The sequence below is a fragment of the Callospermophilus lateralis genome, chromosome 4, assembly GCF_048772815.1.
Source record: "Callospermophilus lateralis isolate mCalLat2 chromosome 4, mCalLat2.hap1, whole genome shotgun sequence".
Lineage (NCBI taxonomy): Eukaryota > Metazoa > Chordata > Mammalia > Rodentia > Sciuridae > Callospermophilus > Callospermophilus lateralis.
Window position 1 is genome coordinate 34029584 of NC_135308.1, and position 144179 is coordinate 34173762.

The 144179-nt window shown below is 36.6% G+C and overlaps 2 protein-coding genes and 1 non-coding gene across 4 annotated transcripts; 2 read left to right on the plus strand and 1 right to left on the minus strand.

The window, feature by feature from the left end:
- Positions 1–58312: 58312 nt before the first annotated feature.
- On the minus strand, positions 58313–70568 carry Rwdd4 (RWD domain containing 4). Its single transcript, XM_076855260.1, has 6 exons — positions 70287–70568; positions 66737–66817; positions 62555–62664; positions 62327–62474; positions 60857–60974; positions 58313–58419 (listed from the first exon to the last, which is right to left on the minus strand). The coding sequence occupies exons 1-6, from the start codon at positions 70308–70310 to the stop codon at positions 58313–58315; spliced, it is 588 nt and encodes a 195-aa protein (XP_076711375.1). The 5' UTR covers positions 70311–70568.
- A 200-nt stretch (positions 70569–70768) lies between these two features.
- On the plus strand, positions 70769–116533 carry Trappc11 (trafficking protein particle complex subunit 11). 2 transcript variants are annotated; one of them, XM_076853688.1, is made up of 30 exons: positions 70769–70917; positions 73409–73633; positions 74581–74750; positions 75561–75631; positions 76675–76789; positions 82012–82111; positions 82503–82576; positions 84179–84275; positions 86078–86211; positions 86891–87038; positions 88717–88810; positions 89759–89838; positions 89937–90015; positions 90097–90151; positions 90475–90620; positions 90842–90903; positions 91004–91136; positions 91721–91851; positions 94695–94850; positions 96525–96712; positions 97024–97172; positions 97354–97475; positions 98020–98139; positions 98752–98817; positions 99112–99268; positions 101904–102012; positions 107839–107930; positions 109340–109473; positions 111304–111471; positions 114706–116533. In XM_076853688.1, the coding sequence occupies exons 2-30, from the start codon at positions 73430–73432 to the stop codon at positions 114748–114750; spliced, it is 3399 nt and encodes a 1132-aa protein (XP_076709803.1). In that variant the 5' UTR covers positions 70769–70917; positions 73409–73429; the 3' UTR covers positions 114751–116533. The 2 variants fall into 2 exon arrangements, with proteins under 2 accessions (XP_076709803.1, XP_076709804.1); XM_076853689.1 differs by lacking the exons at positions 107839–107930; positions 109340–109473; positions 111304–111471; positions 114706–116533 and adding an exon at positions 104693–105245.
- Positions 108805–108907, plus strand: LOC143398660 (U6 spliceosomal RNA). Its single transcript, XR_013091276.1, has one exon. It is a non-coding gene; the product is annotated as a U6 spliceosomal RNA (small nuclear RNA).
- Positions 116534–144179: the final 27646 nt, after the last annotated feature.

Genomic DNA, 144179 nt, shown 5'->3' on the forward strand with positions numbered 1-144179 from the left:
GCCCATGTATATAACTAAATAAAACAAAATATATTTAAAAAAATGATTCTCAACCTAGGAGTAAATGAGAACCTCAAGATGGCTTGAGCTTTGAATATTTTCCAGAGATAGCAAGGGATAGAAAAAAAAAAAAAAATAAAGATTCAGAAATACTGTTCTCAAAGACCATGGAATCAACTTAGGGAGCATAAGTTTTTTTTAGGTGACAAAGTAGCCATAATTGGTAGTTGTTTTAACTTTTTGCTTATAATGGTTTACTAACGTTCAGTGCCCCTTACAAATAAATAGCCACATGAGATACCACTTCATACCCATGAGGATGAGTATAACGAAAAGGAGAAATAATAAGTCTTGGCAATGATGTAAAGAAATTGGAACCCTCATGCACTGCTGGAGGGACTGTAAAATGGTGCAGCTACTTTGAGAGACAGTCTGGCAGTTCCTTAAATGTAAACAGGGGATTACCATATGGTCCAGAAATTCCATTCCTAGACATATACTCAAGAGAACTGAAACTTGTTCACACAAAAATATGCACACGAGGGGCTGCAGTTGTGGCTCAGTGGTAGTGCTCTTGCCTAGCACATGTGAGGCCCTGGATTTGATCCTCAGCACCAAATAAAGATAAATAAATAAAATTAGTGGTATTGTATTAATCTACAACTACAAAAAAATTTTTTTTAAATATGCAATGAGTGTTTGTAGAAGCATCGTAATGAGCTAAAAAGTTTTAGTAACCAAAATGTCCATCAACCGAAGAATGGATAAATAAAATGTGGCATCTTCATACAATGAAATATTTTTCAGCAATAAGAAAAATCAGTGACTTATACATGCTACAACATGGATAACCTTCAAAATATACTCAGTGAAAGAAGCCAGTCACAAAGGAACACATGTGATGTGATTTCATGTATATGAAATGTCCAGAATAAACAAATCCATAGAGACACAAAGCAAATGAGTGGTTATCTAGAGCTTGAGAGGCAGGGTAGCCAGGGGGTCACTGTTCATATGTATAGGATTGTTGGAGAGGATGAAAGGTTCTAAAATTATTTCATGATGGTTGTGCAACTCTATGCATATATTAAAAATCACTGAATTAAACAATTTAAATAGTTGAATTATATGGTTTGTGAAGTGTGTGTGTGTGTGTGTGTGTGTGTGTGTGTGTGTAGTGCTGGAATCAAACCCAGGGCCTTGAATTAGGCAAGTGGTAACTGAGCCCCATTTCCAGCCCTGAAATATATCTTAATAAAGTTGTTATAAGAAATAAATAGCCAGGCACATTGGTGTACGCCTATAATCCCAGAGGATAGGGAGACTGAGGCAAGAGGATCATGAGTTCAAAGCCAGCCTCAGCAACTAAGGGAGGACCTAAGTAAATTAGAGAGACCCTGTCTCTAAATAAAATACAAAAAAGGGCTGGAAATGTGGCTCAGTTGTTAAGGGCCCCTGGGTTCAATCCCCAGTTCCAAAAAAATAAAGGAAAAAAAAAAAGAACAACCGGCTCTTAGAATAAATATTGCTTTAAGGATATACTATGTTTAGTGGTAGAACATTTGCTTAGCATAAATGAGGCCCTGGGTTTAATCCTCAACAATGCAAAATTAAATGAATAAAATGTTCTACTCGTCTGCTATGTAGAACCTCAGGGACTAGAGAATTTCAAAGGTAGAATTGACTTTTTGATCATCTTGTCTTTTTATCTCCTTATTTTCATCTTCTTTCTCCATTTAAAAAATCTTAATTTAAGATTATCCATTTACTAACAATGAAAGCTAAAATCTACCGATAGAATTGGCATCAATAAATCTACTGAGACATCAAATTAGGTTAACAGGTTGTTAGGATAAACTTTTAGAACAAATGATTGGATTGATCCATCATGAATTAAGAGTAGGGAACATAAAATCTCCTAGGGCATATGGAGAATAGTGAGTTATATGTTTAATTTTATGATCAGTTTTTTTTTTTTTTTTTTTTTTTTTTAAAGTTTAAGAAGAAAACGGGAGCTGTGGACAGGGGGATAGGAACACAGAGTTGTTTGAATCTTGGGGCTTCCAGTGTAAATTAGACCTGAAAATATCCTCAGGATATAATCAATCAGAGTGGAGGGAACATGAGTCTGTGAAAAACAACCTCTTTAATTTCTTTCTCATTTTTTTTCCCTCTTTTCGAAGTGGTGGGGATTGAACGCAGGTCCTTTCCCATGCTAGGCAAGTGCTATACCACCAAGCTACATCCCCAGCCCTACGCTCTCCAATTGCTAATGAGAGAATACACGAAAGTAAACTGCCCTACTGAATGGCTCAATCTAACAATTGATGGAATGAGAATATAAGCATTTTAAGATATGTAAAAGTAGATTTGAAATGCAGAATATCAAATACTGTGTCTGAATTTGTAATGCTGAGCAGCCACATAAACAAAAAAAATAGACCATAGATTATTATTTAAAAAAACCAGAAGTTTCCTGGGGAAAACTAACTAGGTAAAAGGAATTTTCTGATATAGGCAGAGCTGGTATGCATGTGGCTCATGATTGTTGCTATGCTTTGATATGGTATGTCTACCAAAGGTTCAAGTGCTGGAAGCTTGGTACCAGTGAGGTAGTGTTTGGGGGATGGTGCCTTTAAAAAGAGATGATTAGATCATTAAGAGGGATACTGCTATTCTCTTAGAGAGTTCTTGCATTTGTGGGACTGCACTGGTACCCAGAGAGCAAGTTGTCATAATGTGAATATGACTTCCTTGACTGGTTCTCTCAATTCCTCTCTTATCAGGTGAACTTTTTCTCTTGTACATAATCCTGCCATGAGATGCCATCCACCATGCTGTGAGACAACCCAGGGTTCCTCACCAGACAACAGTGTTATACTCTTGGAACTCCAGAAGTGTGAGCTAAATAAACCTCTCTTCTTTATTTTCAAAATATCTTTCTCAGGTATTTTGTTATAGTAACAGAAAACATACTATGATAATATCCAGGGAGACCGAACAGGATGCTGAGATACAAAGATACTGTATAGAAAGAATAAAATCCCGGTTAAAAATGAGCCATGAAGGAAAAAATGAACAAAAGATGTTGACTCTTAACTAATCTTCAATGGTGCATGACACAGAAAGATCAGGCCCTATTGACCTATAAATTGAAGGCAAAATTTCCTCATAATATGGAGATTCCTAAAAGACAGTTGGACCCCCAAGTATTTCAAGAAGCCATTTAAAACCACTACATTTTCCATTACAGATGCATAAGAAACAAACAATGAGTGATAAAGACACTCATGAAGCAATATTCTCAATTTGTGACCTTTTTAAAATCCTTCTTAAAAGATTTTAAAGCCAGCTTGCATTTTCATAAGTAAAGTCACGTTGTTGTTTCTTTTTATTTGTTTTAAAGGATTAAGTGGAGTTAAATTTAAGGGCAAAAATCCCATGGCTTTATTGTGGGCTCCATAATAATTAATATTTTAATAATCAGTTAAAATAATTATTTAGTAATTAACTTTTCCAAATATCTTTCACTGTTCTATACCTGAAAGCATGCTGGAGAACTTCTTTCATCTTTTCGGCAAGCTACTCACAAATTATTTTGTACTATCTTAGAAAGGTGTCTGTTACATCACAGGAGACTCCGTTTAAATTTAACACATTTCAATTAATCTCCTCAAAGAATGTCTGACAGTGTAAACAGTGCTCTGTAAAAATATGGAGTTCAATTTGGTTGTGTATCAATTTGCAGTTGTGTTATCATATTTTCACATGAGCAATAAATCTTACAGTTCCACCAACTTTCAGCTTGATTTGCAAGCTTCTGTTTCTAGAAGCATGTCACACTACACAAGTCTCACCTTCCTCTGGTGTTATAACAGCTTTCTTTAGATCCTTACTTCAGAATTTGACAAGATGTCAAGGAAGAACAGTAGTCATGTTACAGAGCAGTGGAGCATGAAATCCAGGTTATTTATAACTTTGCCCTTTTTAATTGTAGTGCTTGCTACTATTGGCCTTAACCTAGAGTTATTGACCTAAATGGCCCTATTCTGCACTGAGACACTTCTGATATTTAAATTATAATTTTAATAAAACATTGCTACTTTAAAACCCCAATATAAAATATTTATAGTTTTATTGATATGTAAATCCCATATCAGACAATCCATCCACTTAAAGTGTACAATTCATTGTTTTCATGTCATATGTTCACCAGTTGTAAACTCATCAATCACTTTCTGTCTGTATAGATTTGCTTATTCTGGACAATTCACAGAAATGCATCACATAATATGTGGTCTGTTGTGCTGAGCTCATTTCACTTAGCATAATGTTTTCAACATTTCTCTCTGTAGCAGTAGGCAATCAATACTTCATTACTTTTTATTGACAAATAATATTCCAACATGTGTATAGATACCACAATTTATTTATTTAACTCTTCATCAGCTCATAGATACCCCAACTTTTTTTCCTAAGACAAAACAGTGACTCATAGATATTCTTGGAATTTATCTTGGCTGTCTGTTACATATGCGCTGCAATAATTTAAAAATTCTAGTTGAAGTATAATTTACCTGGAAGTCTGGGTATGAATTATGATATAGAACGTGAATTATAGAGTATGTATGTTTTATTCAGACTTCTCTGGATTAGCGGAGACTTCCTCTGACGTTCGCCACACATCACATATTTGACAATGTTATGGTGCTCCTTCCACAGGGGAAGGAGTATGTCCTGAAAAGTCTGTCAGTGATGCTTTAATTAAGTCAGTGCAGCATTTACCTGATGATGCTTCCACAGAGGAGGATATCCTAAATAGCCAGGACTTCCACACTGTCCCAAACTAAATCCACTCTCTTGATTCAAGCCTTTCAAGTGGCTGCTTAGCTCTGACTATGGTGAGGAGATATTTACCCCAAGTCTAAGGACACAGAAAGATGGAGGGTCTAAATGAGGCCCATCAGGAAGTGACAATCTGCTGTCTATAAAGGTCTTCATTTGCAAACATAACTTCAGTGAATTTTTGCTGAGATGTGTAACTTACCTGCTGATAGTCATTTTCATAAATGGTGCTAATTTGATGCCTAATGATTTACTTATGCCAGGTGCTGTGGCATACGCCTGTAATCCCAGCAGCTCTGGAGGCTGAGGCAGGAGGATCATGAGTTCAAAGCCAGCCTCAGCAGTGGTGAGGCACTAAGCAACTCAATGAGACCCTGTCTCTAAATAAAATACAAAATAGGGCTGTGGATGTGGCTCAGTGCCTGAGTGCCCCTGAGTTCAATCCCTGGTACTGAAAAAAAAAGAAAAAAGAAAAAAAGAAATTAGTACTTACAACACTGGCTATAGTGGCCACAGAAGCAGCTGAATAGCCTCCATTATAATCTGTAGATGCACAGCATCAATTATTGTATGAAAGAAAAAATGGCACCCTCAAAGCAATTTCAGGCTGTTTAGTCTAATGTGAAGGATTTATGAATAAAACATTGTAGCCCAGGCTGTAGAAGCAGGCAGCAGTGGGGGTGGAGGGAACACAGCCACTCTCCGACTCAGGCAATGAATGTCCTAGAAATGCCAAGTTCTGGGTTTCCATGCTTGTTCGACTAATGTAACACCAAGCTATGGTGCTTGTTTACTCCACTGTAAATGCAGATGGTGTAATAATTGTCAGAACAATGAATTGAAACAGTGTAAGTAAGAGTGCCTAAAACATGGCAGGCATTTTATAAAGCATCAACCAAAGCAGAGAAGAGCCAGATGATTCTGATTTGGCTTATGTTAAATACCAATGTAGAAATCCCTGGTTTACAAAGTAATTTCCATGTCCCAATTATTGCAACAATTTTCAAACAATTTATTTATAACACCATCATTTAGAAAGGTCTATGGATTTCACTAGAAGTTGATACATATAAAATTAGCAATTTGATCGAGTATGGTATTAAGAATTATTGTGTATAAAACAGTTATAAATTCCTGCCCTCAAGAAGTTGACAGTGTCAGTAGGGAGGTCAGAGTTACCCCCACCATGTGCATATGTGAGTTCTGTCTATAAACAACTGGAACAGAAACTTTTGGTGGAAATCTCATATCCAAACCATAACTTCTGCTCCTGGCCCCCAAAAGCTCATGTCCATCTCACAGTACAATATGCATTTAGTTCACCTCCAAGAGTTTCCATAGTGGGTTTTTTGTTGTTGTTGTTGTTTTATTGGTACTGGGGATTGAACTCAGGGGCACTCAGCCACTGACCCACATCCACAGCCCTATTTTGCATTTTATTTAGAAACAGGGTCTCACTGAGTTGCTTAGTGCCTCACCATTGCTGAGTCTGGCTTTGAACTCATGATCTTCCTGCCTCAGCCTCTGCAGCTGCTGGGATCATAGGTGTACGCCACCATGCCTGGCTCCATAGTCTTAACATTCCAGCATTGCACAAAATTCCAAGTCCAAATGCTTGGATAGTTCCCCAGTTGCAGTGTGTGGGGGCTCTTTTAGCCTGACTCTTGTTATCTTGTCACAACCAGCGGTTTTTTCCAGCAGATAGTCCACATTACTGGCATCACTTAATTTCTTGGGTCTCTTCACACCTTCATGCATCACAGGGGCAGCCTGCAGGGATTCTGACCCTGCTGCACTTTGCCTGGCCTCCCAGGCCTGTCCTTCAAATCTCCTTGGGAGCTTCCATGATCCCTTAACTCCAGCCTCCTGCATTCCTACAGATCCAGTCCCTCATTGTTAGAAATATCAAGGTGCCACAAGAAATCAAACACATGCTTAGAAGTGGGTGGGCAAGGCTAATTTTACTTCTGTCCCAAGGGTGTGCTACCAAACCTGACTACCAAGTGCATGTGGCTGGTCAGTCTACCTGCTTTAATCCCTCAGTACTCCCCCTTGCCCTTCAGGAGGAGCTCAGGGTTAGAATGGATTAGTATGTGATTGGCTAATTTTTAAATTGGGGTGGGCAAAGGGAAGGGCTATAATTAAAACGGCTACAATTGGATCCAATTAAGGCTAAACACTATCTTCTCAAAATGGACCACTGAACTTTCTGTTTCTCACAATATTGAAGCCAGATTTAAAGATAGGTAGTTAGTGTAGTTAGGTAAATCGGGTCTAATATCGAGTAAAATCTAAAATGAAGGCCTTGTTGAGAATGGAGTCCAGGAAAAGCAGAACAATACTTGGAATGTTAATGTCCCCAAGGCCCAGAGCCTATCCCCCAAAAATGTTAATGAAACAGCTCCCAGAGAACACTGAGATGCTGATCCAAAAGTCCTTCCTGCCCAGATTACTCCTTTGGCTCCACTCTTTGGGCCTTCCCACCTATATTCTGTCACTGAAAGATAACAGAACAAAGGACAGGAATGCGACAGGAATTTGGGAAAGCTGAATGAAGACCTTAGCTATAAAAAGGGGAAGACTCGGATGCTCTTCCACGGATTCCACCTCTTGGGTCCCCTTCTTCCTCCGGGAGAAGTCTTTTCTGCTGTCCTTAATAAAGCTTCTACTTTCCACTCTACACTTGCTTCGACTGCTTCTCTGGTGTTATACTTCAACATTGGGGAAGCAAGGACTTGTCACTGGTAAACAGTGGTAACAATATGGATGAAGCCGAGTCTTTCACCATATTGAGAAGTAGCTGGGCTCCAGGGAATCAAACCCAGGGGCAGTTTACCACTTTACCACTGAGCCACACCCCCAGCCCTTTTTAATTTCAATTTTGAGATGAGGTCATGCTAAATTGCTGAGGCTTGCCTTTAACTCACAATCCTCCTGCCTCAGCCTGCTGAGTCACTGGGATTACTGGTATGTGCAACCACACCCAGCACATAATCTCTTCTTAAAGGAATTTTTTTCTTTTATATCCTTTCAACCTGAAATGGGGTGTCTCTTGCAAATTCCTAAGATATCCTCAAGACCTCTTTCTTATTGTCTCTATTCAATGTACTTAGCATCTCTTGACTTACCATAATCTCTTTAACAACCACACTTTTTCAAACTTCAAGTTTTTGAAATTCATCAACTCTGCTTTCTGCTTCCAATTCTCATAGTAAACCTGGCTAAAAGCTTCCAGCAAAATCCTTGCCACCTCCTAAATGCTGCACTGCCTTAAATTTTCCTCCACCAGACTAATTAGTCCATCACTTTTAAATTTAGCCTCACAAAAAAATCTCAGGATATGCAAAACTTAGATAAGCTCTTTGCAACCTGAATGGCCTCTAGTCCAATTCCCAATAGAATCGTCATTCCCTTCTGAAGCCTGCATTCTGGGCTTTTAAGAACTCCCACCAAAATTGCTGAGTAAGCTCTGCTTACAGTATTCTAAAGCTTTTCCACTGCACCTCCCAATGTTTCTGAACTCTTCCTGCAAAACCACTCCAAAGGTTTGTGAACCATGGGGTCAGATTATTCACAGCCATGACCATACTCTGGATACCAATTTCTGTGTTAGTCAGATTTTCATAACTATGACCAAGAATAATTTAGATGAGGAAAAGTTTATTTGGGTTCATAGTTCCAGAGGTTTTGTTCATGATCACCTGAGTCTATTGCTCTGAGCCCAGGTTGAACAAAATATCATGGCAGCAGAGTTTGATGGAAGGGTGCTGCTCTATTCATGGCAGGCAAGAAACAGAGAGAGGGAAGGGGAAAGGAGCCACAGGGAAGATGATCCCTTCCAGGGCATTCCTCCAATGAACCACTGTCTCCAGCCACAGCTCACTTGTCTGTAGTTACCACCCAGTCAGTTAATTCAAACTAGGTTGGGCTGATTGGGTTACAGCTCCCATAATCTAATCATCTCACTTCCAAACATTCTTGCCTTAACACAGGAGTTTTCTGGGACACTTCATATCCAAACTACAGTGGGGATGTAGCTCAGTGGTGGAGCACTCCTGAGTCCAATCCCCAGTACTGAAAAAAACAAAAGAGGTTTACCTAACCCACAATCTCAGCAGTCCCCGATCATGGTGCCTGCATTGCTCTGTTCTGACGATGTTATCAGGATGACAGTGGTATGTACAGGAGAGATCACATGATGGAACTGGATGCCAGAGCGACTCAGGGGTCAGGCTCTTTTTTTTTTTTTTTTGGGGTGGGGGGTAACAACTAATTCTCATGGAAACTCACTCATGCCATCGGACCAGCATCAATTTGTTGTGAGGGTGATGAACCCATGACCTAATTACCTTGCACTAAGCTCCATCTCTTTAAAGTTTCCACCATCTCCCAACCCTATCACACTGGGAACCAAACTTTCAGCACATGAACCTTTGAAGGACAGACCACACACAAATGATAACCACCAGTACAAGTCTTACGCAGAATATTAAGGAAAATGGGAACCATGATTTGTTTTCTTGTCTGTTGAACTTTTTTGTTTGAAGTATTACAGCTTCAACACAACAACATATCGTCCAAACATGTCTTCTCTTGCACTCTTTAGACTGTAATCACTGTGTTGCTAGAACATGATCTCTTTGATGTTGATGGCACCACTATCTTTCCACAATTGCTACCAGCAGAAAGGAGAGATGAGGGTCATGGGTAGGGAGATAAAGATAGTTCCATTCATGTAAGGATATCAATTCTTTATCTGGCAAAAAAAAAAAAGGCAGCCTATGATGAAAAGTCAGAGAGGATATTAATCGGAAGGGTCCCTTGGATTGGAAGGACCATTTACAAATGAGGAGCAATGGTCTAAAGAACCCGTGGAAGAGATGGCCATAATCTCCTTTAGAGGACATGTAGAGGAGCCTATAGACAGGTGGGGTGACTGCCCTGGTGACAGCATGGGGGTACACAATGTAAAAGATGCCTGTTACCATCCCCTATGCCCTTCAGGTAGGCAGCACCACGGGTAGAAAATGGGCAAGTGAAAGCTGGGAATGGTTTCATAGCCAAGTGACTTGATCTCATCTATGCTGTATTTTGTGACTGGCTTCCTTCCCTTAGCATAATATTGGGTTTAATGCCCTGTTGGCTTCATCCTGTTCTTAATAATTTTATCTTTGAATTTGTTTTGTAAGTGAAATCTGATGGGACAATGGAATGTGCATATGAGCAGCAAAGATAGGCCAGGGGCTCAGGACGTGAGCCTGGCTAAGCATCTAAGTGTACCGTGGAGTCCCAAAGTGGCTAGGCCAGGACTGATGGTATGACAGTGTTGGCTACAGCTGAAGTGGATCCATGCGGAGGCAGCACCAGGACCTGCCAGGGGCAGCTTGCCCCTCTGTCATAAGAGCCCCTCTCTGTAGGCTCCACAAATGTTAACTCTCTGGCTTAAATGCAGACAGGAATTGCAGATGATCAGGCAGTAAATGTTGTCAGCAAGTTTTTACATAAGGAAAGCACACATGGGCATTGCTATGAAGCATAGCAGGAAGTTATTGGAATTTTCAAAGAGTGTGAAATCTTCTCTCTCTCTCTCTCAACTGCTGGAACATTGCAAAGTAAATATCTACAAGCTTAGAAATTAAATTTAAAGGTCATTCATTACATCCAATGGAAAAGGACATTATTTTCATAGGAAGTGTTCAGTAAATTAATTAGTAAGAAGAAAGATGATTTTAAAATTAAATGTAATTGAAGATACAATTACTGAATGCACAAACAAGTATTTTAAATTGTATAAACATCGTGAAACAAATTTTGAATGACCTCTACAAGTTACAGGAAATGTCACAGAAAATCCTGAAAGGTCAGTATGGAAATTTACACTTAAAATCAAATTCAGTTTTACAAAGAGTTAAATTCTTTTTTACAAAAATCACCCTGTATTTCTAAATTGCTAAAATTTATATTTTAAAATAATTTCAGATTTTATCTCAGTGTTGTCATAGCCTATAAATACTCTTGCTTGGGCAAAAATATCTCTTCCCATTACTCCTACTTAACACTGTTCTGGAGATTTTAGCCAGTGTAACAAAAAAGAAAAAAGAAAAAAAAGAGAGACAGAAAGAAAAAGAAATAAAATATACAAACAGGACAAGAAAAAATAAAACAACCTTAATTATAGAGTACATAATTTTCTACATGTATAATCCTTTAAAATCTACAAAAAATATACCAGAACTAACAAATAAATTTAGCAAGCCTACTAGGTATAAGATCAATATAGCAAATCAATCATATTTCAGAATATAGCAATGAACAAATAGAATTTAAAATTTTAAGAACATGTGATACACAATGCCACAGTTCGGCTGCAGCAAAATAACCGGGGGGTGACGAGCAACTTGTGTACATTGATACAGCAGGAGTGGGAGCCAGTTTATTGTAGGACAGGAGGGGTATATATACATTCCACACAGCTTATCTTAATTAACATAAACTAGATACAGCAGTCAACCAATAAGGAATCTCCACACTTAATGGCTCGCTGGCGTTACTTCTCAAACCACTCCCTCAGGCAAAATGCCAGGCGCCATCCTGACTTGTTTACAGACTCTAACAACACAATAGCATTAAAATCCCTGAAATGCTTAGAAACAAATTTAACATTTTTCCTAAGAAAAATCATTAGATATATTCCCACAAAGAACTATATGTGGATGTTTATAGCAGCTTCATGTATAACATCTCCAAAGTGGAAAAAACAGAAATGACCATCAATTGGGGATGGTAGACATAGTGTCTACCATAGCATGCAACTCGGTATTCAAAAGGAAAAAATTACTACTACATGCAACCAGGATACTAAGTGAAAGAAGCCAGACATAAAGCATTACATTTTGCAGGAGCTCTTTTCAATGACCCTTCTGGAAAAATCATGGGGACAATAATCAGAATAAACGGTTACCAGGGACTGGGGGGTTGGAAGAAGGGGTTGACTACAAAGGAGCACAGGTGATTTCAGAAGGTGACCAAAATGTTCTATATTTTGATGATAATGATGGTTATATAGCTGCATAATATTTATCAAAACTGTCGTTTTTACAAAATTGGTAAATTTTAGCTCAAAAAATTATACTTTTTTTTTAAAGTCTCTAATTCCAAAAACATAACAGGAGCAAATAGTCTTAAGGAAGAAAGTAACAATCATAAAGCAAACATTTCATATTTCACATCAGGAAAGTATGAATAGTACAGAGTGTCATGGAGAAAATGACACTCAAGGAAAAAATTTTATGTTTGGAGTTTTTAAAAAAGATGATCTGATGCATTACATTCCTTTTGGATTTGGAATTTTGTTCTCCAAAGGGTATCCTAAAACTCTCAAATGTTTTAAAATAAGTATTTATTACTAATTGTAATCTAAAATATACACTATTTTAGGAGACACAGGAATTTCTGTATGTTTGTATAGCCTCCAGAATCTCATGGATAAAATATAGGGTTGTAAAAGAAATTCCAGGGTTGTATATTTAAAAAAAATACCTTATCAGTAATTATATTAAATGTAAATGGAAAAGTCTAATGGCTTTTTCATTTTACTTATTTTAATTTTCAACTCAGGTTTTTATTTCATTCTTTTTTAAAAAGACATTTCTATCTCTTTATTGATATTCTCTCTGTGGTGAGACGTCACACTTAAAGTCCTTTAGTCCTTTAGACGTGGTTTCCTTTAGTCTTCGAACATATTTTAAAAGGCTGGCTTAAAGTCTTTCATTTTAGTAAGTTCAACATTTGGGCTTCAGAAGAGACTGTTTTCTATTGATTGCTTCTTTCTTGCATTTTGATCCGTATGTCCTTGTTTCTTGAGCATGTCTCATAATTCTTTGTTGAGGATCTGAGGCTGTAGCTCAGTGGTAGATCTCTTGCCTAACATGTGCAAGGTCCTGGGTTCAAGCTCCAGCACTGAAAAAAACAAACCAAACAAACAAAAAGCCCCGTGTTTTTTTTTTTTTTAATTGAAAATAATATATTTACAACCATATGCAACTCTGGAAATCAAATTATTCTCCTCCCTCCTTGGAGTTTATTGTTTCTCCTGTTGTGTTTATTTTTATTATTGTTTGTTTAGTGACTTTTATGAAATAATTCTGTGAAATTTGTACTCTTTCTTACGTGTGGATACTGAAATTTCTGCTCAATTATCTTAATCGTTAGTTAATGATTAGAGAGAGAGTTCCTTAAACTCCTGGAACCAAGACCCTCCTAGTCTTTGACAGTGAACAATCTGTACAGGTCGCACACACCTTCAATACTCGGCAAAGCAGTTGAAAACCTGTTCTTAGTCTACACTATCTTCTTGTGCAGAGCCTCAAGGTTGCCAGAGGCAAGAACTTAGAACCTTCTCCATTTTTTCTGGATCATGCACATTCGGGCAGGCACACAGACTTAACTTGTGTATGTGGCTCGAAACTTCCAAGATTATGTAGCTGCTTTTCAAAATTTATAGACAACTGGGCATGTGGCGCATGCCTGTAGTCCTTGGAAGGCTGAGACAGGAGGATTGCAAGTTCAAGATTAGCCTCAGCTACCTAGCAAGACACCATCCTAAAATTAAAAAAAATAAAAAGGAACTGGGATGTAGTTCTGTGGTAAAGTGCCTCTGGGTTCAATTCCTGGTACCCAAAACAAAAAAGTCTACGGACATTTCTTTTCTTTTCTTTTTTTTAAGTTAGCCTATTATTTGTCCCAAGAGTTATCTACTACATTGGGCAGCTATGAAGTTAAACTCTTGCTTTTGAATGTTTTTGACAAATATCTCTGCAGAAAGGCTTGGGGACCACATAAGTTCAGTTGGGGTCAAATAAAGACAGTCTTGAAAGAGAGATCTCCCAGAATCACCTAATAGGGAAACTAATGCCAATTTTCTAGGAAAGAGGCTTTAAAGAGCTACAGCCCATTTTGCCCCCTCTGCTGGTCACTGGGCTGCAAGTTTTGTGATTAGAAGATGCTTGGTTTTCAAGGCCACCACAGAGCTGGAGAGAGGGGGATGGGACCAGGAGAAATTAAAGATAATTTTTCTACCCAAGATTCAGCCATTTTTCTCCAATAAGCACTCTCTGAATTGCTGTAAATCTTTAGTTAATTTCCAGAGTTTTGAAAATGTTGATTCTGGTGATTTTTGTCATTTTCTCATTGATTTGGGTGAAAAAGAGTTTTTGGAGGTGTATCCTGTTTTAGCTTACATCAGCTCACAGCAAGAAAATACTAGTCTAACTGACCATTCTATTCACCCCTATAATTCATGTGCATGTCAATACTTTTAACGTTTCGTAGTAGGATCACTCTGTTTTTCTGAAGGTCCTGATGAGACTTTAAGCCATGTACCACCGGCAATGTACCCAGATACATTTACCATATACATTTATGAGCATGCTTTCCAGATATCCTTCTGAACAATAATCCAGTGTTGTAAAGCATCTTGGGACAGACTATACTTAATGGACCAAGGTAAATAAATGTAAAACAAAATTATTTCTCAGTAGCTTTAATTAATTTTGCTTCATTAATTTTGCCCTTCTCCTACTCCTGTCACATAATTATTCACAAATTATATTTATAATGGTATCTTAATTTGTAGTAATTTCATCACTCTGAGGATAATTGTTAATTATTTCCCCCTATGATTATCATGGAAGAAAACCAAGGCTTTTAAAAACTGTGAAATTAGATTGGAAGGGAATTTCAAGCCGTCACACTCGCCTTTGCCCTGACATTCCAGATGGTGCCATTGGATTGTGTTCATAGTTATGCAAAATGACAGATGTCAGGAAGCAAATATTTTCAGCATATTAACAAGAGCAAATGCACTGCCACTTTCTGTATTAGCAGCTATGGCACTAACAAAGAATGCTGATGAGAACTCTCTCCACTGGAGCAGGAAAAAAGGCTCATGTATTCTCTTCATTTGGTTTGGTGTCTGGATCAATACAGGAATAATCAGAAACCTGAGGTTCTCCCACCTGCTCCACTGGGTACTCGCTGTGTGACTTTGGCTGTGTTCCTATTGGAATAAGATAAACCTATGAGCTAATAAGTAGGCTAATAAGCAGACAGTAACATCTCATTTGTTCAGCACCATAATCAGGGAATGAGGTATACACACAGTTTTCCAGATATCTGAAGCTTATTTTAAACTCAGAAATACTAATATTTCAATTTTGAGGGAAATTCCTCTAAAATATATCACATCATTAACTTCTTTCTTAATGTGAATGACACAGAACATAATCTAAACCTCATCTTTATACCTTAGTTTTATCAGTAGGAAAGCTGAGTAGGTGATTTTATTGTATGACACAGCATAGGAGCCACAAGCTCTGTAACGAAGTGACCTGAGATTGGTGGTCAGTGCTGGGAATTTTGCAAATTAATAAAGACCTTGTTTTTTTTTTTTTTTTGATGACCAATATATCTATAGTAAGATAACAAAACAAAACAAAACAAAACAAAAAAAAGAAAAAATTATCCCAGACATTTTACAGTGAAAATGAAAAAAAAAAAAATCTAAAAATAAAGTTAGTTTCTTTTGACAAGTGGCTCCTGAATTGTGCCCAGCCAGACCGCGGCATTTGGTGGCCCGTACCGGGAACGAACCCTCGACCTAAAACAAAAAACCAAGAATGTATGGGAATAATTTAGAGAAAATAAAACAGATCTCCTTAAAAGGAGAAGTTTAATTACTGGTATGGTTTGAATATGAGGTGCCCCCCACAATGCTCCAGTGTTAATGAAGGAATGTTCAGAGATGATTGGCTTATGAGAGCTACAACCTAATCACTCCATCCTAGTTTGAATGGATGACTGGGTAGTAACTGTTAGCACAAAAGGACCCGGCTGGATGCAAACTCCACAGATCATCTCAGCCTTTTATTCAGGAATGAAATTTTCATGCAGTTATGGGGCGACACGGGTGGACCCATTTTCCTGGTGGAAAACGAGTCTCCGAACAAAGGAGGAGACTGGGCTTATGTAGTTTATACTGAGAGGTGACTTAATTAATGAGAATGTCAGCTCGGGCACTCAGGAATTTGGGGTCTGTTTTACTGGGTGAAATGGGAGGGAGTCTGAGGTCAGCGGTCAGTCTCTAAGATTTATCTTACTGGACTGGATAGAGGGACTAGGGTCAGCGGTTAATATCTGGAAAGGATTTATTTAGAGAAGGATCAATGCTTTGGCTACTTCCCAGAGTCTGCCTTTCTAGATTTAATGGACCCCTCCTTCCCAGTGTTTGTTTTATCACTGGGAAAGAATGTATTAGGAAAGGATCAACACATTCACGTATGGCTTTCTTTCTCACTCCCCTGTTCCCCAGGCCTCACTATTTGGCGGTTTGTCATTTTCTGCATTTAATAGTAACTGTGGGCAGGTGGGGTGTAATTGGAGGAGGTGGGTCCCTGAAAGCACTATGCTGGAAGGGTTCATCTTTCCTATGATCCCTTCCCCATTCCCTTGCTCTGATTCCTGGCTGCCACAAGGTGAGAAGATTCCCTCCACCAGGCCCTTCCACCATGATGTCTTGCCTCACCTTGGGCCCAGAACAATGGAGTCAGTCAGCCATGAACTAAATCTCTGAAACTGTGAGCCCAAATAAACTTTCCTTCCTCAATGTTGTTCTTGACAGGTATTTTGGTCACAGCGATAAAAAATTGGCTAACACAATTACTCAGCAACAAAACCATAAGGTAGTGAAATGATACCTTCAATTTTCTGAAAGAAAATGGCCATCAACACAGAATTCTGTGCCTGGTGAAGGTAATTTTAAATAATTAGAGCAAATCAAATAATCTTCAGAAAATGAAACCAGAGAGCTCGCCATCAGCAGATCCACACTAAAGGGTATTTTAAAGGATATATTTTCAGTAGAAGTGAAATTAGAGCTGATGAGTGGGCTGAGATGTGAGATGAAATGAAAAGCAAAGAAAATGGTAAAAATCAGTCAGCTTAGGCTATAATATGATATAGCGGTGCAGCATAACAAAGAACTCCAATATTCAGTGTCTTAAAAGAAGGAAATTTTACTTCAATTCCGACATATGCATTTGCATGTTTGCTGGAGGCTGTGCCTCATGTGGCCTCCTTCCAGGGATACTGGCTATGGAGCCTCCACCCTCTGGAATGTTGCCTCCAGCTTTTGGAATTGTGCTGGTTGCCATAGAAGAGAGAAAAGGAAATGTGGCAAAACGCAGAGTGACCCAATGGCTTCCACTCAGAAGTGATACAGTGTACCAACATGCCCCTTTTATTCCTGGCTTCCACAAGGTGAGAAGTTTCCCTCCACCATGCCCTTCCACCAAGTCACACAAGCCACATCTATCTTCAAGAGGAGTGTGGAAAGGCAATTTTGTCATGGACTAGGAAGAAGGAACATCAGAACTTCCATTGCTGTTGGAAAACCTAAAAGAACATTGGCTGCTTGGAACAGTAATAACAACTTGAGAAGTTGAAACAACAAGAGCAGTATAAATGTTTTAAAAAGCACAACAATAATTATATAAGTAGACAAGGGACAAATACAATTTTAACCACTAAAATGTATTGCCAGGGAGAGGATAAAGGTGATAAACTTTAGCCTTCGACAAATGTGAATTTTGTAATTTCTTGGACAATTATTAAAATAACAAACTATTTCTAGGATAAGGAAAGAGGGAATGGAAATGATAAACAATGAAAGGAGAATAGGGTTCCAGATAAAGAGAACCGATAGGACGTGCATGTATTATAGAAAGAGACTTATAAGAAATTGGTTCGTGCAACTATGAAGACTAGGAATTCTAACAGTAGGCTCAAGACCCAGGAGAGCTAGCTGATGGTGCATCTCTATTCCGAAGGCTGGCGGCCTGGACACTCAGCAAGCTGATGGTGCAGAAGAAGTCTGAAGGCAGTCTGATGGAGGATTCTCTCTTCTTGGGGATTTGTTGGGCTTTTGTTCCATGATGTGGATGAGTCCCACCCACATCATGGAGAGCATTCTTCTTCACCCTAAAGATTAAAATGTTGACCTTGTCTAAAAACACTATCACAGATATAGCCAGAATGAGGTAAATCTAATTTTATGTCAATCTGAAGTGTCAGGTTGGCAGGCTTCCCTTCTCCTCCCCTTTCATGGCACTGTGGGCAGGGATTTTCCACCCAGCTGGGGAGACCCGAGTTGGCCAATCAGAAGCTGACATGGCAACAGACTCCAACCACCAGGGGTTCATGCCTGCTGAAGCAATCACCCTGTCATCACACATCAGCCCTGACCAACCCGCGATAGACACCATCCCCCTAAACCCTGCAGTAGGTAGCTGCCATTGAGATAGCCCAGGCCCTCCTACCTCGGTTTCCCTTATTAGTATTGCTCTTGCCTTTTCCACCTGCAACTTCCCCGGCCCTTACCCCTTTGTGGTGAGAAACTGATATGACTCCATTTTAAAAAATAAATAAATAACAGTAGCTTCTACCTCAAGGCCTGTTCTAAGGAAGGGGGCGTGACCCTTGTCCTTGGAAAAACCCACAGAGCCCTCCTAAGCACATATCCACCCTGCTGAGTTGTTTGTCTGTAAATAACAGGAGAGGTCTGCAGCACCAGGCATCCCTGACTCAGTCAGGCTAGGTAGGACCCATAGCAACCCCCCTAGCAACCACCAATCAGCATGAGACAGGGAAAATACCTGGGATGCCAGATGACCCCCAAGTAGTTTATGGTGGTTGATAACATGTTGGGAAACCATGTAGTTTAGCATGTACACCCCTCGTGGCCTAAACCAATCAGTTCAAAGGCATCCCCATCTTGTTCTAGGCAAACACCCCTACCCAACTTGTTCCCGCCATTGAATGTGCTCATCAGTGTTAAGAGTTGTTGTTTGATTTTCCCGCGGTATGGAATGGTTTGCTGTGTGATGTTGTGAAGCATAGAGTATCCCCCCAAAACCGATAAAATCTCACTGAACAAAGGACCGGGACTCACTCCTTGGGACCACTGGGAGAGAATGGTTGTGAGTCCAGGCTGGAGTTTGCAATAAAGAATCTTGTGTGATTGCATCGGATTCGGCTCCTGGAGGTCTATTGGGGTCCCCCGAATCTGGCATAACAGTGGACCAGTGAACCTCCCCCCAGAAGCACCTCCCAATAAGCCTTCTTTTGGTGCCTCATTCTTGTTCCATGGCTCCTGATCTTGTGTCCCTTTCTGCTTTACATTTGGTGCCAAAACCCAGGAGGAATGTCGGTCTTCCCCTTAGGGGCTGAGGCTGCCCCTTTCCGCCACAGGAAGGACCTGGGATTTCTAGACCACTCGCCTGCGTCTGATCCAGCAGACGTGGGGTAAGTCCCTTTCTCTTTGATCTTTAGACTTCCTCCTGATTGCAGGGACTCTGTCTGTAAATCGCGGTGTGTCAGAGACTCCCTCCCGACCCGTCCAGGCCCCCAGTGGACTGTAGAGTCGTCTCAGTCTCTTGCCAGGTCACTCTGTTCTCTAGTGAGCAGAGTAGGTAATGGGGACACCTTTTCCTTCCTGCTCACCTGGGTGTTGAAACATCACGGGAAATACAGAGTCCTCTCTGGATCCCAATCCTCCCTTGGGGTATTTATACATGAATTTTTCCAAATTGGGACTCTCTTGGGACTTCTGCTGTAAACAGCTCCTTTTCTATTCCACCGTGGCCTGGCCACAATATACTTTAGATAATGGCTGTAAATGGCCTCCTGAGGGGACTTTTGATATTAAAATCCTCACTGATTTCGACAATTTCTGCCGACGGAAGGAAAAGTGGTTAGAGGTTCCATAAGTTCAGGTCTTTGGGGACTTCTGCTCCTGCCCCTTTCTGCTTTACATTAAGTGTCAATTGTACTCTGATACACGAAATTAACTATTGTGAAAATATATGGAACAGATGGAACCTATAGAAAGGTCAATTTAAACCCAAATATATTAGAAATCATTATATGCAAAAGGATTATATGTTGCTATTAACAGAGATCTGCTGTGGTCTTTCTCCAACTTGACCACTTCCAAGGAGCCCTGTACACGTTGGAGGTGACACATTACTCCCTAGAGGTCTCTGGGTCTAACTTCTCTCCCAGAGGAGTGATAACTGGGATTTGGATTTGTCCACATTATTAGATCAGCACCAGGGACTGACTTGATCTGTGGGTAGCAGATCATGGCAGTCCTCTGGAATGTGCTCTTGGATGAGCGAGGCTTTCTCAGTATGTGAAAGTCATGTTTCCGTTCTATCTCCTAATCTTAACCACTGACTATTACATTCCCCAGTGTACTTACTCTCTGTTCAAACCATGTTTCTAGTGAAGTGCAAAACAGACATGACTGGTTTTCAAATATTTGTTCTTTAGAAGCATTGATGATGATGACAGCAACCTCAGTTCATTAATTTTAGCTCCCTCTGCTGTTTCAGCAACACAGATTATTAAAAAAAAAATAAAGACATAAATAACTTTTTAAAAAGACAGAAAAAAAGAAAACAGCACATGCCCATCATCAAGCTACTCAGAAGTCTGATGCGGGAGGATGGCAAATTTGAGGTCAGCCTGGGCAACGTAGCTAGGCTCTGTCTCAGAGAGATAAAATGGGCTGGGGACATGGGACAGTAGTAGAACGTTCCTGGGTTCAATAGCTGGTACCAAAAACAGCCCCCTCCCCCCCAAAGTCCCAAGAACTGTTAAGAAGAAGAAAAGAACAGAAACTGATTTAGGCAATGTCACTTAGATTGGAAAGAAGCAATCTTCATATGAAAAATGAAACAAGAACATATGGAATACTTTCTTTTTGGTACCAGGAATTGAACCCAGGGGCACTTAACAACCAAGCCTCATCCCACCCTTATTTAAAATATATTTTATTTTGAGACAGGATCTTACTAAGTTGCTTAGGGCCTTCCTAAGTTGCTGAGGCTGGCTCTGAACTTGAGATCCTCCTGCCTCAGCCTCCTGAGCCACTGGGATTATAGGCATGTGCTACCATACCCAACTAGAATACACTACTACTCTTTTCTTTCCCAACATCTTCCTTTTTAATCATTATTATTGTAAAACGTCAATAAATATTGCCAATCTAATCATAATTATTAATGAACTAATAAATGTTTATGGAACAAATATTTGTGTAATGTCCATCGTGCACAGTGCATAGTGCTGGGTACTGAGTAGACAGTGGGAAGAGCTATTTTGACAATGTTCTTTTATCTTCTACATCTGCATGGCTTTCTTTCTCACTTTTTTCATGGTCATTCCCATTCCATGGATATTAGATAAAATAATTAATGAAGATTAATATGAGTTGCCTTCGTTTTTTAAAAATAAGACTCTAAATGTCTTGGCTCTGGTCTTTAAATCTATTGATACTGAAGGCTTGGTTCTTGTCCCCAGTCCAATCCAATAACATGGAAAAGGCTTTGAGAAAAAGAAAAAAGAAGTTTTATTGGCAGAAGACCCAGACAGAGGCTGTCATTCTGACTGCCAGGGAGGTCAGAGGACTTTAAGTAAGGGATACAAGAGTTGTTTTTCAGAGATTATCAGTAGATATAATTAATGTTCAACTTCATCCTTAAGAGAGCTGTTTTCCCATTTCTAGGTTCAGAGTCTGTTAGTACAGGTGTGCAGTAAACAGAGATAACTCGGCTTAGGACAGGAAGAATGTTCATCTTGCCTTCTCCACCCCACACAGTTATGGAGGGCAAGAGGGAGAAGAGGAAACTAAATAAAACACATCAGTTTTATAATAAGCCTCCAGTGGTCAAGCAGCAAGGTTTACATTTAAAACATAAAGTAGACTCCTTATTACATGAAAGGGATCCCCAATATACTATCATTACAGAGTAGGAGCTTAAGAACCCAGACTTGGGCAAGTGACTTAAACTTTCTATGTCTCAAGTTCCTCATATGTATAAATGGAATAACGTTAATATTAACACTACTTCAAGTAGGACTGTTAGAAATAAACAAGTTAATAGATGGAAGTGCTCACACAAGTAAGTATACCTACCACATAGAAAGGACAAAATAAATGTTATTTATTATTTTTATTCATTTGTGAATTTACTGAGCACCTGTTAAGTCTTTCCTGTACTTAAAAGCAAACACATACAGGCTGGGGGTGTAGCTCGTGGTAAGAGCACTTGCCTAGCACGTGTGGGACTCTAGGATCAATCCTTAGCACCACATAAAAATAAAATAAATAAAATAAAGGTATTATGTCCATCTACAACTAAAATTTTTTAAAATAAACATAAAACACACACACACACACACACACACACACACACACAGCAAACACAAAGATTTTTATGCTTTGTGAATTGTTTCCATACCCCTTTCTGATCCCTTTCAACATTGAAATTTCTGAAAAACAAATCTTTCTATAATTGCATCTCTGCCTCCTCACTGTTGACTCATACTTAAATCCTCTGCACTGTCGATCCTGACTCCAGGCCCCTTCAGGACCTGAACTTCTGAAAGTCACAAACAATCCCCAAAGTTCAGTAAGACATTTCCGTGACCTTTCTCCTTCTCAAAGTCTGGAAGGCATTTGTTCCCTGACACGTGTTGTTCTTGGGGTTTTTCCTATCTCTGACTCTTTTCTGTTTCCTTTGCTCCTTCTTCTGTCTCAAGAATAAAGCTTCTCTCAATATTCTGCATTCAGTATCTTACTCCTTCCCTAGCCACTTTCTTGGACAATGTCATCCATTTTCACAAGTTCAGCCATCACTATTGGGAGAGGGTCATGGCGTAGAAACCAAGAGCATAGTCCCCAACGCTAAAAAGTCATTCTCCAATTCTCTAGACACCAGCTGAGTACCCTGTAACTCAGTTCAACTCTGACACTGTCAGATTGCACAGGGTTTGGTTCTATAAAACTGTCCCCACTACAGCTACCAGTTGAAAGTCCTGGTCACTTCTACTTTTTTTTTTTTTTTTAATTTTTTTAGATGTCGAATGACTTTTATTTTATTCATTTATGTATATGCGGTGCTATGAATTGAACCCAATGCCTCACACTTGCTAAGCAAGTGCTCTAAAAACTGAGCCACAACCTCAGCCCATGGCCACTTCTACTTCTAACCAACTAGCTATATCTCAGGGGTTCCCATGACTCCCTTGTCAGTTTCAATAATTTAACAAGATAGCTCACGGAACCTAGCAAAACTCCGCTTTGCTTCCTGGTTTATTATACAACCCAGAAACAGCCAGTGGAAAAGATGCATAGGGCAAGGTAGAGGGTGAGGGGTGCATGGAGCTTCCATGCCCTTTCTTGGTACCATCCCCAAACACGTTCATCAATCTGGAAGCTCATCAACAGGAGTTTATAGAGCTCAGCCTTCAGCACTTCTCATTCCAGGAGGCCAGTAGGTGGGCTACATTTCTGGTACCAGCCCCATCCTGAAGCTGTTTAGGGGACCCACCATAAGCCACCTCATTAACATAAATTTAGGTATTATAGACCCATTAAGGATAACAAAGACACTCTAACCATTCAGGAAATTCCAAGGGTTTTAGAAGCTCTGATCCACAGACAAAGACCAAATTTTGAATGCAGGCGCCATGACTTTTTGAACTGAGGTGTGGAGAGCCCCTATGCCTGGCTCTGTTGCTACCATTTATAAAGCAGCAGTTGGCCATGAGCAGCTCCATTCTGATTACAAGCGCTAAGGATAAATATCTTGGTAATTTGTCTGGGTAAGTAGATAGCCATCAGATGTTGGACATACAGAATTTATCAAAAAGAATAAGCCTGAGGAGAGCAGGCTATGCTCTGCTGAGTTACTCCATGATGTACAGAACAGCTGTGCATAAGGCTGTGCCTAAACTTGAGTTACTCCATTTTGTAAAGTGGTAGTTTGCCATGAGCTACTCCATGATGAGTACAAGTGCCAAGGCAGAATGACTCCCCACCTTGTTTGCGGGGAGTTGTTTAAATAAACATCCACCATTCGCCTGGCACCACCATAAGGCACGTGGTGCCTGATAGATGCTAATTATCAAATTAAATTGGGGAGTACCTGGACACATGGACATCCCAAATCACATTGGGAACTTATCCACTCAATCAGAAGCACGCGGATGCATGGGAGTATCAAACTCATATGAGAGAAACCAGGCCCACAAGCTTACCGGTCATACGAGACCCTCACTCAAGACCCATAAAAAGAGATGCACCCAAGACTGGACACTGCGGCATCCTGACCCCATCACCTGGTCACTCATCACAAGACTTGCCCAGGAAAATTGCCACAGCAATGAACCTTTGAATCTCTGTCCTTGGGCTTCAGCAGAGTGTGGTTTCCCTTGTCTATGACAATCATGCTTGTCCCACTCCAAGCTGACACTCCACGCTGACACTAGGAAACTGCTGCCATCAGGACCTTGGCCTAGAATAAGTTCTGGGCTTTGATACCTCTGTGCCCTAAATAAGTTCTTTGGCTGGTCTGGTAATCTTATCTGACTACTTACAGAGAATCTTCAAATTCATATCTACTCTCTGCCTTTGCTCAGCCTTCTGAACTCCTGTGGCTGCCTTAACCCTTTCTTAGCTTTTCTGTAATACACACAACACACACACACCCACACACACACACACACATTTGTGTAAAGTATGATGTGTGACTTGAGTGCTAGATATTAGAAATCAAGACTGGACTAAAAGAACCTGTGATTGCTTAGCTTGTAACTACCAGGCGACCCACAAGTATTTAGTGAACTGTCACTGATGAAAGTGGTGTAGCTTGTGAATTTATTATTATTCAATAAATTCTGATGTTGTGGAAAGACCAAATGTGTTTCATCTATGTTAATGACAACACACTCACGACAAACCCCAACTGCACCCCACAAAAAGATAAAATTTTAACTCCCCTGTTGTCTACAGGTGGAATTCTGAAGGACTCTATTTTTTAAAAGTTTGATTCCAGCAATGGCTGTGGCTCAGCAGTAGAGCGCTTGCCTAGCATGTGTGAGGCCCTGGGTTCGAATCTCAGCACCACATAAAGATAAATCAATAAATAAAGGTCCATCAATAAGTAATAAAAATATTTTTTAAAAAAGTTAATTCCAAACTATTCACAACACATTGTTTAATAAGTGTTTAATAGAGGTGAGATTGGTCAGGGGTGCCCTTTATTCTATTAAGGACCTTGGGGAGCAGTGTGTGGGTGTGGTTTGTTTCTGAGAGACCAGAAGTGAGGTTGAGAGAACTTCTAAAATACAAATATTTAGAAGGATTATATCTGGGCTTTCAGGATACCTATCAGAAGAGTGGGACGTACAGAAAAGTTCCTGTCAGTCTATTTATGCTGCTATAGCAAAATACCAGACTGGGTAATTTATAATGGAGAGGAATGTATTTGGCTCTTGGTGGAGGATCAAGGAACCATGTCTGATGAGGGCCTTCCTGCTATCGTAACCTGGCAGGAGATATCACATGGGTGAGAGGGAATAAGAGAAGGCTAAACTCGATTTTATAACAAGCCCGCTCTCAAGATAAGGAACCTACTCCGGCAATAACCCATTAGTCCATCTGTGAGGGCTCTGTCCCATGACCTCACCTCCCCTTTGGCCCCAGCTTCCAACACAGTTGCACCAGGATTGAATTTCTAATATCTGGCTTTCATGGTGCACATTCAGACCAAAGCAGTTCCAAACTTTTGCTTTCAATGAGAATGAAAGAAAAAAAATCTTCACAAATAAGTCAGAAACCAATGAGTGATTTTTGGCCAAGATATTGAAATAGATTGTGTTCCTGGTTGCTGGCAGAATGTCAGTATTCCCATTATAAAATGTTGATTCAAATCCAGATGCTAGAGGGCACAGCCCATTGTGTTCCATTAATGTCTTTGAATTAAAGAGTATGTGTGCCCTGATTACTCACTCTCAGGTTGTCACATGGCTCCCTCTGAAACAGGGATAAAATCAACTGATTCATTAATCTGACCATGACAGGGTAGCAAGCAATAAATTCAAAGACAAACCCATACAAGAAAATCGGGTTGCAAAAATGAATCATCCTTACACACCTACTTATCTTCATGGCTATTTTTGGGTGCATAACACAGTTTAATTTAGGGCGACTCTAGAATCTTTCTAAGGATCTGCTTGGAATTTGTTCCTTTGTGTCACCAAAAGTCTTCTGCTTCCTCCAAGGCCCAGTTTGAGTCACACCTATCATGAATCTTCTCCAGCAGCCTCATTTAGTTCCTTGCTATGGATTGATTGTTACGTTCCCCCAAATTTATATGTTGAAATATTAACCCCTATTGTGATGGTATTAAGTATCGGGAACTTTGGGAGGTAGAATTAGGTCATCAAGGCAGAGTCCTTGTGAATGGGGATTCCGTAGAAGAGACCCCAGAAAGCTCCCTTGGTCTTTCTCTGCCATGAGAAGATACATACACTGAGAAGTCAGCAGTCTGAAACCAGGAAGAGGGCTCTTTCCTGCATCCAGCCAAGCTTTTACCTCCTCTTGGACTTCCAGCCTCCATAATAATGGAAAATACATTCTGTTGCTTTTAAGCTACTCAGCCTCTAGTACTTTGTTATAGCACCTGAACTAAGACATTCCTGGTCTACTATTCCTGCTGTTTCATCACTACAATCACCTAAGAAACAAAACAAAACAAACAAAACAGGCAAGATGTCTAGCAATTACCTTTATTTATTTATTTTTAAGGGAATATCATACTCCAAACATTCTTTATATTATTTATTTGTTTTTATGTGGTGTTGAGGGTCAAACCCAGTGCTTCACATGTCCTAGGCAACTGCTCTACCACTGAGCTACAACCCCAGCCCTAGAGATTTCCTTTAGGTAAGTCTTGGGTAGGGCCAGTAATCTACAGTTGTGAAAGTATCTTTGGCAATTGCAATTACCACACAGAGTAAGAAGTCACTGGTCTATCTTAATTATCTAATACCTAAGAAAAGTACAGTATTTACATTTTAGAAACAAGCCTTTCCAAGACCCACTTTTCTGTTTTCCTATCCACAGGGGAGGGTCCTAATAAGTGTGGTTTTAGTACACAACTTTCCCTTAGGCCCTGATGACTTGACCAAGGGAAGACATCTGACATGAACTAGACCAAATTTTTTTCTTGAGTTTTGTTGAAATTGAGAGCAATTGAGACTGAAGAAGTTGGGAATTGTATCAAGCAAGAGGGCATCAGATCCAAGGCAACAATTTCTGCTACTGGGGCTTCCCTGCTTTCTACTTTCCTGATGCACAATGTATTCAGCTTTTCCTTTAATTATGTAAAATACTCTATATTAGTTTCCTAGGGCTGCTGTAACAACAACCCAACCCCACCCCTGCTTAAAACAATGGGCATTTACTTATTTATATTCTGTCATTACTCAGGGGGCTGAAGGTTTGAAACAGGTCTGTTAGTTCCTTCCAGAGGCTCTGAGGGAGAAACTGCCCCAAATCTAATAACTTCTGGTAGTTACCAGCAATTCCTGGGGTTCCTTGACTTGCAGACAGATTATTCTAACCCCAGCCTCCACCTTTACATTGCCTTGTCTCAGTGTTCTCTGCTCCTCTTTTTAGGATGCTAGTCATTGGATTTCAGGGTACCCAAAAAATGTCAAGATCCTTAACTAATTATGTCTGAAAAAAGGCTGTTTCCAAATAAGGTCACACTCTGAAGTTCTAGGAAAACTGAAATGAATCCAGGACATGATTCAACCTGTTACATACTCATTCACCAAAGTAAGCAGCCAAAGAGAATATACTTGAAATTCCAAAGAGAGCACTTTTCTTCCTCAATGTTGATAACAATTCCGTAAAGATTTGGCGGTGGTGGTGGGGGTGGAGTCAGCTTAAGTCGTATGATCGCCCCTGGGCCAATCACTGTGTCAATGGAGGTGGACATTCTGATTGGCCAGCCTGAGTCACATGCTTATAGCTGAGAAAGAGGATCCACATGATTGACAACCTCATGGGACAGAGTAGGAAAAAGTTCCAGAAGGGAGAAAAGGCTGAGTAGATCATGTATCTGGTGTGGAAGTTCAGCATCTCAACATCACTACAATTCAATCTGGTCCCAGATTGGAAGGAAAAATAAAAATTCCAAACAACTTTTACGTATACTCTGTCCTTCCAGGAGTGTAGCAGGTTTTAGGTAAAGAGTTCCTACGGCTTGTTAATAAAAGATGAAATTATGAATTAAAAGACCTAAATCTTAGTTTCCCTGTCTCAAAATTGTTTTATCCATAAAAGCAACTCTCTGTTCAAAGACATGATAGTTATTCACATTGACAGAGCTCTTCGCACTTCCATAGCTATTCTCAGAATGGATAAGCACAATAATTCTGGAAGGAGGTATGTGCTATTATTGCCCTTCTAAAGATTTAGGAAACTGAGGATCAGAGCATGTAAGTAATTTGCCTGAGATGACTCCAGCATCAGAATCCAGACCCATCTGATTCCAACTAAGAAAGGACAATTATCCCTCAGTATCCAGTGGGGTTCAGTTCCGGGACTCACTGCAGATTTCAAAATCTATGAATGCTCAAGTCCCTTATTTAAAATATCATAGTATTTTCATATAACCTATGTACACTTTCCTGTATCCTTTAAGTCTTCTGTACATTATTTAAAATACCTAATAAAATGTAGATGCAATGTAAGTAGTAGTTATACTATGTTTTTAAGGGATGATAACAAGAAAAAAATGTGTATGTCAATATGGATGCAATCACTGTAGACCTAACCACATTTTCTTTCTTTCTTTTTTTTTTTTAATCTACAGTTGGTTGAATCCACACTTACAGAATCCATGAATGTGGGGGTCACTTTACTCTGACAAACAGCTCCTTCATGACAGAGAATCACTCTTTGCTGGGAGCCTCTATTACCACTTTAGTCTCACACACACATTTTTTTTCCCCCATAGGCACATATTTTCATCCAGAAGAAATGTGAAACTCAGAGTTTCCAGAAATCAATCTTTATTCTCCCCTGGGAAAAGGGGGGAAAGGGAGAACTTTATTAGATTCTTCTTTCATTATGTAAACAAAGAAACAAACAAAAACATCCCAAAGTTGGTTCCTTTCTTCTTTGGGATAGTGGGCTTCAATTGTAACAGGAAAAACTTGCATGGACTCAGGCAGACGTCTGTGTGCAGATTTACTGGACATATTCATGTTGCATGGTGTGAAGCACTAATGTTAATTTTTCTCCAACATGACTAGTTCCTGGGCAATTACAACAGAAAACAAATGGCATTTTGTCATTGCCTGTGAAATTGTAGAAAATCCAGCCCTCTGTGTCATCCCAGACCTCCTGAGCAATTAAGGAAGAACCAGGAAGAAGGGTGAGCCTGACAGCTAATTTTGTCTGCTAATTTGGCTGGGTTCCTGACAGCAGAGGGTTCTCTAACTTGAAGGACAGCATGTCCTTCCCTGGGTCTCAGCCTACTGCCTCACTCTGCAGATTTTCGAGGTTGAATTTAGAATATCAGATATTTTGACCTTCATGATTGGGTGAACCACAACATAAATGTCTCTTGAAATATACCTCTAGACACATCTAATTGGTTCTGTTTTTCTGGAGAACCCTGACTAATCTAGCAAGGGTTGCATGGCTTCTCTTTCCTGTAGCTCATGCCTGCACACATTTCTTCTGCGCCTTTCCCCTGCCCATGTGATTACTGATGTTTCCATAGCTACCTGTGTTTCCCTGCCCGCAGCAAGCCCCCTCCCCTCCATGCATGAGGTCTGCTGTATCTTCTCCATTCCCGTGCAAGTGGTTTAACTGGACACATGGGTTATTCTCACACATGCCCTTGTTCTTCTGTGTCTTTCTGTCCCCTGCTTAAATATGTTCTCTGTCCCTCAGTCAATAGCCTTGCACTGAAGACCAAAAAGCGGAGCTGCCTTCTGCTCAGTCTCTTAGGAACTTCAGTATCACAGCTCTCTCAGGCCACTCTCCTCTTTCCAGGCTTTGGAACACATTTCTAGGGTAAACTATTGTTTCTAATCACCTTCAAGGATGTCATTAACATCTCTTTTCCAAGAAAAATTAGCATATTTGTATATTTAAAGGATTATCCTTCTGAGGCACAGATATAAAGACCTTACAATCTCTCCAGATTTCTCATGGGTTTTATGAGACTTAGTTTGAATTTTTGATATTCTAATTCTGATGTTCAGTTCACCATCATTTGGAAACTGAAACATTGAATCCTATAACGGCATTCCAAGCATGCTCACATTACAAATAAATGAGAAGACATTTCTTTAATAATTGATAGTTTTAGAATCATTCAAGCATAGAGTAGCTCTAACTTTTAGGAGTAGATGACTTTTACCTTTTATGTAAAATTCAGTCATTTCCATTAGCTCCTCTTGGTATTTGTGCTACTTTTCTATTGAGAATGACAATCCATTCCTTTACTATATTACTTGAAAATTTGATGTCTAAAATGACCCAGAGACCAGTACAAATTGCAGAGTGGTCTTTCTCTTAAAGGATGACCACTGGGTGTCTGAACTTTCCTTCTTTAGCTACCCAAACCTGATGAGAGTGATATACAATATAAATGGTTCTTCCAACCTTTCTCCACCATGGGGCTGAGGATTGAACCCAGGGCTCCATACATGCTAACCAGGTACTCTATCACTGAGGGACACCTCCAGTCCCGTGACATAGTTCTTAAAAGAGTAAATCCATAATAGAACTGGAAAAGAAGAAAGGGCACATTCAGTAAATCTGATATTGATGAATGTGTGTGTGTGCAGGGGATTTCTGGAATACTGAAAGTTGTCCCACTCTTTGGTATATATCCAAAGGAGTTAAAATCAGCATACTATGGTGATTCAGCCACATCAATGTTTATAGCAGCTCAACTCACAATCATTAAGCTATGGAACCAAACTAGGTGCCCCTTAAGAGATGAATGGATAAGAAAATGTGGTATATACACACATGGATATTACTTAATTATAAGGAAAAATGTCTTCATGACATCTGGCAGAAAATAAAGGGATCTGGAGACCATGATGCTAAGTGAAGTAAGACAGTCTCAAACAACAACAACAACAACAACAACAACAACAACAACAAAAACAAAGGTAGAATGTTTTCTCTGATTGGTGGAAGTTAACCCACAATAAGAGGTCTAGGGAGTGGGGGGCGGGGAGAATAGAAGTGCAGTAGATTAGACAATGGGGAATGGAGGGAAGGGAAGGGGTATAAGCAAAGGAAAGACAATGAAGAGACAATGGAATGAACCTGACATAGTTTTTCAGGTACATTTATGAAAACAGCACAATGAATCCTCCCACTGTGTGCATCCATAAGAATGAGACTCTAACTAGAATAAGATATAGTCCATGTTTGTATAATTATATCAAAATGGATTCTGCTGTCATATATAACTAAAAAGAACCAATAAAAACATTTTAAAAAGCAATGTCATCAGATCATTTAGAGACCAAGGCAGAGCCCATTTCCCCTAAATGGGGCCTCAAGGACCCTCCAAAGCTTTGAATCAATAATAACAAATATAGCCATCAGTTCAAAACGACTTGCAGAATGGAAAGACTGCAGCTTGTCATGCTTGCCTGGTATGTTGGGTATAAAAACCCTGCTTATCAATAGGAAAACAAAAGTGAAAACATGTATAAAGGATACTAATAGTCAAAAAAATACAAACGGCCTTTAAATGCATGTAAATTTGCTCAAATACTCTAGTAGGTAAAAACAAAAGAATGACAACAACGCACCATATTTTGTTCATTTAAAAGCTGATACTATTCTGTTTAAGCATTTGCATGAATAGGCTCTGACTCTATGATAGGAGTTTAAAGGTACAGTCTTTCAGGATAGCAATTTATTGGCATCTAACAAAATGTCACATGTATATAGAGTTTCATTCTGCAATTCTGGGGATTTCCTACAGAAATATTGATACATGTTAGATATAAATATAAGGCTGTAAGGCGCACTACTGTTTGCAATGAATAAAAATTAGAAATTATAAGGAAATGGATAAGTAAATGATGGTTTGTTCATACTATGGAATACTATAGGATGCAATATTTAAAATGACTGGCACAGAATGATTATCAAGATCTACTTTTATTTTTATTAAAATAAAAAGCAGGGCTAGGAATGTAGCTCAGTGATAGAGCACTTGGCTAGAATGCAAAGGCTCTGAGTTTGACTCCCAATGCCACAAAAAAATAAATAAATAAAATTAAATAATGATAGTGAAACAAAATAAATAAAAATTGTAAAAAGCAATGTGCCCCCTGGATTGACTGCATGGACTGAATGCAATCATAAGTGTCCTTAAAAAAGAGAGATAGTCAGAATGACAATTATGAGGAATACAAGCAATAATAAGTGTTAGCGAGGATGTGGGGGAAAAGATCCACTCATATGTTGTTGGTGGGACTGCAAATTGATGCAACCACTATGGAAAGCAGTATGGAGATACCCCAGAAAATTTGGAATGGAACCACCATTTGACCCAGCTATACCACTTCTAAGTTTATATCCAAAGGGCTGAAAATCTGTATATTACAGTGATGCAGCCACATCAATGTTTATAGCAGCTCAATTTGCAATAGCTAAATTATGGAACCAACCTAGATGCCCTTCTGCAGATGAATGAATAAAGAAAATGTGGTACATATACACAATGGAAAATTACTCAGCCTTAAAGAAGAATGAAATTATGGTATTTTCAAGTAAATGAATGGAACTAAAGAATATCAAGCTAAGTGAAATAAGCCAATCCAAATAAACCAAAGGCTGAATGTTTTCTCTGATAAGTGGAAGCTGATCCATAGTGGCGGGTAGGGTAGGGAAGAATGAAGGAACTTTGGATTGTGCAGAGGGAGTGAGGAGAGGGATGGGGCTGTGAGGATGGGAAAGACAGTAAAACAAGACAGACTTTACACTACTGGTGTGACTCAGCATATACATCCAGAGGAATGAGAAATTGTGTTCTATTTGTGTACAAAGTATCAAAATGCATCCTACTGTCATGTAGAACTAATTAGAATAAATTGTTTTCTTTTTCCAGATACCAGGGGTTGAACTCAGGAGTACTCAACCACTGAGCCACATCCCCAGCCTTATTTTGTATTTTATTTAGAGACAGGGTCTCACTGAGTTGCTTAGTGCCTTGCTTTTTGCTGAGGCTGGCTTTGAACTCGTGATCCTCCTGCCTCAGCCTCCTGATAGAACAAATTTTAAAGATTGAAAAAAAAGAAGAAGAAAAGGGAGACATTAAAATTAGGGTCAGGGAGAAATGATTTAAGGACAAGGGAGAAGGACGGGAGCAGAGCTCAGAGAAGAGCACAGATGCTGGGCTGCTGTTTTGAAGATTGACGGGGAGGGAGCCTCTGAGCAAAGAAATGCAGTCTGGAGAAGGCAAAGAAACAGTCTTTCCTGGAGTGGGTACTCTTTTGCTGTTATTGATTTTAAAATAATTTCATACATACTGACAAGTTTCAAGAATAGTAGAAATTATTTTTTTCTGAACCCTTTGAGAGCAATTGCTGATAAATGACCTATCACCCCTGAATTGTTTGGTTTGTAATTCCTGCCAGTAAGAACATTCTTTTACACGAGCAAAAACACATCAGATCAAGAAATAAACAATGAAGTCTTCCTACTACCTAATCCACTTATCTCATTCCAGTTTTTCCAGTGACCCTAATAATGTCCTCTATACAATGCAAAAGTTACTAAACAGTTTTTCTCTCTGAATTCACCTATCATGTCTCAGTACTTTCCTTCAAGGTAGATGTTGTCTTTTTTAAAAAATGCTTTTTTTTTTTTAAAGTGGTTGATGGACCTTTATTTTATTTATTTCTATGTGGTGCTGAGAATCTAACCCAGTGCCTCACATATGCTAGGCAAGCGCTCTGCCACTGAGCTATAGCCCCAGACCCAAGATGTTGTCTTAATGCATTCTGTCAAGTGATACATGTTTTTGTTTTCTGTTACTGCAGAGATTAATTATATTGCCAACCCTCCCTTTGTAATCAGAAAGGAAAAGTAAGACTTTAAATGTCCCATTTCTTTTTGAACACTGACCCACTGGTTTTAGCATCCATTGATATTTCTTAAATTATTACTGTATTAATTACTAAAAGTGATTTTCTGATTGCATGATTTTTTTCTACATTTACTTGTTAGCATTTATATTAATTTCTATTGTGCATATTATGTTAGTGGTGCTGTAATAAGCTACCATAAACTTGATAGCTTCATATAACATGTTTTTATTATTTTATCATTCTGGAGGGCAGATGAAATTAGTTTCATGAAGTTAAAGGAAAGAGTCACAGGCCTGTGTTCTTTTTGAAAACTCTAGAGAAAAAGCTGTGTATAGCTCCTTCTGGCTTCTGGAAGCCTCCTGCATTCCTTGGCTTACGGCCCCCTCCTCCATCTTCAAGCCGGCAGGATGGCATCCTCTTTCCTTTCTGACTTCTGCTTCCATCTTTCCATCTTCTCTCTGATTCTAATCAATTGTGCTTTCCTTTTTCCCAGGATCCTGTGACTACATTCTGTCCACGTGGATAACCTGCCGCAGTCTCTGGCTGGGCACAAATCACGAGCCACCACACAGCTTGTAGATTCAAACAGCAATTCTTTATTCCCGAACTCACACCGGCCGTCTACAAACATGTTCTGGGGGAATCCACGTTCTCTGCCCAAATCCACACTCTGCCCAAATCCACTACTCCTGGGCTTCTCTCCCAAAATATACTGTCTGACCCTAAGAACTCAAGAGGAAACCAGGCAGCAGGATACACCCTATTCTAAAGGGGGAACACCCTAATCTCCTATTATGCTAAACCAGGAACACCCTAACCTGGTCCTTGAGCAAGGTCACCTTACATGCAATGTCCTGCAAAATGTCCTATTTCCATGAGTCCTTCCACTAAAGAAATATGGGGGTACGCTGGCAAGGAAATTGTCATACCTACTTCGCTGATGGCTCCCAGCAATAACCTAGTATAATTTTTTTTTTTAAATCTAAAGCTCCTAGTTTAATCATGAATGCAAAGTTCTTTTTCTATGGTTAGATAACATATTTACTAGTTCTGGGAATTTGGACATGGACTCCTTCTCCTCCTCCCCCTTCTTCTCCTCCTCCCCCTCCTTCTCCTCCTTCCTAAGGATTGAACCCAGGGGCACTCTACCACTGAACTACATTCCCATCCCTCCCACCCCCTTTTATTTTTTGAGATAGGGTCTTGTTAAATTGCAGAGGCTGGTCTAGAACTTGCAATCCTTCTGCTTCAGCCTCCCAGGTCACTGGGATGCTAAATGTGCACCACCATGCCCAGCATGACATGGACATCTTTGGGACCATTACTCTGCTTCCATAGCGTATTAGAAAAAAATCTCTCTCTCCCTCTTTCTCCCCCCACCCCCTTGGATTCACATTTGATTCAGTGGATTTTGACTTGTTGTGGTCCATTGGAAGCCCCTTTAAACTGGTTGTGTCATTTAATCCTGCTTCCATTGTTCTTTGAGGGCTTTCTTATTTTCTGCCACAAGACATTCCAACTTATCCTGCACTTTTCCTGCCCCAGCCCTGGAATCAGTAATTTTTTAAAAAGAAATTCTGATTTATTTTACTGGAGAATGATGTTTACAAACTACAAATGGGCACCTGCTGTGTTCACTGTTATTAGGGTGTTGCTGCTCCTAGAATCTCTCATGTAATAGAGACAATGAATACACACACACACACACACACACACACATACATATACATTCACACACATATTTATACATACATGCATACATACATACATAATACATATACACATGCACTCAAACACATACATGTAATATATATTACACATAATGTATTATATATGTTACATATATAATCTAGATATATTTAATCCATATCTATTTAAAGCTAGTATTTTTAATTCTTATCTAACTGGTTAGTTTTTCGGTCTTTCATAGTTGCAGTTCTTTTCTAAAAGAGGCAATCTGACTCTCACCATTCTCAAGGAAATGAACTACTGTACCAGTTCCTCTTGTATGTATTCGTCTTCCATCCCTGCCATAGAGCTTCAGGCACACACACCCTTCAGTCCAGTTGGCTTCTAATGGCCCATAGGCTGCATGGACACCTTCCTCATTCTGGGTGGCCTCTGAAGCCCTACTCCAGGCCTCCTGCCATCCCTCCACGTGAATGCCCTCTTGCTCTGTAGGCCCTAACATCCAAGCTATGCCCTGTGAATGTCCTCCTTCTCCGCTAGGAGCTGATGCTCTATAGGGGTGGCTGCTACTGCTTCTCCCTCCTCTCCCCAATCTTCTTACTCAGCCCCTTGGGCTCCAGAAACCCATGTTAGGCCCTCACTACTTCCACACCTGCTTGGATACTCTCCCTGGCCTTCTTGTCTCTGATGTGAGGAGCTGGGTCACTGCTGTTGCTGTCCCCACACAGTCCCCTTCCTCACCTTGCTTGGTCATCAACACCCTACACTGCGCAGCTACCCAGGGAGCGGGGTGCTGGAGCTGGCCCACAATGGCTCTTTACTTTCCAACTCTGTATTCAGGTCACATTGGTAACTGGAAATGGGCCACTGTGGAAATATTTATACCATAGCAATTGATAAACATTACAAATCGACCCTCTCCAACCCCAGCTGGTTTTAAACAGTTACCCACACACCTCTAGCCTAACCCCATTCAGATGTCTACCTTATTCAGCCTCTTCTAATGGCTTTTGGATTTATAAAGGGAAGAATGGAGGAAGGGAAGAAGGAAGGAAGGGAAGAGAGAAGGAGAGAAGGAGAAAGAGAGGGAGGAATGAAGGAAGACTTCACTGTTAGGTTTTTAAAAATTAATTTAATCAATTTCTTTATTTATTGCCATGTTGGGGCAGGAATCTGGATACTTACACATGCTAGGCAAAAGTTTTCCCACTGAGCTACATCTTCAGCCCCTAGGTTTGTTTTTTGATTGTTTTTTTTAAAAGAAGGAACAACAGTTACTTTTATATTTGAAAAAAACACAGTGACTGCTACCAAGTTCTTTTTTTTTCTTAAATAATACTACTTATTTAGAAGTAAGTGAAAAATAAAAGCATTCAAATTTTCCATCATCCCAAATTAGATTAAGATAGTTACCGTTGAGCAGGAAAGAAATGATTAAGTATGGCTTAATTCTTTTATTTTCAAGTACCCAGAGACTGAGATTTTAATCTTCACACTGAATAGATAAAAGAATGTGTTTAGATGACAACAAAAGAAGGTCTGATTGAACTTCCAGACAAAATTACAGTCAATATATTTTGACATTGAAACAAGTGACCACATATAGTTAAGAAATTTCCTTGACTCAAGACTTTAAAAGATTAAACAAAGACAAGCTGAGCTGTTAAACATTTCTTACCCAAATCATTTTCTGCAAGATCCTCAACTTCATAATATAGGTGTGTTAGAGTTCTACAAAGAAACAGAACCAATAGAAGATATATATTCATATATATATTTATGTGTATGTATATGTATGTGGGGTATGTGTGTGTATGTATGTGTATGTATGTGTGGAGAGAGAGAGAGAGAGAGAGAGAGAGAGAGAGTTATTTTTTAAAATTGCTATTCGATTACACAGTCTGACAAGTCTGAAGTCTGTAGGCCTGTAAGTCTAGAAACTCGGGTAATCCAGAATGCTGTTGCATTCTTTTTTTTTTTTTTTTTTTTTTTTTAAAGAGAGAGAGAGAGAGAGAGAGAGAGAGAGAGAGAGAATTTTTTTTAATATTTATTTTTTAGTCTCGGCGTACACAACATCTTTGTTTGTATGTGGTGCTGAGGATCGAACCCGGGCCGCATGCATGCCAGGCTAGCGCGCTACCGCTTGGGCCACATCCCCAGCCCGATGTTGATTTCTTGAGTCTTAAATTTGCAGGGCAGACCAGGCAGTCTAGACATTCTGGTTAGGGTAGAATTCTTTCTTTTTCAGGAAACCTCAGCCTTTGCTCTTCAGCCTTCCGTTAGCTGGAAGAGGTGCACCCACATTAAGGAGGGTAAATACGCTTTATGTAAAGTCAACTGATTGTAAAGGTTAACCACATCTACAAATGACCTTTACAGCAACATCCGGGTTCAAGTTGGTCAAATAACTGAGCATGATGGCCTAGCTGAGTTGACACATAAAATGAACCATCCCAATTATTATCTGCTTTTAAAGGAATATTGATTTTCTTTGGTAGTCAATTCCAAAACTTTGACTTAATTTTTTCTTAGCACTGGTTAAGTAACAACTAATTAGCTGTTAGCTGATTGTAAAACCTTGCATACAAATTTTATTAGAAAATTGACTTGCATGTGTTAGAGAACATTTACTGCGTTACTTTGGATCAATTTTAATGTTTGCATTCTTTTCTCTGTGATCATATATTGGATTTTCACTGAAGATTTTCCTTGATGTCAACTTTTTGGGGAAAATTTTTATTGAATGTGTGTTATTGGAAGGGCTTGGGCAAACAACAGCGAGTCTTATGATGTGGACTGGAGCACATGAGCAGGGGTGTGACAGATGCAGTGTCTATCTCAGCACTTTGTAGAGGAATCTGGGTCCTGCAAGTTGGACTAATGTGGATTAGGCCTCCAAGAGAAGGGTTTATGTCCCCCACCCCCACTCAGTTGCTTTCCCTTTTTATAGAGCAAGCATGAGGATAGTCTTGCCAGCTGGGACAAAGTGTCTGCTTGGGCATCCGGCAGGCTGAGGAGAGGCGACAGCTGCTCAGGGAATGAGCTGTCCGGAGTGCCTGCTGCCAGCACCTGTTGACCTTGCAGCCAATCACACTTGGGCACAGTCCCTCCTGCTAAGAACAAGGAGGAGGCTCTGGCCTTGTTGAGATTTGTGCCAAGCAACGTTAAGTTTTCAGGGTCAGAGAATCCTGTTTATCTTTCCACAAAGTATATAGAGAATTCATAAATGAAACAAATCTTAAGTAAAATTTGGGTTGTTGAGGGAACAAAGTTTTGTTCTTTTTTTTTTTTCTTTTAGCCTCCCTCTTTCTCATCATTGCTGATAGATGTTACCAATTTGAAACAACTTTGAGATAATCTGCATGTATAGTCTCTGCAAGAAAAAACATAACGATCGCTATCATATAAACTGATACCGTGATGGTACTGCCACAAATGAGAAGTAACCTTGATGGAGCATTGGTGATTTTATAATCTACTGTTTAAATAATGCAATAAATACAAACTATATATGGGCTTTGAATTTAACAATTTTAATTGTTCATGTACTGAGGGCTACATTTTATTATTTCATCTCTGGTATATTTTAATCCATTCTCTGTCAGTTCCATAGAAAACCTTACTTGTAGATTCATTTGTTCAATAAGACAGCAGTAGCCATATGTGGTTATATACATTTAAATTGCAATTAATTAACTTTAAATTAACAATTAAGTTTCTCAGTCACACTAACCACATTTCAAGGGTTCAATACCCACATGTGGCTAGTGGCTACCTTACTGGATAACACAGCTATAGACTATTTCCACCATGGCAAATAGTTATATTGGATAGTGCTTTGGCATGAAACAAAATCTTGGTTGATCTTCTGTACAAGTCTCATCAAAAGAAGCAATATTTACAGAAGCAATATTTACAGAATGGAAAGTGCCCATTCCTGTGATTTATTGAGTTTTGACCTTAGTCAAGCAAGATTCCCATCATCAGCATTTCTGGATTACAGTCTTGGCTTTAGAATTGCTTTCATTGAGTCACATTTTAGGATTTTGTCTAAGAATGTATTAAGGAATAACCTCATGAATATTGCTGTGCCTGCAAGTAAAGAATTACTCAGCTCTGAAAGGGACCTGCCAAGAAGATATTGAGGCCATTGTGATTGGGCATTCACTGGTCACCTCTGGGAGAAATTGGGCAGTCAAATAAATAATAAGTTAGATGACTGGGTTAATCCAGGACAGAACTGAGTCCATATTGATACAACAAATGTGTAGAGGAGAATGAAAAGTTCTTCCTAACCATCAAATGCCAACAAATGAAGGCAGAGGTTGATAGAATATATCCATTTGACTATCACCATAATCATAACTGTTTCAAGCAAGAATCAGCAATAGAGACAGGGGAGTAAAATTGGATAGAATAAGATCCTTACATGATATCAAAGTATTTTCTTATAAAATACTCTTAGTTATAAAGGTAGACAAATAGTAACTTTAAAGTGGAGAAACATGGCATATGCTACCTTAACCAAGGGTTGAGTTAACATCACCAGTAAATGGGGCTGGGGATGTGGTTCAGTGATAGAGCGCTTGCCTACCATGTGTGAGGCACTGGGTTCAATTCTCAGCACCACATAAAAATAAATAAATAAAGTAAAGGTATTGTGTCCATCTATAACTAAAAAAAAATTTTTTTTAAATCACTAGTAAAATCATGGCATTTGCAGGTAAATGGATGGAGTTGGAGAATATAATGCTGAGTGAAGTTAGCCAATCCTATAAAACCAAATGCCAAATATTTTCTCTGATATAAGGAGGCTGATTCATAGTGGGGTTGGGAGGGGAGCATGGGAAGATCAGACAAACTCTAGATAGGGCAAAGGGGAGGTAGGAGGAAGGAGGGGACAAGGGGGTAAATAAAAAAGATAGTGGAATGAGATGGACATCACTACCCTAATTACATGTATGAAGAAGACACGAATGGTGTGAATATACTTTGTTTATAAACAGAGATATGAAAAATTGCACTCTATATGTGTAATATGAATTGTAATGCATTCTGCTGTCATATATAACAAATTAGAATAAAAAATAAAAAATTAAAAATATCACCAGTAAAGAGAAGAGACAGACAAGGCCAGGTGCCTCCTGATGGAATGCATTGAAGACAGAGTATAATTTCTAAGATACCCTGCCAAAAAGGTAGGGGATCATCTAATTGTAAGGAAACATTTGGACAAGGCAAAATTGAGGGACCTCCTACAAAATATCTCGCTTGTTCTGTTCTCAAATGTCAAGGTCTTGCCAGACAAAGAAACACTGAAGAAGTGTTCCAGATAAAAGATCAAAGAGATGCCATAATAAAGTACAAATCTGATGCCAGGATAAGATACCAGAGCAGAATTTTTTTCATCTATCATAAAAGGCATTTGATAAAAATGGTAAAATCTGAAAAGGTTGATTTATTAGAAAATGGTACTTTATCAATGCTAATTTCCTGATTTTGATCATTGTACTATGGTTATATAAGAGAATGCTCTTGCTTTTAGGAAATATACACTGAACTATTTAGGAATAAAGGAACATTGATGCCTCCAATTATGGTTCATAAATATGTATATATGCATGGGAGAGAGGGGCCAGAGACAAAGACAGAGGAGGATGATAAATATATGGTAAAAACAGACAGAACAAACAACATTTGGGAAATCTAAGTGAAGAATATGGGGGACTTCTTTGTACCATTTTTTTGCAGTATTTCTATAGGTTTGAAATGATTTCCAAGTAAAAATTAATAACAAATAATCTTATGAAATTCATTCCTGTTGTCAGAGGTTTAAACTTTTTGTGTCCCCATTATGAAATTTAATATGAGCAAATTCTCTGAGTTAAAAGCTATAAAAGCTTTGATTTTCCCCCCATAGACTGTACAGTTTCTCTTTTTGTCTATTAAGATATGTAACTATTTCCCTTTTTAATATGATCTTCAGGAAGCTCAGAGCTAACTTTTTAGCTCTTATAACTATATAGGACTCTATAGAAAATCCTCTGTTTTCTATGTACCCATTGGTTCTATGAGTCCTGTATTTCCCTAATCCAGGTACTTCTGTTGTTTATCTTCATCTGTTACAAATCTTCTGTGGGCACAGGTAGCTGCATCTTTACATTCAGCATCTCTGTAGTCTAGGCCCTGTTCTCTTTACCTTTCACCTCTAACTTGTTTGATGGACAGAAAACCCCACCAGGGGGATAGCCAGGCTACTGCCTGCATTTTACAGTTGGGGAAACTGGAGCACAGAGATGTTCAGAAAACATACATTTGCCAGTTTACAAAGTGGCAGAGTGAAGAGTGGAATCTAGACAGTGTCTCTACAGCCAGAGCTGTCAACAGGAGCCCCTTGAAAGGGGAAAATCAGAAAGGGGAGGAGCTCATTTCAGTTCTGCACAGAGATCTCCTTGTAAAGAGTTAACAACTCTCAAGGTGAGAGTTACACAGTCTTGAAAAGAAATGCGAGTCCACATTACATTGTCATAATTTCTAATTGTCTTGTGGAAATATATGATAAAAAGGAAGATTTTTAACAAAAAATATTTTTCTTGAAATTATTACTTTTTGAACTCATTACATTTGTTGATAAGTTCTCATGTATGATATCAGAGAAGAACCAGGTCAGGTAAGGGAGGACTTCTAGCCTAGGGAAAAAAAATTATTAGGAAGTCACATGGCAACAGATGTTAAAGTGGTAGAACAATTGATTATCTGCCCCCCGCCACACCTTATTGTTGCTTAGAGAAAAAAAAAAATCTATCTATCTATCAATCAATATATATGTGTGTATCTATTGTAAAAAATTGTGAAAGTTATTAAAATAAAAATGGAGTTGCTTGTGTCAACCCTAACCTAAGGAAGTAAATAAGGCTGGAAGTTATGAAGGAGGGGTTCTTATGCATGATTGCCTAGTAGTAACCACAACAAAAGACAGTCAGAACTATAAGCTTGCATGGAGGCTTCTGCAACCTTATACAAAAAATACTTCAATGTGGTCATCTGTCCAGCAACTGTCTGGTACCAATCTGGTTATGATGTCCCTTGCATCAACCTCTTTGAATATGCCCATAGTTTAGAATGTATTCCCATTGCAATATGCTGCTATTCTAAAATAAATATAATTATTTTTTGAAGACTCTCTTTATGATTATTTTTTTAGATTGAATATATAGAACACACACATATACACATAGACGCATGCAGGGCAAATATGAAACTATTTGTAAGGCAAGAGACGCAAGTAGATAAGGTGGTCTTGGGCCAATCACTAGTATCTACTCATGATAATCAAGACAGTTGGTGTATTTACCAGCTCTGGGTATCTCCCCTCACCCCTATATGGCACAGGGACCTACAAAGAGGACTTCCTGAAGCAGGGTGTGGCTAAGAGCCAAAAAGTTGCCTCTTCTTAGAATGTTCCCTTTGCTGGCTACTGCCAAACAAGAGTGGGTTCCTCCTGTCAATCTATCTCATCAAACCCTGTGTATTCATTCATAAATTTTCCTGTAAGTTGTAACTATAAGCCAAAGTACTTTTACTTGGTTTTCTTTTTTTTTTGCAATTGCAGAAGGGGGTTTATTGGGGATCCATTCCAACGCGCTGGGGCTCCTGGCCCACTCAAGAAGGGCGAGCAGCCAAGAGCCCCAAGCAGGGGTTGAGCAGAGCTTAAGTACACTTCTTGGGGAGGGCGGGGGCTTTGCATACATCAGAACAAATCAGCATGAGGCGCGGAAAAATTGAACAACAAATCTGAGACATGATTAGTACATTCATTGGCGGGAACAGATTGGGCAGGGGTGATTGGTTATTCCTAAGCGGGTACACATTCAAACTGATTGGTTCAGGCCCTGTATGCTCTAGGCTATGAATCAGCAAAATAGCCTAGTAGGGCGTTGTCTTAACTGCCTCAGGGTGTAGCAGAGGAATTTAACAATACCTGGTCCTTCACTTTTTGACTTCAATTTCTTTTACTCTTACATTCCCCACTCCTTTTTCCGACTACTTTTAATCTTAAAAGTGATAGATCATAATTATTGAGGGGTCTCATTTTCCATTTCTGCCAGTGGAGCATATTGCTGCCTGATTACCATGAGTTTCACTTGTCCTATCTGAGCCTGGAGGAAAGAAACTATGCGGTTAAGCACACAGGGACCCACAGTCAGTAACAGCATAAGAATGATCAAGGGTCCGGCTAGGGCTGATAGGAGTGTAGTTAACCAGGGGGACTGGGCAAACCAAGACTCAAACCACCCTTGTTGAGTTTCCCTTTCTCTTTGGCGCTCTTCAAGGCGTTTTTTTTTTTTTTTTTTAAATTTACTCATAGATTTTTTTACAACTCCAGTATGGTCAGTATAAAAACAACATTCTTCCCTTAGTGCTACACAGAGGCCTCCTTCCCTCATAAAGAGAAGATCTAACCCCCGCCTGTTCTGCAAAACAACCTCAGAGAGAGAGGTTAAAGATTCTTGCAAGGCTGTGATAGAAGTCTCTAATGTTTTCAAGCCCTGATCTATCACTGTTTCTAACTGGGCCATTTGTTGTGACCCCCAGATCATAGCAGCTGCTCCCGTACCTACTCCTGCAGCAGCTCCTATCCCCAACAATATGGCTAGAGTGAGGGACACTGGTTCCTGGCGGAAACGGGTTATTTGTCCCCCTACTAGACCTTCAAATGATTCTGCATCATGAAAAAGCACCCTGGGGAGTACTTGCACCATCACACAATAATTTACTGAGCTGTCAACCACCTGGACTGAAATGCAAGGAGTTAATCCTGAGTCACACGCCTACCAGGTTCCTTTCTCAGGGACTAGAAAGCCCTGCGTGACATTGATTTCTCCTATCTGGGTGCATATGTGCTGTTTACTTTTGGGTGGGGACCCTAGACATAAACCTGTCCTGGTTACTTCTGGGAGAGTTAACTTTGGATTTTTGCCCCAACTACAGGTGGAACTCTGCGTCTTCACAGCATAAGTCCCATTAACTGCTATTCCTTCATAATAAGGGGGTGCGGCAGAGAGGCATAGCCAGCAGGATTGGGTGAGGTCTGGCTGTGTGGAATTCAGTACCTCAAAGGTTCCTTCAATTAATTCCCAGGGGGAGGAGTCAGCTGTACTCTGGACTGGGGAAGTAGACAAAGACGGAAACCGGGAGGATTGAGATAGAAGAGGGGTTCTGGTAGTTCTAAGCAAAGGGGGTTTGGGATGCTTAATTCCTGGCTTGAGGGTATTGGGCCCTATTGCCATGGGATTTTCTTCCTGCTTAAGTCTGATGGTGAACCAGAGACCAAAGTCATAAGTGGGGCCATAAACATAGAACCGCATTCCCCAGGTATTTCCTGTAAGCCATGTCATCCTGAGGTAGCCCCTTGCTTTGGAGGTGAAAGTTATATTGAGGGGGTTACATAGACTATTTTTTCCACAGCGAGTGTTCGACACTCAGCTAGTTAAACAGTTCCTAGGGTGTATCTAGGTGTCATTTCGCCCTACCTGAATCATGCTGTCTGGGGAGTTTGGTTTCCACCATGCAGCTCCCGTTTGTTCACAACCCCAAGATTTGCAATAGAAGTCATTGGGCCCTCCACAGTTTTGGACCTGTTTGCGGCTTCGGAAATCAGCTGGGCACACATAATAATCAAGACTGGCTAGTCTACACCTATGATAGGGGCAATGACATCCATGATACATATGGTGTGGGGAATGTTGCCCTGGCTTGGGGTCAAACGGGATCTGTGTGGGGTCCTCTATGTCAGGGAGGTCCCAGTCAGAGAGGCCTATGGCCAGTTGACAAATGTCCGGATGGAGAGATGGCCACCAAGTCCATAGGGGGGCTATATGTGAAATAGACCATACTACTTGTCCAGTGGGATTTATAATCTGCCAGTGTTGTTGAACAGGCTGATGGGGATTAGGGCTGCAGGTGGTCAGGGGAAGAATCCATAGCCCTACCCACACAACGGACACACAACTTGAGAGGGTTACCAGTCTGTTCCAGTTTCCAGCCGGAGTCTGGACAGGGCACAGGCTTGAGATGGAAGGCATGGATCCAGGGAGTGATCCCATCTACTTTCACCGCTGTAGGCATTATAAGCAGCACCTGGTATGGTCCTTTCCAGCGGGGTTCCAGGGATGACACCTGATGTTGTCTCACGAAGACGAAGTCTCCCACTTGATATCGGTGTGGGGTTCCCTTGTCTCCGGGCTGATAAGCAGTGGCCAACTGTTTCCACAGGTATCGCTGGGTGTGTTCAAGGGCTTTAAGTCTGGGCCACAAACTTTACTTGGTTTTCAACCATAAAAGCTTGTATAGATACAAAGCTATGCTCAGAACCAAAGAAATTAATATCATGTTCACATTTAGGATGACCTTTACTATCACAGACTTTGTCTTTTCTGCAGGTAAGTCGCTGGTACATATGGGCATCTTTGTGCCAGTTATAAAAAGGGGACCCATCCTTTTGGAAGACCAAATTGGAAAAAGTTTTCCTTCTTCTTCCAGTCTCAGGCCTGGGCACACAACTTGGACACTCATTGTGCCATGGATTTTTCGTCCCCACCTCCACCCGCCCCTGTGCAAGATACAACCACACACTTGCTTTGCTGGTTCAAGGTGTGCCACAAACTCATGAATCTAGCCCATGGCCATATTTTATTTGACCTATTTAAAAAAATAAGTGTCAATATGTAAAATTTAGGTCAGTCTACATAAAAACACAGACTTCTGACTTCTCTTCAAAAGATCCAGTAATCATGCTCTTTACTTCTTCCATGGCGACCACAGAGTGGAGTCAAATAGCAGCTGCTGACTTTGAACTGTGCAGTTCTCCGCGCTTCGCATCACTCCCATTCCTCTCTGACTGGGAGGCCTAGTAGGAGGTAGTCCTTGCTCTTTGCTGGTGGTGCTTTTGCTAGCTCCACCCTATTTCCTTTACTTTTGTGACTGCCCGGGGAACCTGTGGGGCTTCTAGGCATTCAGTGCCTGCTACAATCTGGTCGTCCCTCTATCACAAGGTGACAGTAACAAATTCAGACTTTACAGCCTCTAGGCTTTAAGCTAAAAAGTCAGAGCATCTGTTTCAGAGTCCTGTCAAATTGCATTGCATACTATTGGCTCTCAGGAGAGCTGCTCAAACCGTACAGCAGCATATGATGCTGCACTGCTGCATTTCCATTTACTGGCAAACTCACATTTTTATGTCTTTAGAGTTAGAGTGGCTTGGTGGAATAGGATAATATATTTATCATGTCTTTGTTTGGATTTGAGGCTAAATGAGGCTTCTAGGAGGATATTGCTCTTGAGCCATTTTGGTGGGGGGACAGATGCTAGGGATTGAACCCTTGTGCAAGCGAGGCAAGTGCTCTACTGCTGAGCCACATCCCCAGTCCTGGAGCCCTATTTTGAGGAAAGAGAAGAAACACAGGAACTGGATAAATATTTCCAGTTGAGAGTGGGACAAAGAAGGATAGACTGTGCTCAGGATTAGGAAAGAATATAATCTGCTCTGGTATTCCTTAGGACTTCTCTGGCTATGTCTCTCTCCCAATTTCTATGTTGCCTCATGCTGTCTGTGAAAGCTGACCTTTTGTAAACTGTCAGCCAGAAAGCTTTACTGAAATAAAGGCCACCTGTTCTGACTGCTGATGCAAAGTTGGACTAGGAAACTCACTTCTACCCCTGGTGGTTTTACTTGGGTAGTCTATGAGAGTGTTCCATGTTTCAGGTTAATGACTGTTCACCAGAATATTGACTTAAGTGCCCACAGATTTCCTATTCCTTATCTAAATAGTAAATTCTTGAAGAAACCAAATTCTGTTGAGTCAATCAATGAAGATCTGAACATTATAGTTCCCCACAGGGAGAGGAGCTAAGAAAATTGCTAGGGAAATTGCCTTGGTCCAGTGGCCCGAGGAAGAGGGACAGGAGTCTGGAGCCAGGTGTGGGTACAACTTCAAGTACTTATTTCAGTCAAATCTGGCTTGCTAAGTGGAGACACCTGACAAGCCTTTCCTATTGACTGTCACTTTTCTATTGACTGTCCTGTTGAATGACACTCTTTTAATAATAAGAAAACCCCACTGAATGTGAAAAAGGAAATGAGTTGAGGGTATAATTTAGAAAGATGAGAAAAATTTTAACTGATTATCAACTGTTTCTAAATGATGTTTCTCCTTTTGCTTAAATAATCACAATGTGGATGCAGAAATTGAGGATATTTTTGTTTTTAATCAGTGACTCAACACAGTAGTAAAGTAGGTTTCCTGCCATGAAGCATGACGTGGTTGGAATGACTCAGAGGCACAGCTCCAGTGGGAAACAGGGTACAATAAGTTCTGCACTTAAAAAAGAAATGGAAGCCTTCAACAAGAATGCATGATTTTACTTCATATTAAAAAATAAAATTTGGAAGAATCCATTTGTTGCCAATGAAAAAAATTTTTTGTTTGTTTCTTTGATTCTCAGACTGAATTCTCAGAACTCCAACACTGATAGATGGATTAGTCCTTGGATAAACCTCTCTGGAGACACTCTGCCTGGCTGATTTGTAAAGATTCACTCTTACTGACTCTCTGCCACCTTTGGTCCAATTTAAGTACTGTTCTGGTTAAAGGCAAGATCATCTGATTTGATTCCTTTGAAATCCTCACACACATTCAAGTCAAGCAGTAACTTAGGATGTAGAAAAGTGGTTTTCAATTTGCTTTTAATAGAACCCACAGTAGATTTTATATCACAACCAAGTACTTCAAACAAACACACACTCACTATAAAACAAGTTGAAAACGTTTCACTAACAGTAGCTACTCTTAGAATGTGTATTGCAATCTGATCTATTGTATTGTATTCTGTTGTAAAAAGATGCAGCTGAAAACCTACGAAATTGAATTTATATCCACTAATGTCTGGATACCAGTTTTTTAAAAAAACACAGGTTTAGAAAATGTATTTTTCTCTATTTTAGATATCTATGTTGTGAAATGATAGCCAAGAATTTATAAACTGGGAAACAACTGATAGTGATATTCAAGAACATCTGAGTTAAAGAACAAAGGTGACAAAGACATTTATTTTAAAAATAGTAACTACTCCTGCCTACTCTGTAATCTTCATAATGACCTGTAACTTAGGGTACTCTTATTCCTGTCACAGGAAGAATCCAGCCTCACAAAGGATAGCAAGAAATCACAAGACTCCAATGGAGATGACAGGGCACACAAGCAGTTTGACCTGCCACAATGCCACAGTTGCTCACAGGAATGAGACTAAGTGGACTGAGTAAGACAGTCTATTACTCTCAGCACAGCAAACGACAGCAGCCTAGTACGATAGAGCCAGTCCCCGGAGCCCCATGGGATGGTGCAGATGATAGTGTTGCATATATAGGAACCCAGGGTAAAGACTCGACACTTTTTTTTTTTTTTTTTTTTTTTTTAGTACTGGGGATTGAACCAAGAGAAACTCTACCACTGAGCTATATCCCCAGCCCTTTCTATTTTTTATTTTGTGACAGAATCTTGCTAAGTTGCTCAGGCTAGCCTTGAATTTATGATCCTTTTGCCTCAGCCTACTACATTGCTGGGATTACAGGCCTGTGTCAGCATGCCTGGAGAGGCTCAGCATCTTTTATAGCAAGCAATAACAGGCCAGTTTCTCTCCTTTTGGGTGAGCAAAGGCTGAGTGATATTGTTTTCTTAAATTCACACAAGTAAATGTGGCAGGGCATACCTTGTGATATGTTCTGGCTTACTCTGCTGCAGATGCTCTTTAAACTCTACCACACAGCTTTGCTTTGATCCTGGAGCTAATCTGGGCCCTTTCACCTGGAATATACCCAAAACTACTGATAATTATGGCCAAGTTGTAAAACAAGACACTAACTCTGTACATGGATCATTTTACACACAGACAACCATAGAAGTGGGAACAATTCATAGAAATGGGATTTCTAAACCACAAGCCTTTATGATTTTGGCATATATTGCCAAATTTGCCTTCATAAAGGTTACATCAATTTACACTATGAACAGCTCTGTAAGGAAGAACCTGTTTGCTGTCTTCAAAAATGATGCCACCAAACTATTCAGTCTTGGCCATTCTCATGCGAACAAAGTAGAATTTTGATGCAATTTTAATTTCTCATACGATGTGTTGCCTATATTTTCATTTAAGTCATTTGTATGCAACTGACACTTTGCTTAGTTTTCTTAATGTCTATGAGCCTTTTACATATGTGTACATTGTAAATACTTTTTCCTAGTTTGCTGTTTATGCACACTTTCCCATGTACAATTTTTTTTTTTTTACTTTTTTTGTTTTAAATGTCATCAAATCTAGTTGGTATTTAAGGCTTCCCCGTTTTGTGTCACTATTAAACCATACATTTAAGAAATCTCCAACATGTTCTGTTCAGTTTTTTTCATCTCTCTGGAAATTACTATGACATCAAGTGTGAGACAGGAGTATCTTTCATTTTTTTTTTTTTTTCACCTTGGTGGCTATCCAGTAAGCCTACAGCATTTCTTTAATAAGTATTTCCTACAGAGATATCTATTAAATTCCCATACATATTTAGGTTTCTATTTCATTGATCTGAGCAGGCGCCAGCACCATATCACTTTAATTATTGCTGCTAGAAATATGCTTTATAAAAAGGAAGAGACACCTCATAACCCTTCTTTTTCAGTACTTTTCCTGGCTACTGTGGTATACTTCATTTTGCTTAAGAACTCTGGAATCAGGTCTTCCTTCTCTTAAAAATCCAGTTGCAATTTTACTGAGGTTACCTTAAACTTATGGGATAATTTAAGGAGAATTAATGTCTTTATCAGTTGTTTTTTTCAGTTGCTTTGGCTAAAAACACTGGAGTCATCCTTGAGGCCTTCAGTCTGATCCATAAGCAAATCCTGTGGCCGTTTCTTCAGTTTATGTCCAGAAAAAGACCACTTCTCTCCCACTCCACCTCTCACTCTTGTCAAGCTATCATCATCTTTCACCCACTTCCTCCATAACTGACCTCCCTGCCTTTCCTCTTGCTTCAGTCTATTCCCAACATGGAAGGCAGAATAAACCATGCAGTCATAAGTCAGATGGCCTCACCCCTCTGCTCAAAACTCTCTGCAAGGTTTTCTAACTTGTAGTGAAAAACAAAGACCAAGATCTGGAGGTGTTAACCACGTGGTTATCAAGAGCAATATTTCATAAATAGAAAACAGCCAGAACAAAGGCTACCAGACAGGAACACTGGCAGATGAGGTCACACCCAGCAGTAGGCGACCTTCCAGGGTCTGATGGATGAGTCTAAGCAAAAATCGGCTGAAAGTAGTTACTTACCTGGGTGCAAATTAGGATAAGAGGGATGTAGCAGGGAAGAGAATATTTTTATACTAAAAACCCTTGTGGAACTACTTGACCTCTAAAACTACTCATATGACTTTAATAAAAACTTAAGGAATTTTTAAAACTTATGAGAGAATGACATAGAAACTCAGACAAATTGAACAGATGGCACTTGTCAGCATGTTGTGGGAATAAGGCATTTTCTTTTTAGCAGATGGACATTCTTATAACTCCCAACTCCACAGTGTCTCAGTTTCATGGAGATTTTAAACAAAAGAACTAACATCTATCAATTCAAAATTCAACTTTTGAGCTGCCCCTGGAAGGTAAGGAGTATTTGGCTTTTGAGTGAATGGCAACTGAAAAATTTTAGATTTAATGATCTTCAAAAAACAAGAAACGGTGTGTGGGGGGTTGTTCAAGTTTTTAATTTCACTTTAATGTTAAAAAAATTATACTACTGGGTAGACATTTGGAAAAACATCATTTTTAAGAATACAAAACAGTGAAAAGAATGCAACATATAAAGTGTGTGCTTTCACTGAAGGAGCTTCAGAGAGATGAAAATCTCCCCAGGCTACAGGGGTCCAAGTTTAATTGTCTTCCTTCACAAAAGAGATTGATCACAAGGGACTCAGAATGCCTATTGTCCTCTGTAAAAACAAATACATGGGGCTGGGGTTGTGGCTCAGTGGCAAAACACTCACCTAGCAGGTAGGAGGCCCTGGGTTCGATCCTTAGCACCACATATAAATAAATAAAATAAAGGTATTATGTCCATCTACAACTAAAAAATAAATATTTAAAAAACAAAACAAAACAAAAAACAAATACATACCATACAGTAGCAGAATTAAGTACTAGAGTACTTAAAATCTTCAGTCTAGGTACAGTTAAGGCTCACCAACCTCCTTCTCCTCCTTGTCTCCTGTACTCTACAAACTCATATTACAACTTTCAAAGTTAATTTTTAACTTCTGAATTTTTGTTTTTGGGTGCAGGGATTGAACCTGGAACTTCACTGAGATACATCATCAGCCCCAAGGTAAATTTCTCATCACCTAATATGAAGCAAAATGTTGTTTATCTGCATCTCCCCCGCCCCGTGGACAGTGTCCTTCTTTTCTAAGTTGCAATCCCTTTTATTAATGAAAGGAGAAAGAAAAGAGTTTAGCTATAATTTGGTGCTTAAAATATCAGTAGTTTCCTAGTAGGCCCAATCTTCGAGAAAGGTATTGAAAAGGACATATAGCCCAAAAAGGCTGCAGAAAAACACGTAAGATAACTTTCAACCTCCCAGAGGCCAGCAGTAACAAAAAGAAAATGGGCAGGGGTGGAAAGGTTTCCTGTTTATTTTATCACCATCATCAGCCTATTAAACAATTTATTTTAGAAATTAGATTTACACAGAAAACTCAGCAAGGAAATGATTCCTCTAGAAATGGTGGGAACATAAAATCAATTTTATTTTTGTTTCTTATCAGTAAGAAATTAAAACTATTATTTATTTATTCTGGTATTTTCTCTTAAGTTGGTCTCTTCAGCTCTTCACATAAGCAAAATTCATGTAAGCAGTACTTGTCTTCACCTGTAACTTGAAATTTCAATTATCCTATTTTTCATTTTGCTAAGTCCTGTTCGGTTCTTTTTCTAATATGCTTAGTGACTTTTTTAATAGTTTCTTGTTCCTTACTTAAAATGTTTAAGGATCTGATAATATTACTATATACTTTAGGCTCTGATTCATCTATAGTTTGTTTTTATGTTGCTCCCCAGGCTCTCATGCTGCCTTGCTTGTGAATTATATGATTTTGAGTGAGTGCCTGTATGGTACTTCTTGGGGTTGAAGGTGGGTTCTTTTTCAAGAGAAGATATGTGGTTTTCTTTTTGGTGCCAGTTGATATTAGTTTAAAGTAAAATCTTGGCTTAAGTTTTTTTTTTTGTTGTTGTTATTGCTTTAAGAGCACCCACACGGGGAAGAATTTGGTCTGAAATCCATGTATGAAGTAACTTTTGAGTACAAATTTTCAGAGGAGTATATATGTATATTTGTACTTATATTTTAACTCTCCATGTAGAACTGGAGTTCCAGGCAGGAATTCCTTCTTTGACCTTCACAGGGAGATGGGACTCAGCCACAGCAGTCAGTGTTTGTGAATGCACATGTGCCATTTTATGTGGGACTCCTTACCTTGGGCTAATCCTGGACTTCATCTCTTCATTTGGGACCCTGAGGCCATGAAAACTAAAGTTGTCCTTAACCTGCAGTTTGCAACTCCCTTTTTGACTATGGGTAAAACTTTCTTCCAAGTTCATTTGAAAGTTTTTGTAGTAATGGGATTAAACCTAGTGCCTTGTGCATGCTAGGTAAGTGCTTAACTAGTAAGTTGCAACCTCAGCCTGAAAAATATTTTTTAATTCAACAATTTGCACAATTTCCAATAGAGGGTTTATCTAATACCATAATGCCTCAGAGATTTATAAAACCAACAATTCTCTCTGAAGTGATGTGAAATAAAACATGTAGGAAAGTCATTGTAACTCAGACTTTATTGCTTATTAGTTATGTCATTCCACACATTTTTAAGTAAACAGGCTTTGAGAAAATATACTGGGAGTGTTACACAGATGATGGCAATATTGATGAAAATGTTCAAGTGTTTTACATAAGGTAATAAGAGGCACCACTGCCACCATCACCCCCAGAAATATAAAAAGAGTAAAAATAGTTCATTGGCATTTAACTAGCATTATTCTTTGTAATCTATGAGCCACAATATGCATGAAAAATTTCAGAACCTTCAAAGCAAAACAAAATATTTTTTCCACTACCAATTTTTTTTTTTTAAATGAGCAAACAAATCTACTCAACAACAAAAACTACACATACACAACCCTAAAAACAAAAGTTGTCAAATTCTAGTGGTCCTCAATTTTGATATTAATTCAAGAAACAAAATGTGATTCCACTTTTAAAATCAGATTATATTCTTTCACTATAATTATACTTACTATATAATTCAAATGATTTAATCTATGGCAAATTTAACAGTAAAAACCATAGAAACATCTCAAACTGTTCTTATGCTAAGGTAATTTCTTTAGAAGTTAATTATTCTTTAAACCTGCAGAATAACTTCACATACTAACAAACTACCCTTTCAGATATACGGCAGTAGTCCTAAGTGTTCTAATGCTGGGGAGCATATACGAAATCACTGTAAATCACACATAAACATCAATAACTTTCCTTAGTAAAACTATACTAATAGTTTCCTCTATTAATGATTTTAAAAAATCAAGGATGTGTAACAGTTCAGCATTTGAAAGACTTCTATGTATATTATTAAAAAGATGCAGAGGTTGAGAAGTACATTTGGATATTCGAAGACACTATAAAAATAACAAGACCTGAAATGTGGTTTTATGTTGAACCCACTTAGACGTCAGTTATCTAACAACGAAAATACCACAATAGCAGATAAATAGGAATTTATTAAAATCATTGTCTCCAACAATACAAAAATTAAATATTAAGGCATCTTTTATTCCCATCCTAGTATATGCAGCAAATGTTTTAAATAAGAGCCAGCATTTATTCAAATGCTTTCTAATGTATTTGGCAGGTTTGTTTTTATATTCTCCTATTACACATATCATTGAAAGTTCTCATGATCAAACACCTGACCCAAATCAAAAGAAAAGTATAAATAGATACCAATTTATTAAAGGGAAACAGTTCATCATTGAAAAATAAAAAGGAACTGCAAAGTGTTTCATAAAAAGTTTAAATACTGGTATTTAAATTTCTCTGAAGCAATTTATGCTTCAGTGATTAAGCAAAAGAAAAGATGAAGACTTTAAGATGGGAAACCTATAATTAATAACTACGGAATAACTGTATATGTAAAATTCTGCTGTATTGGGAAGACATTTGAAAAGGGCTCATAGCCTCTACAATCAGATCATACAAATTAACACTGATTATTATTTCCCATATTTGTCCATTTATAAAGCTTAATAGGCTTCATAAAGTATACTACACAGTAACATTTCACCTTTTATTAAGGCAAGTTTGTGAAAATAATGTAATACAACCAGATCTTTTCATGAACTTTCCACTGACAACATTTTTTAATGTAAGAAACATACAAAAAAACCTGCATTTTATAAAAAGTTACCTCAATACCAGAAAATAGTTAATGAAAGATGCTGAACCCAGTTTACATTTTAAAGGATGCTCTTTCCTTGTCTCAAATTCCAAGTGTTATTCATCATCTTTAGAGCCAGTTTTGCTTAACTATTAAAAAAAAGATAAAAGAAATATGCAACAAGTTTAAGCAATCATAGTATTTGAGTCATTATTTCCATTCAATATCAAACAAACAGAATCTTACTTTTAAGGTTCAAGTAACTTGAATTTTAAAATATCTATGGCTTTTATCATAGGCTTAGATACTTCAGACAGGTTTAAAAACATATCCTCGACAAAAATATATAACCTCAACAGAACAAGAGGAAAAAATATTCCTTGGAGCTTGCCAAGAAAAAAATAAATTAGAACAAAGATTATACAAATAGAAGGTGTCATTTATAAAAGAAATGACATTCTGTTTTTGTTTTCTATCAAGACAATAAATTCTTTTTGTTTTGTCAGTTCTGGGGATTGAACCCAAGGCTTTGTCCTTGCTCTTCCACTGAGCTACATCCTTAGCCCAGCAGACATTTTAACCATATAATTCTTAAAGTGTAATTTTGAAAACATCATTAAAATATCTTAAATTAAATTCTATTCTAATAAATCTCTGGTAGGAGTTGGTAAATTTGGGGGTGAGGCAGAGAAAATTCTCAAGTAATACAAAAATAATTCTGATTAGAATAACTACTCAGTCACTGAGAAACCCCAGTGTACCCAATAACTCTCAAGAATATGGGAAGCTGTGAAAAGGAGAAACTACTAAGGGTAGTGATTCTCAACACTTCAAAACTCTTCACATAATCACTGAGGCCCCTAAAAGCTCTTCTTCTTTTTTTAAAAGTGTGGGTTTTTACTTACTGCATTTGAAATTAAAACCAAGAAGTTTCATTCATGTAAAAATAAAATAAACCCATTATATAACCCAATAACATTTTTTAAGGAAATATAACTAGTTTCTGAAACAAACCAAACTTAATATTTAATAGTGGGGCTGGTTTTACATTTTTATAAATCTCTTTTATTATCTAGCTCAATAGAAGCTGGTTGGAGAGTCTCACAAATTTCTTTCTATAGTAAAGAAGGTATCATGAAAGACAATACACAGAAGTATCAAGAACAGCCCAAGTTAATAACATACACTGTTAGATTCCAAACTTACTACCTGAGAAATTTTTGGAAAACGTAAGAATATAAAAAGTACACATTCTGTTAGTGATTTAATAGAGCATTAGTGATGACATCATCACAGTTCACACAGCTGCTCCAAATGCTACTGAACTCTCAGGAGAAAATGAATAAAACAATCAAACAACATTATAAAGTTGTGATGTAAATAGTTTTGACCTTGCATACCACCTGATATGGTCTCAGGAATTACACTTGTAAACTACTGGCTAAAAGTAATAGATTCTGGGAATACCAGGAATCACACTTGTAAACCACTGGCTAGAAGTAATAGATTCTGGGAACAAACTGTCTAGTAGGCAATTGGCTTAAAAATATCTTTTTCTAGGAAGAATACTATGGAACAAAGCTATCAAATTATGTTATGTGCATTTACAAATATGCTGCAATGAATCCCACCATTATAATCATAATGCACCAATTTAAAAAATGTTTTCCACCTCCCAAGATTATTGGGTTATTTGAATTTTACTTTTTTTTTTTTTTAAACTTGGAATTTTATTTACATTATCAGGGACTCTCTCAAAAACAGCTTTTGGAGCTAGAGAAGGAGGAGCACTATCACTCCCTTTTAGATAAATCAGATTATTTTTCTTCTCACTTTCAGCTGAGATCTGCTGTGCTAGGGAATCAGTATCTGACTGAGAAAACAGATCATTCTAGAGCACAGAGCATGTTGGGGAGAAAATGTGTTCAGATGGCGAGCTACATGCAGGACAACATGAAGTATTTCTCGAGCATCAAAGGAAAGATAATGAGCCAATGTCAGTGTAGCTTTTTCTTAATGGAATTATCTATGAGATCAGCCTCTAGCCCAGGAAGGGAGGAAGATATATTGTGTATCTTTATTCTTTTTGCACCTCACGGCTCCCTAGTCTTAGAAAAAAAATTTTCCCCTATATCTAGACATACAAAGATTAAACAGTTTCTATAGAACACACATTTCATGGACCAAATAGTTGCTTTTAAAATAAACTTCAAGAATAAGCTGCTTGGGCTGGGGATGTGGCTCAAGTGGTAGTGCTCTCGCCTGGCAGGCGTGCGGCCCGGTTCGATCCTCAGCACCACATACAAACAAAGATGTTGTGTCCGCCGAAAACTAAAAAATAAATATTAAAAAATTCTCTCTCTCTCTTTAAAAAAAAAAATAAATAAAAATTAAAAAAAGAATAAGCTGCTTGGGGCTGGGGTTGTGGTAGAGCAGTGGTAGAGCCCTTGCCTAGCATGTGTGAGACACTGGGTTTGATCCTCAGCACCACATAAAAATAATAAAGATATTTTTAAAAAGAGAGTAGTCACTATTGACTGATGAACATATACCTGTTCTATTAAAGAAAAAAAGAAGCTGCTTGTAAATTATTCATATCTGTGGGTCCTCACTAAAACCCTAATCTTTACTTTTAAATACTTACAGCAGTTGTGGACTAATTGCCATGCAAAACTTATTTCATGAAGTCCTACAAAGAGAACTACCTTACTGTGTTAAATGTAAGTTAATATATTTGAAACTAGAAAGTGCAAGACAAATTTGAGAAATTTAAAAATAGAATGTAAACAATTTTAAGCAACAAATCCAGAAAATCTTTTTTGCTAATGATGGGCAACTACATTTATAGTCTGTCCTTAAAAATAAACAAACAAACTTAAGTGATTTCTACTAAAAAACTGAAGCATTCCTTTCCATGACTGGTTTTTTTCTTCAGTTTCCATATTATCCATAATTTAGTTATATATAAACATGTCCATTCTTGATATAAACTTATGTAAACAGTCATGCTTTTTGTAGCAATAACTTACTTCTGTAGACTTTGCAATACTTAAGAAAAGAACATCTAAAACTTGGGATATTAGGAAGCCAAGAACGAAGGATATTTCAAAAATACTTACATGCTGAATGTAAACAGACATCCCAGGAAATTCCAAAGATTGCAGAGAGGGTAGGAATTGAAAACAGAAATTTCATTAATTGATGGCAATAACTGTAACAGTTTTGAAGACGAGAATATAAATATTATATACCTTCACGACATCAACCCAGTTCCAGCCGCGAGGAAGTTCCCCTTTGTGATCTGAAGAATAAAATAGAGTAATTGTATTTCTAAGACTCAGCTAGTTTCAAATTTTCTAACAAATATGATTTTGTACATTATATGTAGCAAATAGATTCAAGGTTTAAATCCCATATTTCTAAGTCATAAAAATAGTTTATCATCTTTGTGAGTTGAAAGCACCATTCTCCTGGGAATTTCTGCAAAGTAATTGATGTATATCCCCTTTTTACATTTACTTTGTTTCCACTCAAGACAAAACCTATTATTAATGAAAAAATACGCAGGTGGGTTGGAATCAATTTATTAGTTTCATGGATTGCAGAATTCTTCTTTATATAAAGTCCCTGCTTATTAAGTAAGAAGTTGTGCTAGTTCACTGTTTCATGAATGAGCATTTTACACCAGGAAGTTAGGCCAACACGGGAGGTCTCACAAACATATGGGTGGCTTTAAGACTAAGAAGAGGCCTGGTTAATTTATGTAAAATTGGCTATGCTCTGATAAAGTATTATTTAAATAATTCTTCTATTGAGAATACTTGAAAACAAGTTCATAAGAACTTACAGAAGAACTCATAGTTTATAAAGTGTTTTCATTCTTTTGATACACAAGTTCAAAACAATCAATACTATTTAAAAATTATTTAATTCAAATGGCTTGATTTCCTTTATGATTCAAGTATGTTCTATGTATATCTCATTTTATGAAGCCATCAAAATCTATATTAAAAAATAATACTGACTGAGCATACATAACCAAAAATCTGAAATTCAAAATGCTACAACATTTGAAACTGTTTGAGTAGTTTTAGATTTTGGAGCATTTCAGATTGTGGATTTTTAGAATAGGGTTGCTCAATTGATAACTACACAAATTTTCCAAAATTTGAATGCTGCTGGTCCTAAATATTTTGGATGAAGGATACTCAACCTATATTAATTCTACAGCAAGTGAAAAATAAAATAACCCCAGGATTTTTTTTTTAATATCTTTTTTTTTTGTTGTTGTTGTAGATGGACACAATACCTTTATTTTATTTATTTATTTTTGTGTGGTGCTAAGGATTGAATCCAGTGCGTCACATGTACTAGGCAAGTGCTCTACCACTGAGTATGACCCTATCCTCCTAACCCCAGAATTCTTACAGGAAAGAGGCAATATTATTGGAGCTCAATTTTAGATGCTAATGGTTCTTTTCTCTTTCATGCCAATAAGAATCTTATCCTACTGGTTGTTAGTTATGAGGTACACAGTGGAAGGTCACTAATTTTGGTTAATTATACCTTACTCACAGTGCTGTGTCCTATTAAAATTTTATTATGAATGAAAGCTTCAAGTCACTAACTGCTACATTGCCATTTTAAGGAGAAAACAACTAATTTAGGTGGATATCATCAAAGAGAATGAAGTTTGGAAGATATTAGTGAAAAAAAGTGATCATAGGTCATTCTTCTTGAAATAACAGGTAACTGACACAAATGCGAAAACACTGCAAAAAAATAGTAACCAAAATTCTAGAAAACAGACCATAACATGTTAACAATTTATTATTTCCATTGTTCATATTTTAATGCTGCTTTGACATGAGGTATAACAGATGCCTAGATTTTTATTTCACAAACCATTACAATTTCAAAAATGTAGTTTTGAAGACTAACACAGGGTTGCTTTATTTATATTCTGCCATAGACAGACATTAAATAAAACATAAACCACCAATCCTACTACAAGAGAATTTTAAACCCACTCACCAAAATAAAAGGATCAGTTTTTAGTAAAGGGCATTTTATAACCTCACACCAGTAGCACACAGATTTTTAAGTATAAATGTGTATGCATGATAGTGTTCACATTTTTCCCAACCAGGAAAAATTTATAGACTGATATCAATTTGCAAATTTCCAAGTTAAGTAAAGGTATCAAGTATATTGTAGAAGTTTATAATCCTTTTCTAAAAGACTCTGATTTAGGACACATGGGATTTCTGTTCTTAAATCTTATTGTTGTTGTACAAATAAGTTAACTATATACAAAATTATTAAATTATTTACAATGCTAAGATTTAATGGTATTATCAGACTTCATTTCAAGAGAAAGGTCTATCCTACACAGTTTTTAATATTATGTACATGTGCCATAAAGGTAAATTAGAAAACCCCAAACATGCTAGAGTGTACAAGTGGGACATACATTTTTCCATACTATTCTAATGTTGCTCATCATCAGACTCATTTATAGTTACTTTGCCACTCAGTGATCTTATTTTCAAATGATTATCTCTTGTGATAAAGTAGCATTAAATATCTATAATATTCCTGTGACCCAAGAAGTATCTGATCTAAATGTTCCAAGAATAGAGAATTAATATTCTAAATCTAAACATATTAAGCATCCATATCATGCCAAAAAGTAACCCATTTATTTGTGTTATAAAAAGACAAAAAATAACACAAACCTGTTTTGTCTGCCAGTTTACGTTTCTGGGCTTTAGAAAGTTGTTCTTTTTTGTCTTTTTTCTTATTTGATGGAGCTGTATTAGGAGTTTCAACAGAGATGATATTGCTTATAGATGTCTGAAAAAAAATTAAAAAGAAGAAACAGTTCTCAGACTCCAACCTTATTACTGAGTTACATTAAATATAGCTATATCCAAAAAAGGTTTAAAATTTCTAGACCTATGAAATGAAAGAATCCCATTTATTAAATCGGGTACCCTTAACACATTATTGGTTTCACTCAGTAGTTCACATCAAAGAACATAATATTAAGTGCAAGAGTTAAAACCAAAATCCTAAGAAGGAAGATTTGATTATCTGTATTATGTTAAAGATACAAGGTTCCATGACCAATTTACAGTTTGGTTAACTTTTACTATTTGGAAAGTTAAACATGTACCTACTTAAAACATCCTGGTTCCCTGAAGAAAATCTTTAAAACATTTGGGTTCATATGGTCAGTATTTATGATAGCTAAAATTTACAATGCTTACTAGGAGTTAACCATGGCTATAAATGATTTACATGCCACTCATTTGATCTTTACTATAATTTTATAAGGTAGATACTATTATAATCCTCATTTTGCTGGTGAGAAACTAAGCATAGATATATTAAAACACTTGCCTAAAGTCAGAGTTAATAAGTGGTTAAGTGAGGATCTGAACTCAGGCAGGCTGGCCCTAGGCCCATGTGCTCAGTTACTAACCTCTCCTGCTCCTCCATTTGTCTTTGAGTATTCTTCTGTGTTTTGTTGAGAATGTGGAAGCCACAACCATTCAAGTAGAAAACATGGCCTTTGCTGCCAAAAAACTTATAGTACTGTTCACAGGATACAACTCAATTACTGGTGACAACTGAAAGTCTTTCAGTGCAAGACTTGATGCAAAAAGGATTTACATTTGATGTTTCAGGTCATAAAAATGATTATTTCCTAAAATTATTCTAGAAATAAATTCATTATTTTTTCTATTCATTAAGATCTCCTAAAGCTGTAACACCTTCAAATTGAACTATGACAAGGCTATTTACAAAATAAGTCTCATGGAGAGATCAATTTCATACATATTTTAGTGCTACATAAGAAAAACCTTAGCTAATCTAAGTTCTATAAAGAGATTAAGTAAATTTTAAAAATACTAGATTCTTGGACTGGGGATGTGGCTTATTGGTAGATAGCTCGTCTAGTATGCATTAAGGACCAGGGTTTAATCCCCAGTACTCCAAAAATCAAAAACAAAAACAAACCAAAAAACCTCACAACAAAACTAGGTTCTACAATATCCCAGTTTTATGAAAACGAGTCTCTAGTTTTGATGAAGTCTGCTTCCAATTTAAAAAAAAAAATTTAAGGATCTAAAATTAATCAATAGCAGACTAAAACTAAAACAATAAAAGAATCTTGCAAAAAAAAATCATCACATACTCACTGTAGAATTAATGGGATGATGATTCTCCATGAACTGCTCTTTATTGTCTTTGGCATATTCAAATAATGTATAGGTCATAGCAGTTCCAAGATTCACTTCCACAGCTTCCTGTAACTTGGCTAATATACTCTGCTTTACAGCTGATGATCTACAATGCAGAACAAACATGTTAAGAGGAGAGTAAAATAGAGAGTGAAATGTAAAAACAATGAAAACAAAACTACTCACATGGTGTTGTTAAAAAAAGCGTTCATAGATATAATTGGAGGTGTTTGGGGATATGTTTCTGTCCAGGAAATCTCTATTAAGAAGGCTTTGGGATCACCATTTTCACCTATCTGAAGAAAAGGGAAATCTTAGGCTTGTGAAAAGTGATAAAAAGACAGAGTGCTAAATCATGATCTTTAAAGTAGTTAATTCTTTCCAATACTCATGCTCAGATCAGAAAAGTAATATTTTGAAAAGTTCATGGGTGTAGGCTAAGACTGAGCGGGGCAAAGGAGAATATAAAGGGAGTCTAACTTTTAATTTAGTCCCAGTGTACCTTAACAGGTGTAGTTTATGACCATGGCCTCTCTATCAGTCTATCAGCTTTTCTAGTACCAAGGTCACATCTTATGTAAATTTTTGGTTTTCACCAAGTTTGCTGGGAATGAAGATAAGACATCAACTGGGGGAATAAGAAGATAATGGGGAGTCACGGTGGAATAAGCCTGTAATCCCAAAGCTCAGGAGGCCGAGGAAGGAGGATCCTTGGTTCAAAGCCAGTCCCAGCAGAGCAATTTAGCAAGGCCCTAAGCAACTTAGTGAGGTCCTGTCTCAAAAAAAAAAAAAAAAAAAAAGGCTGGGGACATGGCTCAGTGGGTAAGCACTCCTAAGTTCAATCCCTGATACACGCCCCCCCCCCCAAAAAGGACAAAAATAACAATCCACAAACTGAAATTCATCTTTGTCTCAAGTTTTCTGACTATGATATCACAACAGTCATGAAGAACAAATAATTACAATACAATTATTTGTATATCATTCACACAATTCCAAGAAATAAGAAAATGAAATATAAAATTGAGAGAGAAAGAAAACGGGTAAGGAAAAATAATACCTTAGGCTGGACAGTAACTCCTGAATAATTTAAGCATGTCTTTTGTTTTTTTTTGCTTCCCCAACATTTGTTTTTCTTTAAATTATAATCTTAAAACTGAAATAGTTCAATGAATGCTCACCGAAATTTATTTACTAAGTACTTTTTGTTCCATTTACTTTATTTCTCCCTTTTTATCATAGAATCAACTTCCACTCTCCCAACATGTGTGATATTTTTCCTTTTTTTTCTTTTTTTGTTGAACAGTTTGAAAGTAATGTCTTCAAATATAAATGGGTAAAGTATCCTAAGAACATTCTCTTTTATAACCACAGGACCATTATCACACCTAAGAAAGTCAACATTGATACAAAAATATTACCTAATTTATAATTCATGTTAAAAATTCTCCAATCATATCTAAAATATCCTTTAATAGATATCACCCTAACCCACAAATATATAATTCATTAAAGGATCATTTAGAAGAGTCCCCAGCACTCTCCCCAGCTTTTTAAATGTCTTTTATAAGAATCTAGGCTAGTTTTCTTATATAAAAGCTAGATATGAACTGACTGTTTCTTCTATACAGATTCAAATTCAACATTTTTGGTAAGGATACCATATAGATGATGTGACATACTCTCTTAGCATCATCTAGGGAGGCTCTTATCATCACTACGGATCCTAAATTTGATCACTTGGTTAAGGTGATATTCTCCAGATCTCTTCAGTGTTAAGGCACCTTTTCATTTTGTAACCAAGCAATCTTGTGAATAATACTACAAAACTGTGTGAATACCTTGTTTCTCAAAAACCTTTTACCTCAAGGTTTTAGCATCCATCAATAATCTTGCCTGAATCAATTATTGCACTGGTGGTTGCAACATGGTGGTTTTCTAACAAAACCATGGGATAGTTCATGAATCAGCACCTTCTCTGTAGCTTTTCTAAAAAATATGTTCTATTCGTTTCTAAAAATATTAATTTTTTAAAATATTGATTTTTTTAGATGTAGATGGACACAACATAATGCCTTTATTTTTATGTGGTGCTGAGGATGAAACCTGGGTCCCACCCATGCCAGGCGAGCGCTCCACCGCTGAGCGACAATCCCAGCCCCTAAAAATATTGATTTTAAATAGCAATAAGATTAAATTTTTTTTCAACTGAATTATTACTTGATTCATCTTTATTTTCTTTACATTAGTTTTTCATCCTCACCCCTTTAGTCTTAATCATATTCCATACCAATCTAAGGTGGGCCTCAGAAATCATATCAAATAAATGTAGGAATCTATTTATATACCTGTATAAGTTGATTATGTGCACAATAATGCCATCAGTTTATGCTTATTTTGAATACAAAGATAATTAAAATGTGATAAAAGTTACTTGCTTTCTGCCATCACTAAGTCCCTACTCCAGGTAACCTTAGGAATAAATTGCCACATGTCTCATATTATGATAAATAGATACTGAAGATAAAAATAAAGACAACACCACTCATGTCTTTAAAGGAGATAGCTCATTTAGATGACTCACTAAATTATAGTACACTAGTTTAAAAGAAATAGAGCAAGGTAGAAAGAGCATGGTTAATTTTGCTTCAAATTCAGGGCAGAAATAGGAGACATGGGTCAAATATATCAGAGGCAGCTTGAGTTAGGCCTTAAAGGAAAAGCCAGATGAATAATGGATAATAGGTGAGGGAAAGAGCAAAGAATGTATCAAAAAACATAATATTAAAAAAAAAAACTTCAGGAAAATACTTAACAATCTATTATGTTTAATACATGTTATTGGCTGGGAAGGTCTAGAGAAGCATTTCAAATCAGACTTTCGAGTGTCAAGCTAAGGAATTTAGCTCTCATTTTTTATATAGGTGAAGGATCCATGGAGAATCCTTTTCAAAAAAGGGAATGAGATGACTAAATGTTGGAGGACCACTGAAAGTAGGAAAGTCAGTCATTTAGGAGCCTTCTAAATCATTCTATATAAGAACTGAGGGGCTTGACTCGGGCACTGGCAGAACTCTAATAACTTATCTCCTTTGACTGTCAACATCCATCCTATAGTACAAAGGATGGATTGAAGAGGAATGACACATGAGATCGGAGATAGTAGATTGAGATTTTAGAGCATTCTGCATATGGTGCTGAGTGCTCAATAAATAACTGATTCTAATGGAGACATTTAGGAAAGTACAGGGAAATTTTCAATCTCGCATTCACTAAGAGGAGGATGACAATAGTTAATAAAGTTTGAGAAGGCAGCTAGACTCAACAGAAGCACCTAGGATGTGACTCCACCTTTAATTTTGGCTATTAAAAAAATCCCCCGGTTGAAGCTATCTATATATTTTTTATTTAGAAGTGTCATACTTTTCCAAGTTTTCTTTGTAGTGTTAAGTTTATTTTAAAAATTTCTCCATGATTCTGTCTGGTATTTAGAACTGTTAGTGTCTTCGTCATTAATTGAAAAAAATGCTCTCTCATTTAAAAAAAAAAAAAAAAAAAAAAAAAAAGTCTCCTGGCTGCTATGTGCATGAAAATGGTGTTAAAGTGTTAAACTTGAAAGGGAAATGAGAACTGCTGAGCAGAGAAGAGAGCATCCAAAGGAAGTAACTATAAGGAAATTACTTTCTGTGATAGTTTACAATAAAATCATATATAAAGATCACTTCTTATGTAATTTATTTTAAATGGTGACAATGTGCATAATAACCATAAATCTTTTATTACTTGTAATCTCTTGAATAACTTGTTTATATTTATTTACAACATAAAACAATGACACATGTTGATAAGTTACTAGCAACTCCATTTCAAAGAAAAATGTTTCATATGTGTCCATTACATATATTAAATATCCATACATATTTAGAATGCAGAATTAAGAAAATATCACCCTTTCTTGACTGTATCAGAGGGTAGTAAAAAGCACACGAGACCTGGAATATAGTCTTGGATTTTCATCCTAATATTTATCAATATCAGCTATAGGAACTTTAGAAGTTAAATGGAGAGAAGTCATCTTTAAGAAGGCAAGACCATATAATTTCTAAGGTTTCTCCATGTCTAACATTTTATGATTCTGGCACAATAAAAAAATAAGTTATCTTGGTTTTAAAATAGATTCTGAATTAAATTTTAAATGTTAAGAATGGTTAACGTCACTGTGATGAATCTTTTATTTAACTGCTTTGGAAAACACAAAGATGTAATAAATTTAAAACACTAAATTTAAAAAAATAATCAGCAATTTTAGCAATCTTTGGTTTTTTTCCTAGCAAAGCAATAAGTATACCTATTCATGCCATGTCTTACCCTATATTGAAATGAAACTGGACTTAATTCCCGGAAACTTTCATCTCCTTCATAAATAGAACGTAATGCTTCTAGTTCCATCTGAAAGAAAATCAATGAGTTAGGTTTAGTGGTATAAATAGATTAAATGTAGGGTATTTAGCTTCTGATTCAAGCCCACTCAACTATATAAAATTGGTTAACTTATAAGAACTTAGATGATGATGATATATGTGTATATACCAACAAATCACAATCACACTGAAAATATTTACTTTGAAACTATGTATTAGACAATGTTAAGCATTTTACATTGTGTCTTCTCAATTATTCTCAAATCAATCTTGTGAAGAAGATCCTATCACCAGATTTCCTCCTTCCTACTATAGAGGAATGCAAGATTTGGTTTAAAGCAACTCCAGAGCATGTGCCCTCTATCATTCTATTGAAAAGCAGCCTGGGATAGAGAAAATATTAAACTTGAAGATGAAAAATAAGAAGCGTAAACAAATTCTCATTCTCTACATATGTTATTTATGTTTGTAATTCTTTCCATAGAATGATACAAAGCTATTAAAAAAAAAAAAAAGGTAAGGCACAAGAACTTTTAAGAAAAACATTGACAGGATCTACTCAAGATAAGAGGATAGGACTACAAGAAACGAGTAATCCTTGCCTGAAAATATTTCTTAGAATACCATGGCTTTATAAAGAAGTCTCAATCACTTTTAGAGAGCACCGGGTGAATTCCTGAGAAGAGATGCAAGAAAGAACTGCATTTGGGTATATGTTTGAGTTTTCTAAAATAGATTTCATATCATGAATTTTATAAAATAAAGATGATGACCTTAATCTACATGGACAAAATTTTAGAATAAATTGTTAAAGAAATAGTATATGACAGCCCAAGAGAGTTAGAAGAAATACTTAAAACCTAGTAAGTACATGTAAAACAAGATGTACCTAATCCTTCTTAAGGTAATTCAATTGGTTCATTAGCAGAAAAACACTACGCCTGGAGTCTATCTGGATTTCGGAAAGGCTCCGCAAGTTTCTCTTACTACCTATTCAGAAAACAATACAGGAATTCAAACTTGATTCAAGAATTAACAAAATAAGATTAGATCAGAGAAAATAACTTCACCCAAAATATAGTGCTACTCCTTTGTCCTTAATCCTCTCCCATGTTTTAATTAATGATTGGATAGGAACAAAAATAAAAGGCAGGTTTATTAATTTTGTGGACGATAATTTGAGACAGTGAATCATGCTAGTGGAAGAATAAAAATCCAAAAGATCTCAACAACAACAACAACAACTAATGATGAAATGAAATTCAATGGAGTTAAATAGAATTTGTACTTAGATACCTAAATATACAATTAGAGGATGAAAGACAAATTGCTTTGTATAAAGCACTTTAAGGGTATAAGCTAAAAGTAAATCAGAAATCAGTGTGATGCCACAGTTTTAAAATGGGACATAAATAAACTGAGAATCTGTTCATGAACACTGTATTCCAGGATAGTAAAAGAACTAAAAAGAACGACTGTATGAAAAGCTAAAAGGAACCATCTCATCTGAGGAGGTTTTAAAAACTGGACAGGAAACTATCTTTAAAGATCTGGACATTCATCAAGAAGAAGAAAAGATTCTCCTGTTAAAACAAAGATTCCTTATAAATTAATATAGTCACTATTGAAAACAATACGGAGGTTCCTTAAAAAATTAAAATAGCATTATCATATGATCTTGTTATACCACTCACGGAAATAAAGTCAGCATGAAAAAGAGACACCTATATACCCATATTTATGATAGCACTAAGACACAGTCAGTCTAGATGCACATCAATGGATGAATGGATAAAGAAAATATGATACATACACACACAAAATGGAGTATTATTCAGCCATAAAGAATAAAATCATGACCTTTGAAGGAAAATGGAACTGGAGGACATCATGTTAAGCAAAATAAGCCAGTTACAGAAAGGCAAGTAATGCATGTTTTCTTTTATGTGTGAAAACAACAACAACAAAAATGGTCTGAAAATAAAAGGGGACAACCAGGGAATGGGAAGAGGACTAGGGAGGAAGGGAGCAGAGATGGGAAGACCCGAAAGTGTAGAAGGGAGGGTAGATAGGATCGAGGTATAGTATATGCATGCACTGGAATGTCATAGTGAAACCCATTAACTTGTACAATTAACACGTGTTCATAATAATAAAAAATGGTGATTCCTGGGTCCCACCATAGAAATTTCGAATCATTAGGTCTACAGTAGAGTACAGGCATCTGATTTTAACAACCACAAGTGGAAGCTATTCCATCAATCAAACTTTAAGAAACATCACCCTATATTCTATGCTTCGCAGGAAGACTTAAAAAAAAAAAAAAACTGATAGCAAGAAAATTACACATATTTATGGGGTACAATGTAGTACTTTGACATGTGTAAGTATTATACAATGATCAGATTAGGGTAATTAGGATATACATCACCTCAATTCACTGTTTCTTCAGGGGTGAGACCACTTGAAATCCCTTCTTGTAGTTATTTTTAAATATGCATCACACTATTGTTAACTATGGCCACTCTACAATGTAACAGAACATAACTTATTCTTCCTATTTACTTGTAACTCTGTATCCATTGATTAAACATCTCCTCCTCCAGTTCTTCCTAGGAACATATCCCCCCAATCCACCAAGAGTCAGGATTATTAAAGCTTTAGAAAATCACCTGGAAAGAATATTTTAGAAAGGTATATAGATATCATGTAAAATGCTGACTTTCAAGTAATACACTCCATCTAAATAGTCAGGGAAATACTACTAATCTACTACCCAGGGAGACTTGGGTCCTAATCCTAATTCTACCATATATTCAATGTGCAGCCTGGGGCACTCACTTTATCACTATAGACATCTTTCCTCATTTATACACATTACAGCTAGAAGAGTCACCTCCAGAAGTCCTTTGGCATCCCTTCGAACTCTATTAAATGATTCAATGTCAAACATTTCACAATAAAATAAGCATAAACCCTACAATTCAGATGGTATCTGTATACTCAAAACAAATTTTGTAGTCACTGAACAACTAACAGATGGAGAAATGAGTTCACTAGACAGTATGAAGAGAAACTGGAGACACTAAATACATTATTTTCCCCGACCAGAAATTTAACTAACTCAATTAACCCTCTGTTTACCAGCCAATGCATTTTAAAATTTAAAGGTGGTCAGATTCCAAGTCAGCATAACTCAGTACCCAAGCGCTAAGCAACTTGGGATATAAAGACAGCCCAGCACACCAGGGTCGGGTACCAAGGGCACTCATCATCGGTAATAAGGAACCTAGGTAGATTGTCAGGTTTGCAAAAATACAAATGCGGGTAGGGTGAGGTCAAGGAAGACCCTCCCCCAGTCACACATACTTGACCCCTCCTGGAAGGGCATCTCAGCCGGGCTCTAAGGCGAAGGACACACGTGCGGGGCCTCGGGCTGCTAGGATGCCCTACCTACGGGCTAGCGCGGAGAAAGAGTGTCCAGCCCGAGAACTCACCTCCTGGTCCTCGTTGGCGCTCATCGCGCCGGGCGCCTCCCAGGCGGACAGTGGTCGCGACAACTAAGAAAAAGCAAGGGCAGCGGCCCCGAGGCCAGGGCGTTCCCCTTCGGTGCCGCGTATGCAGGGTGGGGAGTAAGCTCCTTCGGAGCCGTAAACGCGAGTTCACGCGCACACTCAGCGGTCTGCAGTACCCAGCAGGACAAGGTGGGCAATGGGAGGAAGGCCGACGCCGCGGCAGGTAAGGCGCTCAGGCGTCTAGTAGGAGGCTACAGGGCGGCAACGGCAGAGGCTCCGCCCCCTCCCACTTACCGCTTCTCCTATTGGCTCCTATTGGCTCCGCCCCCATATCTTTCTCGTCTGGGAAGTGGAGCGCCTTCCTGACGTTTTGAGGAGCAACGTAAAGATCCAGGACTGCGATTGGTGTAGAGTGCTGTCACGCACGTCCAAAAAGTGCTTCCTGTGCCAGTGTGTGGGGAAAAGGAAGTCTCGCCTACTGGAGCCGGCTCACGGGCTTCTAGCGTAGGGACGGTTCTGGGCAGTCTGTGACACCCCTGCCTGCCTCCCCTCGTCCTTTCCTTGCAGGCGGCGACTGGCCACAGCTACTGCGGGCCCAGGGCGTGCGTCCTGGGTGAGTGTGGGCCCGGAGATATGCGGGGCCTGGCGAGACGGCCGAGAAAAACGACTAGCTTTTATCAGTACTGATTTGAGGGCCTGCGTTTTCCTAAGGCATAAAGGAGTGCCAATCCTGGAACTTCCCTGTTAGCCCCGAAATGAAACGCGCTTATTTCTAGGAACTTTCAGGTGTGGTGGGTGGTCGTAGGAGAGAAAGATTTCGTCTGCCTTTGGGCTTACAAAGATATTTCTCCTCCAGTCCTTATTGGAGCTACCAGGGCAGAATCTTTTCCTGAGTTTTTTTAGGAATAGTGTTGCTTCACATCCCCAAATCAGCTTTTCATACCCTACCCCCATCGGCTCCAAACTGTCATTCTTCTTTTTGATCATTTTGTAGTTGGACATTTCTGAATTCTATTTCTAACATCCTGCATCCTGAACTCACAGTTAATTAAAAAATAACCATCACATTCTTTTTTTTTTTTTTTTACCACTTTGATTGGGTCACCTTCCTTACATCTTCCATGCTAGCTCCCAGATTACTTCCCTTGCATTACATGGCCTCCATCCAGAATGTTCATTTACTGTTTCTGCATGCCTTTCAATGTCACTTTGGTTAGTTGCCCCATTGACTACAAGGATATCTGGAAATTTCTCTTCCCTTGGCTGTCATTAACATCCATTCGGTCTGCACTTGTCCTTGACCTATGTTCTTCCCATTCTTCCATCCCTATGTTTCAGAATAAGCATGGCTATTTCAAGTGTCTAACTTTTAAGGTAGAATATGGGAGGAATTTATGATTCAGTTTTCATATAGTAATTTTGGAATATTTACCATAATTTAGAGCTACAGTGTCCATTATGGTTACCAATAGCCGCGAGTGGCTATTGAGCACTTGAAATAGGCTAGTTTGAATGGATATGTGCTGTGCATATAAAATATTAGATTTTCAAGACTTAGTGAAGAAAAAAATGCAAAATATCATTAATAGCACTAATGTTTGCATGATGTTTTTAGACTCACCAGGTTAAACAAAATATTATTAAAATGAGTTCCATTTTTCTTTTTACTTTTAATATGACTGCTAGAAATTTTTAAATTATATATGTGGCTGATATTATATTTCTCTTGGGTCAGCATTGATTTAAAGTTTTATAAGTCATTTGTAGTTCCCTTTATTTCTACTCCATATTCAAAGATGACAGCTATTTCTTTTGAGTGTTTGGGATTTTTAAGAAAAATTAACCTTTAGAGCTCTAGTCTGGCTTCTTTGGCATTAAGCAAAGGTACACATCTTGTATTTGGACTACCTCTTTTTAGTGTTCATTCCCCCTAGTTATAGCATATTTTTATCTTTGCCCTTATAGCTTAATCCTGTCTTAAAAATATCTATCTGAAGAATTTCACAATTTATGTTGTAGACAGTTATCATTTCTGGCAAACTTTCCAAATCATTTACTCAATATTCATTGTTCTTAGTACATGAACATGAGATGCTTAGTAGTCTTTCCTAAATTAACTTTTCAGTTACAAATATTCCATGTTTTAGGGATCAAGTAGTGGCATAAGTGCACCTCATTTTTCACACTATTATGCTGAGTTCTGTATGATATTGGTGAACATCACCTTCTTTTTTTTTTTTAATTGTTAATGGGTCTTTATTTTATTTATTTATATATGGAGCTAAGAGTTGAACCCAGTGCCTCACACGTGCTTAGGCAAGCGCTCCACCACTGAACTACAACCCCAGCTCCCAAATATCACCTTTTTAAGGAGCTCATGATACACCTTTTTAAAAATGAGGTTCTTTAAAAAATATCACAGTTTTGTTTGGAAAAAGCACATTTTCATGTAAGTGTTTTTCCACAGTCAGCACGTACTTGGATTTATTATAGTCTTAGCTAAATGGCATAATAGAGACATACCCTCCTAGCAAATTCCATTTATTATTATTTTTCTTTCAAATATTCCCTTAAATAGTACATTTTATATTAAATGTGGAAAATGAGAAAACAATTGTTACTTTAATAAGCATATTATATTAATAATATTCTATACACTGAAAATTTTCATGTTATCTATTACAGAGAAATTAGAGGAAGTTATACTTTATTATATAAGTCAATAATTATTTTTCTTTTATTACTTATATATGAAATAGATCATGTAGACTATTGTTTTGATTTCCTTCTTACTTTTTTGATCTGCTAACTCCAAAGTTTGGTGTATGTTTTGAAAAATTACTGAAAATACTGATATATCTGTATACATTATAATAATATACATTATTTTAATGTGAAATTTTTTTAAAAAAAATTCTAGCATAATAATTTTAATAGATCCAACTCACCTTTTGCTTTCCTCCATTATATGGGCTTGATGGTTTTCAGACATTCAAAGCATTTCCGTTTTTCGTAATGATTTTTGAATGACAGATATTCACGTATTATATATAGATGTTGTTTTTTTAAAATTAATTATGAACGTATTAACATTTGTATTTCAGATTTTTTGTGGCACCATAACTATGAGCCCCACACAGTGGGACTTTCCTGTGGAATTATGTTGTCGGCCTATGGCTTTTGTTACACTTACTGGACTAGATGTAGTTTATAATGCTATCCATCGAGCTGTCTGGGATGCTTTCTGTGCCAATCGAAGAGCTGATCGGGTACCAATTTCTTTCAAGGTGCTCCCAGGTGACCATGAATATCCCAAATGTAGACCCAAGGTAATGACATTAGGATTGTATGCATTCTCTCCCTGTGTGTGTGTGTGTGTATATGTCATTTTTTGTTCTCGTGTGTCTGGGAAGATCCCTAAGTTTATCATGGCAGTGGTTACAGTGGTGTATAAAGAAAACCTTAGGCATCTTCATGTACTATGTAGTATACTATATATATGTTTATTAATGGTTAATTTTTAAACCCAGAGGAATAATTACATTTAAAAGCTTTGTAACCTATAAGCCTACATTTGCCATTTTTATTTGTAGAAAAAGAACCCCATGTCTCCACAAATTTCACAGTTTCTTAAAAGGAGGTCTTACCTTTCTGATCATTATAGAATATCTTGATTCTATAACATCATTGTAGAATCCATGGTCTTTTCAGTTTTGTTCAATTTCAGATACACTTTTTGGGTGCTTGCTTTGTGTTAGGTAACTCGAACCATGCCACAAGCTGGTGATATAAAACAAGCTTGTGAATGATGTTTTATCCACAAGTAAAGTGAATTGTTTTCATGGCAATTTATCTTTGAAATAAGTGAAGCCATATTAAATTTCAGCCAATATTTTTATTTTAGCAGCTTTTTGAAAAACAGAAACTGGAATGGTGAAGAATAGGAGTAGAATTTTCTTAGACGACTAGATACTTCTTTACAGGGTACTTGAGATCCTAGACATCATTAGGAGCTCTTTGACTTTGGTCATTCTTCCTTAAATGGGAAATGTAGTGTTTCTAGGGGTGAGATTCTACTTCTAACACATAAATAATTTAATTTAAATTATTTAAATTTTTGTAAACCTTAATTTTTCTCATCTTCAAAATGGGTATTGTGCATATTGAATGAGATAAATGTACAAACATTGCTTGGCACCCAATAGTTGGTTTCTGCTGCTATTATTATAAAAAATTAAACGAAAACCACTTCCTTAACTTTTGCCACTATTTGTAGAGAACTTCGTATGAATGGTACATTCCTAAAGGGATCTTAAAGACTGGCTGGATGAATAAACATCTGAATCTGGTGCCAGCCCTGGTGGTTGTGTTCTATGAACTAGACTGGGATGAGCCTCAGTGGAAAGAAAAGCAGTCCGAATGCGCTACCAGGGTGGAAATTGTCAGGTATGACCTCCATTTATCAGGCTGCCCATGGTAATTTGCAAATATCTGTGTTACTAACATTTATTGAAGGCAACAGAGTGCTCTTTGGACTGTAGTGGTCACTTTGGGGATTGCTGACCTCCAGTGAAATTTGTTTAGTTTCTTAAGTATTAACTGCATTTAATGCCAAATCTGTAACAAAATTTAGAAGACAAATTGAAAGACATTTGCAAATGTTTTTTCTTGCATTTATGATCTGTTTTGGAGACATTATAATTTACTGTTTGGTCCCATAAGATCCTTTCACTTTATCACTATTCACTTTTAAGATAATTAATTATTTTGCATGACTACTGTAATGTATTGCTGTAAAGAAGTAAATTTTAAGTAAATTGTATTACAGTTTTTACAAAAAAAATACATTAAACTTTTAAAGGGAATGACTAATGTATCACTCAAAAGAAATAAGTTGTATTGTAATTTTTACATAAAAGCACATATTAATCTTTCACTTTTAAAGGGAATGACTAATATATCATTATAAAGAAGTTGTGTTGTAATTTCTACCTCAATAAAATACCCATATAAATATATATTAAGCTTTTGCAAAAGCATATTTTTGTAAGGTTAAGAAGCTTGATGTAAGATTATACTTTTAAAATTGAAATGATTATTCCATATATGTTCTTTATGTGCAGGAAAAGATTCACTATAATCTTGATATTTTTAGTCAATCTTAAATTTAATCATCAAACTTGTGTTTTATTTAAAGCTTGAATACATTTAGTTAAAATGATTTATTTAATTAATTTTATTGTTTTTCTGTTGCAGGCAAAGTTTACAAGGAAGAAACACAAAAGTTGCAGTGGTTCTGATTCAGAAGAAAACCCCTTTGCCCCCAGGTAACAAAAGATCAATTAATTAACACTATTTATACTAACAAAAATAAATGTGATTTAATACATATTGACCTTTCACTTACCATACTAACATCTTTTCACATGTACATCTAGGTCAAACTCATTTCTAAAAAAATATTGAGTTGGACACCCTGGCAAGTGTCGAATGTTGCAGCTATTCCTGCTTTATACCTCCAGTTCTCATTACCAGAATGTAGATTCTTTACTGTTTAAATCTTTCATGCATTCAATTTTTGGGTTGATGGTGTGTTAATTTTTTAAAAAGTACCAAAAATGCATGAATAAACATTTGTTATAAAAAAAGAATTATAATAAAGATTACAAATCTAAATCCTACTCCTCCATCTCCACTTACTTCCCAATGTAGTCATGAATCCGTTAACAAAACAGTTAATTCATTTGCTTTGTAAACATGTCATTTACTAGTTTGAGGTTTATTTAAAATTTTATTCCTTATACAAATGCAAAGAAAAATGCTATAGGATTTGTAATTTTCTCTAAGAACATGTTATTTTATGTAACATTTTTTTGTGTGTATGTGTGTGACTTTTGTGTGTATGTGTGTGACTTGAACACAGGGCTTTGCCCATGCCAGGAAAGCATTCTAACATTGAGGTATACCCCAGCCCCATCATTTTAAATACTTGTTTTTTCTGCTTTCCCAGATTTTCTTAGACGCATAATATTTTTTTTTTGTTTTTATGTTAAGACTTATACCATCCTAAGTGGTTTTGGAAACTTCTCTCATGAACTGTTGCTTCCATTTTGAGTTATGTTTTTAAAAATAGCTGTATGTTGTATCTGTTGGCATTACTTGGCCTTCCTGTCCTGGCTTAGAAAATTCCACAATTTTTTTCCTAAAAGGTTTGTGTTAATAACCCCAGGCTCTCAAAGGAACCTAAGAGTTGTATTGACATGGTGAAAAGTGCTTTAGGTTTTTATACCAAATTCCAGATTCGGGGAAATATTCATATAAAAAAATACACTACTTATTTTGTTTTTCTCTTTCTGGGGCTTATCAACAGGGGAAGATGTCATTGCTTCAGAAAGGGCTGCAGCTTTGTGCAATGCATGTGAACTCTCAGGAAAGTCTTTGTTTGTGCTTCCCCACACTGACCACCTTGTGGGTTATATTATAAGGTAAATAAAGGTCTTTTATTTTTTAGATTATTCCTTAGGAATTAAGAAATTGGTATATTAGACCCATTTGTTTTTAAGAAAACAAAACATGTTCAGTAGAAAAAATATAAATGGTACAGAGGATAAAAAGTAAAATAAAAGTTCCTTTTGTCAGTTTTTTAACTTTATAACCATTATCAACAATTCCTTAAGCACCCTTTCAAAAAATATCTTCTGTGAAGGAAGAAATATACGCATATCTTTTTAACTCTATTTAAACTAACAAAAATAAATGTAATATAATACATATTGATCTTCCACTTACTATACTGACATCTTTTCACATGTACATCTAGGTCAACCTCACTTCTAAAAAATATGAGTTGGACACCCTGGCAAGTGTCAATAGTTGCAGCTACTCCTGAGGCTGAGGCAGAAAGGTAGAAGGATTGCTTGAGTTCACTAGTTCTGGGCCACCCTGGGCAACACAATGAGACCCATCTCAAAAAGAAGAAGAAGTATAAATGATTTATCCCCTTGTACTTTTCAATAATTACCATGTGTGATCTTTTATATGACGGTGTCTCTATTTCTTTACTCTTATTGTTGCATTCCTTTTTTTTTTTTTTTCAGTTGTAGATGGACACAATACCTTTATTTTATTTATTTTTATGTGGTGCTGAGGATCAAACCCAGTGCCTTACACTTGCTAGGTGAGTGCTCTACCGCTGAGCTGCAGCCCCAGTGCCCATTTTTTTTTTTTTTACATTTATTTTTTACTTTTAAGTGGACACAATACTTTTATTTTTATGTGGTGCTGAGGATCAAACCCAGTGCCTTATGCATGCCAGGCAAGCGCTTTTCCTCTGAGCCACAACCCCAGCCCTGCTTTATTCTTTATATGTCTGTCACGGTATTTAAAAATGTTATAAGAAGTCTTCGAGTCTCATTAAATGTTAAGCCTTTAAAAAGAGCAAATTACTTGTGGACACAATATTTTTATGTAACTATTATGCATTGTTTTCTAATATTTAGTGTTGCAAAGAAATTTTTATAGTGTTACATTTTTCGTGAATATATATTTAGATAGGAATATTTTCAGTGATTCTGGCTATAAAATGACTTTTTTCTTTTCATTGTGCAAAAGTATTAGGAACACAAGAATAGCTTAGTTTATCTCTTTTTTTTTTTAAGAGAATTTTTTAATATTTATTTTTTTTAGTTTTCGGCGGACACAACATCTTTGTTTGTATGTGGTGCTGAGGATCGAACCCGGGCCGCACGTATGCCAGGCTAGCGTGCTACCGCTTGAGCCACATCCCCAGCCCCTATCTTTGATTATTATTTATCTCACATTTGATTCTCCATCTCGGAAGCAGACATCTGAAAATTATCTATCAGAGTAGGCTATCTGGCATTCTCATTAGTATTAAATGACATGGCTTCTAAGAAAGTGAAGCATAAATTTAGAAGGAGAGAGCATGCAAAGGCAACAGGATCAAATGAAAAAATGAATTTCAAGAAAATTTAAATGCAATTAAGAAAATCTCCATGTTGGAAATAATAAACAATAGGATGGACACTGCAGAAAGTCAGATTAGTAGTGCCAAATGTAGCATTGAGTTGATTGATCAGAATTCAGAGGAAAAAAATAATGAGTTTTGTATTTTAATGCAACTATATTACCAATGGGGAAACACAAAGAAGAAAGGACAATGTATAGATAAATAATGTATAGATAACATACAAGTTGCTTTTCTTTTCTTTCCACTGAGGCTCATCCCAGCCTCACACCTGGCTCTTGACTCCCTCTCTAGGCCTTGATGGTTCATCCTTGCACTTTGTATTTCAGTTCTTCTGTTGTTCCAATGCTGTTTCTTGTCAGTGTGCTATCATACTAGCTCTATCTTCCAGTTCCCTCTTTCCTCGTAAGAACTTGGCTTTCAAGTTTACACATGGCCTTGATAAGAAAGCCAAAGTTCTCTATCCTTTACTTTAGTCCAGTGATTCTTAAACAGAGTAATTTTACCCACCAGGGAACATTTGGGCATGATTGCCACAACCTAGGGGGTTGCTATATTGGCCTCTAGCAGCTAGAGGCCAGGAATGCTGCTGCATATCCTGCAACGCACAGGACAACCCTACAGTGGTGCTGAAGTTGAGAAACCATGCCTTAACCACTAGTGAGCCTGTCTTCCTCTGCTTTCAAATGTAGCTGTCATGGATGTGAGAGAAGCGGAAGATATAGTTTCAGCTTTTACTCTTAAATCTTGTTGGGAGATAAGGAAACATTTAAATAAAAGAGTATAGTATTCCAATAACTGATGTAAAAAGCAAGTGCTATGAGTCCATGACCTCTAGCATGTGGATCTGAGAACACGGAGTGCTTGAGACAGTTCATTAAAGATCAGGGAAGACATTAAATCCTTTCTTCGTATTTATATTTTATCTTCAGAGAGAGAATAAAGTCGACTACTAGGAAATCTTCACATTCATTAATCTGGGAGGAAGGTGGCAGAGTTACTCATGTGTTTTCAGAGCAGTTTGAGGTATTAAGGACAAATACTATAGGAAGTCAATGATTTGGTTAATTTTCTTTAAATGTCTCAATGCTTATAACACTAATTTATTGAAGGATGACTGTGAAACTCCTTCGTATTGCATAGATTCACTATCATTTTAAGGCAAAATTCTTTGAAGAGTTGTCAAACTTAGTGATGAGTTAAGTGTTTTTTTTTTTATGAAAAGATAAATGTTCCAAATTTTCAGATCTTTTATCTTAGGATAATACAGACTGTCAGTATCATGCTAACTAACAAATGTTTAAAACACACAGATACATATACACACACACACACACCCTGCTTTTGAAAACAAAGGTGACATTATAATAATGAGGAAAAAAGCGGATGCTTATCAGAGGAAAGTTGCGTTGCAGAGATACAGAGAGTACATGCCAAAAATGGCCATTTGTAAATCTTTATCATTATGATTTTTTTCTGAGATCAATTTAAATGTATGCTCCATATAAGTATTTGCTATCATCATAATTATCATTGTCATTATTATCATTTACATTTTAAAAAATACTGGAAATAACTTTTGACTAGTTTAAAAATAAAAGATTAGACAATGGCAATATTAAAAAAAATAAAGAATTTTAAGGGTCTGAATTCATTAAAAATCTAAAAACTTATATAGATAATGTACATCCAGGCAATTAGATTTGGGATCTGGTCTTTACCTTTCTATAACATTCAGAATTGGGATTGCTCTAAGCATTTTCGTGGGTGGACCACTAGAAGCAATATTCAACTCTCTCTCCTGTTGCCCTTTTTTGAAAAGGCTGTAGGGGAAAAGAAGGATGTAAGTAGTGCTAGGCATTTACTACTCTTGCTTCTTCTCTGCTTCTTCCCTCTGTTTTCAACCTTTAGCCCAAGATCTACCTTCAATAATAATTTCCTTTTAAGTGTAGAGTGGTTTCTCCTTTTATCCCCTAAACTTGTAAGATGATTTTTGCCCATTATGTAGTTTATAAAATTTGGGAAGGCCCTTTTCTTTTAGACTTAAATCTATATGTATAGTTGGGAAGCTTGAATGTTCTTCATCTGAAAACTGATGCAGCGATGGTAAAAAAATGGACTCCAGGTGATCTTCATGTGAATTTTGCTGAGTATATATACCACTTATTTTCTGATAAATGGCTAGAGTAAGAAGCTGCTTAAAATTAACGTTTTAATCTAAATTATTTGGTAGGATACATTTTGTTTTGAGACAAAAGATAGATGCATGTGTGTTTTTTATATCTATGTATGTGTGTGTATTTAGTACAAAACTAATCAGTTGGGTTCCCTTTAAGAAGGAGTTACTTGGGGTGGGGCTGTAGCTCAGTGGTAGAGCACCCACCTCGCACAGGTGAGGCATTAGGTTTGATCTTCAGCACCACATAAAAATAAATAAAGGTATTGTGTCCATCTACAGATAAAAAATATAAAAAGAAAAAAAGGAGTTATTTTATTGAGACCAAAAATATTTATGTAAAATACCACAGAGCATTGCAAGTGTAAATTCTGCATAATTTGCAATCTTATATCATTTCAGAGAACAAATGGATAGATGTGTCTGGGGAAGGCTTTAGGGAAGAGAGGAAGACCTATAACTGTATTTGAAAGTTTAGATGAGAGGAAAGAAAGTAATGTTTATGTGGGGGGCAAATGAACATCATAGAAAAGCATGGACAGTGAGAATTCAACTAGTTGAAATCACTAAATGAGAATACAATTGATTAGATTTTCTGTTTTAGAGCAAAGAAGTTCAGTGTCTGTTTTTCCCCAAAATTATTCTTAGTTGTTTGATACTACCTTAAGAGCATAAGTTTTAAATACTTACTAAAAGAATTGGTCTTTTCACTAATACCTCACTTCTTGACTAGATCTATCATTTACTTATTTACGGTTTTGAAACTGGTTATGTATTTTTTTCCTCAAAAAAATTCCTCAAATAATGTAGAAATATGTGACTTAAAAGGTGAAAGCTTTACAGCATTTACCCATTCCAGTCAAAGCTCTGTAACTGTTTAATCGGTTATATTTAAAGGGAGGGAAGATTTGATTCTGCAAAACAAACTTTATAGGAAATCATAGGTTCTGTCAGGCCTACTTGCTCTCGGTTCTCTGTACTAACATTTGGATGTTTATCTGTGAGTACACAGCCAAGTTAAAAACTAAAATAAGCTTGATATTTATGAGACATTCTAATAATACTAATTGGTTTTGTTGTTTTAATCATTGAGGATGACCTAAATACATATTTCTGGCTTTCATAAAGTTAGATGATCTAAATGTCAGTGCCTTATCATTTTCATAAAACTTTGACGGGTTAAGTTAATTTATTCCTTCAAACATTATTTGGTTCAAGTTAGAATCTAATTTTAATTGCTTAAAATTAGATTTAACTCAGATTTAAAGGTTAATTTTAACTTAACCTTTTTATGTTATACCTTGTATTATAAATAATTGTAAATGACTTTTGTGAATTTTGCTCAGTGTATACCATTTAATTTTAACATTTTTGTCTAAGAATTTAGTTTTTACTTCGCTTCACCCTTTTTTTTTTAAAATCTCAGTCATGAAGTAAAATAGACATCTCTGTCAGGATTTTATTTTCAGGTCTTACAAATATGATTCTTGAAAAGAGTTTGGTTTAAAATAACTTTAATATTTGTATGTTCTTTTTTATAACAGATTAGAAAATGCCTTTTATGAACATGCACAGACTTATTACTATACTGAGATTAGAAGAGTGAAATCTCATAAAGAATTTTTGAATAAAACAACACACCAGGTATATATTTTTTCAATAACAGAGGCATTCTAGAGTACATTTTTCATTATTGATTATTTTTAAGTCCATTATTACTTGTCTTTAATACGTTTATATCTTAAATGGCTTCAGTACTTCTCAAGTTTTTTAAAAAATCTTTTAAAATCTAACTTGTTTTTAAATTAAACTCTTTGCCCTTAAAATTTGTTTTTAAACTCCTTGCCCATAAAAAAGTTCTTAAAGATAGACTTTAATAGACCTTTTAACTATATTTATGTTTGTTGGAATAATAGTTTAATGTTAGTTTTGAATTTTCCTTTATACTTAATGTTTTCTTGTAATAAACATTATTAGAATTTTCACATTTTAAATATGTATTTAATAGTGCTTCTTTCATCCTTTTTTTTTCCAGCTTTTATTTGTTAGACATCAGTTCAAAATAGCTTTCTTCAGTGAGTTGAAACAAGATACACAAAATGCTTTGAAGTAAGTTTCTGAGTTTTCAAACTGAATTTTTCTTATCTTTATGTTAATGCTAACACATTAATGGTACTTTCTGAGTCTAAGCCAAACTGAAATTAATTTTAAAATGTTTATATTGATTAGATTCAAGAATTTAATATTTAGTTTGTCCAGAAATTAATGGAATATAATTTGAGATCTTAAAACATTTTTTCCATTACAATATTGTAAGTAAATTTCAGAGTATCATAAAACTTTTGGGTGTAATTTAATTAAATTTCATGATCTAAAGAGGTAAAGTATAAAATTTTCCCCATCTTCCTGACTTTTTTTGCTTGTTCAGTGGAATTTTTGTCTTAAAAGACTGATTTCCAAAGTAAATAAAAACTAAATATTATTTAAATCAGATTATGGGTTTTTTAAGGTTTATAGTACTTTTATTCCAATCATCTATGATTTTCTTTTTAATTTTTAATTTTATTTTTTTGTTTATAAATTTATAATGCCCATTGGTAACATCATTTTCCATTTGAAGGATCTGCCTAGTAGGTTCTTGGAGATTAGTTGTCAGTGTGTTGATAGTGGCCAAGCAAATATTCTTTATTTTTACCAGTCACAACTTAATGAAAAAAAACACTCTTTTTGTAACTTTAACTCAGTTTTTTTATTTACAATGACAGTATAAAAGGGATGAAAAACTAATTATTTATTCTATAATTAAGGAGATGGAAAAAAAATAGAAGTATATTTTAAAGCTCTTAGTCATAAGAATATTGTAGAAACATATTTTTATTTATTGTTGAGGTGCTAAACACCAAGTTGTGTTTTCTGAATCTTAATGACTTCATATAATTATAATTGGCTTTTATGTAGTTTATTTTTATGGATGGCGTTAAAACCATTAAATTTTAACACCAATTAATATTGATGTTAAAAAACCTTCAAGTTCAGGTCTATTAAAAAATAATCCCCAAAAGAAAGAAATTTAATAAAAAAAGAAATTCAGAGTACAGTTTTTACTATGGAGCAGCCTGTTTTGAGATTTTCTCGTTGCCTTCCATCTTAGGGTAGGCCCCATTCCAACAGGGCTCCATTCTTCTCCATTCTTCTCACCTCCATTCTTCTGCATCAGCCACCCTAGTAAGGATGTTTCTTCTCCAGCCTCTGCCTGAGATCAGTGCTATCCTTAACTGGTGCATGTACTTAGGTTTTAAAAGTTGTTGATCTCTGTTCTTTCTTGACATCACCTTTGCTAATGCAATGTTTGAGAAGCTTGTAAAGGATATTTTTTTTAAAATGTATTTTTTAAACAGAATGCTCATTTTTCATTGTAATTCTAAGTAATTTTCATTTGTCAACTTGTCTTCCATTGGTTAATGATGGATATTAATGACAATGTACAGGAAATGGTTCTGCTCTTTGTGAAAAGTCAGTAATTCCTTCCAAATATATTATTAATCAATAGATCATTTTTAAAAACATTGGGAATGAATATATACTGTTATTGAGCTGTTGAGTGTTTAATGTTGAGTAAATATTATCTCTTCTTTATAATAATTTTGTTCTTAGGAAACTTTTTAAATTAATTTATATCATAATCAACTACCTTCCTTGCATTTATATTAGGAATTATAGGACTGCCTATAATCTTGTACATGAATTGAGAGCTCATGAAACCAATATTCTGGAAATCAAGACCATGGCAGGATTTATAAATTACAAGGTAATGCTTCTACTTCCAAATTCAGGAAATTTATCTTAAGTATTATTGTCTTTTTTTAAATTGGAAAATCAGAATTAGTTCTTGCTCTGAAAAGTTGATGTTTGATTAATGATGCTCTCCTTTTTTGTATTCTTTTATTCAAAAGGGCCTTGATTCTTAGCAGCCTAATAGCAGTGGTTTTCCTTTGAGTTCATAGGTACTAGTTGGAAGTTTTTTGGTCTTTAGTTTTTGAACAGGAGTAGTAAGAAGAAAACTACCTAAATTACTGAATTTTAAATGATACAACATATTAGAACTACATAAGCCTTTCTTGGTTTATTGGCACAAGTGTAAGAAAGGTATATCTATTCACCCTATAGAAGACTTTTATAACCATTGTTTGAGCATTTTAAGATTGTATGTGGTAGTGATAGCTCCCTCTCCACCTCAGCAGGCAATTAAGGGGTGTTTGTTTGCTTTTAATTTTCTAAACTCATCTTTGAAAGGAGTCTGGTATTAAGTTGGTAATGTGCAAGCAAATACTTCAATTCATTATTAGTGTAAGTGTAATTTGTACAGCTTCTGTAGAAAATATTTTTGCAGTGACTGTGTGGATTTAAAGTGAACATTTTTTTTTGACATAGCAATTCCATTTCAGGAAATTTATTTGACATATGTGCTAACCCTGGCAAATCATATCTATGAATACTTATTGTATCTTCTAATAGAAAACAATTGGGAACAAACTAGCAGTAAGTGATTAGTTATATAAATTGTAACTCTAAATAGTAGAACTTTATACACCTATTAAGAATGAGACAGGGTTGGGGTTGTGGCTCAGTGGTAGAGCACTTGCCAGGCATGTATGAGGCCCTGGGTTTCATCCTCAGCACCACATAAAAAAAAAAAATAAATAAATAAATAAAGGTATTGTTTCTAACTACAATTAAAAGAAAAATAAAAAAAAAAAAAGAAAGAATGAGACAGTTCTGATATATAGATATCAAATGATACCTAAGATAACTGTTGGGTGAGAAAACTGAGACATAATTCAGTGTGTCTCATGCAAGCTGCTAGCATATTAGTTCATGTATATAAACATACATATACTTGTCTGTGTGTAGAATGTATCAGGAAGCTTATGCCAGAAACTGGTTGCCTATGGAAAGAAAAATTACGTGTCTAAAAGACAGGAATGGATGAGACACTTCATGTATTCCTTTATTTCTAAAAAATAAAATTGAAAATTATAATAAGCATATGGAAATTAATTGAGGCTTTAATTATTCTGTTTTTTTCTCTTACCCCAAATACACATAGATTATATTGTTTTGAAATAATATCCCAGGCAAAAGTTTTTGAAAATTTCTGTAATCTGTGTTTTCTATGGAAGTAACTGTACTTTGTGCTACAGAAATACTTCAGTATTCAGACAATTCTAAAACCGAAAGTCAATCTGTTCTTCCTCAATTGCCTGTTGAAAATACTTTACCCGAGCCCATCTTTAGGTTCTTTATTGGGAATAATTGGATATAATTATTTGGTATAAGTTTTAACATTCTGTATTTTTAAAAAGCTTTTCTAAGATATAGAATAAATTCAGTATAAGTGCTGTATTATTTTATTTCATTCCTCAAAGATGTTTATCCTCGTGTTTTAGCTTAACTATTCTTATGAAGAAAATAATTTATGTTGCCAAGAACTTCAGAGAATAAAGTTCTGTCGTCTTTTTAAAGTTATTCTCAAACTTTACATGTTTTTAAATGAATTTGTCTTTTGACTTTTCCCCCCCCTATTTTGGGGCTGATTTTTACATTTTGCAGATTTGTAGACTGTGTTTTCAACACAATACCCCATTGGATGCAATTGCTCAGTTCCGAAAACACATTGACTTGTGTAAGAAAAAAATTGGAAGTGCGGAATTGTCTTTTGAGCATGCTGCATGGATGTCTAAACAGTATGTTTTAAATTGTACTTTTAGAATGTTTTAAAAAAATAACACATGGGGCTTGAAGAAATGGAAATGGAATTAGCGTGGACTTTGGTTCTAAACTGAGTTAGGTTTTTTTTTTTTCAATAAGATTTTTAATGAAATGAGGCACATATATTTCTGGTAATAGTATCTGTTGATTGGCTCAGTTTTTTAATGGAAGTCATTTAATTCATATTGCTATCTTTTTCATTCAACATACATTCATTTGGTTTCTGCTGTGTATCTATATCCATAGAATACATCAGCGAGCAAAGAAAACTCCTACTGTCACAGAGCTTTCTATTTGAGACTTATGTTTAAAAATTGCTAGAAGGAAGATTTTCTCAGAAACTTGGATGTATTTTGAGCAGTGAAAACTATGTTGAGATCTAGTTTGATGGTATATCTGTAGACTTGTTAGTGAAGAAGAGATGAATTTATCTGTAAATATCACTGAGTTGTTTAGAATTTATCTGTGACCTTAAAATTGGTGTGTATTAGTCTTACACACTAGAAATTATTACAAGTCTTAATTGTTAATCAATAGCATTTTAATATAAGTTGCTGAGATCATAGTTCCCAGTCTGAATAATTACTGGAAATAAACTGCCTTTTCATTCTTTTTTATTTCTTGATTTTTTTTTTTTTTTTTTTTTTTTTTAAGATTCCAGGCATTTGGAGATTTATTTGATGAAGCTATTAAGTTAGGGTTAACAGCCATTCAAACTCAGAATCCTGGTTTCTATTATCAGCAGGCAGCCTATTATGCTCAGGAGCGGAAACAGCATGCAAAAACTCTTTGTAGTCATGAAGTAAGTTACCAATTCCTGTGTTATCTGGCATTTAGGAAATTTATTAATCTTCTCTTGAAAGAACTTAAGACTGATTGGTATTATAATTTGTTTCCAAATCGTTGAATATAATATTTTTTATTGTTTTAGGAATTATGACTATTTTTGGTTTAGGCCAAAGTACTTCATTTTTATCTGTGAATTGACTGGAAGTTTTTCTATTATATGTGATTTCCAACTGTATTTATTAAATGTATTATATTTTTAAGCTGTCATGTTGTAATCCAAACACAGTATTTTAAAAGATGATTAAAATTAAGTATATTAAGAATATGAAGGACTGGGCATTGCAGAATGTAAAAATGACAATTCTGCCAAAAAATTTGGAAAGCTTTAAAACTAAACATATCTTTTGACCCAGAATTTTATTTCCAGAAATCCAAAGTAGATAATAGATTCTAAGAGATCAGTAGCAAAACTTATTTAAGTTCTCATAAATGTTTTAGTGATAATATAAATTAAAATAAGATAAACAACGATAGGAAATATGTTAAAGTATGTTATTCTAATTAAAATATGTTTATTCTCGGCAAGATCTGTTGTTTTGAAGAATAACTAATGATATGGTGAAATGCACAGATTATATTTAATTGAAAAATTATTCCAATCAATAAAATTATAAAAATCTATAAGAATAATGTTTACTTCTTAACAAGTGATAGAAGGTTTAGATGTAATTTAAAAATTTGCGGGGAAGGGTACCACGGATTGAACTCAGGGGCAGTTGGCCACTGAGCCACCTCCCCAGCCCTATCTTGTATTTTATTCAGAGACAGGATCTCACTGAGTTGCTTAGTACCTCACTTTTTGCTGAGGCTGGCTTTGAACTGCTTTTGGGTGTTTTTACACATTCTTCAGGAATGCACTTATATTGCATTTTGGGTTCCAAGGGAAAAGTTAAAAAGAAGAAAAGAAAGCAATGTAAATCTGTTGGATTTTGCTATCAAAAATACCCACTTTCTGGCTGGGGATGTGGCTCAAGCAGTAGCGCGCTCACCTGGCATGCGCAGGTGCTGGGTTTGATCTTCGCTCACCTGGCATGCGTGGGTGCTGGGTTTGATCCTCAGCACCACATTAAAAAAAAAAAAAAGAAATAGAGATGTTGTATCCACCGAAAACTAAAAAATAAATATTAAAAAAAATTTTCTCTCTCTCTTTCTCTCTGTCTCTCTCTCTCTCTTTAAAAAAAAAAATACCCACTTTCCCCAATATCAGAATTAATAACAACAGAAGGGATAAGAAAATTGTGTCTTTGAAACTCCTCGTAATAATGTTTTTGTTTACAAAGAATATTTATACATATGGAATAAATATCAAACATACTTTGCAATTTTTTTACTGGTTTATTATAGCCAAGATAAAAAGAAAATATAAAGACTTTAGTTGCTGTGAAACTATTTGTTAAAATTAGATTGATTTGTTCAGTTTTTATAAGATTTTCTAAATGCTAGATGAAACATTTTTAATTTAAATTTTATTAAAATTTAATTCATGTTAAAAATATTCACAACTGTGATATTTGAATGTATGTTTGATGTTTGTATTTGTGAAAACTTATTTATTCAGTCATAGATTGTACAAGAGTCCATTTGTGATGAGATACATAAACTCATATTTAAGTTTGATTTTTAATTCACAGGCTTCTGTAATGTATCCCAATCCTGATCCCTTAGAAACACAAACAGGCGTCCTTGACTTTTATGGACAAAGACCGTGGCGACAAGGAATACTAAGTAAATATTTTTCTTTCCATCACTTCTTTTTCAATTTCAAAAGGCCAAGATATAGCTATCACTATTTCTTATGCTTAATGTGGCCAGTAGAAAAATTATGTTGAAATAAAAATATATGCTTTTGAAACATTTTTTTCAGATATGTAGTTTTTTAGATTTTAGATTTGTTTGTATCACTATATCATAGGTCATTTTTAATTAAAGATATTGATGTGATTAAAATATTTAGACATCTATGTCTTAAATAAGCCACTGTTACTACTGAAACTTTTTAATTCCAGTTAACTTTAATGATTAATGTGACCTTTTAAAACAACATTAACTTGTATCACTTTAAAAACAATTTATAAGATGGGTACAATTGTGCACCCCTATAATCCCAGCTACTTGGGAGGCTGAAGCAGGAGGATCACTAGTTCAAAGCCAGCCTCAGCAACTTAGTGAGACCCCTGAGCATCTTATTGAGACCCTGTCTCTAAATAAAAAATAAAATAAGCTGGGGATGTGGTTCAGTGGGTAAGTTCCTCTAGGTTCAATCCCTATACCTCCCCCCCAAAAAATCCCCCCAAATTATCTACATCCTTTTTGTGTTTTATACATAATTTAATTCAGGCAACATCAGTGACAGTGGAATCTATCTCAATTGTTAAGAGATTGTGTACTTTGATCTTTATAGAGAACTTGTAGAGAATGATATGAATACTACTCTTAAGATGATTCCACTAGGTAAAAGAACACTGAGCTCAGTAATGTTCTCTGCAAAACAGAGATCACAATGAAGTTTTTGTTAATAAAGCTGCCTTAGAATCTTGAAGAGTCTAGAATAGTTGATAATCTTAAATACATTATATTACAGTAAAGGACTCCAGGAGTGTACACATACTATATTTATGTGAAGATTTAAGTTAAATGAGCTGTTTAAAATGGGTTGCGTCTCATCTTTCACAGGTTTTGATCTTTCTGATCCTGAAAAAGAGAAGGTGGGAATTCTTGCCCTTCAGCTGAAGGAGAGAAATGTTGTTCACTCTGTAAGTTGTTGTTTTTTCCCCCTTAATATCAACTAGTTTTTACAGAATTCAAGAAAATGAGATTATTTAAATATTTCATACTTTCTATCTTTTCACAGGAAATAATAATAACTCTCCTGAGTAATGCTGTTGCACAATTCAAAAAGTATAAGTGTCCAAGAATGAAAAGTCATCTAAGTATGTATCCATAACATGCTGAAATTCATGCAACTTTGAGTAATTTTAAATTATGTACATAAGTCTTTTTTTCCTTCATAGTGGTTCAGATGGGAGAGGAATATTATTATGCAAAGGATTATACCAAAGCTTTGAAGTGAGTCTTATTTACTATTTATTTTTAATAAGTATTCTGTTTACCTTACAGTGAAATAGAAGTAGAACTTTATATTGAATTTATTATTTCCATATTTCTATTATATTCCTTTTCTGTGATATTTTTCCAAGTGCCTTCTGTTGGCACTATCTTATTCAGAGTTTTAGGAAATCTCAGGTTTAACTAAGTATGAAAAATACCTGTATCTCAGTAAGATTTTCTTACATTAATATAAAATGAGACGAGCACTTTGTTATCTCTAAGAACTCTTCAAATCCTTCTTGTGAAGCTCTTCATTATGCCTTCTCCTTGTCATCCCTTAGATTGCTGGATTATGTGATGTGTGATTATCGGAGTGAAGGATGGTGGACTCTGCTTACATCTATATTGACTACAGCTCTGAAGTGTTCCTACCTTATGGCCCAATTAAAGGATTACATTACTTATTCCCTAGAACTCCTTGGAAGAGGTAGTGTGATGTTCTTTCAGTAAAAATCCAATCTACAGAACTATTTCACATCATTAAATTTTTTAATTGGAAAAACAATTCAGTCTCAGCTATTTAGTAGTACTTGGATTATGTGCAAGTCATTGTCCTTAGTCATTGTAGAAGAGGTATTTACTCTAAATTATTATAGAAACATTAAGCAGGATAGTGAATTTAGTTCTAATTTTATTTCTTCATTTTAGCTTCAACTCTGAAAGATGATCAGAAATCTCGTATAGAAAAGAACCTCATAAATGTTTTAATGGTAGGTTGGAATTCTTTGTGTAAGATATGTTTCAGGGACATGTATACCTAGATATTTTTTCCAACTGATTGAACAAATGTTTACCTCTGTGTTGATGCAGAACGAAATTCCAGATCCTGAACCTGACTGTGATGTCTTAGCTGTGAAAACTGCTCAGAAGCTGTGGGCAGACCGAGTTTCTCTGGCCGGCAGCAATGTTTTCACAATCGGAGTACAGGACTTTGTGCCATTCGGTAGGTTGCTAGCATCTAAAATATTATTTTAGGGAAATCATCCTTCTTACTATAAAATAAATAGATGTAGAATAATAGAAGTCAAGAAAGAATTTTCAAAGTATAATCATTTTATGGCTAAATTGTGATTTAAAAAAAAATTTCTCCTAAATGTCTTAGGTCAGATATTAAATGTTTGATTTATGTCTTAAAACATACTTTGTTCATTTATGTACTTCAGGCATAGTTTGAAAAGGCAGTTACTTAAAAGGTTTATGCTTTGATTTCTAGTCAGGTCTTTTGACACAAGTTAATCTTAAAATGGTTCTTTCCACTTTAAAATTTTGTCACTGACATTTTAGAGGCAATACTGATTTTAAAATTAAAGATGGCTTTGAAACTCATTTAACTTTTGTTCATTTTTAAAAAGTGAGCTACATTTATGTCTGTTGAACTGTCTTAGTTTAGCAGCCTGTAAGAATACCTTAAGAAATCAGTAAGAATGCCAGTGGGTCTCTTCCGAGTAAATATAATTCATAGAATAAAGTGTTTGGGTTGTGAGTATCTGGTAGTGTATAACTCAGCTCTTTTTGTTTGACTTCTAGTACAATGCAAAGCCAAGTTTCATGCCCCAAGTTTTCATGTCGATGTTCCTGTTCAGTTTGACATTTATCTGAAGGCTGATTGTCCACATCCCATTAGGTTTTCCAAACTCTGTGTCAGCTTTAATAATCAGGTAATAGTACTTTTTAATGTATTTTTATTGTGTTTATTATTATAGTTCGCATTTTCTAACTACATAAAATGAACTTAGTGAATTTTAGGTCTTAATGGTTTCATAGTAACAAATAACTTCAGTAAGGTCTGTAACATAAATATATAAATATAAATTATCTATTTATATTTCTGAACTCTATCAAGTCAAGTATTACACTTTTCCCACTCTTGAGTTTTATTTATTTTTACTTCTTGTTTATGAAATATTAAGAATTCCGTGTGTATATTTTTTATAATGTCTAACTTAATTTCAAATAAGATTCAGAATGAATGTAATCCAATTTTCAAAATCATTTGTTTCCATTTTCATTTTAATGTTATTTGGGTATTATAGAACAAATACATGTTTAATATTAAAGAATTTAAGATGGAATAGATGGCTATAAAGTGATAAGTAAATGATTAAATGTATAATCCTCCTAGTTTATTCTCTTGAGGTTCTTGAGGTTCTCTCTGTTAACTTCTTTAGTGTAGATATTTTTCATTTATGAATGTATAAGCCACTTTTTTTCTGAAGAAATGGGAACATACCATATTTCATGCACTTGAACATTTTCAAAGTATGATATAATAAAGTGAAGTTATGGATTACATTTCAGCTATTTCATTTACAAGCTCACTTGATGGATAATTTTCTTTTGTTCTCCCAGAAAGTATATTGAGCCTATAACCAAAAAGCATCTATTGAGAGTAGTATTCTGAACTTGAAAGATTATAGCATATCATCCCATCACAATGTAAGCATTGGGAGCAGGGACCAATGACTCACATATTGTTCAAGTAGACAGTGAAGACTGAATTGTGTAGTATAAACTAGAAATCTATTTGCCAAGAAAAGAGAAGGAGTTCCAAGAATGAATATGGTACTAAGACAGGTATAAAAGGATGGAAAGGGGAGAACATGTTTGATAATGAGAAAACAGTGCAATGAAATAGGAGTACACATTCTATATTTATGCATAAGTCAAGACAATGACCTCAAGAGACCAGAGAGTTTTTAAGCATAGGTGGTGGGAAATAAGTCCTGATCATTTACAGGAGCCTTGAAGAGTTAAGCAGAGATAGACTAAATAATAAATGGAAGTTATTTAAGATTTATTTATTTATTTGTTCTTTTATCCATGTTCTAGTTATTGGATGGTAATAAGGAAAGGACATTATCTGTTTTAATATGATTTAATTCATACAAACTGAGAAGTGTCTTTAATAGAAATGGTTAAATGGACCTAGATTGCCCGAAAATCAGCATATTTTATTTAACTTCAAACCCTTACCCAGGGATTTCTTTGAATTAGTTTGAGAATATTAAAGCAAGAGCATGGAATTTATGTCTAACAAATTTCATTGTAGTAGCAAAATAGAGGGAAAGAAATGATGTTATGGAAACTAATTAAAGGCTGTTTATATTAACCCAGCTGCAAGATATGAGGATTTGAATCAGGGTGCTAGTGGCAGGAATGGAGATGTAAGGTGCAAGAGGCATTTGAAAATAGATAAATCTGAATTCTTGACTGAATAGAGAGAGTAAGGAATGGGAATGGGATGAATAAAGGTCACGAGGTGGACCTAGCAAGTCTCTTATAACCCTTTATAGTAAGAGTGACAGCCATGGTTTCATCTTGTATGTGTAATCATTTGGTAAATTATTTATTTTTCTTACTAGAATCATAGTTCCACAAGGATAGGTCTTTTTTATTTATTTTATTTTTTTCCCAACATGAAATACTCTTAAGTCTGAAATTAGAAGGTTACTCTAGGGACGCTTATTTTACTTTTTCCTTAATATCCTAGTATTCTACTTATTTTTCTTACTTTATTTTAAATAAGAAATGTACTTCCATAATTAAAAAACTACTTCCATAATTAAAGTGCTACATAAAGTTTTAAACATTAAAGTCTATTCTGAATATAGTTTATTTGAAATTCAAGATGCTGATCTTAAGGAAAAAAGTAGAATGCCTAAGTTTTATAAGCATAGACTAGAAATGAAATTCATAGGAAATGTATAAAAATTGAACTATGTAAGAAATTCTTATGAAGGTAATTCATCTTGGGAAGCTCTTGATGTTTAATGATCAGGTGAGAATGGCAGTTATGATCCATACATGAATGATGTCTCTGTTTATCTATTTGTGAGAAGTATGTTCTTCTGGGAAGAAAGATACACATTCAGTTTGGGATCTGCTGACTTAGATGGGAGGGGATTTTGTTCTCTAGACAATCATGGCTATAAGCCTGTAGTTAAGGAAATAGGAACAGACTACATAATTTTTATGTGGGAGATTTTAGCACAAAGGTACAGAATATGTATAAATGCACAAACTTGCCAATGAAGTAAACATAAAGAGAAAACAATAGAACTGAAAGAAAGCCAAGGACCAAAACTTGTGGGACCCCTGAATTCAACGGACCCAGTAAAGAATAAAGGCTTTTGAGGGAAAACCAGAAAGTAACCAAAGAGGATGAGAAGCAGGAGACAGTTCTATTACAGTGTCTCAGAAGCCATGTGAAAAGTAAGCCCTTCAAGAAGCTCTTCTTTGTTGCACAGCATTGGTGCAATAAACAACTTATTTCTCTCTCTACAGAAAGGATAACTAAGCATTTTCAGAAATCAGGTTGTGTTTAGTGAACTGTTTATTCTTATGGCAACAGTGAGTAGATAAGTGCTTAAATTTGGCATTAAAATATTTCCTTTTATTAATAACCCATTATAATGCTTCAATAGCATGGAGTTAAAACTAAACTAGCTCCAAAGCACTTGGCTTTTAATGTTCTGGTGATCGTTGCTAACCTCTTTTTCAGGAATACAACCAGTTCTGTGTAATAGAAGAGGCATCTAAAGCAAGTGAAGTTTTGGAAAATTTGACCCAAGGGAGGATGTGTTTAGTTCCCGGTAAAACAAGAAAACTGTTATTTAAATTTGTTGCAAAAACTGAAGATGTGGGAAAGAAAATTGAGGTTAGTTGCAGAACTTGTTTTAAAATATTTTTAATTACAAAAGCAATGTGTTTATGTCAAACAATTAAAAAATACATAATTTTTTAAATTAAAAAAAAAAAAGAAAAGAAAATCTCCCACCTGGATTTCCCAAGGAAAACTAGTCAGGGTAATTTGATAGGTTTCCTTGTAGACATTTTTCTGTGAACATATTTGTAGTTAAAAAAATATTTCCAAAAAAATTGGTAGTTAGAATAAGATATACTTTATATTTGTATAAATATCTCAAAATTGACTATTGTCATGTATAACTAAAATGAACTAATAAAAAATTGGTAATATATGCATAATACTCATGCTTTTTTCACTTAATACTGTATATTATATATCATTTCATGTTAGTACATAAGACTGATCTCATTTTTTAATGACTACATGATATAATCATTTAAGGAATTTCGAACAATATGTATTGTATAATATGGCAAGTATATTTTTTATAATTTATACTAAATATCTTTTTAGTGTTTAAACATTACTGATTGCATATAGTTAAAAGAAAAATAGTGATGAATATTTTAAAAGATTGATTTAATATAGATAGTTTAAAAAGTTTCAGAAATATATGATGAAAGTAATATTTTATAATATTTTATTTGAACATACGCTCTGGAGCCAAACTGTGTGGCCTTAAATTCTAACTCATCAGATGGCTAGCTTCTGAACCTGGGCAGTTACGTAACCTCTCTGTTTCTGTATTCATCTTTAAAACAGGGATCACAGGGGTACCTACACCTTAGGGTTTCATGAGGTTTAGATCAGAAATATAAATTGCTTAGAATAGTGATAAGCACATTAAGTGCTTGTTTGCCATGACTTGAATGAGAATGATTAGTTATTTTAAACTTGCTAAAATAGATGGTACCTAGGTGTTCTACCAATATTTCCATAACAATTTCTGTGAGGCTGTTGATTTTATCATTAACCAGTATTGAGAGTGTTTTCTGGTCATGGGGATTGAACCCAGGGCCTTGTGTATGCTAGTGCTAGTGCTCTACCACTGAGCTATACTCCCAGTCCCAGAGTTTTTTGCTTATTTGTTTTACAAAAAGTTCTTCATGATTTGACTAAATCCCTAATGATGTATTTTGTTTTTTACATAATTGAAGAACTCTACCGTATATAAATCATAATCAGTAATCCTATTTTGAGTCATTTTGTTAATGGATTTAATTGAAAGGAACATTTATTCAAACTATAAAAATTTTTATTGCTAATACTACAAATATTCTAAGGAAAAATGTTTGTGAAATTAGAAACTAGATTGTAGATGTGTAAGTGGTCATTTAAATATTTATTTCTTCATCATCTACTAATTGAGCATCTGTAATATCAAGTACTGTGCCTGGGAATTGACATCATAACTGCACTGTACAGTCTCCTGGCTTGAAATTCAGGTTATGATCTCAATTTCAAAGATGAAGAAGTTGAGATTCAGAGTACAGTTAAGTTTGTGTCCCAGCCAGACTAAGACAAAACATTAAGTGTTCCAAAACAGTAAGTGTTCTGCTTCCTGCTACTCTGTGGGTCTCTGGGTGAATTTTTATAGTAGCCATTCTTAGGGTGGTTTTGTTGAGGGAGGATGGTGACAAAAACATATGAGATGACATTTCTAACACACCTTTCCTCTTTCAGATTACTTCTGTGGACCTGGTTCTGGGCAATGAGACAGGCCGGTGTGTGGTTTTGAGTTGGCAGGGAGGAGGAGGAGATGCTGCTTCCTCCCAGGAAGCCCTGCAGGCTGCTCGTTCTTTCAAAAGAAGACCTAAACTTCCTGACAATGAGGTTCACTGGGACAGCATAATCATCCAAGCAAGCACAATGTAAGTCTGCTTTGCAAGGCAGATTGTTAAAGATCACCTTCTTTTTATTTGTATTGGAGAATGAACCCAGGGGTGCTTTACTACTAAGCTACCTCCCCAGTCCTTTTTAGTTTTTAGTGAGACAGGGTCTCACTAAATTCATGAGACTGGCCTTGAACCTGTGATCCTCCTGACTCAGCCTTCCAGGTCACTGGGATTGTAGGTGTGCGCCACCATGCCCAGCTCTTGTTTCTTTTAAATATCTTATTTAAATACTTCAAAAGAAAACAAAACAAAACCAACAGTTGCTTAGCTAAGGTTTCTTTTCAAAGGATTATTTCCAGAGTTCCAAACATTTCTGTACATTTGCAACATGAGCCTCCTGCTCTGACAAATGAAATGTATTGTTTGGTTGTGACTGTTCAATCTCATGAGAAGACCCAGATCAGAGATGTGAAGCTCACTGCTGGTTTAAAACCAGGTAAGCATTCATTTTTTTAAGTTTGATATTATTAATCCATCATAAAATAAGTGCCATAGTGTCAAGGGTAGGACGTTTGTTTAGAAGATAATATAATATGGGGCTCTTCATCAAGCATTGGTTGTTATGATAACATTTGAATTCTCTGTGTCTTAAAACCCCAATATATTAATATTCTTAGGACAGGATGCGAACTTAACTCAGAAAACTCATGTGACTCTTCATGGAACAGAACTATGCGATGACTCCTACCCGGCTTTACTCACTGACATTCCTATTGGAGACTTACATCCAGGAGAACAGGTGAATTTGGCCTGTGGGGATTGGAGAGGAAATCAACTGGTTTGTAACTTTAAATATGTAGCAAGTTTTAGATAGTTCTGGGTTGTTTTAACAGCATATCCTAGTATTAAAAAAGTGATTTAATTAATGAACATTTTACATATTTAAATATCTAGAGTATCTTTGGCAGTGTTTATACAAGAGATTTTAGAACAGATGGTCCTAATATGGAGAATTAATTGTATAAAATAAGTGTTGTCTGTAACTTAGTGCATTAGCACATCAACTTCTGTTTCCAAACCAAATACAAAAATTTATTGGGAAATTGAGGGCAATTTAAAGAGAGAGAGAGAGAGTGGTAATGATCCTACTTTTATACCTTGGCAGTGTACTAAAGGTTCTCCATGGTGGGAACTTGAATTAGTTAGATTAGTTATACTGTAACAACCTATAAAGAGAAAGAATTTGGCCAGTTGGTCTAGTAAACTCTAAAAGTTGGAACTATTATCCTAGAATATATCAGGAGAAAGTCTCTGTAATATTAAATTATAACACTTCGTTACAGCTGGAAAAAACACTGTATGTTCGCTGTGGAACAGTGGGATCAAGAATGTTTCTTGTGTATGTTTCTTACCTGATCAATACAACTGTTGAAGAAAAGGAAATTGTTTGCAAGTGCCACAAGGTATTTCTTTTTCATAACTTTATGGAGCACCATACATGGAACAATCCTCTCTTATATTATTTTAGTTAATATCTTCTATGTGACAGCCTCATCTTAAAGTGGCAATCATAATAGCACCTTTTTCCTTGAATGATTGCATAAACATGGATAGTGATTATAAGTGTCTGTCGAATTGCTTCTTGTTGCTATATTTACTATTATTATTATTTTAGTCATTTTGAATCAAGGTGAGGTAAAGAATATGCACAAGAGGAAGACCCAGATTCTGGGCTTGGCACCTCTAGCTTTGTGGCCTTAGGCAAGTCACTATATCTTTCTTAATAGCTGGTTCTATAAAATCCTGCTTCACTGGATCTGGAAATAAAATCATATAGAAGAAAGTACTTTGCAGAGTGAATTATCCGTAGATAACTTACTAAAAATAGTTCTCAAGTTTCTTTATATTTTTAAAAACTTCATCTAAGAAAAAGAACCTTACTTCTTAAAGTTTAGCTTGGGATTATTTATTGATCAATTAAAAATTGTGTTTTGTATGCCTTCTATTTTAAAATTTTTATTTATATAAAATATGTTAGAAAAGCCACTGAATGTTCCCTTCGAATTTTCTTGCAGGATGAAACAGTAACAATAGAAACAGTCTTTCCATTTGATGTTGCAGTTAAATTTGTTTCCACGAAGGTATATTCCTGTGATACATACTAGAAATCATTTGGGTTATAGAAATTGGGCTGGGGATTTGGCTCAAGCGGTAACGTGCTCGCCTGGCATGCTCGGGGCGCTGGGTTCGATCCTTAGCACCACATAAAATAGAATAAAGATGTTGTGTCTGCCAAAAACTGAAAAATAAATATTAAAAAAATTCTCTCTCTTCTCTCTCTCTCTCTTTAAAAAAAGAAAAGAAAAGAAATTGATGGGAAGAAATAAAATGATTAGTATAATTGCTTACAGACCTTTTATCTTTGTTTTTGACAGTTTGAGCACCTGGAAAGGGTCTATGCTGACATCCCTTTTCTGTTAATGACGGACCTTTTAAGTGCCTCCCCATGGGCCCTCACTATTGTATCCAGTGAACTACAGCTTGCTCCTTCTATGACTGCAGTGGATCAGCTGGAGTCCCAAGTGGACAAAGGTGAAACTTCAGATTATTCCCATTTAAATGGCAGAGAGTTATGTGTGTGTAGGCCTGTGTGTCCGCGCGTGTGTGTGTGTGTGTGTGTGTGTGTGTGTGTTTGAGCAAGCTAGCAATGTAAGAGTTGTTTTTTTTGCTAAATGAGGGAACTTGAAGCTTAACACTTAGAATTAAGGTAGTATTAGTATTATTTACCTTTTGCTTGAATATTACTTATTTTAAAAGATCAAATTTTTACTCTGAGGAAGTTAAATTCTGAAAAACATACTTAAAAGTAAAATAGAAATTCTTTTGGTATTTGAATTTTTTAAATGTTGTTTTTTCTTATTAATTTTTAATTGTTTATTGTTTTGTGTAATTTTAAATGGGACAAGATGTTTAGGAAAGTAGAACATAAATTTCCTAAATCACCCAACTAAAACTTCATAGAACAGATTCAAATCCAGGGTGGCACCTCTGGTTTAGCGTACCTTAGGCTTTTATGCTTCTTGAGCTGTTTGAGGTAATAAAATTAATTTGAATATTAACCTAAGCAAAATTGTACTCAGCTGTTTTACAAGGATAAATATTATGAGAAAAAAGTCATGATATATTCATAAAGTCAAATATAGAGTTGTCTATTTGGTAATTCAGTCACTGAGCACTAACTGCTTACAGGATTCAGTCATTTGAAATACAGATTAAAATTAAAAATTAGTTGAACAGTTATCAGATTCCCCCCCCCCACATAATCACACAAACATACATAAACGCATACATTTGACCTGTAAATACATTTCAGTATTTTTAAATAAATAATCTACAAATGTTTATTGAGTGCTTCACTGTAAGATTCCAGGCCAGGTTCTTAAGACATCAGAGAGATTAGACAGTCTCCATATTTACCATTTCTGTTTAGAAAACTCATCAGAAAGGAGGTACTAATTTCCCTTGGAGTGATAAAATAACTAGATTTTTGTCAAGATCTTGGCATGAAATCTTTATGTGATGACAATAGATAGAGGTCAAACATGTCTCTAGACCTCTCTATTTAAATGCTAAAAATAATTTCCATGTTGTCTAATGTAATTATCATTAAAAACATTTTGCTTTTAGAGTGCCTTTATTGTTAGCATCATTTAATGTGTTTTTTTAAATGGTTTGAACCTCCTTTGATTTAGGATCCTGTTGCTGCTATAACAAATGACCATGAAATTAATGGCTCAAAATAACACAAAACTATTGTCTTAAAGTTCTGGAGGTTAGAAATCCTAAAAACAAGGGGTTGGTTTCAGTGAATTCTTTCTTAAGGCTCTTGAAAAGAATGTATTTCTTGGTCATTTCCAGCTCCTCTGGGCCACTTGCATTCCTTGGCTCATGGCTCTTTCTTTTGTCTTCAAAACCAATAGTGTTAGCACTTCTGTGTCACAGATTGACCATATGTTCATTCTTAATAAATTTTGTGATCATTTTGGTTAACTTAGAATTTATGGAGGGTTTTAGTAGAGCTTAGGTTTTTAAAAAAGGTATTTCTAGAGATTTGAGTTGATGCATTTTCAAATTTACTAAACTACAATATCATTTGTTAGTCCTTAAAATTACTTTAAAGAACTTAATTGAAGTAAAAATTAACCCAGTTTTTTCCTTTTCACTATGGATTGTTATTTATCTACAGTCAGATCTCCATTAATCTATCACAGCCTTCTTCACTAAAAAATTATAAAAATGCTGGGCATGGTGGTACATTATTATAATCCCAGTAGCTTGGGAGGCTGAGGCAGAAGGATAGCAAGTTCAAAGATGGTCGTTTTCAGCAACTTAGCAAGGCCCTAAGCAACTTAGTGAGAATGTGTCTCAAAATAAAAAATGAAATGGGCTGGGGATGTGGCTACGTTGTTAAGCACCCCTGGGTTCAATTCCTAGCACCAAAAAAGAAAAAATAGTCATAAAACAATAACAACCTAATGTTTGGGAGTGTTGTTATTATTTCAGAGTTTTACTCACAAATGTCCTAATATTGACATCAGAAAGGCAACATTGCCTGGTTGTATTTAAGGGAGTGATATTGAAGGGAGTGATATTGCAGGCTGTGAAGTGCTAAAAGGTTGAGAAGACTTGGTTTAGATAAGCACTAAAGGAATTTGCTATGAAATTAACAAAAGGAAACAAACAGGTGATTGGTCACACTAGAACATAATGAAGTAATATGTGATACATTTCCACTTGAGTGGTACTGATAATGAATATTCACTCAGAAAAAAACCCAGAATTTTTTAGATTCACATTTTGTGTACTTTAAGGGTGACTTATGTTTTCTCTCTTTCTCTACTCTAAAAATTTTTTTTAAGACATGAAATGATTTGGAAAAAGAATAATAATCACTGTTGTGATCATTCTACTTCCAAGCTCCTCCTGTTCATTAGTTTTGGTATGACACACAGATTTCTCACTGGTTTTTATCATAATGAAATATTCGTACATTAGCACAAACACTGGACCTTGTGGTCTTGAAAAAGTCATTTGATGTCTGTGAACACTACTGTCTAAGTCTCTATAAATATTATTTAATTCATAATGTAAACCTTTTTTATATTGCTTAAATATGAAACTCCTCATAGATGAAACCACTGTGTAAGATTATAAAGTTGTCTTATAGTTGTCTTACAGACTGGAGAGAGTGCTAGTGAATGCTTTTGTCTTCGATGCCCATCTGTTGGAAATGAAGGTGGAGTAGCAACTGGACATTATATAATCTCCTGGAAGAGGTAAATATAATATCTACTCTATCTCTTCTTCGTGTCTTTGTTAGTCTAATACTTTATTTGTGATTGTCATTTATCATTCTGAAAAGCAGAATAGAAATCATATGAATATAATCAGTCATGTGCTAAAAAACACAGACTAAAACAGAAAATTAAACTTTAATTTGTGTTTGCCACAGTTTTGTGCTATATAAAATTTCATTGTATCTTAATGAAATTTCAGCCATACTAAATCTGAAGATAGGATTATGAGAACACATAAGGTGGAAACTATCTTCTTTGATAGTCAATATAATTGTCTATATAGAAAACCCAAGAGAATTAAGAGTTTGGGCAATGTTCTGAATATAATATCAATATACAAATATCAATTATATTTCTATATGTCAAAAATAAGCCTCTAGGCAATGTACTTTAAAGATAGAGGGAGTGGGGATATAGCTCAGTATTAGGGTGCCTGCCTGGCATGTATGAGGCCCTGGGCCTAATCCCAATCTCCCCCCCACCCTGAAAAAAAATAAATAAGAGTAAAACAAAAATATTGTTTTCATGATAACCACAATTCTAATATATGTAGGATTATACTTAATAGAAGATTTGCCTTGCCTTTATGGAGATAACTTAAAAACATCGGAGGAAAACCTAAGTAGATGGGAGAGATACACAGTGATCTTGTGTAAGATTTAATCTCTTAAGTTTTTCTATAGATTCAGTACAGGTCTTTAATATTTCAACAGATATTTTTGTGTAACTGGACGCTTGATTCTAAAATTCATATGAGCTGGATGTGGTGGCATACACCTGTAATCTCAGGGACTTGGGGACCTAGGGCAGGAGGATTGCAAGTCAGCCTTGACAACTTAATGAGACTTTATCTCAATATAAAAAATAAAAAGGACTGGGGTTGTAGCTCAATGGTGGAGTGCCCTTGGGTTTAATCCTTAGTACTGAAAATAAAAATTATATGGAAAGGAAAAAAGTCAGAAATAATCAAAATACTCCAGAAAAAAGAACTAGGCAGTGGTTCTTGCCCTTCTAGATTCCAAGACTTATTATAAAACTATAGTTGTCAGCACTCTTGGCTCAGGAACGTGTAAATTAGCCAATAGATTGGAAGAAAGAGTCTAGAAATAGACTTGTAGATCCATACCTGTATGGAACTGATATTTTACAGAGAGAACATTGCAGATCAATGGAGAAAGGATGAACTGTTTTATCACTGGTGGTGAATAATCAGTTGTTCATTTGGGAAAAATTTGGAATTAAACTGTATACTAAATATAAAAATTCATTCTAGGTATATTAAAGATCTTATTGTAAATGATAAAACTTTATTACTTTGAACAGAAAGCATAAGAGAATTGCTTTATGACATGGATTAGGTCTTAAAGATCTCTAAAATTGATTAATTAATTTGACTTATTAAAATTAAATTTTCAGAGAAGACATTCGGCATTTGTTTTTTTAGGGATTGGCTAACTTCACTTAGCATAATCTGCTCTAATGCCATCCATTTGCCTGTAAATGCCATGGTCTTGTTATTTTTTACTGCTGAGTAATATTCCATAGAATATAAATGCCCCATTTTTTAAATCCATTTATCTATTGAAGGGCATCTAGGTTGGTTCCACAATCTAGCTATTGTGAATTGTGCTGCTATAAACACTGATGTGGCTGTGTCCCTGTAGCATAGCCAATAAACATACATATGGAGAGAAGCTCAACCTTCCTAGTAATTGGGGAATGACAAATTCAAAGCATGCTTTTGAGATTCATATCCCACTAGCTTGAAAAAAAGGGTTAACAATACCAAGTTTATAAAGATGTGGAAAATACTAGAACAATTGATTTAGAAATATAATAGGCACTGCTAGATCAAGTTGAAGATATCTATAATGATGCAGACATAGGAAAGATCTGTACCCAGAGGACATATGGAGAAGAATGTTCATAGCAGCACTGATTATAATAGTTAAAAAGTTTGAAAAACTAAATGCTCATCAACAGGGAAGTGGACAAATTGGGGCACATTTTTGCAGTGAAATACTACTTACAAGTGAAAGTGAATGAACCAGAGGTGCACCTGTCAATATCATAATGTAAAATGAACGTAGCAAGCTGCAGATGAGAATATGAACAAATTGTATTTATATAATATTGAAAAGCATGAAATATACTACATGTTTCTTAGGACTTTGTACATAATTGGAAAGAGTATAAAGAAATACATGGGAATGATGGATACCAAAATACCAAATTTAGGATAGTGGTTTTTTGATTTTGTTTTGTTTTCTTTGGTACTGGGGACTGAACCCAGGGCCTCACAAATGCTGAGTTACGTCCCAGCCCTAAATTCAGAATAGTGGTTATCTCCAGAGGGGAAGATGGACAAGTAGGAAGAACCATGTAGGTAGGCTCAACTGTATCATTTTATTATCTTTCTTAGTCTGGGAGACAGCTAAATGATATTTCATGTGTTATTCTCTTAGTATGCCTTAATTTTCATATTTTTAAAAATGTAATATAATTTATTATTTAAAAGTGAGAAAAATAATTTTAAAGGGAATATTTTATACAATTTAGAGTAATGAGTAGGAAGATCTGAATGGTATAGCAATCACAAAAAGGTTATTATGAGTTACCAAAATTAACTGAGAAGAATTTTTTATCCCTAAAAACTCAGTGTTATGAAGAAAATTTAAAAAGTGACCTTCACGATAGCATCTTCAACAAATGGTGCTGGGAAAACTGGAAATCCATATGCAACAAAATGAAACTGAATCCCCTCCTCTCGCCATGCACAAAAGTTAACTCAAAATGGATCAAGGACCTTGATATCAAATCAGAGACTCTGCGTCTGATAGAAGAAAAAGTTGGCTCTGATCTACATATTGTGGGGTCGGGCTCCAAATTCCTTAATAGGACACCCATAGCACAAGAGTTAATAACTAGAATCAACAAATGGGACTTACTTAAACTAAAAAGTTTTTTCTCAGCAAGAGAAACAATAAGAGAGGTAAACAGAGAGCCTACATCCTGGGAACAAATTTTTACTCCTCACACTTCAGATAGAGCCCTAATATCCAGAGTATACAAAGAACTCAAAAAATTAATAAGAAAACAAATAACCCAATCAACAAATGGGCCAAAGACCTGAATAGACACTTCTCAGAGGAGGACATACAATCAATCAACAAGTACATGAAAAAATGCTCACCATCTCTAGCAGTCAGAGAAATGCAAATCAAAACCACCCTAAGATACCATCTCACTCCAGTAAGATTGGCAGCCATTATGAAGTCAAACAACAACAAGTGCTGGGGAGGATGTGGGGAAAAGGGTACTCTTGTACATTGCTGGTGGGACTGCAAATTGGTGCGGCCAATATGGAAAGCAGTATGGAGATTCCTGGGAAAGCTGGGAATGGAACCACCATTTGACCCAGCTATTGCCCTTCTCGGACTATTCCCTGAAGACCTTAAAAGAGCGTACTACAGGGATACTGCCACATCAATGTTCATAGCAGCACAATTCACAATAGCTAGACTGTGGAACCAACCCCGATGCCCCTCAATAGATGAATGGATAAAAAAAATGTGGCATTTATACACAATGGAGTACTACGCAGCACTAAGAAATGACAAAATCATGGAATTTGCAGGGAAATGGATGGCATTAGAGCAAATTATGCTAAGTGAAGCTAGCCAATCCCTAAAAAACAAATGCCAAATGTCTTCTTTGATATAATGAGAGCAACTAAGAACAGAGCAGGGAGGAAGAGCAGGAGGAAAAGATTAACATTAAACAGAGTCATGAGGTCGGAGGGAAAGGGAGAGAAAAGGAAAATTGCATGGAAATGGAAGGAGACCCTCATTGTTATACAAAATTACATATAAGAGGTTGTGAGGGGAATGGGAAAAAAAATAGGAGAGAAATGAATTACAGTAGATGGGGTAGAGAGAGAAGATGGGAGGGGAGGGGAGGGGGGATAGTAGAGGATAGGAAAGCTAGCAGAATACAACAGTCACTAATATGGCATTATGTAAAAATGAGGATGTATAACCGATGTGATTCTGCAATCTTTGTAATGTTTTGAATAACTAATAAAAAAAAATATGATAGGCCAAGAAAATAGATGCAAATCACACACACACACACACACACACACACACACACACTCACACTCTCACACTCACTGTGACAGAAGATAGTATCATTTTAACACTGTGTTCCAGATCACAGATTAAATAATAAGGAATAGGAAAATCTGGGAAGCAATGGAAGCCCAAATCATTAAAATATTATACTTCTATAAAGAGCAAATAAAGTTTCATGTATTTATTGCTAATTTTTTTGATATATATTTTAATTAAAACTAATCATGTTTTAAGATAAAAAAAAGTGACCTTCAAGCCTTCAAAAAATACATTTATTAGATGTGATTCCATGGTTTTATTATTTATTATTCTCATGTTACAAGTTATAAGCAGAGAACAAGAAATTCTCCAATGGTTCTTCTCATGAAGAGCTCTGATACCAAAGCTTGACAAAGGCAGAAGATATAAAGAAAACCATAGGCTAGTAGTTGTCAAGCTCTGTGGTGTCAGGACACTTTTACACTTTGAAAAGTCATTGAGAATTCTAAAGAACTTTTATTTATGTGGTATATGTGTCAGTATTTACCAAATTAAAACTTAAAGCTGAACTTTTTAAAAAATAAGAATGGAAAAATGTGGTTTTACTAAGAAATAAAAAACAAATTCAACTTGTCTTTTCTTCTAATTCTGAATTTATCATATTAATATTTAATTTACATGTTGATAGGAATTAAAACATCATTTTAGAAGTGCTGTTTAAGCAAGGCATGATGGCACATGACTATGACTATAATCCCAGCAGCTTAGGAGGCTAAGGCAGGAAGATTGCAAGTTGAAGGCCAGCCTCAGCAATTTAGTGAGGCCCTAAGCAACTTAGTGAGACCTTGTCTTGAAATAAAAAATAAAAAGGGTTGAGATTGTGGCTCAGTTGTTAAGCACCACTGGGTTCAATCCCCAGTACCAAAAACAAATGAAGCACTGCTTAATTATTTTGTCATGCTACCATCATGCCATAGATATATTTATTATTGACGAAGGATTAGATGCTTTATGTCTTGCTTTTTGCTGTGTAGTAGTGTAGTGTGAACTGCTCCATCTCTAAATAACTCTTCATATTTCTTTGGCATTCACATAGCTGCCAGCCACCCCTGTAGTTTATCATTCTTAACCATAACATGGGGGAAATATTGAACATTTTTATAATGTTACTTTATACATATGTACTCCTATGTAATGTTGGAACACCATTTTTTTGACTGGTAGTAAAATACGTTTTAATTTTTCAGTTTCCACTATGTACTTTTAGTGAGTTATAACAGTGCCCTTTAAGTGGTCTGAGGCCCATCAGTGAACCATCCATCCTTAATGAAATAAGGAGTTGGTGTCATAATGTAAATCACCATTCTACTTCCTGCATTGAGAAAGTCCTACTCCCCAAATCACTGAATCAAATGATGTGCTTCACAATTGCCAATCTGATACAACTCCTGGGTTGTCTTCTATTAGCAGCAGCAGCAGCCATGGATTATATCCTTTATTCATCAGAAATATCCAAAATAAAATGAGATTCTGAAAGCTCTTACTTTACAAAACTGCTTCCATTAGTCAAGTTTTGGGAATGGATAAATATATTTCTTTTGATACTAGTTGGTGAATACACATGTTCCCTGCATTTGATTTATTAACATCCTACATAAAATGTGAGTTTAAAAGATGGCCTTTTCTGCCGTAGGACTTCAGCCATGGAGAACATCCCTGTCATCAGTACAGTCATCACGCTGCCACATGTGATTGTAGAACATATCCCTCTCCATGTGAATGCAGGTAGCAGGAATTCAAATTTTGCTTGATAAAAAGGATTCAGTAATAATATGTATTTTTAGCTTCTAAGGTTTTTAAACTTTGTATTATGAAAAGTTTCTGATGTTTATAAGTGGATTATGGCCAATCTTGTTTCATTTCTGCCCTGCATGCTCTTTCCATCCCTATTATTTTGGAAAAAAAAGAAAAAGAAAAACCCTTGATGTCATTTCTTATGCAAATATTTTAGTTTACCTCTTTAAAAGTAATGGCTATTTTCCTCAACATAATCATAATGCCATTATTATGGCTTTAAAAATCAGGAATAAATTCTGAATATATGAATATTCTGAAATTCCAATGTTGAAATGTTCTTAATTAACCTTGAATGTTTTCTAGTTTAAGTTTAGTGTACTTCAAATTATGAATGTTTCATCCTATCCATCTCAGTCTTTAGGTATGCTGACTCCCTCTTTCCTGCGCTACTCCTCCCTGCTACTGTTAACCCCTCCATTGCCTCTCTTCCAGTGCTGCTTTCTCCACTACCACCATGATCTTTCACTTTCTCTCCCTCTTCCTTGCTACTTATTTGTCAAAGAAACCATATCATTTATCCTTTTCTCCATAGGCTGGATTTTGCTGCTTGCATGGTACCATTTTTAATATTTCTCTCTCCCTATAAATTGATCATCCATAGGCTTGGTCAGACTCAGGTTCAAGTTTTGGCAAGACTGTGTCATAGTTAATGGTTTGTGCTCTATCAGGAGGCATGTGGTATCTGTCTAGTATGCTTTTCTTCTTTATTGGAGTACATTTATCAAGTGAAACTTCCCTTTATCAACTACCTGATTACCCTGATTGATGTCTATAATAACTTTGAAAAAACATCAAATAGTATTTGCTTCAACAGCACAGACAGTAATATTGCGATGATACCGAGAAAATTAGCATGGCCTCTGTGCAAGGATAACATACAGTTTTAGAAAACATTTCATTTTTTTGTATCCCAGATAAAATAAAATGGCAGAACTATAAAACACACTCAATTCTCTATGTGTGTGTGTGTACAGATGAATGGAAGTTTGCTTAATAGTTTCACTAAAACAGAACTTCTGCTTATTCTTGTTTAGGAATCATGGGAATGATTTTTGGGAAATCATTTGTAGATTTTTTAAATTAGTCATAAATTATAATTGAGTTCCTGATGGCCAAAATCTTTCTAAGTTAATCATTTTTAGAAGACTCATATTCTTAGCCTATTTCATCCTATAGCCATTATCCAGTCAAGGAATTTTCTTCCCTTGCATGAACACAGTAATATCATTCATTTAAATAATACTGTGTCTTCAGGATGAGATTCATTTACAAAAGAACTCATTAATGATGAGCCCTCTTTTTTCTAACCAAGAGAAACATGTCATCTTTCTTTATAGATTTGCCATCATTTGGACGTGTCAGAGAATCTTTACCCGTCAAGTATCACCTGCAAAATAAGACTAATTTAGTTCAAGATGTGGAAATTTCTGTGGAGCCCAGTGATGCCTTCATGTTCTCAGGTCTCAAACAGGTATAGATCATCTTTCATGGTATTGCTATGTAGGCACAAAAGTATGGTCAGGAAATGGAGAACTGGACATTTAATTTTTTTAAAAAATATTTATTTTTTAGTTATAGGTGGACACAGTGTCTTTGTTTTGTGGGTGCTGAGGATTGAACTCAGTGCCCCACGCATGCAAGGCGAGCGCTCTACCACTGAGCTACAACCCCAGCCCCTGGACATTTAATTTTTATAAATGAACCAATTTAGACTGACTGTGGTTCTTATTGTTTTGACAGTAGAGACTTTTAAGTTTAACTTCTTACAAAGGTATGTTACCTTTTTACATCATTAAGATCAAGATCTTACTTCTTAGGAACAAAAATTCACAGATCCTTGGAATACATTATGTTAGAATTTCTGAAAAATTTAAATCTCTTACTTACTGATGAGTGAGTGAGTGTGTGTGTGTGTGTGTGTGTGTGTGTGTGTGTGTGTGTTAAAAAGAGTGAGAGAGAAACTTAAATTGAGGCCTGGAAGCATGACTATATTAAAAGCCGGCTTATCTTAACTATCAGTGAATTTTTGTAGAAATTTTGATCTTACATAGAATTTACTTACCTTTAGTATGTGTAGATACAATTTTGTATCTATACTTAGAAATAAATTATTTAAGTTATTTGATTTGTTTAGGCAAGTCATTGGGAAAAGTTTATTAGGTTTTAAAATGACACTTAGGCAAAATTATACTCCAGTGAAAATGCTATCCCTCGCTGTCTGAGGGAAAACACAGATACTCCTCAGGTGTCAATTAATACTTTTTATTAATAAGGGCATAATTGGAAGGACAAACATGTTTTAACACCTAGAAGCATCTGCCCTAACTAATCAGCTTTGCTCAGCTTATTCTGGGTGCTATGTTTGTTGTCCAGTGAGAAATAGATTTATGTATGAAATATGATATGTATCCATGTACTATTTTAAATTTTTGACATGTAATACTAAATATACTAGCTATATTACTTTGGAATACCTATGCATATATTATCCTTGACATATAGATGTACTCATTTCTCATTTACAAATGAATAAACTTTTCTTGATTATCCTGATCTTTCCAGGTATTTACTTATAAGTGGTTAGGAAATATAAAGATAACAAACTCTTATAAGTTTGTATTTTTTTCTAAAGTATTGTTAAAGTTTTTCAAACACTGTTTTTTCCCCTGAAATTATTTATTTTAATACAATGGTAAAATCCCTTAAAGAAAATCCGAGAAGTAGCTATTTATATTATGTTAACATAGTATTTACAAATAGACACTTTCTACAAATTATTCTACAACAAAATCTATATGATCCAAGACATAAAATAGTAACCTACTACTATTCTTATTCTTGAGCAGGTATTCAAACATTGTTTTTTCCCCTGAAATTATTTACTTTAATACAATGGTAAAATCCCTTAAAGAAAATCCAAGAAGTAGCTATTTGTTATGTTAACGTAGTATTTACAAATAGACACTTTCTAACATTATTCTATAACAAAATCTATATGATCTAAGACATAAAATAGTAACCTACTACTATTCTTATTCTTGAGCGCAGGTATAAGTTACCTTTAAATCTTAGTAGGAACTGAGAAGTCATGCACATGATTTCCTATCCACCTTGTTCTAACTGCATATTAATTCATCCTATATTTGTGAATCTATCTGGAAGATAGAATAGAAGGAGGGAGTAAAGGTTTTTACCCAGAAGGATTTAAGTGTTCAACTTTTGTAAATAATCGAAAAGTAACAATGTAAATATATTGCAAGTATGTGTTCTTGATGATTTTTTTGTAACATTTTGTGATTAGATTCGATTACGTATTCTACCTGGAACTGAACAGGAAATGTTATATAATTTCTACCCTCTAATGGCCGGATACCAGCAACTGCCATCTCTCAACATCAACTTGCTTAGATTTCCTAATTTCACAAATCAGCTGCTCAGGCGTTTTATACCTACCAGTATTTTTGTAAAGGTAAGGCTTATAAATTTTCCATCTTTTATATTCACTCTTAAAAGCAGACAAAAAGACATTTTTCATGTAACTTCACTGAATCTTTTGAGACTAGCAGTGACAATTTTGACTTTTATTACATGAATTTGGCAACATTGCTATTTATTTTTGTAAAAAGTTATTATTTTTAGAGAATCTGATTTCAGAGGTTTTTATATCATTAGATGATTTATCTTTATGGTATCCTTGAACATGCTTTTAAAGTTGTAGTTCATAACTAGTTTTTAATCAAATGATTAACTATCTAAATATTCCTAAACTTACCTGATTCTAAGTCTTTAATATTGTATTAGAGTCTCTTCTGAATATCATCATCTGTCAGAAACTATACCCTGGTTTAATATTTTGATTTTTAAAAATTAACACAATTTCCAGGCTCCTGCAACAAAAGAATATTCAGGATGGTCATAGCGTGGGAGAGTGAATTGGGCAGGACAGGTGTTTATTTAGCTCAGCATCCCATCTCTGATTAAGTTGTTCCCAGATACCTAAATTAGATTCCCCAGATGCATCTGAGGGAATCTCTATCTCCATTTATACGAATATATATGAATCTTGTGTGTCTTTTAAATTTATACCACTATTGGAATGATGAGTTACATTGCTCATTACTTCGTTTTTAGTCTCTCTTGTTCAAGTTTTATGTCTGTTTGTTTTATTAATGTGTACTGCATACTCTCCCTTGCTTCTGTCTTTCCACACTTACACAATGTTTTTGTATCTATAAAAAAACTGATTTTATTAATCCTTCCAATCGCCTATCCACACTATACTTTTCAATAGTAAAAGAAAAATCTTAGTTTCAGATCTTGTGTTTAAACAGTAGTGGTTCAAACATTCTCTCCTGATCACATTCTGAGGATACTTCCATTGCCATTGCTCACTTTCACATCTAGTATCTTTCTAAAGGAGAAAAGTCTTATTACTAGATAGGGAAGTGTTATGGGAATGATTTGTCTCTGAAAGGCCTTTTAGCTGTTTGACTTTTTGAACTTTGCTATTTCGAAACTCAGAAGTAGTAGTATAATGACTGTGGAAATGTGTTAGTACACAGACTTGATCATATTCTAGCTGTACAGAAATAATTTGTTTGAGGTGCTAGAGTCATTCATACTGATAAGTAGAGATTTTGGTTCTATCAATTAATCTATGTTTCTTTCTCTATAGTGCCCAGTGCACCCAAACCTAATCCAAATTAATGCTAGTTCAGTCTTTTGGTTTTCTCTCATGATGAACCTCTTCTGGCTAGTATTTAAATTCATTTTTAGAAGTTTCCAGAAAATAACATTTCTAAGTTTTAACATAACAAACATGCCCCTGTTTTCCTTCCTTCTTTCTTTCTTGTGGTACTAGATATTGAATCCATAGTCTCAAGCACTCTACAACTAACTGCCTCTTCCCAGTTCCTTTGGGTTTTTGTTGTTGTTTTTACTTTGAGACAAGGTCTAGATAAATTCCTAGGCTGGCCTTGAACTTGGTTTCCTCCTGTCTCAGCCTCCCAAGTAGCTGGGATTTTAGGAGTGTACTACCACACCCACCAAACATCCCCTTTTCTAATTGCTGTGATCTCTTCTCTAAATACAAGTAATACATTCTAGTAACTTTACTGCTGCTGCAAGTGTAGACTTGAATCCTCAGAGCCAACTCCTTTATCAGTTGGGGAAACTTAAAATATTTTTGCCATTCTACAATGTATGTGTATTTCAAAACATTTTGTACACCATAAATATCTATAATTTTTGTTAATTAAAACATATTTTTGACCTGTCACACTAGAGTCAGTGACTGAGGATTACCCTTTCTCATTTATTAAATAATCAGTAACTAAAATTTTACATCCCACACTTTTATGTAACTTTAGAGCTGTTCTGTGCAATAATAGTAGCCTCTAGCCACTGTTGAAATTTAAATTAAAATTAGTTGAAAGTAAGTTAAATTTTAAAATGATTTGATTGCATTAGCCACACTTCAGTGTTCAATAGCTAAATGTGATTAGTGGCAACCTTATTGGCTAGTGGTCTTTAGAGCAAGATAGGATCATTATCTTTCTTCCTTTAAAAAATTCAGTTTCTGATTGCAAAATATTCTCAGCTTTAGTCCCATAGCTACATTTGGCAAGGATTTAACCAGGTGAAGTAGAATTTTGTCTTTAAAACTGAGCATCCTTCATCAAGACCAAAAAATTAAGTGAAGAATAAGACTAAGGACCTATTCTTTTACTCATTCCATTCCTGCCTTGAGTGTTGAAGACCTATACTTACATGTACTCATGTATGTACACACACAGACATGTACGTACATGTACACACAAAGAAGTATATACATATATTCACTGCCTCAGGGAATCTCTTGGTAATCATTCTGTTTGTGAAGTTGTGATATTATTGTCTTTCATTTTTTGATCACTGTCTCAGAGTTTCTCCTATAAAGTCTACTACTTATAAATGATAAAATTATTCACAAGACTTATTTTAGGTACTAGATTTTACAACTTCAAATTTTACAACTTCAGTTATATTGATCCTAGCATCATGAAACAAAACAAAAAGTTATGATATCTTTTATTAATTCTTAGTCTTGACTTTTCTGGTGTAATGTTTTTAAATTTTGTTCAATCAGCAGCCTTAGAGAAAAGGAAATTTTTGGTTTTAATCTGCGTCTTCTGTCTTTGTAGTTTATATTGTTAGGTTATTGTTATATTGTTAGAGTTTTTTGCAAATTGCTTTTTTTTCTCAAAGAGGACATTTGAAGATCTTGAATCCCCAAAAGAAATTTGTCTATCATCTTAGATTCTTGGCTGACTTTTAAAGCTTGAGACATAGGAGGGCCCTGAGCAAGAGAGAAAATAAAACTTTATAAATTAGACCAGGAATGGTAACTAGGTTCTATTTCATGGATCTGTTAGATCACAAGGCTGAAAGAGAAGGACTGACTGAAGTAGACCCAGCAGGTCAAAATACTTGGTCAGCTGGTGATGTTGCCATTGGTGACAGAGGGGCAGCACCTGTCTATGCAATTGCCACCTTAGGCTCAAGTGAAGAAAGATGTGGGGATAAAAGAAGAGTAACAATTTTTACTTATGCACATTTATTCTGTCTTTGAAAAACGGTTCCTAGAATTTCAAAATCCTTTTAATCGTTAGTTTCTGTTGTCATTATTACTTTGTAATTCCGTTTTGTGTATTCCACTTTAAAGCCACAGGGTCGACTCATGGATGATACTTCTATTGCTGCTGCGTGATGCTCAAGGCCAGCCCTTGGCGATTCTTACACAGAGGAGTCAGGCAGAGTGTTTCATTGTAACCTGTAGCTTTGATCAGTTAATCTGTTCTATTTTTTAACGGATGGTATACCAACTATTCAGAGGAACTCATGCTTAAAATATTAGGAAAATCATCCTCTTATAGTTTCACTAATAAATGTTTGAAATCTGTCAGTGTGATATGAAAGGATGTCAGACCCTTGATATGGTTGAAGTTCATTTTATGAATGGTGAGTTTTTCCAAAATAAGTGATTTTCCTGGACAGTATTAGAGGAAAATTAAGCATCTCAAATATGACCATCCCCAGAGAGGAAAATGCACCAATATCTGCATCAGTAAAGGTCTCAATCTCTTATGAGTCTCAGGGTTGGCCACATTGGAGATTGTCCCTCTTCATAATTCCAAGATGTGCGCAGAACATACACACAGTGGCACACACAGTTATAGAAAAGCTCCAGAAAGTTTTAATCAGAGCAATTTAAAAACATTAAAATATTTTCACTTGCCATGAAAAAGTGTCAGATAAGTTCAGCCTGCAACCAAAATGTGGATCACTTACGAAGCTGGTTCATATTTCTGAAGGACCTGAACTGCCAAGGATATGATAAAAACATAATTTCCTAAACCGAAAGTTTTTGAGAGTGATGCAAAGTTTGAATAAGAGGTCTCAATTATGTTATGCAGTTCCAAAACTCTAGACAATTATTGTAAATAAAAATCATAGGGAAAAAATTTCTTTGTTAAAATATCTCAGTAATTTAGAACTGATTTCTTGCAAAATTTTGCTATTTAAAAAGTGGAAGCATTGTAAAAAGAAAATAGTGATGTAAATAAATATCTTCTCTTTCAAATATATTTGTATGTATTTTTTATTTTGAATTTGTTTCACTTGACTGTTTGTGAGGTATAATGGAGAATATAGGACTGGGAAATGGTATCTGTAGCCTAGAACTGGCTCTGCTAACCTTCACTGCGACTTGGACAGTGGGATAGGCTTTGTTGTGAGGGTACATATAGAAGCCAGGAGAGGTACTCCTGGAGTCCACTGGAATGAAATCCACCTTTGTTCTTGCTGGCAGGTGACTCTGTTCATGTTACTCAGCCTCTGTCTCAGTTTTCTCATGTATAGGATGTAAATGATAATAGACCTGTCTCAGACTTGGTATAAGGATGCTATAGATTACTATATATATGGGAAGAGTTGGGACATTCACCCAAAGCACACACTCAGCCAGTGTCATTTATATCATTACTTTTGATGGAAAGTGAAGAGGATATCCATGCATCACCTGGAGAGGTCCACGTTATCAGAATTTGTTAAGCATTTTACATAATGAAGTACATATATAGTATACACATGTATGCATAGAAGTGTGTGTGTGTATGTAAATATATAAAACTGTAAACAAAAGTTTCATGAATAAATACTTCCATCTTTATCTTTTATATTTTATATATTATTGTGTTTTGTTTAAAAATAATTTTTATTATAACTTGCTAAATTGATTTCATAACCTACTAATGGCATATAACCTGCAGTTTGAAAAATACCAGACAAAGATTTTTAAGGTCCCTTTGAATGCTAATGTGGTTTGGTATATACATAATGTCTCATGTTAACATCACATTGTCAAACATGAAGTATTGTATTTATACCCTTGAGTCACTGATGTATATTTTTAAATTAACATTGATGACAGTATGACTTGTTTTAACTATGTCTGCTACTATAAATATCCCAAATAAACAAATGCATTTTTATACCTTTATTTTATTTATTTATTTTTATGTGGTGCTCTAAGGATCGAACCCAGGGCCTCACATGTGCTAGACGAGTGTTTTACCGCTGAGCCACAACCCCAGCCCTCTAATGTTTTTTCCTTGATTTGAGAGTTGGTGATAAGAGTAATAATTCTACTGTGAATATATTTTATTTACCTGTTTTGAATCTGAAAATTTTTAATTCAGGAATATATGAAATCATCATCTGCCTTGAATTTAAAAAGTCAGAGCTGATGGACTGGGGATATGGCTCAGTGGTAGAGCTCTTACCTGCTATGCTTGAAGCTTTTGATTTGATCATCAGCACTGCAGAAGATAAATAAATAAGAGTAAAAAAATAAGTTTTTAAAAGAACTTACCATTAAAAAAAAAAAAACATTAGAACTGTCACAGCTGTGCAAGAGCTGTTGTTCACTGTGGTGTGCATCAAGAAGGATCTCAGACTTTCTCCACCTCTGTCCCTTCAGCTACAATCATCTGTCTATCCCTTGTGAGACTATCTACCTGCTATCATTCTACTATGTTACTGTTTGGGTCTCAGCATTACTCTCTACCAACATATATACCATTCAGGGATGCATGTTTGTTGGTTTGGGTTTTGAGTTCGTTCATTCTTTCTTTCTTTCTTTCTTTCTTTTTTTTTTTTTTTTTTTTTTTGGTATTGAGAATTGAGGTGCTTTACCACTGAGCCATATCCCAGATCTTTTTTGAGACAGGGAGGGTCTCGTTAAGTTGCTTAGGGCTTTGCTAAGTTTCTGAGGCTGGTCTGGAACTTGTAGTCTTTCTGCCTCAGCTTCTGGAGTCACTGAGATTACAGGCATGTGTCATTGGGCCTTGTTAGATGTACAGATTTTTAAATAAGGTATGATTGCAGCAGAAAGTATATATAGAAGTTTGACTCCTGTATAGAAAGAGGCCTCAGCCTCCCAAGTCACTGAGTTGTATATTTAATGGTAGGATAAATAAATAGTAGTCATTATAATTTTCAAGAATTACAGTTACATCCTTGAATTCTAGGAATTAAGGGGTTTTAAGGAGAATGACTTTTCATCTTTAACATCACTTTTAGGAAAAAATATTTTTATTTTAAATCAGTTACTTCTTTCATGGCCCATGTTTTCTCCACTCAGATTATAAAATCTTCCAGTTGATACTCTAATGATAGTGTTAAGAATTCTGAACCGTAATTTCCACATTGGCATTGCCATGGGAGGAGAGGGAGTGCTTTTAAGGTAAAAGCAGCAAATGGAAAAGCTAAGCTCACAGTTTTAAAGGGGAAGCCCATTGGGTTCCAGCAAAGGCTGTTTTGGAGCTCCCCCTGGGCCTCAATCCAGAAAAGGCACCCAAAGTGTTCTGACTCCTGGTTTATGAATTACTTAGCTATGAGTTGTATATTTAATGGTAGAATAAATAGTAGTCATTGTAATTTTCAAGAATTATGGTTATAGACACCATTAGTGACTAAAAATTGTCTAATTAATATATGATACCAAATAGAAATGTACATTTTGTCTTGTCCCCCCATTCACACCACATGAATTCAATCTGCAGAGCTAAATCCTCTCCAGCTGAAGCATTATAAATGACTGCTAAGTAAAAAACATTGACCCTATGCATTAAGATAGATAAGAAAACAAATTCATACTTTATTTTTCAAATACTCTGAAATAACTTTTTTTTTAACTTATACATAAGTAGATTCAAGCATTCATTTGAAACATTTCTGAAGAGAGATACTCATATTACCATTTGGTAAGTTCCATAGCCATCTTGTCCTTGCTATTAGAAAACTGCCATTATCAGACACATCTACTAAAGAGCTCCATGACATTCACTAAATGAGTACAAAATCCCACATTTTAGTAAAAAAGAAAAGAAATTCATAGTTTACTTATATTTAGTTTCCTCCCAAGGAATTTTGTGAGAAACTTTCCCTTCCACTCAATTTACTTATGCCTGAGAATAAAAGCAAGTGATCACAAGGCCTTATTGTTTCTGCTTTCTGAAGCATGTTACACCAGAGGGGGAAGTAGAACTGAAGTCAAAACTGCCAAGAAAGCGTGCATTTCAGGGTATATGTACCATGCAAATTATACACCAAGCAATTTTTTTTAATTCTCTTTTCTCCCCAGTCATAGAAAGAATGCAAAACTCAAAGCATCTTTGAAGTTGCTCTTTCATTTAGAGAACACACCCTTCCTTATCCACAAGGTATCAGCATGCATGGCAAATGGAAACAGAAATTTTTGTTAGGTTTGTCAAGATTTCTAAACTATATGTCTTTCCTAAATGATAATTGCTAACATTTATTGATTAGTACAATGTGCCATACAAGTATGCTTTTATCCTGCTTGGAAAAGTCCAACATGATGGAGGTATTCTATTATGCCAATTTTAAAGATACAGAAACTGAGGCACAAAGAGGTGAAGTAACTTGCCTGGTGTTCTGGCTATTGCTACAAAACACATATTCCAATGCTTAATGGCTTTTAAAAAAATGGTTTCAGTTGGCCAGGCATTGGGGAAGGACTCAACTGAGCTGTTCAGGCTTGGAGTCACTCATGGAATTGTAGTCAGACAATAGCTGGAGTTAGAATAGTGGGTGTAGTGAGAAAACAGCACAAGCTGGAGCAGCTTGGGGCTGTTCAGGCATCTCTTTGAGTCTTAGGGTCTTTTTCCACATGATGATTGGGCTTCCTCACAGGATGGCAGTCTCAGGGTAATAGAAATGCTATGTGGCAGTGAGAATAGAATCAGCAAGAAAAAAAGGTGTATTGCCTTTTTGACCTTGCACACTTTTGCATAATGTAGTTTCCTCTGTGGGGTCACAAGTTCACCAGAAGGGACATAAACTATGAACTCCCTCATCCTAGAGGTGTGGGACAGGAGATTTTATTGTATCCATCTAGAAGAGACAACCTGTCTTACCCAATGACATAGCAAGGGATTCAAGAGTTGGGCCTCTAATGAAGGTGTGCTGCCTGCACAGCTGGTGTTCCTAGCCACCATTCTACACGCCACCAGTCTAATGTTGCCAGTGCTCAATAAATAAATGAGTCTTTGGCTAAATATGTATGATACCTACATATACATATGCACATGATTTGGTTTTGTTAAGTCTATGGCAGTAAATCTATTGCTTTTCGTTATTCATTGATTCCAGGTATTCATCATGGTCTTACTTTGGGTCAGTTGTGCTAGTTGTTCAAGCCATAAAGAGAGCCCTATTCTGAAGACCAGAGTGCAGTAGAAAACCCAGAAACCAAATTCCAACACAATGTAATAAATGTAGTAGAAGTAGGTACAAGACTGGTGAAATGATGTATATCTGGGATTTCTTTAAAATACCCCAGAAAACAAAACCAAAAACTAGGTAGGGGTGAGAGTCGGGGAATGGATGGTATAAGATTTGGGAAATGTTGATTATTGTTAAATATGGGTGAAGCATACCTGGGGGCTTATTTCACTCTTCACTCTCCTTTTAGATACGTTTGAAAATTTCTGTTGCAAAAATAATAAGAGATAATAAAAAGTAGAGTATGAGTGAGGAAGGAACAGGGAGGTAGCACTTCTCTGAGGAGTGACAAAGGCAAGTTTTTATGTTCATAATAAAATTATTCTGTCTTTGTTGTATGTGAATGCATGTCCATTATCCATGAACAGGTAATATTATGTGAGCTGAATTGTGGAGAACATATAAAAGTTTGTAGAATAAATAAAGCAAGAAGAACTTTCCAGGTGATGAAGAGGAATGCTGGCATCCGCCCCCGCCTGCACCATGACATGTCAACTGCCTCCAACATAGACAGACTTGTCCACCAGCGAGCAAAGCTAGTGTTGCTTTCCTACCCCAGAGACTCACATTCCCTGATAAGAGAATGTGAGTGAGTGGGACAAAGCTCACTTAAAGCCAGGAGTCCTTGCTGCTGTCACTACTGCTGCTCCCGGAGAGGGGGACTTTTTCTCCTCGAATTCCAGGATTTGGGGTTGAAGTTCATCTTTTTTGGTAATGCCCATTTGATTGAAGAATTGTACTTGGGTGTCATTCAACAACCATTATCTCAACAAAGGACAGAATCCACATGCCAAACTAACAGGAAAAAAATAAGCCCTTTGTTCAAGATGATATCTTGAATTATTTAAGAACAGGCTGGGAGGAGCCCCACAAAAGCTTTCTGTGACAGTGTTTTATCAGAGGTGTTCAAGACAACTAATTGGCTAAGACTACATTTACAATAGTTTCTCCTGTTCTGACTGGCATCTTTCGTTTCATCTTATGTTTTTATTATGAAAATTTCTAAACAGACATGAAAGTCGACCACTGTAACACAAACTGCCATCTTGTACTCAGTTTCAAACATTAATACTTTGCCATCTATCATCCATCTCTCTCAAATCATTTCACCCACAAAAAGACTTTCAAAAACCACAATGGATTATTACATTTAATAAGTTCAACAATAATTCCTTGAAATTGTCTACAATACACTATATACAATTTTCCCTGGTTGACTAGGCAAACTTTTTTTAAAATTTTTGTAGTTGTAGATGAACAGAATGCCTTTATTTGTTTATTTTTATATGGTGCTGAGATCGAACCCAGTGCCTCATTCATGCGAGGCAAGTGCTCTGCCGCTGAGCTACAACCCCAGCCCTAGGCAAACTTTTTATAGCTGGTTTGTTTGACTCCAAATCTAAATAAGGTCTACTATTATATTTAGTTATGTCTCAAGTCTTAAGTTTTATTTGATATAGAACATTTCCCCCCACCAACCTTCTATCCCTCGTCAATGACTTTTGTTGTTGTTGTTACTGGGAATTGAACACAAAGGTGCTTTATCACTGAGCAACATCCCCTGTACTTTTTTTTTTTTTTTTCTTTTTAAGACAAGGTCTCATTAAATTGCTGAGGGTCTCGCAAGTTGCTGTGGTTGGCCTCAAACTTGCAATCCTCCTGCCTCAGCCTCCTGAGTTTCTTGAGATTGTAGGAATGTTCCACTGTGCCAGAGACATCATTGACTTGTGGAAGAAACGGGGTCAGTTGTCTTGTAAAATATCCCACATTTGTATTTGGCTAATTATTTCTCCACAGTGTTTGTATAACTCATGCCTCTATCTCCTGTATTTTCAATGGACTGGGAGTTAGAGTTAAAAACATGCTTAAATTCAAGCATGTCCCTCTCCTCCCTCTGCAATCTCTCTGGTAATCTCACTTATAGTGTTGCTAAGATTGATTCCCGGGTTTACAGGATGACAACCTAATCTCTTTATTATGACGTTTAGCTAAACATCCATCAGTGACAATTACCTGAATTCTGTTATTTAAACAGAAGTTGCAAAATGTCATTTTAAAGTGCTGTTATCCGTTTATTGACTGGAATTCTGTATGGAAACATTTCTCCACATCCATTAGGTGTATTTAATCATATTAAAATAAGAGAATTTTCATAACTTAATTCTTTATCATAAAAAGTTGGTGCCCTTGTGATTTCTAAAGTTATTCTAGAGATTTAGTTTTTGTGTTATGCGTCCTCCTCTTCTCCTCCCCCACTCTTGAGAAATAATAACGTCAATGAAGGACTGGTGGACAGGACTCAGGTTGGTGTGAGGGCTTTCTGGTGCTCTTGGTGGTGGCCATGTCTTCTAAAAAGGATAACCAAGGCCCCCGCCCTTGGAAACACTAAGTTTACAAGAAACCTTGAGCTGTAAGGATAAAATCAATAAGACAACGTCTACAAACACAAACCTTTATAACCATAAATAAAGTCAATATTAATTCAAGGCTGTTCCCCAGTGATCACCTTGAGGAATCAGAACCTGACATGGAAAAAAAGGTGGTATGTAACACATGGATTTTATGTTAATTCTTTGAAAATGGGTAATCACAGAATGATGGCTCTTTTGCCACACCCAGCACTCGCAGTATACAGAAGACTACTTGCCGTATTTTATTTTGGGGTTAATTGTTCCTCTCCATCAGTTAGTGGAGTGTTTACTGTTGCTCCAGTCCACTCTGCCCAAGGCCCTGGGTAAGCAGGACCTTTCAAGTGTCCCTCCCTTTCACTCATAGAAAATTAAACTAGCGTGGCCTCTTTGGAGAGGTTGTCACATCCAGCTCCCCTACAGGAATAATAAGTCTCACTACCCAGGACTACGTGGGGTGACTGGTTCCAAGTTCTGCAGAGCATAATGAAATTTCCAAAGTGGTCAGACAGGCCGGGTGACTTCAGGACAATGAGCTTTTATGTTTTAAAATAGGAACCCAGCTGCGAGAAAGGAAAATGTTTTCTTGTACTTGGCAGATTGAGTGGGTCCCCTGTTGTGCGCCACCCCCTGGGGCTCACTTTCTCTCCAGTCTCCTATCAGCTCTGCAGGGACTGTGGGCCCAGGATGCTGGGCTTGGGTGGCACATCCTGGTGCTAGCGGGGGCAGCTAGGAGGTAGCAGGACACCTCCCACCCCTCTGGCTTGCTGGGCTTCAGGGGAAGGCCAGGAACGACAGGGACATTACTGATCTCACTTTCCTGGAAGGAGACACACAAGTCACATTTCCCAAGCAGAGTGTCTTGTAAGCTTTTGCAGAGCTGCTCTTGTAAGCTTTTGCCTGGTTGTTAGAGTTTGCATCTGAAAGGTGCCTCACAGGCCAGTGTGGTAAAGGATTAGTCTCTAGCCTGCTTGGGCTTGGGGGAAGTGGACCTCCTGGGAGGAAGTTAAGTCATAGGAGAGTGTCCTTGAAAGGGATAGTAGAACTCTGATCCTTTCCTGTGTGTCTCCTTGCTTCCTGGCTGCCGGGAAGTGATGGGGAACAGCTCTTCCGTCATGCCACCCTGATGCACTGTGCTGCCCCAGGCCCAAAGGCATCAGGGCCAAGTGACCACAGACTGGAACCATGAGCCCAAATAAACCTTTCTTATTCATAATTTGATTATCTCTCTCTCTTTTTTTTTTTTTTTTTTTTTTTTTTGGTCACAGTGATGAAGTGGTATTACATTTACCATTTATTTCCATAAGGAAACATAGTCCAGAAAGAGAAAGGATGTCACACACAACCAGAGTGACATTTACTCAGTTTCCCTGCTCTAGAGCAGTGAGTCAGATCAGAAATTGGGTATGAGAATTTTAAGAAATAAGACACAAAAATAAGTGAAACAGCAGGATCCAACGGGGACCAGCTCTGATGGGTTCTAACTCCCCAAAATGGAGTCCAAGGGCTTTATTTAAGTGGGTGGGAAACCCAATACCCAATGGGATTTCCTGTAAAGAACTTCCTGAGGAAACAGGAAGAAGATGGCAGAAATAACTCGGCTGGAGTTTAGCAGGTTAGGCCACCACCTCTACCTCTGGGACGTTTGAACCTAGGGCTGTGAGCATCATCTGGGCTTTCTCAAACCTGGGACTTTCACCCAGGAGTTCCCAGAAAAGCAATCTCCCTGCCTTGTGATAGCTCACATAAACTCATAATTAATGGTTTCCAACAAAAAGACTTGTTCAGAGCCTCCCTGACCATCAAAAGTGTTTGGGGTCTCAACCCACTTTCCTCTCTAACACCTCTCCTCTCTGCCCTCCCACATCTCACCCACTTCCTCTTATGCTGGTGCTTAATTGAAGTGGAGTTCAATTAGGCAAAGCAGAGTTTCCCACCCAACATCAACTAAAACCACTAGTCAGTCCTGTAAAACACCCAGAAGCTTCTAAGCACCATTACAACAAAGTTTTGAGGTTTTTGAGAGCAGATGCCAAGGCAAAAATGATCCCAAGGGTGCCCTTTATTCTTACTGCCAGCTCCCTGTGAATTTGAGATTTACTATGAGGTGTGAGTGATGTGCCATAAAGATACCAGTGATTTCTGTCAAGACGTGAACATGAACAGTTTCATCAGACAACTCAGCAGATAAACCCGTGTTATTGTGTAATTCATACCCCGAAGGCCAGCGAACCCTATTTCCCTTACAACAGTCCTTTTGTCTTTCCCCAAGTTGTGTTTCTGTGACTTGCAGGGCAGGAAAAGATTCCAACTGCCATCTTTTCTTCTGAAAACAGAAGAAAATGGTGACTTGGAGGCTCTTCAAATAAAGTTGGATGCAGGTAACACTTTGCTTTATAGAAACTTCCTCAAAAAATCATATGGCATTTTCATTGATAATAATAACAACAACAACAACAACAACAAAAAAACAAAACAAAACAGGGAATTGAGTCATGTTCCCAAAGCCTAAAGCCAGGACAGTTGTAGATGCTGGGCAATGGTCCTGACAGACAAGACATACTCTGCTGCCTCTTCTGTCATTCTTTCTTTTGTTTGTGTCTCTAGAGCTCCAGTTTGTGAGGAAACTATTTCCTGTATTTGGAGTCCTGATCCCTCTTTTTTTTTTAAATTTTTCATTATACATGAAAGTAGAATGTATTTTGGCAGAATATAATACATAAAGTGTAACTTATTCGATTAGGATCCCACTCTTGTGGCCGTACATGACGTGGATGTACCCTGGTCATGGATACAAATACAAGGCTAGGAACGGATGACCTGATCCCCTCTGTTGACAGGAGGAACACCCAAAGTGTGGATAGGACTGTGTGTTGTATACGCTGTTCACACCAAATCTTTGTGCTGGTGGTCACATTGAAGAAAACCTGGATGGACAGAGGCAGGCACCAGTGAGTCTGAGCACCCCATCCTTGCTGACTGGATGTCATTTCTGTGTCTCAGTGAAATCTACCTACAAAATTTTGCTCATATTTTCTCTGCAGCCAACAATAGGAAGAACTCTATTTTCTCTTTGAAAACAAGACCCAAAGTACAGTCAGTCACCAGAACATAGCACTTTGGGTGACTCACTCCCCACCATTCACTCCTTCAAAGCCCCTGAGGCTCCATCAGTGGCAGTACCAGGTGCAGGCCCACTGTGGGAGCCCTGCGTGGCCATGTGTTCTGTCCATGACTCCTCATAAACCCATGTATTCAGAGAGGATGTTCCCATCTCTGCTGGGGAGGGAGGCATGCTGAGCTTCATGATACCAGCAACTTCATGAGGGGCTCCACCTGCTCCACAGCCATGGGGCCATGGTGGTACTCTGGGTTTTCCCAATGGAGTAAGCACCACCCGACTGCACCTGGCCCCCTGCCTGCCTCTTACCTCATTCTTGACACTTCTCTGTTGCAGCAGAGGCAGGGGACTCCTGGGAACTTCTTGGCGTCCATGCTTGCCCACTGCCAGGCCCTTGGGAGTGGTGGTGGGGGTGGGAGCTTCTGGTAGTGTCTTGGGATCTGGTTTCCCAGTGGCTGTCTGGAGACATTCCACCCAGGAAGGAGATGAGGAGCTGATGTTTAGGCGGCAAGCTTTAGTCAAAAGCAGATAGGAGTCAAAGGATAAATTTGTTCTCTCTCCTTCATGTGGACTCTTGAGAGAGACATGGTTTATTCAGCCTCTCTGAAGACATTCTTCAAGACTGAGAAGTCAGTGGTGCTTGTGACCAGCTCCGTACTGCTCTTCAGGTTTTTTTATTTTTTAGTTTTCGACAGACACAACATCTTTGTATGTGGTGCTGAGGATCGAACCCGGGCCGCACGCATGCCAGGCGAGCGCGCTGCCACTTGAGCCACATCCCCAGCCCCATGCTCTTAAGATTTGATCTTCTTCCTCGCCTCTTGCTCTCCCCAGGAAAGTGTTGACACAAATGCTTTGTCTTTGGTTCTGCTTTCTACAGAAACTGGGATAAGATCTATTTATTCCAGAGTATCTTGAATTCTTTTTTCAATGTAAAAATCGATTTGTAACTTTGGGCGGGGGGGGGGGGTACTGGAGACTGAACTCAGGGACACTCAACCACTGAGCCACATCCCCAGCCCTATTTTGTATTTTGTAGAGACAGGGTCTCACTGACTTGCTTAGCACCTCGCTTTTGCTGAAGCTGGCTTTGAACTCTCCATCCACCTACTTCAGCCTCCTGAGCCACTGGGATTACAGGTATGTGCCACTATGCCCCGTGGTTTGTAACATTTTTGACCTAGATCACTTATTTTCTTATTTTTTCTATATTATTGATGAAAGCAATTTATATTCATAGTAGAAAAATTTGAAAAAATGAAGAAAAATATAGAGTAAAATGAAAATAATTTATAATATCATTACCAAATGAAAGGCCTTAAATATTTTAGAGAATTTCCTGCCAGCTTTTATTTATTTTTTCTTTTTCTAAAAATTTTTTGTAGTCGTAGTTGGACACAATACTTTTATTTATTTATTTATTTTTATGTGGTGCTGAGGATCAAACCCAGGGCCTTGCACATGTGAGGCAAGCGCTCTACTGCTAAACCATAACCCCAGCCCCCCAGTTTTTATTCTTTTCACCAAGAATTTGAGAGAATGTGTATGTGTGTGTGTGTGTGTGTGTGTGTGCGCATGTGGGCCCGTGTCTGTGTTGCTGAGAGTTGAACCCAGGGCCTTCTGCATGCTAGGCAAATATTCTACTACCCATCTACATCCCCATCCCAAAGTATTTATTTTCTAAGTAATCTTTTCACAAAATAGCCAGATTTGTTATTTTCAAACCATCCCTCACATCTGACAGTAGATCCATTTGCAGATTTTAACGTAGTCAACTTAAATTGGAATAATGCAAACTCATATGGTAAGATCTCTAAGTGTATTCTGAGAAGATAATGGAAATTTCCAACATGCCTAACATGCTTTAAAAATGCTTTGGTCATTGTTCGCTTTTCTGAATGCTCATGGAACTACTGTTCCTCTTTTTCTCTTCAAATATCCTGCAATCATACACATGGGAAGAAAGAAAAAATTTACCCTCTAACTCCTATTTGGCACTAATAATCATCTCTCACAATGATGTTCTGTGAACAATAAGGCATGGGAGGAAAGCTGATGATGCATTACTATAAATAAGAACTAAAGCAGGAATTGTCGTGAGGTTTAGTTGAGAGATACTAGGCAGCTAAAGTGATTATTGCTAAAATAAAGAATATTCATGTTGGTTGGGGAGGCTGTGATGTAGTTATTAATACCACTGACTTTGTGATTAACAATCCTGGCTTTTTCTCCCTGTAAATTGTTTTATCTTCGGGTATTACTTAAACTTCATGAATTGTAGTCTTCTTATCTGAATCATAACAATGATAATAGCATCTTGAAGAGTTGTTCAATGACTTATTCAATACATGTCCTCTCAATGTCAACTGTCCAACAACTATTTTCTTAGTAGATGGTAGCCTTTGAATACAGTAGTGAATAATACAAAGTCTCAGCTCTCCTGGAGCTCAGAGCAAGAGCTCCATAAAGCATAACTTTGCATTATTACCACCATCACTACCACCATTGTCTTTGTCACCATCAGGGACATCTCTCCTGTATTAAATATTGATTTAAGAAAATTGATTATCCCAGAGCAGTGCATTTTTAAAAATTACATTTTAAGATAATTATGGATCCATATGCATTTGTACAATTGTGGAATTAATACAGAGGGATCTTTTATACATTTTACTCACTTTTCCCCAGTGGTAACATCTGAGAAAGCTGCCGTACAAGACTGCAATAGGATATTGACATTGATACAATCCACTAGACTTACTCAGATTTCCCGCTAGACTTACTCAGATTTCCCACTAGACTTACTCAGATTTCCGTGTGTGTGTGTGTGTGTGTGTGTGTGTGTGTGTGTGTGTGTTTAGGTAATTTTATCACATATGTAGGATCAGGTGTCCACCACAATCAAGATACAAAATAGATTCATCTTTACCAGAAGTCTTCATGTTGCCCTTTTATAATACCTACCTCCCAAACTCCCAGAGTATCTAACGTCTGGAACAGCTCATCAGTTTTCCATTTCTATAGATTTGTCATTTCAAGGATATTTAAAAAAAATTTTTTTAGTTGTAGTTGGACACTATATATTTGTTTTATTTACTTATTTTTATGTGGTGCTGAGGATCGAACCCAGTGCCTCATTCATGCAAGGCAAGCGCTCTACTACTGAGTTACAACCCCAGCCCCTCAAGGATATTATATAAATAGGTTAATACAACATGCAACTTTTGGGAATTGGCATTTTCCATGCTGTATAATTCCCCAAATATTCATCCAAGCTGTAGTATCAATAGTCTGTCCCTTTGTATTGCAGGGTCCTGTCACAGGATGATGTGCCACTCAACATTCACCTACTGAAGGTGTGTATGATGGATGCCCACCATTTGTTAAACCACTCACCCATCTCTATGGTTTCCAGTTTATGAATATTACAAATCGAATACCCTTTACAGATTTTTGTGTGGACATAGTTTTCATTTCTCTGAAATAAATCCCCAATGATACAATTACCAGATCGACTGGTAATTACATGTTTAACTTTACTTTTTTTTTTTAACTGCCAAGCTATATTCCAAGGTGACTGAACTATTTTATACTCCCACCAGCAATGTTTAAGTGATTTAGTTTCTCTGCATCCTCACTAGCCCTTGGTATAGCCACTTTTTTTTTTTTTTTTTTTTTTTTTTTAATTTTAGCGATTCTGATAGATGTGTACTGGCACTGGCAGGTTTTAGTTTGTATTACCCTGGTAGTTAATGGTGTCAAAAAAAACGGATTTTCAAGTCTTTTTTTTTTTTTTTCCCATCTATATGTTCTCTTCTTTGAAATAAATGTTCATGATTTTTGCCCATTTTTTAATGAGAATAGTTCAACTGTTGAGTTCTGAAACTTTCTTTATCTATTTTGGATACCAGTTCTTTATTGGTCAGGTGGACATGGTGACACTTTCAGCAGGTGCATGGGCAAACAAATGATGGGATGTCCATCATGAAAGAGAACCCAGCAATACAAAGGAACTGACTGTTGATACAACAACTTCAATCAATCTCTGGGAAGTTGCACCATATGGTAAGGGATATTGGACAATCTGTAAACTGTCTCTTCATCCTCTTAACAGTCTTAGCAAAACAAAATAATTTTGATGAGGCTCAATTTATTAATTTTCCTTTTATGGATTGTGTTTTAATTGTCAAGCTCAAGAATTCTTGGTCTAGACACAGAGCCTAAAGATTTCTCCTATGTTTTTTCTAAAAGTTTTATGAATTTCTGATTTTACTTTATATCCATGTATAATTTTATGTGAAATTCCAAAGTAACTTGCAGAAATACTTTTTACATATGTTTTAAAATTATTTCAGATGTAGTTGAAAGATTACAAGGTTTTTACTGTTAGAAATTTAAATTTATCTTTCTTGTCTTTGATGGTAAAAATGTTCATTCCTAATGACATCAACACAAATATTTGCTTATCCTACAAATTATCTAGAATCATTTCAAAATAAAAATGCCAATATCACTGAAACACTTTTAACTGCATTTTCAGATTTCTTTGAGACACTTTGTGTTTTGAGATCTTACAGCTCTCAGGATATACAGTAAAAATTCTGTTTCACTTTATAATTTTAATTAATTCCTTTATTAATTCTCTTAATTTGCCTTATCATTCACTTAATAGTTTTACCTTAATTCCTTTATCTACACGCCACTAGTTTACTCCGTAACTATATTTCAGTTTGTTGCCATTTTTAGTTTTGCTTTTTAAAAAAGTTTATTTAATATTGGTGCTGGGGCCCCACATATGGGAGATAAGCGCTCTGCCACTGAGTTACATCCCCAACCCTTTGTTTATTTTTAATTTTCTTTTCTTTTTAACTATGTAAATCATTGAATGTTTCCAAAGTCTAAATTATACCACACGGAAAATTCTACTGAAATCTTGCTTCCATTTCAGTTGTCTATGGTGTTTAAACTTCACCTTTATAATAACTGTTTTATTAGCTTTTTATTATTGCCTCCTATGTTTTTGTTTTGCAAATTTAAACAACTAATTGTATTTATTTCTTCTTTCTTATACAAAAGGTCCCAACTCTGTCATACTGCTCTATGATATATGATGTCATTTTTTTTTTTACAATACAGATTTTTTTTATTCTTGGTATGTCTTAATATTTTGGGACGTTAGTAATTTTGTACTAATTGTTATTATTGTGTTGATATCTTATATAAGACACTTAGACCCCTCTTTTTCATGTATATATGCTTGTCCCCAACTATAGATAATGATAAAACTGACCATAATGATAATGATATAGATAATGATAAAACTCTCTTACCCAGCATCCAAATTAAAGTGGAGTCTTTTACACAAAGTTAATATCTATGGGTTGCTGAACTTGTTTATTTTCTAAATACTTTGTTCATTCAGCACCATTTTTTATTAGTAGCATTTTATCTATATTGTCAGAGTGTATAATAATAATATCTTCTTTTGTTTTTATTCCCATTACTTTACCTTAATGCTATATAAAACAATTAAAGCTTATCAAGGATCTTGGGCTGAAGTGTCTTATGATTATTTTGAAGGGTTGTCTGGAGCTCATTTATATAGATTCCTTAGAAAGCCATGTAGGTTAATATTATCTGAGGTTTTGCATGTTTATAACCTTTATTCTGCATGTTTATAACCTTTATTCAACCTTTGCATGACCTTTATTCTTGGTTGTCAGTTTGGCTGGATATACTCTCCTTGACTCATATATTCTGTCCTTGAGTATTATAAATATAATGTCTTGTTATGAAATAATGTGTTGCTTTAACAAGTCTGATGCAAATCTGTTCTTTTCTCAATTTCAGTTGAAAATTTGGGGGATGGGGTCTGTATACCCACATGATTTTTTTTTCTCTGTATGTCTCAGTGGTTTATATAGAATATATTTCTGTGTGGGCCACTGTGATTGATTTTCCTAGGTATGCCGTGTGCTCTTCACTATGTAAGTTCAAGTTTCTTTTTATTTTAAGAAAGATTTTTTAAAATTTTATGACTTCCCAGTTGCTCAAATAAAAGCAAATAAGCTTACCTCATGAAATAAACTAGACAAAACCCAACAAAAAGTGCTAAAGATTAATCCCAGCAATCTGTCTCTTTCCTATTCTATTAAATACACAAGTGTGTACTGTAAATGGGTGAGAAGTAAAACACTTCTAATGTAAGTGAAGAGCTGTTAGGAAATGGGGCTATCATGACTCCATAAGAGGCCCAGGGCAGAGAGAGGTACAGAAGGCATCTGTCCACAAGAACTCACTCAAGATAGACCAGACCAGCTCTTGGGGCTCAAAGGTTAACCTGAGTCTTCAGGTCATTTTTACTTCATTGCATTCTATTTTATTGTTTTATATTTGCTTGTTTTACTATAAGAGCAAGTCAAGCATCTATTCAGCTAATCTAAGAATACTTAGAATACTTTATGTAACCCACAAATTACCTGAATCGATTTTTATTTTTTCTTTTGCAAATACAACTGATTTTTCACCTATAAATTTTCCCCCACTTGGGATTGAACTCAGGGGTGCTTTTCCACTCAGCTATTTTAAGACAGTGTCTAAGTTGCTAAGGGTCTTGAGAATTTGTGGAGGCTGGCTTCAAACTTGTGATCCTCCTGCCTTAGTCTCCAGAGTTGCCAAGATTGTAGGTGCTTCAAGGTGCCCAGCTTTACCTTCTATTATTTTTAAAATAAGAAAGAATAAGTAAGTTTAAGAAAAGGTGGGATCTGGAGCTAAGGAACATCATTACTCTTAGTCATTCTTGCACTGAAACAATTTCTTTCACCAGTTTCTCTATTTCTGTAAATGTTTCCCCACTTTCCTGGGCTCTAGAGTCTGAACCAGGGAGCAGGGCAAAGAGTCATTCCCACCTCATTGTAATTCAGGAATGCCAGAGTCCTGCCTTCCCTTTTCCTCTGCCCTCCTTACAAATTCCTCCTGGTTCACTGATGTTTGAAATTCCATAATTTATTGCTTTGGCTTAAAGCCAAGAGAAAGAAAGTAAGCACATTTCTACTTTTCTTGAGCTGAAGGCCAGACACTCTCTTGTTTATATTCCACATCAATCTTATACATAATACCTTTAATAAAGGAGGGAACTGAAGCTCAGAGAAGCTAAGTCACTTTTTCAGGGTCACAAGAGAGGTAGATAGAAGGGATTATAACTAAGCCCAAATTGGATCCACTCCAAAATCTGTGATTTATCTGATACCCCAGGCTAATATTTATGTGAGCCTGGTGCTGTATTCAGTGTGTCCTAATAGATACTCACTCTTAAAATAAATCAGTGTAGCAGCTGATAGAGTCACCCCACCCACGTGTCCATGTGCCTTGCCAATGTCCTGTGTCCTGCAGGAATTCTGAGTGCCTGAGGTCTTTCTTGGTCTCCAAAGCTTGCTATCCCCAGTATGCTAGTATGCAGACTAAAAGCATGGGAGAATTTGCTCTCTCACCCCAACCCCAGCAGCCTTCAACCAATGACTGATGGAAATGGAGCTATGGACATGGTATCTAAAAGCTGCAGGTCCCTTGCTCTTTGGGTGGGGTGACCCTACATTAACCGCCAGAATTCCCCACTAGGGTGAAGCTCCAGTTGTGCCCGTACTGATGCTCTTGACAATGCACTTTTAATGACGTTCTCCTTTCCTTGTCTCAGTTCCTAACTGATGGCACTTGAATCTTAGTCTTGGGGTCCTAGGGGTCTGCTTCATTGGAACCCAAGCTAAGGAAACCAGCAACATCCTAAATATAGATTTTCATGAGAGAAGGATCAGCAGACTTTGAGGTCATCAGACACTGGAGCAAACTGAAGAAGAACTATGAGAACTATGAAGCCTATTTATTTATTTATTGTATCAGGGATTGAACTCAGGGGCACTTGACCACTGAGCCATATCTCCAGCCCTATTTTGTATTTTATTTAGAGATAGGGTCTCATTGAGTTGCTTAGCACCTCGCTTTTGCTGTGGTCAGCTTTGAACTCTTGATCTTCCTGCCTCAGCCTCCTGAGATGCTGGGAATACAGGCGTGAGCCACAGCGCATGGCTTATGCAGGCTTCATTTGTTCCTAAACCTTTACAAAGTCTGTTTGTTCTTCATCCCATCAGCCACAACCTTGGCGATGGAGTCATATGTTTGCCCATGAATAAATATTATGGCAATTCCTAGGAAGAAGGATAATGCACTACATAAATACTCTGCCCTCCTGGAGGTTATATAGTACTGCGTGCCAGGAGAGTTGTTTAAAAAAAAAAAAAGTATTAAATGCTACAGGGACACAGCCACATCAATGCTTATAGCAGCACAATTCACAATAGCTAAACTGTGGAACCAACCTAGATGCCCTTCAGTAGATGAAGGGATTAAAAATGTGGCATATATACACAATGGAATTTTACTCAGCAATAAAAGAGAATAAAATCATGGCATTTGCAGGTAAATGGATGGATTTAGAGAAGATAATTCTAAGTGAAGTTAGCCAATCCCAAAAACCAAATGCTGAATGTTTTCTTTGATACAAGGAGGCTGATTCATAGTGGGGTAGGAAGAGGGAGCATGGGAGGAACAGATGAACTCTAGATAGGGCAGAGGGGTTGGAAGGGGAGGGAGTGGGCAGGGGGTCATTAATGATGGTGGAATGTGATGATCATTATTACCCAAAGTACAGGTGTGAAGACATGAATTGGTGTGAATATACTGTGTATACAACCAGAGATATGAAAAATTGTGCTCTATATATGTAATAAGAATTATAGGCTGGGGTTGTGGCTCAGTGGCAGAGTGCTTGCCTAGCATGCACAAGGCGCTGGGTTCGATCCTTAGTATCACATAAGTGCAAAATAAAGATATTGTGTCCACCTAAAACTAAAAAATAAATATTTAAAAAAAAAGAATTGTAATGCATTCCACTGTCGTATATAAATAAAAAAAGAATTAAATGGATCTCCTAGAAGTGAATAATATATATCTGAATTTAAAAAAAAAATGATGTAGTAGATAGGCTTAACTGCAGAAAAAAGGAAAAATGAAAACAAAAAGATGGAAATTGTTCAAGTTGAAGCAAGTAAGAGCAAACAGAAATTTTGTTTTTAATGAAGAGAGACTCAAGGCTGTGGGATAATATTTGGCGTATAATTTGAATCTTAGAAGAAGAGAGAGAAATGTGGCAGACCATTCATTCCAAGAAAATGATGGCCCCAAATTTCTAAATTTGGAAAAAAAGCGCTTCATCATGGTTAAGATTTACTGAGCCTTTGTGATTTACTGTGACGTGTAAATCTTAACCATGATGAATTCTAAGAAAACTAACACCAGGCAAATCATTGGTAAACTGCTAAAAATCAGAGAACAAACAGCCAAATCAAAAAGGCACATTAGATATAAGAGAACAACAATCAGGAATAATGGAAGCAGAGAACAATAGAAAAACATCTTTAAAGTGCTTATGTGGAAAAAAATAACCGGTTGATCTAGAATTTTACAATCAATAAAAATAGCTGGGTGTACCACACGTGTAATCCCAGCAGCTTGGGAGGTTGAGGCAGGAAGATCAAGAGTTCAAAGCCAGCCTCAGCAAACGTGAGGTGCTAAACAACTCAGTTGAGACCCTGTCTCAAAATAAAATACAAAATAGGGTTGGGGATGTGGTTCAGGGGTTGAGTGTCCCTGAGTTCAATCCCTGGTACCACCTCCCATTCCCCCTCCCCCCAAAAATCTTGGATTATTCAAAACAAACTAGGTGAATTATCTGGATCATATGATCTATGGAAACACAGGCTTGGATGATTTAGGCTCCCATGTGTGTCTGTGGACACTAGAGTGTGATTCTGGAGCCAACGGGCCTGGTCCAATTTCTTATTCTAACACTTATTAGCTGGGTGAACTTGAAAAAATTCTTCAGTTTCTTTCTGCCTCATTTTCTCATCCGTAACAACAAAGCTTCAAAATATATGAGAATTTTCTCATCTAATAATAATATTATCCTCAGATGGTTACTGAGAGGATTAAGTGAGTCAGTCCATGATAAATGCTTAGCATGGTGTCTTGCAAATGGTAATTACTCAACAAACAAAATCTACTTACTCCAAAGACAATTGTCTGAATTCGTTGAATGAGTCAGGCAGAATCGGGACGTGTATTCATTTCTTAGGACTGCCAAAACTAGGTACCACTAAGTAGGTGGCTTTAAACAGAGAAAATCATTCTCCCACAGCTCAGAGGCTAGAAATCTAAACCAAGGGCATGCTCCATCTGGAGGCCTTAGGGGAAGATCCTTCCTTGACTCCGCTTCTAGAAGTTGCTGGAAATTCTTGGTGTCCTTGGCTTTCGGCAGCATGACTGTGATCTCAGCCTCTTCTTCACATTGCCTTCGTCCCTCCATGTGTGTCTTTCTAAACTTCTTGTTTCTTGTCGTCACCCTAATCCACTCTGGTCTTATTTCAACTTGAATACATCTGCAATGATCCTATTTCCAAGTGAGGTTATATTTACAGGTTTCAGGTGGTCATGAAATTTGGGGTGCTGGGGGAAAATCTTTAACACAGTATGAACCTCAATTGCCACCTCCCTTGACAATTTTCTCTGGATAAGGAAGTTTCTAGGAGATAACATGTTTATTCTTTTAAACCAGTTGGACAAAAATCCCCTCTAATTTCCTTCTTCAATTCTCAGCATTGGGGGGTAGGGGTGCTGGGGATTGAACCTGGGCTCTTTACCACTAAGCCATATCCCCAGACCTTTTTATCTTTTATTTTGAGACAGGGTTTTGCTAAGTTTCTTAGGGCTGCACTAAGTTGCTGAGTCTGTCTTTGAACTTGTAATCTTCCTGCTTTAGCCTCCCAAGTAGCTGGGATTATAGGTGTGCACCCCCACAAGCTGGCCACTTTTTAACATTTTTAAACATCAAATATGTCCATTCCAGTAGCACTCTCTGCAGACCTAGGCACCAGTTCCACGTCACAGAGTTCTGTGTTGATGTTTGAGTGCTGCTGTGCTCTCTGGTTTTGACACTGGCACATTGGAGTTTGTTTTCTTGGCCCTGTTGTTACTACCTGTCTCTTGGTTCATGTAAACCTTTCTGTTTGTGTGGAGCCTCTCTTACTTATAATTCTGTGAGTTAGAAACTAGCACTCCAAGTTTGCTGCCATTGCAGAAGTTAGTTTTAGTCCTTGTAACAAAGGGCTTCCCATGAAGAGAATCAACTAGATTTACTGTAAATACTGAATGTAGCACACGGAGAAATAATCCAGAATCTTAACAGTTTACTAACCTGGAGTTTGTGGAGAAGCCTTGAACTCAGTGAGACAATATTATAGCTCATTAAGGCAGGTAAATTAGCAATTATGTATAGCAATACCAACTTCCTATTCTTTGTAACCAGCGCTGCAGCTAAGGACCCAGCCAGTCCTGAGCCACCTCTTCTCCTTGTGTTCTCCCCGTGCTATTGGCTCTTCTTTTTAGCACTGAGTTCTTCCTTTTCCTTTAAGGCTATTCTTGCTATCCACAGCTCTATACCTTGTTCAAAGCAAAGTCTTGAATTACCCAAGTTTTATTAATTGATTTCTTTAGAAGGCTTTGCTTCCCCGCCCCCCAACCCCATATACTCTCCAAAATGTGAGCTGCCTGCTCTGTGTGTTGACAGGAAAAGCTGCAGCTCTGTCCATCTGTCTGTGTCTCTGCCCCTCTCTAACTCAATTACGGCTTTTCTTTCTTTCTTTTTTTTTTGGTTGCAGATGGACACAATACCATTATTTTATTTATTTATTTTTATGTAGTGCTGAGGATTGAACCCAGTGCCTCACGTGCTAGGCAAGTGCTCTACCACTGAGCCACAACCTAGCTCAAGCATTGCTTTTCTAGTACCTGTCCTTTCTGCCCCATCATAAGACCCCTTTTCTGCTTTCCTGATTCCCACTTATGTGTTTGTTATACAGTTGAGCTGTAGATGAGTTGGTTGTTCCTGTATTTACTTAGTCTGATAATGTGAAGAAGCTCAAGTGATAATGGAATGTACAGTCCTAATATTACTGAGCCTGGGATTCCCAAATCCATTAACCTCTGGCCCCTTTTCTGCCAGAATTCAACAAAGGAGAAGTCAAAAGTTTAACTCTCAGGAGGAGAATCGACTGTGTAAATGCAAATTCTTCCAGGCACTGAAGTGAAAGCTCAAATATTGACCTCCTGTGTCTTGCCATCATTTCTTCTAAAAAGAGGGTCACTACACACTGTTTTTATTGAGCATATTTTTAGACCCTTTGCCTTTAAATCCAGTTTTGCAGATACTCAGCACCACAAAAATTAAAATAAATAATAAATACATAAATGACTTTTTAAAAATTCAGTTTTGGGAGGATAGACCTGGCACTGGTAAGATAGTAGTGGCTGCCCTTGGGACTCCCACGGGATTCCTCCTCCTAGTTGACAACCCCTTTCTGCCCCAGACCCCCTTTGGAGCTCTCTTCCTCTGGCAACAGCTCACACTCCAGAATGTCCCAATTCTAAAAACATCTGCCTTGTTCTATTTTCTTCCTCAGAGCTGAGCTGGACACTGACTACCCCTACTACAGAGTCCTGGAATTTTCATGATGAAAGAACTATACAGATAAAGCACATGTGTTCATTTTAATGAAGGGCAGGCTAGGGATGTATGCATAAACATATATGGGTGTGGGTGTATATGTGTATATATACATATATGCACACACAGTATTTGTATAAGATAGAACAGAAGTGCTTTGGGGGACAGAGGGTCTTCTAGACACTCTATCAAACCTCTGCTCTCTCCTGAGACCTGCCTAGTAAATGATACACAGCTGAAAGCACCTTATCTCTCTGGTTCAATGAACTGAGCCCAAAACATAGCATTATACCAAGTAGGGAGGATCAGTGAGCCATTATCTTCTTCAGGAATGTTTGCTATGAGAGTTCACTATTTATGAGGCTACAAGTCTCTTTAAAATCTTGGAATTTAATATTATTTAAATTTAAATTTTTATTTTGAGGTACTTTAGAATCCTGTGCCCTTGGAAGAGATGTGTCAGTCCTTTTAATCCAGACAATAGTTGCATAGTGCCTTATACACAGGGGCACTGTTCAGCATATAATGATTAATGGATATATTGGTGAAATAATTATAAATGTTGCCTTTTAAGATGCCTCTTAAAAAGATTTATTTCTCTCTTCTTCTTCTTAAAAAAAAAGAAATGCATTTGATAAGCAATTACCTATTTGGGAAAGTTATATCGTGTTAGGAGACAAGAATCTAGTGTTTGGGAACAAGTTAGCCCAGATCTGGTCTCTCAAACTACAGATGATGTCCATCGCATATATTTGTATGTATTTCTCCAGGAGTGGAACAAATCTCCTGGATCATTCAGTAGCTTCATGCTTTGTTCCTCATTTTTAATGCTTTAAGAAAGTCTTTACACATAAAACAGGCATTTGGTGCCATTATGTTTTGTGGTTAGTGATCAGGATGAAAATCGAACTTGTGAAATGTTAAGTGTTTTCACCATTTAATTGGTCAGGAATGAGGAGCAGGCTGAGGAGTTCAGTGGCTGAGGCAAGAGGAGAGGGGGATGGCCTCACCTTTCTGAAGGCCCCAAGGCTACCGTCCTGGGCTCCTCAGAGGGAGAGTATGGCTTCTGGATTTTGTTGCCACAGCACAGAAGAACAACCTTTCCTTTAGCCCAAAGTCAGCTCAACCGCAGCAGATCCCATTTATCATTCTTTCATCTCCTTCCAGAATTCTGACAGGCAAGAATGCTACCTCGGGCGGCCAGGTTGTAGAGTGTGCAGGCCCAATCTCGGTGAACCTGAAGTGTTTGGAATTTGAAGTGGATTGGGCACTAAAACTAAAATGTCTTCAGAAACTAGAGTTTGGGAACAAGTTAGCCAAGGCCCAACTTCCTCGAAATGCATTTGGCAAGCACTGCATTCAAGCTGACCTTTCTGCCAGGGTTTGTGAAGAACGAGGGTTAGCAATTTCTTTCTCTCTTCTTCTTCTTAAAAAAAAAAAGAAAAACTGACAAAAATTCACTCTGCCAGCTGAGCATGTACTGCGGGTGAGAGCGGGCTACCTTCTCTGTGGGAGAGAGAAGTGTTAGGGCGAGGCCCTCTGGGGCAGTTCTAGATGCTGGCCACGGCAGTGATGGAGGCTTAAGCTGAAAGCTACATCAAGTCTGAAATACATATTTTACAAGTGGAGGGTAAGGGATGGTGTCCCTGATTACGTCAGTCATGCACAGAGCATCCTGTCACGCAAGGCAGAGAGGGCGGTGAACTAACTGCTTCAATCCCTTGTGAGGCCAGGCCCTCTCACTAGCCTCCTCGGGTGCAAAGTCACATAATTTCTCTGGTCCAAACTAAGGAAGCAAAAATTCTCAAATTCTGAGGAAGCAAAAAAGTAGTTACACAAAGAAAGAAAGAAAGGGGTGGAGTGTGTGTGGGGGGGCGGGGGGGAAGCAAGAAAGAAAGCATGTGGCTAATTGCTAAGGTTTAAAGCTTTCTCTCCCATAGTCTAGTAGGAAAAGCTTGGAGCAGCGACGGCCAGGGTTTGTTGTGACAAGGCCATGAGCAGGGGGACCTGTCAGGGTCAAAGGCAAGACCTTGGGCCTTCAATTACCATGTCTTCAAGAGTAGCTAACATCAGGACTGGAGGAACAGGTTATGTGTTGAGAAAGCTTGGGTTCCTGGGGGAGTCTGGGCTGAGGTGTTGGAAGTCTGAGGATAGAAGCTGGAGAAGAGCCGTGTTGGCAGCTGCAAAATCATGCTGAGATCGTGGGGAAACCCCACTGGGTTATTTATCCTTCTTCTCTAAGATTTCATAAAGGGAATATCTGTTACAACCAACATCTAGAGAAACCCCAACAGGAAATAGAAGAGCAGAAGACATCTTAAAAGGCGACATCTCTTGGGCACCATCCCTTTCTCCGTCCTTTCTCTCTACCTCCTGGCAACTTTTCCACCAGCTCCCCCAATCCTGTTGCCTGGGGGTTGCTTCTGATCCCAGATCTCCAAATCCAGAATGACAAATGCAGAGCACAAAGGAGATGTATGAGGTTTGAAAGAGAAGTTCCAGGAGCAGGTTGGATCCAAGTCTGGTTGTAAAGAACAACCTTAGGGCTTCAATGTCTCAATAAAGATGTTTTAAAAAATACAAGATGCAAAGTTAAGTTTGAATTTTAAATAAAACCATGGAAAGAAATTTAATAACTGCATCCTTTGCAATGTTTGGGGCATAGTTATGCTAAAAATATGTTCATTGTTCATTTGAAATTTCAGCATAATTGGATGTTCAATATTTTATTTTATGTCATACAAAGTATCAACCCACTGCAAAAGTAAGAAGAAATATTTGAAGACGATAGATAACTTGAGTAACCTGAGTTCACTGACACAGAATGTTTAATTGTGTGAAAATGTCACACCATACTCCATACCTATAAAATTACCTGTCAATAAAAACAAAGAAAGAAAAAAAGATTAATCACTTCTTAGTCCATACACTGATATGGCAAAAGATTTAAAAAATAAAAATATAAAAAGATTTATATGAGATTTAGGGAGATCCTTAAATGGAATCTATATATTTTATAAATCTTGCCATGGGATTAGAAATATTATGGGGGAAGTATAAGATGTGGAACTTTTAAATATTTTTGGTTTGACTATATGAGGATATATTGGGGTTACGTGGTGAAGCATTGAACAAAAAGTTAGATCTTTGACTAAACATTGCTAATAATAGGTGATGAATTAAACTCACAATGCAGTAAGCCAACTCTCCCGTTATGATGTTGATAGATAATGCATTAAATTTTCTAAATAAAAATTAAAACTATTGATTCAAAGAAATTTAAGTTAAACTGAATTGACAAATTTCACAAAGGTAGAGTGAAAGAGTTCAAATCTCTACCTTTGAATAATTTCAGTATGAATATGGAACACAGTGGGTATGAGCTTTAAAACATGATTGCTATCAGGTAGGCCATGTTTTGAGATTTAGACACCTAGGAAGCCATTGCATAACCCTACTCCTTTTGAAAATCTCCTTTGAAAGGCAAAAATGGTTGCGTTGTTTTTGTTGTAGTTGGTTGGTTGGTTTTGGTTTTTGTTTTTTACTGTGGTGCTGGTGATCCAACTCTGAGCCTGCATGTGCTAGTCAAGCGCTCTACCACTGAGCTATATCTCTCAGCCTTAAAATCTTTATATAAGTAATAGTTGTGTTAGGCTGTGGTTGTGGCTCTGTGGTAGAGCGCTTGCCTTGCATGCATGAGGCACTGGGTTTGATCCTCAGCACCACATAAAATCAATAAATAAAGGTACTGTGTTCATTTACAACTAAAAAGAAAAAAAAAAAGAAAGAAATACATGTGTGTGTGTGCGTGTGTGTGTGTGTGTGTGTGTGTGTGCGCGCATGCGTGTTGGGGGGAAGTTTGTAATATTTTTTAAAAATCTGGAGCAGAATCTAAGAGTCTGAAGAGTATTTGGGGACTAAACCTGATTTAAAAAATACTCAGGCAGCCAACTCTATTCTTAAATTCATGACAACTTTTTCTGCTAAAATGCCCAACAACTGTAGTATTTCTGGGGATAGAAGCCAGGGATGCTGAAATCCCAGAGCTGGCACCAGGTTCAGGCACGTCCCACTGTTCTCCTGTTCAGTGTTGGCTTATGAGGTGTGCCAAACTCTGGCCCCAGCCATGTTCATTAAGTCTTAGTGCAAATGAAATTTAAACTTCCCTAACCCACAAAGATAGGAGATTTGGGGTCATAAAACTACAAACTCACAAAACTTATGGACCCTGTAGTCTTTAGAACTGGGGACAATGTTGTTCTTGTTGGACACAATTCAAAGAAGTACTTCAAAAGGAGAGAGAACAACTGGAAAGAGAGTTCATTGTGCTTGAATGGCTAAATGAGTTCACTAGAATCTCTTATCAAAATTAACCATATTTACAGCCTTGTTGGGTAGGAATATTTGAAAATTTTAAATGGTATGTGCACAAGAAAAATATGGCCTTTGATGTTCATACTTGGAATTAGTGCAAAAAATGAGATGAACTTTACAAGGGCTGGGGCTGGGGACATAGCTCAGTCATAGAGCACTGCCTACCATGCAGGAAGCCCTAGGATCAGGTCCCAGCACCAAACAAACAACAACAACAACAACAAAAATTGGAATTTCATAAGGATGAAATTTCTTCCATATGTATACAAAAACAATCAATTCCTTTTTATTCTTTCTTTTTTAATTGATTTTATTTATTTAAATACATGACAGTGAAATGCATTACAATTCTTATTATACATATAGAGCACAATTTTTCATATCTTTGTAACATTTTTATTCATTCTTGAACACTGACTATATTTGAATCCAACATTATCTTTTCCCATCCTCTGTTTGTTCTGGATCAGAAGATTTCTCTTTGCTATTTGTTATATTTGGATATGAAGGATCCCCAAGTACTCATGTATCGAAGGCTTGGTTCCCATTGGTGTTCAGAAGGGGGGTTTTTGGGAAGATGATTGGATTATGAGGATTCTGACTCATCAGTGGACTAATCCATTGACAGCTGAACGGACTCTGGGAGGTGGTGGAAACCACAGGTGGTGGGGGGCTTGGTTGGAGGAAATAGGTCACTGGGGGTGTGTTCCTGGAAGTGTGGTCCTTTTCTGGCCCTTCTGACCCCACCCCCCTCAGCTAGCAGCTTTCCTCTACCATACATTTCCCACCTTGGAGTGAACCATGGACTGAAACCTCTGATGAGCCCAAACAAAGCTTTCTTCCTTGAAGTTGCTTATGTCAGGTATTTAGGTCATAGTGCCGAAAAGCTAACACTATTGCTTTTAAGTTTTAGTGGCGCCACCTTGGGTTACCAAATAAAAAAAATTATTACAGCCTTTCCTGGCCACTTGAGCTAACACATTGAATCAAGAATCTCAATTTATATTATGTAACTTATGTTATTATATTTTTATATAAGTAAATTTATATAAATCCAATACTGTCTTCCTTCTGCTCTGATCCAACAACATTATTGAATTTCTACTTATGTCCTTTGTTGATACAAATGGATACAACCTTCTGGTCCTTCTGGTGGGTATTGCAACCTGACAGGTCATATTTTGTACCTGTTGGAGACAGCCTGAGTCTAGCAGTGGAAGGTTGGGGTAGGAGTGAGACTGATGCTGGGGAGGATCACCAGGGCCCTTGGAAGGTGACTGTCTCAGCAGAGACCATTGAAGGCTCTTCAGGCATAAGGCATAACCTCTCTAGACAGGGGGAAGGAGTTGCTTCTTTTTTTTCTTTTCTTTTTTTCTTTGTTCTTTTTAGTTATACATAATAGTAGAGTGTATTTTGACACATCATGCATACATGGAATATAATTTCCCATTTTTGTGGTTGTACATGATGTGGAATTATACTGGTCCTGTATTCATATATGAACATAGGAAAGTCACATCTACTTAAGAGATGCTTCTTCTAGCGAAGAAGTCTTGACAGAATTTAGGTCCCAGCTCCACTGAATATGTCTATATGCCCCTTATTAAAATTTAGAGTCCCAATTCCTTTTCAATCATTGCCTTAACTTTAGCAAAAGAGATCTTGTAAGACTGGGAATTTAATTGGATTGGACTTTGGATTTGGTTTTCAGAAAATTTCCAGTAGCTACACAAAAGCAGGGGGAGAGGGTTTCAAGTGGGGCAGTCAGGAGATTTCTAGTCCTCTGGCCAGATCTTATTTGAAGCCTCAAGTTC

Coding starts and splice junctions, on each gene's coding strand:
- Rwdd4 (XM_076855260.1), bottom strand. CDS start 70,310: ATGAGCGCCAACGAGGACCAGGAG. Junction 60,975..62,326: donor ATCATCCCATTAATTCTACA/GTGAGTATGTGA, acceptor ATTTTTTTTCAG/ACATCTATAAGCAATATCAT. Junction 58,420..60,856: donor TAAACTGGCAGACAAAACAG/GTTTGTGTTATT, acceptor TTTATTCTTCAG/ATCACAAAGGGGAACTTCCT.
- Trappc11 (XM_076853688.1), top strand. CDS start 73,430: ATGAGCCCCACACAGTGGGACTTTCCTGTGGAATTATGTTGTCGGCCT. Junction 91,137..91,720: donor ACAGGACTTTGTGCCATTCG/GTAGGTTGCTAG, acceptor TTTGACTTCTAG/TACAATGCAAAGCCAAGTTT. Junction 98,818..99,111: donor TTAAATTTGTTTCCACGAAG/GTATATTCCTGT, acceptor TGTTTTTGACAG/TTTGAGCACCTGGAAAGGGT.